Here is a 144,179-nt window from a genome sequence, read left to right as displayed (position 1 = left end):
GGTCTCACAGGGGTTGCGCGGTTCGGCTGACGGGGTCGCCCGGCGAAGCCGGCGACGAAGGGGTCGCCCGGAGAAGCAGGCGACAAACTGGGGACAAGGGAGGCCAGGCCCTTGTCGGGGGCTCTCAGGACTGGAGGGCGCATGGCAGAAGAACTACCGCGGAGACAAGGTAAACACGCAAGTCCAACTTTATTGAGGGGGAGGCAACAGTTTTACAGGGGCTGGGGAAGGCTGATTGGTCAAAGCCACGCCCTGTTCTGATTGGTTGCTGGTGAAAGGTCAGTGGGCAGTACTGGACAGGGGAGGGGTGGTGGTTAGGGATTGGCTGTCGCTGTTGCTGGGGGAAGTGGCAGGGTTTAGGGATTGGCTGTCGCTGTTGCTGGGGGAAGGGGCAGGATTTAGGGATTGGTGGCTGCTGTTGCTGGGGTGGAGGGCAGACTGGAGTTTCCCGCCCACGCCTGGCTGTTGCTGCTGCTGGGGGAGGGGAAAAGGGCAGACTGGAATTTTCCACCCTGCGCCTGCGCAGGGAGAAAGAAGAAGGGTGCCGCCCCACAAGGCATCATGTGGCGCCATCCGGGAGGAGGGGCGGCTGCGGAAGCATGGCTGCCGAGAAGGGGAGACCCGAGGGCACTCTGCGCCCATGCCGAGCTTCCTTCAGGGGTGGCGGTGAGTCCAACCAGCCACCCTATTATGGGGGCAGTGGAATTAGACCTACCGCAGCCGCTCCCCCGCCAGGCCAGCAAACCACACTTCAGCCCGAGGGGTGACTGCAGTGAGATACAGACTCTTTCCTCCTTCAATCAAGTCTTGAGGGTCATCAGTTTTTTAACGTGTGGCAAGTTCAAGGGCCATCCATCCTTCTCTGGTGCTGAAGGACACACACAAGTCCCCCTGCAGCAGAGTGATGTGCATTTCACTACTGTCAAACTGGGTGAGGAGCAAGACAACCCATCAGAACCCCCAGGGTGAGGGGTGAAGGGTGTTCACCGGGCACAGCAACCACCTCTGAAAAGTGGGTGTCTAAAAAACCCCATGTTCAAGGACCATTTCCTGATGCATGGCAGTGCCTTCTTTCTGTTTGGATAAAGAGGGACTCTGTCTGCTTCTCATGCTGAGGTCTCTCTTCACCTCCACTTAGGAACCTGCAGTCTTCATGGTGGACTCTGGAGCCCATCAGCACTACGTGGGGGAAATGTACAATGAACAAGACTTCCCATGTGGGAGGGACAGACCGGGGAAGGCTGATCGCTGGCACATGGGCTGCATGGCCAGAATTGCACACCCTCAGCTCCCTCTGGAGTGAGGAATCCTTAGGCTGCCTCCTCCTGGATCCTGGGTCCTGACCTCCAAAAGTTGACCTGGTTGGGTGGACCCAGGTCAGACATTTGGGGCACTTTCATGGCTCTAGCTGGGCCTCCTTTCATGAGCATCACTGCTCCTGTGAACTGGCATTTGACTGGGGGGTGCAGGGAATATGTGTTCTGGTCTAATGGGTGCAGTTTCTATGCGGTGTTGGAAAATCTGATAGTGGATGACAGTGACAATATTGTGTATGCAAATTAACATCACTGAATTGTATATTTGGAAAAAAAATGGAAAATTTTAGGTTGTATGTATCTTACCACAATGAAATTTTCAAACATAGAACTGTACAACACAAACAGAACCCTAAAGCAAACTATGGACTACAAATAAAAGTATAATTCTAGTAATAGTGTTTGATCAGTTATAACAAAAATACAGCATTAAAGCAAAGAATAATATGAAAAACTGCCTGTGAGAAGGTTATATGGAACTCTGTAATTAAGTGTGATTTTCCCGAAAACCTTAAACTTCTCTAATAAAATATTTTTAAAAATAAAATGTTGTTAAGATACAAAGTAACAAGCAACATTAATTCAACAAGAAATACATACTGTGGGGAAGTGGATGTGGCTCAAGTGATTGGGCTTCTACCCACCATAAGGGAGGGCCTGTGTTCCATCCCTGGGGCCTCCAGGTCAAAGAAAAAAAGCATGCCTGTGTGGCAAGCCAGTGTCCACGTGGTGAGCCAAGTAACCACGTGCTGAGCTGAGTGACCATGTGATGACTCAAGTCCCCAGTCAGCAAGCCAATTCCTATGCAAGGAAGACATGAAGCAAGATGATGACACAACAAAAGAGAGACAAGGCAAGACACAACAAAAACAAGGACGTGAGATCATGCAAGTGACAGGGAACCTCTCTCCACAGCAGAGGTCCTCAGGATGGGAATCCTAGAGGAAAAAAAAAGAGAAGAGAAGACAAAAAGAGAAATAGATACAGAAGATCACACAGCAAAAGGACACATACAGCAAAAACATCAGGGTTGGGGGAGGGGGAAGGAAAATTTTAAAAAAAGAATACTGTGGCCATGCCATTTGCTGCAGATAAATCATTTGACACAATCCAATACCTTTTCATAATGAAATACAAAGAAACAAGGCAGCGAAACGAGGACTACATAACTAGCGTCATTCTCGATGGTGAAAGACTGAGTTTTGCCAATAACATCAAAGCTCAATCCATGCTGCTGCTTTTGCCACTGCTATTCCTCACTGTCCAGGATGTCCTAGCTGGAGCAATTAGGCAAGAAATATGGGGTAAAGGCATTCAAACTAGAAAGGAAGAACAAAACTATCTCTGTTTAGAAAGGACAGGATTTATATATAAAAATTCCTCTAGGAGTCACAAAATACTGTTACAGCATATAATGCCAGAAAGTTGCACAAAAGTCTGTTGTATTTCTATAACATAGAAGCAAACAATCTGAAAAGAAAGTTTTAATGCAATTTCTTTTACAACAGTATCAGAAAGAATAAAATACTTAGGAAGAAATTTAACCAAGGAGGTGCAAGATTTGTTTCCTGAAAACTACAAACCATTGATGAGACACATTCAATGAGGGGGACCTGGGAAGCCATTTTAGGAATTAACATGAATGAAAACTTATGGATGAAGCTTCTGACTCACTACGGACAGAGCAAGAGTTGTTCCATGGCCATCAGATCTTCCCAGGACAGTCCTGCAGAATGAAGCACTTGTCCACATGGGACAGGGCAACCAGGTCTCAAGGCCCACAGGGAGGCCTTCTCCACTGGGTCTGAGGTTCAGTCGGGTCAAAATGATGGCTCAGTTGTCCTAAATGGTATTGTAGGTACAGATGCTGGACATTATATATCCTGCCATAACCCACTGAATGGACCGGGTGAGAGTGTAAACTACAATGTAAACCATTATACATGTGGTGCAGTAGTGCTCCAAACTGTATTCACCAAATGCAATGAGCATGTCACAATGATGAAAGAGGTTGCCGAGGTGGGAGGAGTGGGTTAAGGGAGGATGGGGGTACAGGGGAACATCGTATTTTTTTAACATAACTTTTTTATGATCTAAGTATCTTCAAAAAAACAATTTAAAAATTGATGGGGTCGGGGAGTGGGGAGTGGGGTATATGGGAACCTCTTATGTTTTTTAATGTAATGTTTTGTGTGGTCTCTTAACTTTAGAATAAGATAATTTTTTAAAAATGATCCTCAGGCACCTCTCCTGGCAGCCAGGTTGCAGGAGAGGAACTGCTTGAGCTCACTGTTCAGCTGTGCACATGCGCCCCCTTCAGGCTACCAACAGAATCACAGAAATTAAATTTTTATATTATTCACTGTATACATTTGGAAGAAGGAAATGGAGCTAACTAACCAGTGCCTTGATGAGACTATATGGAGATAACAAGAAGCAAAGTACAAGGTAAGTATACAAAAATCAATTGATTTCTCCTTCCCTGCAGTGAACAATGAAATAAAAAACAAATGAATTTATAGTTGTAAAAACTCATAATAAATTCCTTTGCTCAAACCTAAGAAAATAAGTACGTATTTTTCTCTCATAACTTCTGAAAAACTTGCAAGTAGTAAAAAGTTAAATAAATGGAGAAATATTCCTGTTTCATGGTGGGTAGAGTCAATATTTTTAAGATCTTATAGAAAATCATAGAAAGATATTTTGTATATATTTATGAGCCTTTTCTACTCCTAGAAGAGCATGCAAAATGCTTAAGGACAAAACTGAGCAGCCCATACTACCTGGTTCCAATTCTTATTATAAATCTACAATAATTGATAGAATTTGACTTTGGTACACAGAAAAATGGGGAAAAAATAGAGTTCATATGTAGACCCATTAAAATATGTTCAAGTGAACATAATCCTTTCAAAATATGGAAATGGAACAACTGGGCGGCCATATTGAAAACAAATAAAGACATAAACTTTACAGTTTACACGCAAAGTCACCTAAAATAGTTTATATGTGAATGCCTAAGAAGCAAAATGATAAAAAAAAAAAGTGAGGTTCCAACAGAAGAATGACCTTGTGCTTGCCGAAGAGTTTTTAAATGCAACATCTAAAGAAAGAGTCATGAAAAGAAAAAATGGTAATGGGACTTCATTTAAAAAATTAAAAGTTCTACTATGTAGAAGACACTGTTAACTGAATGAAAGATCTCAATCCTGCACTGGGAGAAAGTTTTGTAGGACACATATATTTTGTACCAAAATATACAAAAGGCTTATAGAGCCCAGTAAAAAGAAAACAAACTGCACAACTAAGAAATTGGAAAGTGAACAGACCCCTCACTAAATTAGGTATACAATTGACAAATAAGCACACATAAAGACATTTATCACTTGTCATTATTAAAAGCAACTTAAAACAACAATGAGAGATACTACCCATCCACTGGAATGGCTAACATCCAAAGAACAGACAATCCAACTGCTAGAAATGATGTGGGACAACAGGAACTCTCATTCCTTGCTGGAGGGAATGCAAATGGTACAGCCACTTTGGAAGACATTTTAGCATGGCTTACTAAGGTAAACATATCTCAGCATGTGACTCATTAATCACACTCCTAGGCATGTACCCAAGTGTGTTTGACAACTAATGTCCACACACAAAAAAATCCAGCACTGACATATTTATAGCAACTTTTAGTTATAATAACCACAAGCTAGGAGAAACCAAGATGTCCTTCACTAGGTGAATGGGTAACCAAACTGTGGTACAACTATGCCAATAGAGTTACTCAGCAGTAAAAAAGAAAAGTGTTATCTTGCCACAGAAAGACATGGATGCATCACAAATTCATACTGTTAAAAGAAAGAGGCTGCTCAGTTAGGGCTACATAATGCATGATAAGGTCAAGTCTGCTTGTTGATGGGGTATGATGTTAAGGACCTCTTTGCACACGACAAAACTATGTGTTCCAAAACCTGTCAAATTAAAAACTTCAGATATGTGTTGAACTGTCATTTTGTCTTCCTTTAAGATATGAATTGCAGTGGGGAAAAGAGATGATATTAAGTAGTTACTCTCGATTACTAATCACAATAGTACATGAATAGATTATTAGTAAATCCACTCTAATCCATACTCTATTCCTCCATCCTGTGGAAATGGTTGTGTCCACTCCACATCTGTAACAAGAGGGGACTTAGATTCCACATGGATGCTGGATGAAATCCTCCCACTTTCAGTTGTAGGCACTCTTGGCTCCATGGTGTGGTGGTTGATCTTCTTCAACTCCATGTTAGCTGAGTGGGGTAAGACCAATAAACCAGTGTAAGAGTTGAAGTCTGTTGAGGCTCAGGGCCTGGCTATTACATGGTCAATCCAAAGATTCAGGCCCCCTGGGTATATATTAAACCCCAGCACCAACTATAGTTCTGGTAAAAGTTACAGGAGAGGCTTGTGAACAAAGATCACATCTGAGTCCAGCTCCATCACACAGAAACACAAACTCCAAAGTAGGGCCAACTGACATGACACTGAATTCCATCTGCCATGACCATAGAACCTGTGGGTCTCTGTAGCCCTCAGAAGAACCAATACCCATGGTTGTATCTACTTTATCTGTCTAGAAAATGTGGCATTGGTGTGGAGAAAGTGGCCATGGTGGCTACTGGTGGTAGGAAATGGGAGGAAGAGATGAGATGTGGGGGCGTTTTTGGGACTTGGAGTTGTTCTGGGTGATGCTGTAGGACAGTTACCAGACGTTGTATGTACTCCCATGGCCCATTGGGTGGAATGTGGTAGAGTGTGGACTATGATGTGGACCATTGGCCGTGAGGTACAGCGGTGCTCTGAGATGTATTCACCAAATGTAATGGATGTCTCATGATGATGGAGGAGATTGTTGTTATGGGGGGAGGAGTGGGGGGAGGGGGTGGGGGTATAAGGGGACCTCATATTTTTTAATGTAATATTAAAAACATAAATAAAGACATAAAAAGTATTTACTCTCAAATCTCAACATCACAAAATGAGTTAGGCACTGGCCCAGCTGCTAGAGAGGTAAATAGACAGTCAAAAAAACAGAAATATTCTTGCCATCTTGTTTCTTACATTATTTCAAGATAAAGAAATACAAAAAACACTGTGGCAACTATTTTGAGTTTCTTCAAGTTTCCAGAGTTAGAACAATTTCAGGACTCTGGCTGGGCCTTTCTTAGTTGAGAAATGTGGGTCCATAGTTCAATATCCTGTACTTTAGTTATAGTACCAGAAGTTATATGAACTTGGTAGGGGTTCTTTTTATTAATGAGCGTCTGTCACCTTGATGGAGCACCATAACTTGCCAAAATGTTTCCATCTTTCCAAATAGGAATGCTGTAGGTTTTAAGCCTTTGCTTCTCTTTCTGTATACACACCACAGGAATGAATACTCTACATTCTGATGCTATGAGATTATTTATTCTATATATTTCAAAAAAGTGATACTACAATACTTGTCCTTTGTGTCTGGTTTATTTCATTCAATAGGATGTCTTCCAAGTTCATCCATATTGTCACAGGTATCATGAATTAATTCCTTTGTACAGCTGAATAATATCCCATTGTGTGTCTATACTGTTATACATCTTATTTATCCATTCATCAATTGAGAGAGACTTGTGTTGCTTCCATCATTTGGCAATTGTGAATAGTGCTGCTATGAACATTGGTGTCCAAATATCTTTTTGAGATTCTGCTTTCAATTCTTTGGGCTATATACCTAGTAGGCCAGTTGCTGAATCATAAGATAATTCTATACTTTGCTTTTGGAGGAGCCATCAATCTGTCATCCATGGTGGCTACACCACTTTGCATTGCTACCAGCAGTGAATGAGGGTTCCTTTTCTTCCACGTCCCTCCAGCACTTGTACTTTCCATGTGGTTTAATAAAATAAGAGGTGGCCAATTCAGCTGTAAGAAGGATGCTCCCTGGAGGCCCTCTTCTGACATCAGGCCCAGGAAGCAAGTGATGAGAGGGCAGGGCCACATGGGAAAGGAGACTCGGTCATCAGTCACCTCAGGAGAGACCCCCATCCAGGAAGATTAGGATTAGAGGGAGACCAATATATCCACAGAAAATCTATGAAATTTTCAGACACTGCCAGTCCCAACAGATTTCTCCCAAGATCCTCTGACTGTCATGCAGGTCAATTTGGTGAGATGCTGCAGAAGCCCATTGCCCCTGCTTGCCTTGAGGAAAGGGGAACCCATGGGGGGGAGGTTTCCTGTGATGTCTGTGCAGGATCCTGCTTCCCAAGGGCAGAAAGAAACAATTAGGAGAATGAGCCCACCAGGTTGTGGGTACAGGAGCCCTCTATTGGCATGACACCCATCATTGTGCCCTGACATGCTCCTATGCAGGGGAGGGGTGAGGTCAGGGCAGCACTTGATCCTCTGGGCTTGCTGCAGGCCCAGGTGGGGCTCAGAGAGGCCAGAGCATAGGTGCTGGTCTCCTTTGCCATGACATAGCCACATCCCTTTCATTAATGCACAGGACAATTAGCACTTTCTATTTATACAAAGAGCAAAGCTAGAGAGCCCTGTTGTATAGAGCCTTGCTGGTCTCCCCCATGACAGCCCAATGATAGTCTTCCCTGCTGACATCAGGACAGCTTCCCTGAAGACCCCAATACAGCCTCCTCTGGCTCTCATTTCAGAGCTAAGCTCCTTAGAAACAGTCCCATGCAGTCTCTCTCCAGACCTATTCATTTCTATTTCAGCCCTCTGTGTTTCTGAACTTGCTGAACTCTATCCAGCCACTCCAGTGGAATAATTCTCCTATGGGTATTCCAATTACATTCAAATTCTCACATGCAAATGCCACTTTCTTTATCATTCTTGAACTTTCCTTCCTCATTTTTTAGCAGTTTTACAGATTTGATTATGTTCTTCCCCTTCGGGCTATCTTGGCTTCACCATATTTCCCTCTTGGGGCTCCCTGCTAATTTTCTTTCATACACCTCAGTGTCCTCTTCCTCTGTTAACTGTTTACATGTTGATGCTCCACAAGGTTCAATCTTCTTCTCACTTTCCTTCTCATTCACCATAGTCTTTTTCAGTGACCACATCCAAACCTATTGTTTCAAGCAGGATGCCAAGGACTCTTAACTTTTCATATCTAGTCCAGATCTCTCTCCGAGTCCCACATGTGAATTTCTCACTTTTCTTTCATAAATGCCTCAAACTAAGGCTGTTATCCAACAGTTCTACACCATTTTCTTTTTCAGTATGAATGTCACCACCTCCTGCCCAATTCTCTAAGCCAGAAACCAGATGATTTCCTTTATATTTCCCATTCTATCATTCTGAAATACAATTAGTCTGAAGATGTGTCAATACTACTTCCTAAATATATCTTCTCAATTCCACACCACCTCCCCATTTCTCACTGTAGACTTATATTATTTCATCACTGATAGCCTGGATTATTGTCACAAGCTTCCAAATATTTTCTCTGCTTCTGGTCCAGCCTCCTTCAAATTTATCTTCTATACTGCAGCTAGGACATATATAAAATTCAAAATATTTCTTATCTAAAACCATTCAATTATTTATATAAGTTGCATAATAAAATTCAAATCCTTCCAGCATTTTAGAACAGAAATCTCCAAACTGACCACAATCCACCTCTATGACTCATCTGTGAACCACCCAAAAGAATTATCTTACACTAAAGGTCAGCATATTCTAAACAGTGTTCCAAGGAACACTTCTTCTAGATATTAATAAAATTCTGGTCTAATAAATTTGTGAACATGGGAAAATGGACTTAAACACAGTGATGGGCAGAGTGTAAACTATAATGTAAACTATAATATACTTTAGTGGCAATGCTCCAAAATGTGTTCATCAATTGTAATAAATATACCACACTATTGGAGGATGTTGTTAATGTGGGAAAATGTGGAAAGGGTTGGGAGTGGGACATATCTATATTTTTTGTAACATTTATGTAGTCTAGTATCTTTTTTTAATTTAAAAGTATATTTTATAAAAATAAACACAGTAATGGGCATTGGGGATATCCAAACAAGGAGCAGAGAAGATAAAGTTTGAGTACTGAACTCCTGTTTTTCACTGAATAGCCACGAATGTCTGAAGGCATTCAATTTCAGAAATATTACTGAAAGCACTTGGGAAAACCTAAAGTTCTGACAATATGCTCTACTCTCCTATTTCTTCACCTCTGCCTGGTGAGCCATCCACTCATTCAGTCATTCATTTGTTCATACACTCCAAAACAATCATTGGAAATCAACTAGTATATGCTTTACATTCAGGGGGAGAACACACTCTTGGTGAGCCAAACTTTGTAAACATATGATTAAAACTGTCAGGATAAGTGCTCTGAATTTTGGATCATCGTGTAAGGACCTGAGTTTGGCATATCAATTGACAGCAAGCTTTCCCCTACTCCTTGACAGGGATATCCTTCAGATAGGTGTCAATTTTTTAAATTTTAGGTATTAAGTTGAATCTTAGGTGTTAAATGAGCATATATTTACAGGTGTCATATCTTTCCCTTAGGTTGATCCTTTTATTGTTATGAAATCTACCTCTCTGTAAAGGTATAGGTAAAGTATATGTCCATGTCATGAAAGTTAAGTTGGTATCAAATGAAATATGATTTTATATATTCAGGATGTTGCATTTTAACCCCATGGAAAACACAGGAAAAGGAAATGACAATATATCCATATAGGAAAAGGAAGGCAATCAATGTGGTACAATTCAAAACACCCAATACATACAATACAATACAATAGTAGGAAAAAAGGGTTGTGTTTAAAATGAATTGTTACCTTAGGACAAACTTTCTGGATAGAATTAAGAAATGCATAATAATAACAATTTGAAAGAGTGGCAGGGTAAACTAGGCTGATGTGACAGAAGTGATCATGAGATTATTCTAGATAGATATTTTTCATTATGTTCATGTACCTAATCAAGAAAACTAATGTATTTTAAATAAAATGCAGATTTCTGGTTCTCCACACTAAATCACAGATAAAAATATCTGGGTATAAGGTAGAGAAAATAGTATTTTAAGTATGTTTCCTACAAGATTTTCATGTACAATAAAGATCAAACCTTTCTATTGAGAGACTATAATGAATTCAATAATTGAAAGGTTTAGAATCCCTGACATAAGTCATATATATTGGCTTCTTCATTTTCCACTGACCACTAAAATATTACATACCTGGACCACAGTTTAACCTCCTGTCACACTGTCTTTATCAAGTGATACTTTATAATTATAGATTTGTTTTTTATTTACCAAGAAAGGGTTCTTATTTGCTAAAAAAAAAAATTATCTTTTTTATTATTGTTCTTTTTTATTCATTGTCTCTAATAACAGTTATAGTGTAAGGGTAAAGCCACATTAGGAAAATAGGAATAGAACTGCATTAGGAAATAGGAATTGTAAGTGCCTTCAGATAAATAAATAATTTAGGGCAGCCTCCAAGGAGAGTGCCAATAATTAACTTAGGGCTGCCCACAAGAAAAGTGCCAATAAAATAACATGGACTGCTCACAAGAAGAGGCTTTTCAAAAAGAAAAAAATAGATACCCTATCTTCAGCTAACTGCAGTGTTCTGCTTCTGTGCCTGCTTGCTTGCTAAAGCCCCCATTCCTAAAGGACTATAAAAACACCTTTTCCCTGAAACTTGGAGCTGTTCTCTCCTCTGCATAGGATGAGGCAGTCACTGCATGGCTAATAAAGCTCTTAATTGAAACTCTATTCAAAGTCTAAGTCTGGTTGATATCACTGGTCTATAACATTTGGAGGCCCCAACGAGATTGATTGACAACATCCCCCACTTCAGTGGGGTTGATCGCCTCAGACTCAGGGGACAGACTGGTGGTCTAGGGGAAGGCCTCATAAAGATGTTCCTCTGCTCCAGATGCCGCCTGGCCCTGGAACTTGTCTCCACCTAAATTCTATCTGGAGAGTGTCAGGAGTTCCTGGGCCCAGGATCAGCAAACTGGATGGCCCTAGGTGAGTCTGTTTTCTGGAAAACCTCTGCAGAGTCTGTGGAATGTGGGGAAATGAATCTGCTGGACACAGCAAATAGATCCCACCCACCAGAGTGAGATGTCACTCTTGACCTTGGTTCAGGTTGTCTGGTTTGTCTTTTCATCTGTCTTAATTATTTGTCTTTTTGTATTTCTGTTCTGTGTAATTTGTGAGAAATTATGAGTCAATTGTAAACTGTATGTTTCTGTTAATGTGTTGTAATTGTTTTGTGTTTGTCTGTTTGTTCAATGTCAGTGTATATTTTGATACCTCTGGATGGTGATATAAATTAATAAATAAAATTTTTTTAAAAAAAAGAGCTCTATTCAAATGGCCAAATATAAAATAAGCAGATATTAATACATAAGTTTGAATGTTAATGGGATTTCTACAATAACAAAAAATTATCAGTCTTAACAAAATTACTGTCTTTTCATTAAAAATTGGTTCTTGCCTAAATTGAAATGAATATTTTTCCTCACAGAACAAAATGAAGGATGTCAAACTTAAATGAATATTTAAAAAGGTTAAAAGTTTGTGGGAATGCTGACTGAAATTTAATGATTATTTCTGGAAGGATGTGTTTTGTCCTAAAATAGGATGGCTGATTTTCATGAACTCTTGGAACTCAGATGCATGTGACAAGTTGTGGAAGGTGTTGTGGTAACTTTAAGTAAGGGAATGTGTTCTGTGAAGGTAAAATTTGTCTTAAATTATAAATAATTATTAAAAAGTTTAATGAAGCATTGTTTAAATTAAGGTATTTAAATGGCTAATTCCAAAAAGTTTTTATTACACAAAACCTGAATTGATAATACTACTAATAAAAGTTATTTTAGAACAAGAAAACTTCTTGGTGGCCAGCCTCCCCTTGCCAACTTCCTTCTAAAAGACTGTTTCTGGTATTACATACCACTAATTATTTAAAGTGAAGAAAAGTTCATTATTTTAACAAGCTTATTTAGTGTTGATGGCAATTATATGTTGTAAAAAGTTTGCCTGGTAACTTAGTATGTGGGATATATGGAATGTGTTTTATTGTTAAGGAAACAGGAGATGATTTTGTCCTAAGATAAAATAATTAATTATTGGAAAGAGTAGAGTGTGGGACAGAATCTGAGTGAATACTGAGAGTGTAGAAAGTTTGTGGAAGGGAAAATCTTATGATTAAAATTGAATAAGATTTGATGGGTCTGTCTATAAAGTTTTAAAAGGTTTAGTATCAAAGAGTGTACTGATGCAAAGTTAAAAATGTTGTTCTTTCTCAAAGTCTCTCAAGTCATTAGTCTCTTTCAGTAAAAGTTTCCTGAATAATCAATATACAAAGAAAGTCTGTTTTATCAAAATAGCTTCTTATGCTTTAACCTCATTTCCTCAGTGTTTAAAGAAGAAAGGGTCTTATCTCTTTTAAGAGAACATAATGTTCTAAAAATCAAATCCTGAAAAGTAGCTTTTTGTTTCAAACTAACTGCAAGAAATTTGTTCCTTTACCTTAAAGGAAAAATTAAAGTAACAGTTAAGTTCATTTGATATAAGTCAAATGAAAGGTGTTTAAAAGTGTTATAAAATTAACAGATTTAAAAAATTAAATATGCAGTTATATATGTGAATAAATATTCTTGGAGCCCAAATTAAACTGAGCAAGATAAAAAGAGTCTTATAAAAGTCTAATTATAGGAACTATTAAAAAAGAGCCTCCTCTCTGCAAAAGTTTTAAGGGCAGGACTAAGTGTGGCATATTGAACTTATGTACCAAGCTTAAGAATTAGAAATCAGTTTGCCCTGTAATTTCCCAGTTTAAACCTTTTAACAGTCATAAAACAAAAGTAATTAATAGTTCTGTTAACAAATTTCAGTAAGTAAATGTTGGAGATTTGGACCCGAAGGGTATCAGGAATGAAAAAAAGAGAAAAAGGGGGAGGAAACAAACAAACAAACAAAAACTAATGAGCTGGGATCAGGGGGTCTGCAAGTAATGACTCCTCAAATAACTTTATTTTGTACATGTGGCATTATATATACTCAAACTATAAAGATAACAAGCAGTGTAACTACACATTAACAAGACTCATAAATTAAAGAACTTATCTCAAAGTATACAAAGATTCAGTATTACTTTCAAACTACAAAGTGTGTTCACTTGTATTTCTCCCCATCCCAGACAGCCCTATCCTGTTAACTTGAAAATCTTAATTGCTGCATTCCTATGTTAAAAGCATAGCCAGGAAAACAGCACGTCTCCCTTTGTGAGACCACCATGCCTCAGTTTCCAACAAGTAAAAAAGTCCATAAAAACTATGGAAAAATCTTTCTGGGATTATAATTAAACAAATTAAGCAATTATATAATGTGTTTTAAAACCTGGTAGTCTGTACGCTTTTGAAAATTATTCATTTTCATAACTTAAACAAAAAAAAGAAGTTTTAGCTTCCTGTAAAGAAAAAGGAACATTCTTTGCCTATACTATAGTGGTTTCAATTTTGTTTAGCTTGGGTATAATCTCCCTCAGTTTATAAAGTGTGCATTAAATAAATTGGCATTGTATGTACAGGGTCTTTTGAGCAATAAAAATTATAAGTTTATGTTGATAAAATTAAGCTAAAGAAGAAAAACTGTAGATGTGCTCTCTTAAATAAATAAGATAAATTTCTTTGGTTAGTAATTGTAATTTAATAAGTTTATTGAAATATAAGGTAACTGATCAGTGTGGTTATGGTCAATTATAAAAAGTTTGTAGAGCATCTTCCAAGCTGAAAATGTTTAAATAATTATAGTTCTAAAAGCCATTGTTAAATAAAAACTTGGATTGATATTGGTTGCAAAGAATAACTTCGTGATAATAAACCTGTCTGAAAGCCACTGCAAGGTGCATATTTAAATAAATAGTAATAAAAAATTATCTGGATCCTATTGAGAATCTTCTGTTTTCATTTTAACAATGAAAAATAGTTTTTTCCCTCTATTACTAAAGTAACATACCTACTATTATCTTCATAGTAAAATTGTATAGGTAAACAGTCATTTGATATATGATGTGTTGCATTAAATTGTTTAAAATATATAAAAATAAGGAATAAATTTTAACATTGTCAAACTCTTTTGTGCATTCAAACCAGGCCTTGAATACATTACAGGTTGCCTCTCCATGTGAGTTATTGGCTAGGCTGGTCACTGACCCCTCAATTAGAAAGATTTGCTATATCAGCCTCTGGTTTTGCTCCTGAAGGCAATGAAAACTATGTTGCAGTTTCAAGCTCCTGCCGCAGCCAATGATGACTTGGTACAGCCAAGTGTACAATGGATATTGCCTCCAGACTGGCACTGTTCCATAGTGCCAGAGAGCACTATGCACCAGGCTGGTAGACTACTGGAAACTCTCTCTAGGATCAACAATGCTGCAACTTGCTCACTGTGTGAAAAACATGCAAAGTGGAGCCATGATACCAGGATACTGTAAGTAAAACTTAAACACAATTGGCATTATGGCCTGCTCTCATGGAGAGATAACTTGTAAAGTATTATGAACCTGAAACTTAAAACTGTTAATTGCAACTCTGAATCCTTATGCATTAAATAATACATTAGTTAATATTAAGTGCTGTACTTTTATCCTGTACTAAATATATGCCTAATAATTATAACATTACCTTTTCTATTTTAGATCAAGTGTCAAAGTATATTAAACATGTTAAATTCCTAGTAAATTCATTTTCTAAACAGTTAATAAACATGTCTATAGAATGGAATAGAGGAGAGTATGGGCCATGATGTGGACCATTGTCTATGAGGTGCAGAGGTGCCCAAAGATGTACTTACCAAATCCAATGGATGTGTCATGATGATGGGAACGAGTGTTGTTGGGGGGGGAGAGGGGGGGTGGGGGGTGGGGTTGAATGGGACCTCACATATATATTTTTAATGTAATATTATTACAAAGTCAATTAAAAAAAAGTCAATAGGAAAAAAAAAATAAATAAAATGAGCAAAGGAAAAAAAAAAAAAAAAAAAGTAGCAGTCTCAACCAGATTCAGTCAACTTACAAATTCTATTGTACTCTACTGTGTAGCAAAAATGAAGTTTGCTTGCTAATAATGAGTCACATATTGAACAAGTCAAAATTACAAGAAATTGTACAATTAAAACCAAAATGTAAAAAACCTTTATTCTCTAGTTCTGATCACTCCCACAGATGAAAACTAAGAAAATTTCCAACTTGGTGTACTAATCCTGAATAAAATCAATTGCCCAAAGGGTGCCAGTTCACCAGGAGCATCTGACAGAGCACATGACTGCCAATCATTAAACAGCTTGAAATGTGTCTTCAAACAAAGCTAAGTATCTATTGCAATTTCTCTGAAAATAAATAACTTAGAAAAAATATATACATACTGTTCCCACCAGTTTTTAAAAAAGGAGTGCCATCTTTATACGCACCTAACTGTCAGAGTTGTGGAACCGAAGGGTAAGGGGAATGAAAGATAAAGAGAGATTGGGATCAGAGGATCTGAGAGCATTGATTTCTCAAGCTCATCAGACAAATTTATTAGTCTCAGGGACCTGCTTATATACCCCAATAGGCCATGAGAAGCAGGAACTATTCTAGATAACTATTACCATTAGACAGGAATTATTCTAGATAACTATTACCATGAGCTCATTTAAAATAATACAGTGGATTAGATAGAAACCAAAGCTCACAATGTTCTATTATGTTATTGAAACTAATATGCTTATGAATCTTGTTGCCCAAGTCGTCCTGTGCTATCAAGTCCTGGTCCCGCCAGGATGTTACATCCATGCTATCAAGTCCTGGTTCCATCAGGATGTTATGTCTCCCTGCACATGCACCTCTAGGGACAGCATGACCCAGTTGCTAAGGAAGTAACTTGCTATTATGAAAACAACATGCCTTTGTTTCCCACATTTCCCCCTTTTTGTTTTAGTCAGGGTGGCTGTGCCTGCCTTAGGTTGCCCTCCTCTCAGAGTCTTACCTGTCATTGACTACCAGCCAAGTGCTCTGACCATGGGGAACTATATTAGATTTTTTGCAAGTACCAAATTATTAGCTTGTCCCATCGCATCAACATGGTGCAGTCTTCAGCATACTTCTCGTCCCAGGCAAGCGACAACAATGAGCAACAAGATTAAGACACAAAGTTCTATTTCTAATGCTGACAAAAAATGTTGAGACTTCCACCAATTTACTGGATTAAACTTATTGAAATGAGAAATCAAATCATTAAAGAATCCTTATCTTCAGCTACATAAATCTGATTATGAGACATTTCTAATATCTTTTTCTGTAATTCTTCTATTTCTAATGACATATTACCTTTATGACCTATCAAATGATTTTTAATCTTTTCCCAATCAAACATAGAATTATTATAAGCAAGTGGAGTAATACAAAAGTTACTTTCATTCCAATCACATTTCAATCCCCTAAGTAGATTTAAGTTATATACTTGATCTCCAAGATGTAAAACTGCTGAGTCTAAATCACTAACTCTACTGTTTAATTCTCCATCAATATATTCTTGACTATGCCATAACTCACTAGCATTCTTATGCCAATCATGCACGTATTGTTGAGTCTACACCATCTCATGCAAGGCCACTGTAGCTGTAGTAGCAGCTGCAATGTCACCAATCAGTCCTAGTATGCCAGCTATTATCAGTCCCACAAATCACTTTGAGTGCTTCAGGATTTCTCAAGCCATATGGAACAGCAGTTGACTCTCAGGTGACGATTGCCAAATTTGGTTCAGTCACACTGGAATCCACACTCCCTGCTGTCTTCAAGCCATTGTAATGAAATCTCCATTCTGTAAAATGTTCTCAGACAAACGAGTATGCAAGGCCCCACATTTATAAAATAGAGCATTCTCGGTTATGGTTAATTTTCCAACCACAAACACATAAGGATCTCTTACACATGATTGAAAATGATGAATTTGATCTAAACACAGATATTGACCATTCTTACTATTATTCCCAATCCATTCTATAGTAGGAGCTATTCCTAGAAAAACTTTCCACAAATTCTTTTGTTTATGTATAGATGTAATGTTACATCATGGAGAAGGGATCCATTTCCCTTTATATTTCCAAACACTATTATTTTAAGTAAAAATTATTTTTTGTCATCCTTTACTATTTAGACCATACCAAGTAAATCTGCCATTATATGAATAGGGACTCCCCATTGGGGCACTTTCCCACACTATTCCATAGGAATCATTAAAAACGACAGATCCTCTTCCCATACGGCACTCTTTCTAATAGTGACCAAGCTTTCCACATTTAAAACAATTTGCTTTCTTTCTTTCCTCCTTTTTCCTACCTTTAAAAGCTGCAGCCAAGACTGCCATCTGGTGGATGGTAGAGCCAATATCCTGACAAGCTTTAATATAATCCTGGATAGAACTTCTTGCTGCTTTTAAGGGTCAAATTGCCTTTTTACATTCACTATTAGCCTGATCAAATGTGAGTGTTAACAAAATTAACTCTCTTGCTTCTGGTATCTCAATTGTTTTCATCAGAATGTCAGTTAATCAGGCTACAAATTCTACATAAGGTTCATTAACTCCCTGTATTATTTTAGCAAAAGACTGCATTGGCTTTCCAGGAGCACAAATCCATTTCCAAGCATCCAAACATGAATTTCACACCTGGCTTATGGCCTCATCAGCATAATGAAGCTGCCATTGAATGCCAGACCATTCACCAATACCTAATAACTGTTCAGCATAAATAAGAACAGGAAGATTTTGCACAGCATTACGGCACGCAATCATATTGGCTTCATCTATCCACCAGGTTTTAAATTGTAAGAATTCAGCTGGATTTAGAACTGTTCTAGATAACCTTTCCCAGTCCCATGGAATAAGGAGGTCAGTTTGAGCCAACCCTTGTATCAAACCAAAAGTATAAGAGCTATTAGTTCCAAATTGTGCACATGCTTGTTTAAGTTCTTTCAAAATTTTAAATGGCAATGGTTCATGATGAGCATATATTCCTCCTTGGGGGTTATTGGCATTGGGGGGAATTTGTTGAATATTTACTGGGAAAGCCAACAATAATTACATTGCCTCAGTATCTCCTTGTCAGGCTCCTTGTAATAAGCAATGCATCATTGGAGTTGTAGGAGCCAGATTAGGCATAAATATGCTTTTAATATATGGTTGGGTGTTAATGGTATCAGTAAATATCCCCAGGGCTACAGGCATAGTAATTCGTGGAGCTATAGTGGCAGCATTACATAAATTAGGATAAATGCTAGCTTTAGAAATATTCAATTTAGACATTTGCTTAGGCAGAAAAGGATTAGTTTCTTTTTCATTGGAAGGGTCATCCTCCTCCTTTTCCTCTATTTCCTCCCTGTCCTCACTCTGATGACCTGTGTCATGAGGCTCCCTGGAAAAGATGGTAATTTCTTCCTCCTCCTCTTCAGACTGCAGCAGATCTAAAGCTGCTGCAATCTGTTGCCCCAGAGTCCATACTGATAACGGTATTGTTTCTCCTTTTTGATATGCTCTATGTAGCACCCTCATTACCTGTTTCCACTGTTAAAGATTTAAAAGATTTTCTCTTGTAGTGGAAACCAATAACAGTGTTTTTGTACTACAGCAAAAAGTTCAAATAAGTCAGCAGTTTATACTGAGACTCTGACAGTATTTAAGAAAGTTTTAGTACCTGTGAATATTCTTCCAGATGTCCTGGTTGATTACCCATACCCTGATGCTAGCAGAAACAAAATTAATTAAAATTCTTACTACTGTATGGTCAGACTCGAGTCACCCTTTTGATAGATGCATCAACCTTTCAGGAAGGTTTTCCATTTCCGCATTCCCGATACTGCTGTGGAAGAATCTCTGCTGCAGTCACTACTTCGGGCCCCATGTTGGGCGCCAGATGTCGGAGTCACAGACCCAAAGGGTATCAGGAATGAAAGATAAAGAGAGATTAGGATCAGGGGATCTGAGAGCATTGATTTCTCAAGCTCATCAGACAAATTTATTAGTCTCAGGGACCTACTTATATACACCAACAGACCATGAGAAGCAGGAACTATTCTAGATAACTATTACCATTAGACAGGAGTTATTCTAGATAACTATTACCATTAGCTCATTTAAAATAATACAGTGGATTAGATAGAAACCAAAGCTCACAATGTTCTATTATGTTATTGAAACTAATATGCTTATGAATCTTGTTGCCCAAGTCGTCCTGTGCTATCAAGTCCTGGTCCCGCCAGGATGTTACATCCATGCTATCAAGTCCTGGTTCCATCAGGATGTTATGTCTCCCTGCACATACACCTCTAGGGACAGCATGACCCAGTTGTTAAGGAAGTAACTTGCTATTATGGAAACAACATGCCTTTGTTTCCCACACCTAACCTTGTCTATCTCTGTAATGCAATGTCCTCTTTTAAAAACGGATATTCCAAAATTTTTATTGTTTTTTTCTTTCAGAGTGAACATCATATTAACCATATGAAAACTCTATCCAACTTCATACAGAATGCCAGATCCATCTTCCTCCAGTTAAAATAAAATAAACATTTTACACCTTGTTAAGCAATGACCACAGCCAATGGACAGCAGGAAGCAGTTACAGAAAAGTGACCATCTCCCTTCAGCACCCCTTTAAGATTAAAGGTGTAAACTCTTTAAGGGTGAAAACAAAATTGATAGATGGATCTGGAACCTGGCTAGAAATCTACATAATTGCTAGTGGCCCCAAGATGACTGCAGGGGGCCCCGCCCCAGGATTCTGCTGTCCAGAATAAAAACTTCTAAACTTCTGCTGATTCCTGTAAACGTCATGCAACTACAAACCAGACAAATTCAGACAAATCCTGGGTGTTAGTTGCCCCTCCTCCAGGAACTTGGTTTGCCTGCATCTCAGGACTAACCCCTTGTATTCTCCACAACTCCAACAACCATTGTGTCCTAATAAATATAATTCCCCAGGTTTATTACTATCCAGGGCTTAAGGGCAGGAAGCTCTTTAACTTATTAAAAATATCAGAACCAGGTCACCAAATATGTAACAGGGCCTCCTTTCTTGTTCCCCTGCTAGTAAGTTTAGGGGTAGCCAGCTCCATCACAATAAGATCAGCAGCCCTAGTGAAAAAGAAACAATAACTTAAACACCCTGTCCTCCTTAGTTACCCAGGACATTAAAAACCTTAAATATCAAATAAGCCATATGGAACAAGCCTTAAACTCCCTCACTGAAATAGTTCTCCAGAATAAGCAAAAATTAGACTCACTGTTCCTCTTGCAGGGAGGCCTATGTGTAACCCTAGGCAAAACTTGCTGTTTTTATACTAACCATTTGGGAGTTATTAAAGAAAGCCTAGCCTTAGTTCGCAGGCAATTAGAAGAGTGTGATAAAGCCTGGGAAATGCCTGCCAACTGGTATCACAGCCTTTTAACTAGTCCCCTTGGCTCACAAACCTCATCACTGCTTTAGCACAACCCCTGTTTATCCTCCTTGTACTGCTTACCTGCGACCCATATATAATCAGTAATTTAAAGAAATTAGTACAAAAAAATTCCAAACTGTTAAACTTATGGTTTTAAATGTCCCCTACCAATTAATACCTACCCATGAAAAAATTCAAAGATTTGAATTATCATAAAGGAAAGGGAGAAATGTAAGGGTAAGGCCACGTTAGGAAAATAGAAATAGAACTGCATTAGGAAATAGGAATTGCAAGTGCCTTCAGATAAATAAATAACTTAGGGTGGCCTCCAAGGAGAGTGCCAATAAATACCATAGGGCAGCCTCCAAGGAGAGTGCCAATAAATACCTTAGGGCAGCCTCCAAGGAGAGTACCAATAATTAACTTAGGGCTGCCCACAAGAAAGTGCCAATAAAATAACATGGATTGCTCACAAGAAGAGGCTTTTCAAAAAGAAAAAAATAGATACCCTATCTTCAGCTAACTGCAGTGTTCTGCTTCTGTGCCTGATTCCTTGCTAAACCCCCCCTTCCTAAAACACTATAAAAACACCTCTTCCCTGAAACTCGGAGCTGTTCTCTCCTCTACATAGGATGAGGCAGTCACCGCATGGCTAATAAAGCTCTCAGTTGGAACTCTATTCAAAGTCTGAGTCTGGTTGATATCACTGGTCTATAACAATATGTTATTTAATTATCCCTGTAAAATCTACCACTTTCAGCATTCTTGCATCAGGAAAACTTTTTCTTCAGAATGGTATGTTCTCTTCTCTGTGAAAAACAAATATGTATTTGCTGTTCAGCTTGAGAAACTATTTAACAAAAATGATAAAAGCAGGGCTGCCCTGATGGAAGGGGATGAGGGTCAGAACTGTGTACTCTCAGTTTCCTCCATGACTCCTGTGTTAATTTCCTATCTGCTCTTTAACAGATTCCATATAAAGGGTTGGCTTACCAACAAGGATTTACAGACTCATGGTTTCAGAGGCTAGAAGGCTTGCTTCCTCCCAGAGTCAGTACTTAGAACTCACCAGCCATGTTGGTGCTCCTTGGCTTTTCTGTCATGTGCTGATGCATATGGCTGTGTCTTCTCCTTTCTCTTTTGGGTTACATTGACTTCCAGCTTTGGTTGCTCCCAGAGCTTACTTTCCACATCCATTTCCTTTGCTTTTAAGGACTTCAGCCACACTGGATTAAGGCCCACATATTCAAAGATCCTATTTACAAAAGTGTTCACACCCACAGACCAAGGATTGGAACCTGAACATACCTTTTGTGGGGGACCTTATACAATCCCCAACATCAATGATACCCTCTAACAACTCACCTTTCCAATGGGACCCAGAAAGCAATAAAAAATTCATTAAGTGAAAAATCATTTTGGAAATCAGTATTTCAAAAGTCCACAATTCTCACTTTGCTCTGAACACTAAGAAATTCAGACAAATTTGATACAATTTGTATTAACAGTCTTTGTGAGAATGTTTACTTTTGCCTTCTTTATGGCTTTAACTTCTTTAGTGCTTTAGTTTCAAGAGAATTTCATAATTATTTCCATAAATATGTATTTGTGCATATACTAAAAGACCATTATGGAAAGATGGGGTAGAAATAGTCTGAATACATATTCATTACTATTATCTTTATTGAAATCTTGTGAACTCAAATGGCTTCCATTACTTTACAATGATTCTTCTGGGAAGATGGCAGACTAGCAAGACAGAGGACTCTCTTCTCTTCCAGAAAAATAGCTAGAGGACAGGCAGAAATGGCCTGGAAAGAAACTTCTAGGGTTCAGGACCCCAGGGGAAGGCTGGACACCACCCAGCAGGGAGAGGGGCAATGGAAAAGAACAATGGAGGCAAAACTGTGAGTACATGCTACAGCTGCCAGTATCCCCACCCACCACATAGACACTTTGAATTCTCAGGCCTCAGGGCCACTGGCTACAAAGGGGGATCACCTCCCAGAAGTGAGGAGAGAGCAACACAGCCTAAGGCTGGCTGCTTTTGACCCACAACTTTTTTCTGCTGTGCCCTTGAGCTCCTGCAGGCTGGGTGGGGCCCTGTTATTGTTTGCCTGGGAGCCAGCAGGGGACTAAAGAGATCCAGGACTAAGGAGATCTGAGCCTCTCAGTCACCCTCTCTATTGACCAGGACTGACTTTTTGAATTAGGAGGCTCTTAGCCTCCAGGCAGGATCCTCTATCACAGTGATCTGGTCTGGTGGACACAAACACACTGACCAGGCTTTGAATTGAGAAGGTTGACAAAGAGTGCCATCTGCTGGTGGACCAAGGAAAATCATATGAGGAACACAAATAAGCAAGAGAGGCATTTTCTGGTCTTTACAGTCTCCCTCCCCAAGGCCCTTGGAAGCAGGTCTGCAACACATTACTCTGCTCAGGGCCCAGATCTGAGCAACTAACAGGGACAATCCTAAAAACCCAGAACAAGTTGAACCAAGAATCAAGGACACCAGTAACACACAGCCTCCTGCCACTAAATCCCTATGAAAGAAAAGTGAGCATCTGAGTAACCTCGCCATCCAAATCAGATGCCTAGACATCAGGAAAAAGTTACAAGTCATTCTGAGAAAAGAGAAGAAATGACCCAAGAAAAGGAATCTAACAAAGTCCCCAGAAGACACACAGGATTTCAGACACCTAACCAAGGAAATGCACACAAATTCCCAAAACCAAAATGATGAATTGAAAGATGATATGGATAAAAAGATAAAAGATATTAAGAAGACACCAAGTGAGCACAAAGAAGAATTTGGAAGCCTGAATAGAAAAGTAACAGAACTCATGGGAATGAAAGACGCAATAGTGGGATAAAAAACAAATTAGAGGGCAGCCATTGTAGCTCATGTGGTTGAGGATCTACTTCCCATGTACAAGGTCCCAGGTTTGATCCCTGGCACCTTCTAAAAGCAACAAATGAAAAAATGAACTCTCACTGTGGAGCAGATGTAGCTCAGTGGTTGGGCATCTGCTTACAATGCACAAGGTCCTGGGTTCAATTGCCAGTACCTCCTAAAGAGGAAACAAACAAAACAACAATAAAACATTAGAGGCATAAAACAGCAAGTTTGAAATGATAGAAGAAACAATAAGTGATGCAGAAGACAGAACAGCAGAAATGGAAGAGAGAAAAGAACAGCAAGAGAAAAGAATGTGAAAAATTGAGCAAGGGCTCAGGGAGTTGAGTAATAACAGAAAACACAACCACGTGCATGTCATGTCAGTTCCAGAAGGGGAAGAGGAGGGAAAAGGGGCAGAAAGAGTATCTGGGGTAATAAGAGCTGAAAATTTCCCAACCCTCATGAAAGTAATGACCTTGCATGTCCAGGAAGCAGAGTGCACCCCAATCAGAATAAATATGAATAGACCTACTCCAATAGGTCTATTAAGATTCATAGTAGGCCTAACAGGACTACTCTGACTGCCAAATGTCAAAGATAAAGAGAAAATTCTGACAGCATCAATGGAGAAGCAAACTATCACATACAATGGATGCCCAGAAAGATTTATTGTGGATTTCTCACCAGAACTTGGAGAAGACAATGGCATGATATAATTAGGATACTAAAAGAGAAAAACTGGCAGCTGAGAAATCGTTATCCGGAAAAATTAGCCTTCAAATATGAAGGTGCATTTAAAACTCAAAGAAAACAGAAATTAAGAGAATTCATAAAAATGATTCCATTTTGTAGGAAAGATTAAAGGAAGCCTTACCATCTGACAGAAATAGACAGGAGACAGAGGTTTGAAAGAGATTGTAGAAGAAAGAATAGCAGAAAGGATAACCAAAAGAGTGAAAATACAGACAGAAATAAGACATGACATATGAAAACCAAAGAATAAAGTAAAAGAAGCAAATAATGCATTTACCATAATATCATTGAAAGTGAATGGATTAAACTCCCCAATCAAAAGATATAGGCTGGGAAGCACACATGGCTCAACTGCTAGTGCATCTGTTTACCACATGGAGGGTCCAAGGTTCAATCCCCAGGGCCTCCTGACCTGTGTGATAAGCTGGCCCACGTGCAGTGTTGCTGCACTCAGGGAGTGCCCTGCCATGCAGGGGCCCCTGCATAGCAGTGCCTCATGTGTAAGGAGTGCACCCCACAAAGAGAGCCACCCCATGTGAAAAAAAAGTGCAGCTCACCCAGGAGTGGCACTGCACACAGAGAGCTGACACAGCAAGATGACACAACAAAAAAAGAGACAGTTTCCCAGTGCTGCCAGATAATGCAAACAGACATAGAAGAACACACAGCAAATGGACACAGAGAGCAGACAATGGAGGGGGAAGGGGATAGAAATAAATAAAATAAATCTTTTAAAAAAAGATACAGGCTGACAGAATGGATGGAAAAACATGAGCCATCCACGTGCTGCCTACAAGAGACTCACCTTAGATCCAGGGATAAAAACTGAAAGTGAAATCTTTGAAAAAGATACTCCATGCTAACAGTAACCAAAAAAGCTCATGTCCTCTACACAAGTAAAAGAAAAAACTTGGAAACTTTGATGAATGACTCTGCAGTTCTTTGGGATTTGAGGGTTCTATGACAATGGAAATGAGGCCACTGCCTCTTGTGGTTTAGAAAAGCCTGAGAGAAGAGAGAGAAGAGGCAGGAGGAGGAGGGGGAGGAGGGGGAGGAGGAACTGGAGGGAGGAGGGGAGAAATGGAACATAAAGAATGGCAGGGAAGGTTCATGTTGTCAGAGAGGAACCTTCAAAGGCACTAATAGAAGAGGGGAAGCTTAAGTGAGCTAGGAGAAAAACCCTCTGACCAGTTTCTGTACTAGAGCAGAAAAGAAAAATGCTTTAATTGGTTCTAGTAATGAAGACTAGCAAGAGACTTGCTCAATTGCAAAATTCCTTTTTCCTCCTAATTCACTTTTTGTAGGAAAAATAAAAGTGCCCACGAGCACCCTGTGCACAGCTGACAAGGCATAGCTCATCAGTTGCTGACACGCTGTCTCTAAGGCAACCACACAGCTAAACAAAATGGCCGCTGACCATGAGGTCAGACAGAATGGCAACCAGGCCCTGTCCAGCTACACCATGTCTTCTTCCTCCTCTCTGAGCCCCTCTCCCTTTGTTTGATCCCCACCAATCAGTCAGTATGGCGTGAAAAAGCTCAGCCTACATGATCAACCTAACCATCCCCCATAGCTTACCCCTCTCCTTGTTTGGAAATATAACCACCCCCACCAATCTAATACCACCTAGCCCCCCTTCCCTATTGCCCTGAACTATAAATTGCTGTTCCTACGTAATAAAGTTAGACTTGGTCCAGAACCCTGTCTCTGGAGTGTGCATAGTCTCTGTATTCGTCCTCACTCCCCCAGGGCTAACTAGTTCAAGCCCGCTGGCCTGGGGGATGCCTCAGTCCGGTGGAAAATGGTAGCAGTGTCAGATTGCGACAATTCTTGAGTATGTCTGTGTTGATAATACTTGCTTAACTTAAAACCCTAGCTTTTAGCCATTTTAGAACTAGAGAAACCTATTCCTTGAACAGGAACCAGTCAGGATTTTTGTGGCTCCTTTGCAATGTAGGCACACCTTCTCCTTTTGGATGGCATGGAACTCTACCATCAGCAGGTGACAACTCAGAACTGTGCAGGTGAGAGAGAGAGTAGAAAGAAAGTGTTCCTTTCAAGCACATTATAATTATAATTATGACAGTTTCTTTTTCCTCCACTTTACATTATCTGTATATTTTTTATTAGGTGAAAGTGACAAAACATAAAATTAACAATTTTAACAGTACATTCTGTGGCATTTAGTACATTCACTACTTTGTGCATCAAATTTATCTAATTTCAGAACATTTTTATCCACTCTGAAGGAAATCTCATAGACCCAAAAGGAGTTACTCCACCTTCCCCACTCCCCTCAACCCCTGCCAACCATTAATCATCTTTCTGTCTCTCTATTTGCATAGTATAGTGGGGGGTGGGGGGTGGGAACCTCATATTTTTTAATGTAACATTTTTTGTGATCAAGGTAGCTTAAAAAAGGGCAATTAAATAAAAAAGTTTTAAAGTTTCCATTTATATGATAGTTTCTTGACAGTACAGGAATAATCTGTTTGGAGTGATTTCACAAGTCCTAAAAGATGAATTATTGATAGTTTGTCCCAAGTATTGCTCTAAAATATTCCAAGTGTTGATTCACTTATAACCATAGCATTTCATAGGTCTTAATTGCCCTTGAAGATTTTCCACTTTAAAAATCCTGTGTATCTTTGGAAACTACAATAATTCTGTCCATTTTAACTATTTTTATCATCTTGGGTCCTAGAATCATGACCTGTTAGTTGAAAAGGAGCCAGTAACCATCTGTTTACAATTAGACTCCCTGCTTCCCCCCCCCCACACCCAACGCACCTCCTACTGCTCTTTATTGCGCTGCACCCTGAGCTTCAGTCTTCTGTGATGCAGAATATTTATCTCACAACAGGGGGGGCTGGCAGCTCTTCCCTGGAGGCATCCCCATTCCTGGCCAGGGGGATCTGCGTGACTGCCAGGCGCTGGCCGGATATCGGGGATGCGGGGACCCTTCTCCCGAGGAGGCAGGTAGGGGCCCCGAAGTCTAGTGGGACGGCAGCGAGCAGGAGCCCCAAATACGCGAGGGTCCACCTCCGGCTGCGGTGGGGGTGGGGCTCCCGGCAAGGGCGGGGCCGGGCGCTCAGCCCCGCTGCTGGCCGCGCAGCCGCTTTCCCCACCGCTCAGCCCCGCCCCTGGCCATTCAGCCCCGCCCCCGAGGCCCCGCCCAGCACGCGGTGCGGCTGCTGCACCTTTCGGACCCTCGGGTATTCGGGTCCAGGTGGGTGACCTAGTGCTTGGGCCGGGCTGAGGCGCCGCGCCGCGCTTCCCGTGTGCGAGGCTCCCGGTGCGCGGGGTCCCCCGTGCGTGGGGAGGGGCGTGTCTGGCCCGTGGGCAGCGAGCGCCGGCCCGGAACATTCAGGCGGAGCGCGCCACCCTTCCTCTGACGCCCGCCTGCGCCAGGCCCTCGCGGCCACCGAGCTCCAGCTCGCTGGACGGTTGTGCGCCGCGCCCCCACCGGTCCTGCCCTCTCTGTGCGGTTTGGGGCCGGTAGGTTCAGGGCTGCCTTCGCGGGGGGGGGGGGGGGGGGGGGGGGGCCCGTGGGCGGCGGGGCCTCGGGGTCTGCTTTAGTCTTTGTCATTTTTCCAGACATGGATAACTTGTTTACCTTGTGAAAGTTAGTTGAATGAAATTACCTCGTTAGAGCTGCAGAGCTATTTCCGGTGACCCACCTTCTCTTATCCAAGCCTCAGTTGATAGGCATTTGTATTTTTTTCCTAGTTTTGGCAGCCATTAGCTTGCTGTGGGAATCGTGGTACAGCAATTTGTCTTCGATAGATGTCTCGGAGTGGAACTAGCAACAATGATGTAAGTTTATATTTTTAAGAAACTGACAAAATGTTTCTCAAAGTGGTAGCACCTTTTGGCATTCTCACTAGAAATGTATGAGGGCTCCAGGTTTTCCACATCTTCTTTAACAGTTGGTATTATCTTTCTTGATTTTAGCCATTTTATTATATCTATATGATAAGTCATAGCAGATTTTAATTTGTACTTCCCTAGTGATGAAAAGAATTGAATGTTTCTTCTCTGGTGAAAGTGTTATTTACATAGTTTCCCATTTTTAAGTGCGGTTTGTCATTTTTTTTAACAAATCATTTTTATCGATACGTATCAACAAACAAAGCATACAGTTCACTGCACAATCAGTGGTATTTGGCAGCATCACATAGTTGTGCATTCATCACCTCCATCATTATTAGGGCATTTTCTTAATTTGAATAATAATAAAAAAAGTAAATCCATCACTTCTCCATCTGTGCTTCCCCTACTGTTCACAGCTCCCCTTTTTGGCTATTCTTGCACAGATACTTTTTTTTTCCCCTCTATAAATTGATTTATATTTACATTTTATATAAATGGAATCATACAATATGTTATACAATATATTTAGTTCATAGCAATCCTGTATTTATTGTATTTGTCCTTTTGTGTCTGGTTTGCTTCACTCAACATAATGTCCTCCAGGTTCATTAATGTTGTCAAATGTTTTAGGACTTCTTTTATTTTTTTTTTAAGATTTATTTTTTATTTATTACTCTCCCCTTCCCCACCCCACTCCCAGTTGTCTGCTCTCTGTGTCCATTTGCTGTGTGTTCTTCTTGTATCCACTGGTACTCTTGTCAGTGACACCCAGAATCTGTGCCTCATTTTGTTGTGTCATCTTGTTCTGTCAGCTCTGTGTGTGTGGCACCACTCCTGGGCAGGCTGCACTTCTTTCACACTGGGCAGCTCTCCATATGGGGTGCACTCCTTGCACGTGGGGCTCCCCTATGCGGGAGACACCCCTGCATGCCACAGCACTCCATGGGAAAATCAGCACTGTGTGTGGGCCAGCTCATCACTCGGATCAGGAGGCCCTCAGTTTGAACCTTGGACCTCCCATGTGGTAGGCAGATGCCCTATCTGTCTGGCCAAATCTGCTTGCCCATTTCTTCTTAAGTACTGCATAATATTCCATTGTGGGAATACACCACTGTTTGTTTATCCATTTGTCAGTTGATGGGCACCTGGGTTCTTTCCAGCTTTTGACATCGTGACTAGCACTGCTATGAACATGGGTATGCAGATGTGTATTTGTATCACTGCTTTCATTTCTGGGTGTAGACCCAATAGTGATAGTGCTGGGTCACTGGCAAATCTATATTCAACTTCTTTTTTTTTTTTTTTTTAAAGATTTATATATTTATTTATTTCTCTCCCCTCGCCCCTGCCCTTCCCCAGTTGTCTGCTCTCTGTATGTATTTACTATACCTTCTTCTTTGTCTGCTTCTGTTGCTGTCAGTGGCATGGGAATCTGTTTCTTTTTGTTGCATCATCTTGTTGTGTCAGCTCTCCATGTGTGCAGCACCATTCTTCGGCAGGCTGCACTTTCTTTTGCACTGGGCAGCTCTTATGGGGTGCACTCCTTGTGCATGGGGCCCCCCTATGCGGGGGACACCCCTGCTTGGCATGGCACTCCTTGTGTGCACCAGCACTGTACATGGGCCAGCTCCACATGGGTCAGAAGAGGCCCAGGGTTTGACCCATGGACCTCCCATGTGGTAGATGGATGCCCTAACCACTGGGCCAAGTCTGCTTCCCTATATTCAACTTCTTTAGAAACTGCCCAACAGTCCTCCACAGTGGCTGTACCATTCTGCATTCCCACCAATTGTGAGTAAAAGTTCCTATCTCTCCACATCCTCTCCAACAGTTGTAGTTCTCTGACTTTTTAATAGTGGCCATTCTGATAGGTGTGAAAAGATATCTCTTAGTTATGATTTGCATTTCCCTAATCATTACTCATATTAAACATTTTTTCATGTGTTTTCTTGCCATTTGTATTTCTTCTTTGGACAAATGTCTATTCATATCTTTTGCCCATTTTTAATTGAGTCTTTTTTTATTTTTGAGTTGTAACATCTCTTTACATATCATGGATATTAATCCCTTATTGGACATGTGATTTCCAAGTATTTCCTTCTGCTAAGGCAGCTGCTTTTTCATCCTTTTGACAAAGTCCTGTGAGGGGTACACATGTTTAATTTTGAGGAGGTTCCATTTATCTATTTTTTCTTTTGTTTCATGTGCTTTGGGTGTAAGGTCCAAGAAACCACCATGTAGCACAAGGTCTTTAAGATGTTTCCCTACATTTTCTTCAAGTCCTTTTCTATCTAGGTCTCTGATCCATTTTGAGTTGATTCTTGTATGAGATGTAAGATAGGGGTTCCATTCTGTTCTTTTGATTATAGATATCCAGGTCTCCCAGCACCATTTATTGAAGGGACTTTTTCCTCAATAACATGGACTTGGTAGGTGTCTGAAAAACTAGTTGACTGTGGAGGTGAGGATTTATTTCTGGACTTTAAATTCTATTATACTGATTGATGAGTCTCTCTTTATGCCAGTGCCATGCTGTTTTGACCACTGTAGCTTTGTAATATGTTTCAAGGTCTGGCAGTGAAATTCTTCCCATGTTGCTCTTCTTTTTTAGAATGCTTTTGGTTACTTGGGTGCATTTTCCCTTCCAAATGAATTTGGTAATTGCCTTTTCTATTTCTGTCAAGTAGGCTGTTGGAATTTTGATTGGTATTACGTTGAGTCTATAAGTCAGTTTAGGTTGGATTGACATCTTCACAATATTTAGTCTTAGAGTACATGAACACAGAGTGTCATTCCATTTGTTTAGGTCATTTTAAATTTCTTTTATCACTGTTTTGTAGTTTTCTGCATCTAGGTCCTGTACTTCTTTGACTAAGTTGATCCCTACCTATTGAGTCTTTTTGTTGCTATTGTAAATGGAATCTTCCCCCTGATTTCTCCTCAGATTGTGCAGTACTACTGTACAAGAACACTGATTTCTCCATGTGGATCTTGTATTCTGTCACTTTGCTGAACTCATTTATTATCTCAAGTAGCTTTGTTGTAGACATTTCAGAATTTTCTAAATATAGGATCATATCATCTGCTGATAGTGCAAGTTTTATGTCCCCTTTTCCTATTTGGATGCCTTTAATTTTTTTTCTTCTCTAATTGCTCTAGCTAGAACTTGTAGTACCATGTTGAATAGCAATGGTGATAGAGGGCATCCTTGTCTTGTTCCTGATCTTAGATGGAAAGCTTTCAACCTTTCTCCACTGAGTACAATGTTGGCTGTGGGTTTTTTATATATGCCTTTTATCATATTGTGGCATTTTCCTTCTATTCATACCTTTTGAAGTGTTTTTTACCAAGAGAGAATGCTGGATTCTGTCAAATGCCTTTTCTGTGTCTATTGTGATCATCATGTGTTTTTTCCCTTCAATTTTCTTTAATGTGGTGTATTTTCTTGATGGTTTTTTTTAATGTTGAGCTAGCCTTGCATACCAGGAACAAATCCCACTTGGTCGTGATGTGTAAGTCTTCCATAATTCTGCTGGAATCAATTTGTCAGTATTTTATTGAGAATTTTTGCATCTCTGTTCATTGAAGAGATTGGTCTGTACTTTTCTTTTTGTGATGTGTCTTTATCTGGCTTTGGTGTTAGGGTGATGTTGGCTTCATGAAAAGAGTGGGATAATTTTCCCTCTTCATCATGTCAGAAAAGTTTAAACAGGATTGTTGTTAATTCTTTTTGAAATGCTTGGTAGAATTCACCTCTGAAGTCATCTGGTCCTGAACTTTTCCTCGTTGGGAGGTGTTTGATGATGGATTCAATCTCTTTAAATGTGGTTGGTTTGTTAATTCTTGTAGTTCTTGTAGTGTCAGTGTAGGTTGGTTGTGCCTTTCTAGGAATTTGCCCATTTCCAGGTTGTCATTGTTAGCATACAGTTTCTCATACTATCATCTTTTGATTCTTTTTATTTTTGTGGAGTCAGTCATTACTTCCCTCCTTTCATTTCTGATTGTATTTATTTGTCTGTTTTTCTCCTTTGTTAATCTTGCTAGCGATTTGTCAATTTTACTGATCTTCTCAAAGGACCAGCTTTTGGTTTTGATTTTATCTATTTTTTGTTGTTCTCAATTTCATTTATTTCTGCTCTAATCTTTTTTATTTCTTTCCTTGTGCTGCTTTGAGGACTGGTTTGCTGTTCTTTTTCCAATTTCTCTAGGTGTTCATTAAGTCTTTGAGTTTAGCTCTTTCTTCTTTTTTAATATAGGTGTTAAGGGCTATAAATTTCCCTCTCAAGACTGGCTTTGCTGTATCCCTTAAGTGTTGGTAATTTGTGTTCTTATTTTCATTTGTCTATACATTTACTGATTTCACTTGCAATTTCTTCTTTGATCTACTGATCATTTAAGAGTGTGTTGTTTAGACTCCACACAGTTGCAAAGTTACCTTTTTCCTGTCTATTCTTGATTTCCAATTTTGATCCATTATGATCTAAGAAGGTGCTTTGTATAATTTCAATCTTTTCATATGTATTGAGACCTGCAGTGTGCCCTACACGTGGTGTATCCTGGTGAATGATCCATGGGCACATGAGAAGAATGTATAATCTGCTGTTTGGATGCAGCATTCTGTGTATCTGTTAGGTCTAACTCATTTATTATTCTTTAAGTTCTCTGTTTCCTTGTTGATCTTCTGTCCAGTTGTTCTGTCTTATAATGTGAGTGGTGTATTAGAGTCTCCAGTGATTATTGTACAGATGCCTGTTTCTCCCTTCAGTTTTGACAGAGTTTGTCTTATGTACTTTGGGACACCCTGGTTAAGTGCATAAATATATCTTCCTGGTGGGTTGTCCTTTTAATTAATATATAATGGCCTTCTCTGACTCATAACTTTTTTCCACTTCAAGTCTGTTTTGTCCAATAATAGTATAGCTGTACCTGCTCTTTTTTGGTTACTATTTGCATGGAGTATCTTTTTCCAACTTTTTACTTATAGCTGGTTTGTATCCGCGAGTTAAAGGTAGGTCTCTTGTAAGCAGTGTATGGATGGGTCATATGTTTATTATCCATCCTGTCAATCTATATCTTTTGTTTGGTGCATTTAATCCATTAACAATCAATAATAGGACTGTAAATGCATTGTTTACTTCCTACATTTTATTCTTTGGTTTTCATGTGTCATGTCATATTTTGGTCTGTCTTTTTTCTCTTGGTTATCCTTTCTGCTCTTCTTTTTTCTCTACTCTCCTCCAGGCCTTTCTCTTCTTTTTCTTTCAGGCTCTATGGCTTCCTTATTATTTCCTGCAATTTGGATTCTTTTTTACCAACTCTCTTAGTTTCTGTTTTTTGATATTTTATACTCACCTTCATATTTGGAGGACAGTTTTGCTGGGTGCAGAATTCTTGACTGGCAGTTTTTCTCTTTCAGTCTCCTAATTGCATCATACCACTGTTTTCTCACCTCCATGGTTTCTGATGAGAAATCCACACTATTACTGGGCATCCTTTGTATGTAATGCTTTGCTTCCCTTACTGCTCTCAGAATTTTCTCTTTATCTTTGACATTTGATATTCTGAATAATATATGTTTTGAGTATGTCTATTTGGATTTATTCCAATTAGGATAAGGTGGGCTTCTTAGACATGCAGGGTCATTCCTTTTGTGAGCATTGAGAAATTTTAACTATTTCCTTAAATTCTCTTTCTAACCCGTTTCCCTTCTCTTCTCCTTCTGGAACTCCCATGACATGTATGTTGTTGTGTTTTCTATTGCCATTCATCTCCCTGAGCTTCTGCTCAATTTTTTTTCCATTTTTTTCCTCCCTCTGTTCTTTTCTCTCTTCAATTTCAGCTGTTCTGTCTTCGGTATCACTTATACTTTCTTCTGTCCTTTCAAGTCTGCCTGAAATTGTTGTAGACCTTTAATGTGTTTTTGATGTCACCTATTGTGTCTTTCATTCCCATGAGCTCTGTTGCTTTTCTCTTCCACATTTGAAATTCTGTTTTTGCTTGCTCAATGTCTTCTTGATGTTATTCATCCCTTTAGCCATATGTCTTTCAAATCATGAATTTAATTTTGGGAATTGGTACACATCTTGTTAATTAGTTCTCTCAAATCCTGCATCTCTTCTGGGACTTTAATATATTCCTTTTCCTGGGCTATGTCTTCCATTTTCTTCTTCTGGCTCATATATTTTTGCTGATTCTAGGCACCTGATTACTATGTAGTTTATTCAGATGCTCAATTTCTTTGTCTTTTGTTGGGATTTAGTGGCAGGAGGCTGTGTGTTACTGTTGCCCTTTGATTCTTGATTCAACCTGGATCATTAGGGTTGTCCCTGTTAGTTGCTCAAATGTGTGCTCTGCACCCAGTAATGGGTTGCAGACCTACTTACTAGGGCCTTGGGAGGAAAGGTATAAAAGTCAGAAAATGCCTCTTTTATTTTTTATTTTCTCATATGTACTACCTAGTACTGCCAGCAGATGGCACTCTTTGACAGTCCTCTCAGTTCAATGCCTGTTTAGAGTGTTTTTGCTGTAACACAACCTGGATCAATCTGAAAGGGTCCTGCCTGGAGCCTAAGAGCCTTGTAATTTGAACTTTCTTATAAAAAAGTCTCTAGCCTTCTCTGGCAGCCCCATCCCATTTTCTGGGTAAGAAATAATTCCACTCCCTTCTGCATCATCAACAATCAGTCCCCGTTCATTGAAGAGATTGAGAGGGTCAGATTTCTTTACTCCCTTGCGGCCTCCTAAGGCAAACAATGGCAAGGCCTCCCTGGCCTGGAAGGGCCCATGGGACACAACAGACCAAATTTGTGGGTCAAAACCTGAGTCAGCCTTAGATCTTGTCCCTCTCTTCCTGTTTCCTGGGAAGGTACATCCTCAACAATCAGTGTCATCTATAAGAGAGGGAGATTGAGAATGTTGGATTTCTCCAGTCCTGTTTAGTGTCCCAAGGTAGACAACAGTGTGACCCCACTCAGCCTGGAAAAGCTGGTGGGACACAGCAGACCAGAACTGTGGGTCAGAAGCCGTCAGCCTTAGGTAGTGCCCCTCTCTATCCCCTTTCCAGGGATGGTAGATCCCTGGATACCCCTTTGTAATCAGCTCAGAGGCCTTTGTGTCATTTTTAAATTTATTTTTAAAAGATCCTTAGATTACATAAAATGTTACATTAAAAAATATGAGAGATTCCCATATGCCCTACTCCCTACACCTCCCACTGTTCCCAACATTATCAACTTCTTGCACTAGTGTCCTCATTCATTACAATTGATGAACAGATTTTGAAGCATTGCAACTAAGCATGGATTATAGCTTACATTGTAGTGTACACTCTCTCGCACTCAATTCTGTAGGTTACGGCAGAATATATAATGGCCTGTGTATAAATCAGGCAAAGGGGTACTGATGTAAAATATCAGAAATTGGTTGTTTTTTAACAAAGGGTATTTATTTGGGGTAGGAGCTTACAGATAGCAGACCATAAAGCATAAGTTACTTCCCTCACCAAAGTCTATTTTCACGTGTTGGAGCAGGATGGCTGCTGACATCTGCAAGGGTTCAGGCTTCCTGTGTTTCTTCCTTCCAGGGTATCGCTTCTTTCTGGGTGCAGGGTTCCTTGCTTCCCAGGGCTTCAGCTTCAGCATCAAACTCCAACATCAGAACTACAACATTAAGAACCCTTAACTCTGTCCTTTGCCTTGCCTTTTATCTGTGTGCCCCTGCTCACCAAAGGGTGGGAACTCAATGCCCTTCTGACACAAGTGTCTAACATAATTACCTAATCAAGTAAACTTATGAATCCAACATAATTTAATATGCCCCCCAAAAAGATCAGTTAAATACATAATCCAATATTTCTTTTTGAAATTCATCCATAATATCAAACTGCTACAGCCTGTATCTGTCATTGCAATGTCATTCAGGTCTATTCCAAGTCCTGAAAATGCCCCCATATTATACCTCTTTTTCCCTCTCCCTGACTTCAGCACCACCAGTGGCCATTGTCTCCACATCAATGTATAGTTTTTCCATTGACAGAACCACAGGAAGTCTATAGTAGAACACCAGTAAGTCCACACTAATCTGTATTTTATTCTCCAATCCTGAGGATTCTGGAATGGTGATGCCTACTTTACCTGAGAGGTGACTTTGATCTCATTTGGCTAATAGATGGGCTTTCTTGCCTGCAGTTGTTGACTTTCTCAGTTCCTTGGTATGGTGGTTGTCCATCCTCACTTCCTTGTTAGTTGTCCTGGGTGAGGCCAATGAACTGGAGAGTAGGTGTTACACCTGCACTGAGACTCAGGGCCCAGCTGACACATGAACCATCCAGAGATTCAAGTCTTTTGGATGTACACCTACCAATTCCAGCATCAAATATAGGTTCAAATAAAAGAGATAGAAGAGGCATGTGTAGAGAAGTCACATTTGAGTCCAATTCTGTTACACTTAGGAGCACAAATTCCAAAGGAGGACCCAGTGGCCAGGCATCAATCTCTGGAGCTATCTGCCCTGAACATATGAGCTGGGTATCTCAGGATCCCTCAGGTTTCCCACTATTTGTGGTAGCATCTGCTTTGGCAGTCTATGACATCCTGCAGAGACATTTTAAGCGTAACTCTCTGATGGCCTCCTGGCTTACTTTGAAGTCTCTTAGCCATATAAACTCATGTATCTTTACCTTCCCCCCCCCCTTTAGTTCAGTGTCCTTTTCTAGTTGCATCATCAGCTGGTGCTTGATAGTAATCCCTCAGTGTCAGGGAGTCTCATTCCTAGGAGTCATGTCCCACACTGGGGGATAAGGTAATGCATTTATATGCTGAGTTTGGCTTAGGGAGAGGCCACATTTGAGTAACATGGAGGCTCTCAGGAAATAACTCTTAGGTATCCTACATCACTAGGCTAAGTTACAAAGTTAAGAGCAAAAAGCACATAAGCATGGTCATCAATCTCAAGGGTATATCAATGGGCCATCCTTTTTCACTAGTCCTTGCTCCTTGGGGGATTATTGCTGTAGCATTAGAGAATGTGGCAGAGCTCCCAAGGATAGGACTTCAATATTCTTTCAGTTATTGTGTGAATCTACCCACTGTGGCAATGCCCCATGAACATTTGAACATATTTATATATCTTGTATATATCTCCAGGTGAACTTCCTCCCATGTATCCCCATCACAGACACCCCACACCAATGGTCCTCCCCTACCATAGTTATAACCCTTTTGTGATCTAAAACTTCTTCAAAAAAAAAATAAATAAAACTTCTTCAAAAATGAAGCCAAGAATATTTTCAAATTTGCTTAATAAGAAAATGAAATAATAATGAAAGGTTTAAACATCAGAAATAAAATACATAATAATTTAAGAAAACTGAAACTAAAATAAGGTTAAAAAGGGGTATTTAAAAAATGAAAAATAGTTTAAAAATTAAGTTTTGCCTTTCATCACTGTAATATATGTTGTCCTATATGTACAGTTACATTTTCTTCCATAACTTCCCCAGTATTTTACCTTTTTCATTTTGTCTTCAAAGATGTTTTAGGTCACAGTAAAGTCACATACAGAATATAGGGAACTCCCATATACCCAACATCCCCCCCTTTTTCCCCTTTCCTTGTTAAGAACCTTTTTTACATGTGGATGGTACATTTGTTTCAACTGATGTACAAATATTAAAACAGCTGCAAACTATGGTCAGTGGTTTCTATTATGGTTTACATTTTAGACCATATACCTTTATGCATTTTTGATGAAATTTAACATGGCCTGTATCCATCATTGCAAGATCATACAGAACACTTCCTTTTCCCCCTAAATACCTACTCTTCCATTGATCCCTTTCCTCCCTCTCCCTCCCCTCAGGACCCACTGTGCCCACAAGGCTTCACTGCTTGAGGGACAAGATTTGTAGTTCTTGCAACAATGCTGATGGCTTGACACAGTAGTCTGTCCTCCCCTATTAGGAACCACCTATACTCTCCAGAGACACCCTCCCCTGTGTTTGAGAACATATCAAGACTCCCCTGTATGGGAGTTTAACTCCTTTCCGCTCATTATGTGGGTCTCCCTCCACTGATCCAACACACTATGACAAAATCATCACTTGCACCTTCTCTAGAAGACTGCCCCAGGTGTGCCCTGTCGCAAATGTACCTCATCCAACACCCTAAACCAGTAGCCCTTCCTTGTCATATTGCCAAAACAATTTTCTCAGCACTGTAGTTTCAACCACATACCCGCCAATCCCCAGCATTCACCTGCTACCTTCCCCAACCCTTACCCCATTTCCATGGACCATCCAACCCATCCTCCCTACCCTAGCTCCCTGTCAAACTTACACCACCCTACCCAATAGTATCCCTACACCCCTGTCATATTCCTTTCCTGCACAACTACTCACACCTTATCATAGATTTCACCCCTGTGGGCATTGGGTCACAATCTTCTTCCTTTCTATTTCCTGTAAACCTATCTTCCAGACTCTAGCTCCCTGAGTTGGCTCACTTAACTTAATTCTTATCAAAGAGATCATGTAATATTGGTCCTTCAATGCCTGGCTTGCTTCATTCAACATAAGGCTCTTCAGATTCATTCGTGCTATCCCATGTGTTGTACTGTATTCCTTCTTACAGTTGAATAATATTCCATTGTATGTATAGACTACATTTTGATTATCCATTCATCTCTTAATGGGCATTTGGGTTGATTCCTGTTTTGGCAATAGTGAATAATGCTGCTATGAACATTGTTGTGCATAATCAGTTCTTGTCTTAAGCAGTGGAATTGATGGGTCTTATGACAGAACTACAGTTAGTTTTTGAAGAAATCCCAAACTGTCATCCACAATGGCTGGGCCATTCTACATTTCCACCAGCAGTAGGTGAGGGTGTCCATTACTCTGCATCCTCTCCAACACCTTAGTCCTCTGATTTCTCTAATGTCCACCAATCTGATGGAAATAAGATGATATCTAGTTGTAGTTTTGATTTGCATTTCCCTAATAGCTAGTGATGTTGAGCATCTTTTCATATGCTTTTTAGCCTTTTGTATTGCTTCTTTGGAGAAGTCTCTGTTCAAATCACTTGTCCATTTTTTAAATGGGTTGTTTGCCTTTTTATTTTTGAGATATAGAATTTCTTTACATATGCTGGATATTAGGCTCCTATTAGACATTTGATTACCAAATACTTTCTACCATTTTTGAAGCTGTCTTTTAACTTTCATCACAAACTCCTTTCTGGTGCAAATGGTTTTAATTTTGAGGGGGTCCCATTTATCTATTGTTTTCTTTTGCTTCTCATGCTTTGGGTTTGAAGTTCATGAAGACATTTCTTATTACAAGGTCTTATAGAAGCTTCTCTACTTACCTTCCAAGGTCTTTATGGTCTTGGCTCTTATAATTAGATCTTTGATCCATCTTTATTTAGTTTTTGTATAAGGTATGAGATGGATATTCTTTTGGATATTCATATCCAGTGTCCAAGCACCATTTGAAGAGGCCATTCTCTCCCAGTTGAGTGGGCTTGGTGGCTTTGCTGAGGATCAAATGACTGTGTATGCCATAATCTATATCAGAACTCTCAGTTCAGTTCCATTAGTTATTAAGTCTGTTCTTGTGCCAGTACCATGCACTTTTGACCACTGTAGCTTTGTAGTATGCTTTAAAGTCAGGTAGTGTGATTCCTCCAATTTCATTTTACTTTGTCAATATGTCTTTGAATATTCAGAGACTCTTGCCCTTCTAAATAAATTTCATAGTAAGTCTTTCCAATTCATTAAAAAATGCTGTGTTTATTTTTATTGGGATTGCATTAAATCTGTAGATTAGATTGGGTAGGACAGACATCTCAATGATATTTACTCTTCTTATCCATGAGCAGGGAATATTCTTCCATTTATTTAAGTCTTCTTTGATTTTCTTTAATAGTTCTTCTAGTTGTCTGCATATAAGTCATTTACTTCTTTAGTTAAATTATTCCTAGATATTTGATTTTTTTTTAGTTTCTATTGTAAATGGTATTTTTTTCTTGATTTCCTCATCAGATTGCTCATTATTGGTGTAGAGGAATGCTACTTATTTTTTTGCATTGTTCTTATAATCTTTGACTTTACTGAACTCATTTATAAGTTCTAGAAGCTTTGTTTCTGAGGGCTTTCTATGTATAGGATCATGTCATCTGTACATAGTGAAACTTTTACTTCTTCCTTTCCAATTTTGATGCCTTTTAAATCTTTTTCTGGCCTCAGTGCTCATGCAAGTACTTGTAACACACTGTTAAATAAGAGCAGTGACAGTGGACATCCTTCTCTTGTATCCAAGCTTAGACGGAAACCTTTTAGGAGTTCACAATTGTCTATGATTTAGCTGTGGGTTTTTCATAAATACCTTATATTACGTTGAGGAAGTTTCCTTCTATTCCTATCTTTTGGAGTGTCTTAATCAGGAAAGGGTGTGTTTTGTCAAATGCTTTTCCTGCATCTGTAGAGATGATCATGTGTTTTTTTTTCCTTTGATCTCTTTATGTGGTATATTTTATTGATTGATTTTCTTATGTTTAATGCTCCTCGCATCCCCAGGATGAAACCCATTTAGTCATGGTGTGTAATTTGCTTGATGTGTTGTTCAATATGATTAGCAAGTATTTTGTTGAGGATTTCAGCATCTGGTTCATTAGAGATTGGTCTGTAATTTTCCTTTCTTGTAGCATCTTTGGGTTTGGTATTAAGGTAATGTTGGCATCCTAGACTGATAGGCAATGTTCCTTCTACTTCTATTTTTTGGAAGAGTTTAAGCAGGATTGGTGTTAGTTCTTTCTGGAATGTTTGGTAGAATTCACATGTGAAACTGTCTGCTCCTGGGCTCTTAGTTGGGAGGTTTTTGATGACTGATTCTATCTCTTTACCTGTGATTGGTCTATTGAGTACATTTTTCTTCTTTCACCAGTGTAGGCTACTTGTGTGTTTCTAGGAATTTGCCCATTTCCTCTAAATTATTCTTTTTGGCGTATAGTTTTTCAAGGTATCCTCTTATGATAAACTTTATTTCTGTGGGGTCAGTGGTGATTTCCCTTTCCTCATTTCTTATTTTATGTATTCATATCTTCCTTTTTTTTCTTTGTTAGTGTAGCTAAGGGTTTGTCAATTTTATTTCTCTCTAAGAACCAGCTTTTGGTTTTATTTTTTTAGTCCTTTCTAATTTTCAATGTCATTTAGTTCTGCACTAATCTTCGTTATTTCCTCCATTGTACTTCCTTTGGGGTTAGCTTGTTGTTCTTTTTCTAGTTCCTCCAGTTGTGCAGTAGGCCTTTGATTTTAGCACTTTTTTCTTTTTAGTATCAGCATTTATGGCTGTTAATTTTCCTCTCAGTACAGCTTTGCTGCATCCCATAGGTTATGCTATGTTGTGTTATTTTTTCATTCATTTCAAGGTAGTTACTGATTTCTTTGCAAATTTGTCTTTGACCCACTGGTTGTCTAAGAGTATGTTGTTTAACTTCTATGTCTTTGTGCCTAATCTGCTTCTCTGTCCCTTGCTGATTTCCAGCTTCAGTCCTTTGTGGTCAGATAAGTTACTTTGTGTAATTTCAATCTTTTTTAATTCATTGAGAGCTGTTCTGTGGCCTAGCATATGGTCTATCCTGTAGAATGATCCATGTGCTCTCAGAAAAATTGTATATTGCACAGTATTTGAGTGTAATGTTATGTGTATGTCAATTAGGTCCAGATCCTCTAATGTATTATTTAGGATCTTTGCTTCTTTATTGATTCTCATTGAGATATTCTGCCTAATGGTGATAATGGTGTATTAAAGTTCTCCAGAGTAATTAAAGAGGCATGTATATCCTCACTTAGTTATTTCCCTTGTTTGTCTCATGTATTTTGAGATTCCCTGGTTCAGTGCATAAATATTTATGATTGTTCTTTCTTCTTGATAGATTTCCCCATTTTTAAAAATATATAGTGTCATCTTTTTTGTCTCTTACAATAGTTTTGCATTTAAAGTGTATTTTGTGTGGTTTTAGTAAAGCTACTCTCACCCTCTTCTGATTATTGTTTGCATGTAAAATTGTTTTCCATCCATTCACTTTCTGTCTCCTTGCATCCCTAGGTCCTTGATGAGTTTCTTGTAGGCAGCGTATGGATGGTTCATATTTCCTTATCCATTCTGCCAATCTGTGTGTCTTGACTGAAGAGTTTAAGCCTTTAACATTCAATGTTATTACTGTCAGGGAATTACTTATATTAGCCATATTTTTTTAGACTCTTATATGCCATATGTTGTTTTTATTTCTCTTATCTTTTTATTCTTACACTCTCCTCCACCTCTCTCCTTTTTTCCCTTTCATTCTAAAGAACTCCTTTTAGTATTTCTTTTTTTTTTAATATTTATTTTTTATTTTCTTTCTCTCCCCTTTCCCCCCACCCCCCCCCCCCATTGTCTGCTCTCTGTGTCCATTTGCTGCCTCTTCTTTGTCCGCTTCTGTTGTTGTCAGCAGCACGGCAATGTGTGTTTCTTTTCATTGCATCATCTTGTTGTGTCAGCTCTCTGTGTGTGTGGAACCATTCCTGGGCAGGCTGCACTTTCTTTCACACTGGGTGGCTCTCCTTACGGGTGCACTCCTTGTACCTGGGGCTCCCCTACACGAGGGGCACCCCTGTGTGACATGGCACTCCTTGTGTGCATCAGCACTGCACATGAGCCAGCTCCACACAGGTCAAGGAGGCCCAGGGTTTGAACCATGGACCTCCCATGTGGTAGACAGATGCCCTAACCACTGGGGCAAGTCCGCTTCCTTCAATTTAGTATTTCTCGAATGGCAGGTTTCTTATTGACAAATGCTGTTAATTTCTCATTATCTGTTAATATATTGAAGTCTCCTTCATTTTTTGAATGCCAGATTTGCTGGATAAAGAATTTTTGGCAGGAAGTTTTTTCTTTTAGCACCTTAACTCTGTCATACCACTCCACTGCCTTCTTGCCTTTATGGTTTCAGATGGGAAATCAGCACTTAATCTTTTTGAGCTTCCCTTGTATGTGATGGATCTCTTTTCTCTTGCTACTTTCCGTATTCTCTCTTTGTCATGAGCATTGGACAATTTGAGAAGTATATGTCTTGGGTAGAGCTGTTGGGATTTATACTTTTTGGGTTGTGCTGTACTTCCTGGACATGTACATCCCTCTCCCTCAGTAGGGTTGGGAAGTTTTCTGCCATTATTTCCTCCAGCATTCCTTCTGTCCCCTTTTCCTTCTCTTTTCCCTCTGGGATGCCTACAGTGCATATGTTTCTGCAATTCAAATCCTTAAGTCCTGCTGGATTTTTTCTGTCTTTTCATCCTTCTGTTTTGCTATCTGATTTCAGATGTACTGCCTTCCTCATCATTGATTCTTTCCTCTGACTGTTCACATCTGCTGTTTTGTGCTTTCAGTGTATTTTTTATTTCCTGCATTGTGCCATTAATCACCATCATATCCATTATCTTTTATGTATGTATGTTTTCAATTTCTTCAGTATGTTCTCCCCGTGTCTTTTTTTTAAGATTTATTTTTTATTTATTTTTCTCCCCTTCCTCCCCTCCCCTAGTTGTCTCCTCTCTGTGTCCATTTGCTGTGTGTTCTTCTGTGTCCGCTTATATTCTTGTCAGTGGCACCAGCAATCTGTGTCTTTTTGTTGCATCATCTTGCTGCATCACCTCTCCGTGTGTGCGGCACCACCCTGGGCATGCTGCACTTTTTTGTGCTGGGCAACTCTCCTTACAGGGTGCATTCTTTGTGCATGGGGCTCCCCTACACAGGGGACACCCCTGTGTGGCATGGCACTCATTACACACATCAGCACTGCACATGGGCCAACTGATCCCATGGGTCAGGAGGTCCTGGGTTTGAAATTTGGACCTCCCATGTGGTAGGCATATGCTGTATCTTTTGAGCCAAATCAACTTCCCCCTGTTTCTTTTTAATATCCTTGGTCTCTTTCTTCACTTCATTAAGTTGACTCATGATATTTGGACATCTTTGATTAGTTCCATGTTCTGTATTTCCTCCTTTTTTCAATTTGTTCATTAGACTGGGCCATGTCTTCCTGTTCCTTAGTATGGGTCATAATTTTTTGTTGGTGTCTAGGTATCTGTTTATCTTGATGGGTTTATTCAGTTGGTTAGCTTCTCTTTCTGCTCTAGTGTTTTATTTTGTTATTGTTTTTGCATGTTGTAAGTTTTCACTTTGACACTTCATTCCTCTTATTGTATTTCCTTGTCTGTGTTGTCTTGGAAAAAATATGACCAGAGGAAAGGAAAGAGATAAGAAGAGGAAAAGAATAGTAATAGCAGTAATAATAAGAGGTAGAATAGGGGTCATACAAGACCTAGGAAAATAAATATTCTACATGAGTAAAAATTCTTAAAAAGGACAGTGGAATAAGTTTTAAAAAGTGGAATCAAAAAAATGAAATGAGTAAAAATAGAAAAATAATGAATTAAAAGCCTGGAATGATGAGTAGAGAGGTGAAAAGAAAAGCAAAATGTAAAAAAAAATAAGGAAAGAAAACAAAAAAACAGAGTGTGAAAAATAAAAATTTTTTAAAAATTGAAGACCATGCAAAATAGGCAAGGTGCATGAAAAAAAAAACAAAACAGAAAACAGAAGATAGATAAAGGAAGGAAAAAGAAATTATGTAGGTAGAAAAAAATCAGTAAAAGTATAAAATTGGGGGAACAAAGAGAGGGGAAACACCACAAAAGAAACAAAACAGCAGCAGCAACAACAACAAAAAAAAACTGAAGAAAGACAGCCTTCTCTTTAGGCCCCTAAGGCTGCTGTTGTTTATCATTCACCCCGCAGCCTACCTTCTGCAGGCAGGTGATGTTCCCAGTTTTAGTGATTAAAATTTAAAAAGTTAAAATAAAGAAGGGGGACTTCTTTAAAGCAAAGAAATAACAAGTCCAAGAGCACTTAAATCAAAAAGAGTGCCAGTACATTCCTTGTCATAAACTACAAGCTGATGCCTGATAACCAGTTGGGTCACACCTTTGACCAGGGGCCTCATACATGCAAGGCAGGACTCCCTCCACTGAGCTAAATTGTCTCCTTAGGTTAATGAGAGAGCTAGGTGCCACCTTCCCCCAGGTGTTTGTAGACTTCTGTACCTGCTAGAGTCCTGCTGATGAGGCAGTTGTGCCCAGCCCCTCTCTAGTCTAATAGCTTTATCCTCTCAAGAGGGCATCTGAGTGTGACAGCTTGCCTGAGGGGATCCCGCCTACCTCTCCCAGGCTGGACTGGGTCTCTTCCAAGATTCAAAGGGGCCTGAGCTGGCCAAACTCACCACAAAGAAACCACTGTGCAGCATCTGCCAGACCCCTCTTCCTCCCAGGGAACACCCCTTCCCAGTCCCTTGGCAGCAACAAGCCAGGGGTCATGTGGCTACTTGCTGGGATTGTGGGGTATATGTGGGATTTCCAGCCACAGGTGCGAGCAACTCCTGGTTTTCTTCTTTATCTTTCCAGTGCCTTCCAGATGACTCAGAGCACCTTCCTGTTTTATAAATATCCAGAGCCCATCCTTTAGATAGGTACCTGCCTTCTGGGTGTTTTGTGTTTTTTTTGTTTTTTGTTTTTGTAGGCATGTCAGTCTCTACCTACCTTCTTCATCCCTTTTCCTAGCAGACCTCAAGGTTGTTTTTTTGGGGGAAGTGGGCTTGGCCCAATGAATAGGGCAACCACCTACCACATGGGAGGTCCATTGTTCAAACCCCAGGCCTCCTTGCCCCATGTGGATCTGGACCATGCACAGTGCTGATGTGCACAGGAATACTGTGCCATGCAGGGGTGTTCCCTTAGTAGGGGAGCCCCATGTAGAGGGAGTGCACCCCATAAGGAGAGCCGCCCAGCACAAAAGAAAGTGCAGCCTGCCCAAGAATGGTGCTGCACACATGGAGAGCTGATGCAACAAGATGATGCAATAAAAAAGAAACAGATTCCTGGTGCCACTGATAAGGATAGAAGAGGTCACAGAAGAACACACAGAGAGCAGACAAATGGGGGGAGGGGAAGGAAGAGAAATAAAAAAGTATCTTAAAAAAAAAGTTGTTTTTTGATGTTTGGTCCTCTGGAATATCATCCCAGTTATCTCTATTCCCCTGGGGAAAAAATGCTAGACCCATAGAAAAGGAAAGAGATAATAATAATAATAATGCAAAAAAGGTAAAGAGGAACTGCATAAGAGCTAGGAAACTAAGGAATATAAGTAAAAAACCATAAATATGAAGGAATAAGAATAAAAAAGAGTTGGAATACAAAAAATTAAACAAGAATGAAAATAGAAAAAAAATAGGATGAATTAAAATGCCAAGCACATCAGAAGTAGAAGGAGAGAAAAAGGAAAGAGAGAAAAAGAAAAAATGAAGACCAAACAAAAACTGGTAGAATGAAAGAAAAGCAACAGAACTCAGAAGGCAGAAAAACAAAAGGAAGAGAAATAAAATAGGTTGAAAAATAAGTTTAAAAAAAGGAGCAAAGAAAGGGAAAAGAACAAAGAAAACAAAAGAGTAACAAAGAAGCCACCCTGGAAGAACAGCCTTCCCTCTTAGGCCCCCAGAGACCTCATAGGCTGCTGGTGCTCATCAGTCTCCTACAACCTGCCTTCCACAGGTGATGCATCCAGTTTTACCATGTAAAATAAAGGAAAAAGAAAAAAAATCCAAGAAACCATTAAAAAAAAAAAAAAAGAATCTCAGCCTTATGTCCCTATCATGAAGGGTTCGCTGTGTGCCTACTCTCTCTGGATCCCTTCACTCAGGAGGTACCAGGGCTCCAACCAGGCACCTACAGGCAAGGCAGGGGCTTCCCTCTTGTGCTGCAGCAGCTCTATGAGCTAAACAGGCTTTTGGAAGCTTGTCTGGCTCTTCCTGGCCCTGTTTCCCTTAAGAGTTGGACTTTCTAACAGCTCTCAGGGGCTGGGCTAGTTGGGTGCCTGTCCCTGCCCCTCCTTGATCAAGTTCCTCTCTCCCAGGGTGGCTGGGTGCGACAGCCTGCCTGAGCAGATTCCCCCTCCACTCTCCCTAAGGCCACCCAGTGCTGGCTGGTGTCCTCCCTGAGATTCAAAGGGGGCTGAGGTTTCCAAACCCACAGAAGGGAAACCACTCCCCACCCTGCACTAGACCTACTTCTTCCCAGGGAATGCTCCCTCCCCCTCAGCTGGCCTTTGAGGGCCAGTGGGTTCATGGAGGCTATTTGCCTTGAGGGTGGGGCTTGCCCACCACCTTTTCCAACCATAGGGGTGAGCACCTCCCTGTTTTCCCTTGAGCTCTTTATCTCTGTCCAGCTCCCTCCTGAAAGATGCCTGCTGCCTCCTGCTCCTTGGATTCACAAAACAGCTCATTCAAGTTAGTTCCCCTGCCCACTCTCTGCCATTTTTTTTTCAAAAGAAATGAGCAGTACCCACTTCCATTGACACCATTTTCCAGATTAGTGCATCTACAAATTTTTAATCTGCTCAATGAGTGAAAGGAAAACATGAGAGTGATGTCTCCTCAGGTAGAGAATATCAATAAAGGGCTAGAGAGTATAAATTTAGTGGAAATAGAAATTCTGGAGTTGAAAAGTAGAATGATATGAGAACTTCTCTAGAGGTGGTCAACAGGGGTTTCCCTGACTAAAGATCTAAACAACTCCCTCAGCAGCCTGGAGTGTGCAACTTCCTATTTCAGTCCTTCCTCTCCCAGATCATGTGCACTCCAGAAGATGCAGCAGTGAGACCTAGTTTTCTTATTAATTTTACTGGTCACTAGTGATGTTGAATGAATTTTCATACCCTTGCTCATGCTTAATTCACTGCAGATCCTGTGATTTAGGGTATAAGGAGGAGGGGACTTGGTCAATTATTATGTTTTCAGAGACCTCTACTTCCTTCTGAGAACAAAAAACTGCACCCAGCCTGAATGAAAATTGAGAAACAGCTCTGTACTCAGAGATATTCCACATCCTGGCCTCTGAGTCCCCATGAGATTTACAGGAAAATATTGTCCTCCATTAACAGGGAGAATTATGACTCAAATTTCTGCAAACCTCAATATCCCTCAGAGAACCTCACATATTTCTACCAAAGTCAACCAGATCTCAATGAAAGCCCTCATGTTATATAAATTAGTCTATCCCAGTCTCACAAGAAAGAAAGGTGATTGTTTTCTCTATTAAAGACACTTATTGAAGCCATTTAAATTGGAGAATCGATTTTTCCATTTCTGTAAACAAAAATGGCTGCTGGAATTTTTATAACTATTATATTGAATCTGTAGTTCCCTGTGAGTAGCATTGATATTAGAACAATAAATACAGTCTTATCATTGAACAATGGATGTCTTGCCATATGTTTAGATGATCTTTAGTTTCATTCAGTTATGTTTGCTAGTGTTCATGTGTTTTATTCTTTCATTAAATTCATTTTAGCTATTTTATTTGTTAGCTAATTGAATGGACTTTTTTTTGCTGTGCTGTATAAATGAAACTGACTTTTGTGCATTTATAACCTACTATGCAAGTTTGCTTAATGCCTTGATTGTTGCATTAGTATTGTGCCTTCTTTGGAATTATGTATTTAAAGAAGTATGTCATCTATAGGGATAGCTTTCCTTCTTCCATTCCAATATGGATGACTTTATTTCTTTTTCTTACCCAATTGCTCTGGCTAGAACTTCTAGTACAATGTTGAAAATCAGTGATGAAAGTAAGTTAACTCATCTTGTTCATGAACTGTTGGGAAAGATTTTCAGTATTTCACTATTGAGTGTAATGTTAGCCATGGATTTTTAAAATGCAGCTGTGAACAGAGTAGAATGACTTCCACAAATGACCATCCACGTAGTGAGCAGCAGAAAGTCCCCAGATTATAGGCATCCTGTGAGTGCATTTCTGAAATCCTGGAATGTGAGTTAGTTATAGGATACCTACATTTTTGTGGTTTTGAAGAACTTAATTCTCACTAATGTCCATATGTTTAAGGTTTAATAATAAGATCATGATAGACTATGCCTGAAATATTTTGATGTGTTCTTAAATTTTAAAAATTCAATAAACCCTGTTAAATGAATTTTTCTTTCTACAGGTTATTTATAAAATAGTATTTTAATTGGAGTAAGAACAAGTATTAGCCAGAATCCTTGAGGACCATGTGTGTGTCTGATGATAGGTATCAAGCCATATGGTGGTAATATTGTAGTTCAGATATAAATGATGCTGAACCTATTTGATTATGAATCTAAAGCAATAAAAAAATTTCAAAATTTGCTGAATATGAACCATGATTGCTAACACCAAATATGTATAAAAATAGATTGATTTAAAACTACAGAGAAAATAACTGTAGTCATAAAGTATAAGAAACTAAAATCTAATGATTGTAGGGTTACAATACATTAAATATACAAAAACAAGATAATTCAGAAATGAAATATACTATAACTTATTGAAATAACATACATATTGCTTTTGGGTATATTTAGACTTTTATAGATCATTGATTTTGGAAATCTATAGACATACAGAGAATGCCTAAATTTTGGCAACATGGTAATATTTCTCAAGAGAAGAGTACATGTAAAAGGAAAATTCAATTGTCAGATGGCAAAAGAAAATAGACAACAAAAGGTGTGGTAGAGGTAATGAACTGAGTGAAGATCCTTTTTGAAGAGTGGTGGAAGTATGGAATCTGAAAATATCAGGAAGAAAGATTCCATACTTTAAAATATTTCATAAAACATGTAGAAAGAGAAACAGAGCTGTATTGTTAGCTATTTTCAGTCTCACTTCTGTCTATAAAGTTTTTTGAATTATATGAAAACCAAGAGAAAAAACATTGTTATTTTCAAGTATCAAAGTAATATAGGGAGAAAAGGAGTAAGTGCAGAGTAATCCACAACAAATGAATGAAAACTCTTTGTCATGATCTATAATGTACTGAAATATACTTTCTGAAAAGTAGATAACAGGCATTAAGAAAATGAAATAATACATGATAAGATATCATAAGTTAAAAAAACTCAAATAGTGAATGAGAAGAAATAAGAAAAATTGAAATACAGCTCAAAATTGAAGTATAATCTCTAAGAAATAGGGCGACAAGATAACGCTTAAGTAGGAAGAAAAAGTGAATAGCTGAAAGGGCTGAAAAATTAAATGGAGAATGTTAAAGATTAAATAAAAACAGTCAAAAGTTGAGGAATGGTTCAGATGATCTACTAACTGAACCCTGGGTGCCTGAAGCAGGAAGTGGGCAGTGCCATCCCCAGTCTGGAGGCCACTGATGAGCCCTGAGTTCTGGGTGTGGCCTGCACTTGGGCAGTGCTGGAAGCTGCCCCAGCCCTCCCTCCCATGATGCTCAGCTCCAGGCTGCAGGCCTTGGCAGATGGTATCCAGGCTCCTTCAGCCTGGCCTTTGGTGATGGCTGTGGCTCCTCAGGTGCTATGTTGTCTTGAGCTCTGTACCCTGGGGCATTTGTGGGAGGTGTTACTCCTGTGCACTGGGGAGGGTACAGACCTGTGCTGAGTCTCATCCTTTAATACTGGACCTCCTGCTGCTGGAGCGGGAGGTGGTTCATTCATCTGGGTGGACTTGGGGGACTCCAGATCACTGATTTGTCAATTAAAGAAAGTCCATGAACTGGGTTTCCACAGAGCTGTTAAACAGATGGATAAGCTCCAGGATGACTGTGTGCTCCCCCTTGTTTAGGGCAGTCCTGGTTTATGTCCTTTGTCCTGCCTTTTCATGTCACCACCTCTCACTAAGAGTATCTTGATAAGACTTTATGTTACATGGTCAGGCTAGCAGGTCTATTTTGGGCATATCTTTAAGAAAGGTTGACTTAACAACTGAATAACTTAAGTTAAAAAAAACTTGGAAAACATAGGGTGTACAATGAGGCACAGACATATATACTTGTGTCTGGATGGCTTATCCAGCAAGGAGGTGTGTGAAATTGGTAAGTGGGTGTCTGGGTGGTGGTAGAACTGAGGGAACAGGGGCTGGATGAGAGGGAGGCTTACCTTTCATTGTGTAGCTTTTCAACATTTGATTTTTATTAAAATGAGTGTTTTTCCTACAAAATACACAATAATAAGATTCTGGGAAAGGACCATTATAGACATTTGTCCTGTTATGTGAATTTTCCTTCTAGGAGACCTCTAGTCAGCTGGACAATCCCAGGCAATGGGACAAAATTTGGTTTTTATGTTCATGAGAAATATTGGTATGTGGTTTCCATTCTTTTAATATCTTTTTCTGGTTTTGTCATTGAGGTAATGTTGGCCTCAATAAGTGAGTTAGGAAGTGTTCCCTCTGCATTGTTTCTGAAACAGATTGTGGGGATTTGGTTTCATTTTTCCTTAAATGTTTGGTAGAATTTGCTATTGAACTATCCGAACCAGGTCCTTTGTTTTTTGGAATGTTATTAATGATTCAAATTTTTAATGGCTTTAGGGCTATTCTGATGATCTATTCTTGTGTGAGTTTTGATAATTTGCTTCTTTCAAGAACTTTTGAGTCATTACAACTAAGTTATCAAATTATTGGACATAAGGATGTTCATAGTCTTGTTTGATTATCCTTTTAATGACTGGGGAAGCAGTAGTGATGACCCCTCTTCCGTTCCTGGTATTGGTAATTTTTATCTTCTCTATTTTATGTTTGGTTAGCCTAGCTAGAGATTTACCAGTTAGATCAGATATTTTCAAACAACAAACTAAGGCTTTAGTTTGAGCATATATCTTCATTTATATGTCATTAATTATGCAGGAGTGCACTTGCTGGGCTGTATGATAAGTTTTTGTTTAGTTTTATAAGAAACTGCTAACTAGATTTCAGAGTGACTGTACCATTTTACATTCCCTTATGCAATGTATGAGAGATTCAGTTTTTCTGCATTCTCACCAGCATTTGGTATTGTCACCTTATGTTTTAGTTGTTTTAATAGTGTGTAGTTACATATCATAATGGTGTAGTTTGCATTTCCCTAATGGCTCATTATATCCAGCATCTCTTCCTGTACTTATTTCCCATCCATTCATCTACTACAGTAAAATGTTTGCTCATATATAGTGCCCATTTTCTAATACGATTGTTTTTTTTTAATTTTTTAATTTCCCTTCCCCCCTTGCAGCTTGCTTGCTGTGCCTATTCTCTGCACACTCTTCTGTGTTTTTTCTTTTTTACCTGTCTCCCTCCTTTGTTGCGTCACCTGGCTGAGTTGGCTCTCTGCAGTGCCTGTGGGCTGGTTGGTGATCTGCAGCCTGTGGGTGAGCCTGCCTTCACAAGGAGGCCCTGGGATGTGAACCCAGGGCCTTCCATATGGTAGACAGGAGCCCAAGTGATTGAGCCACAGCTGCTTCCCAGGATTGTTTTTCATGGTTGAATTTTGAGAATTTTAGAAATGCTTTTAATTTATTCTAGTTATCTGTGTGTTTTTTTTATGGTACTTTTTTTTGGTATTAGACCCAGGGTTTGAACCCAGGACCTCATTAGTGGGAAGCCAGTGCTCTACCACCAAGCCACATGGGCTCCCCTGAAATTTTTTTGTTTGCTTGTTTTTCATTTTTGTTTATTTTAGCAAGTACTTGGATCTGAACCCAGAACTTCTTGTGGGAAGCAGGCACTCAACTGCTTGAGACACATCCACTCCCAATATTGTAGATAGCTGTTCCAGATATCAGTTTCAGATAGTCTAGGTATGTGTTCTTTCTTTTTCATAGTTAAGTTTGCAAATATTATTCCTTGTCTGTAGTTTGCCTTTATAGTTTCTTTTTTTCAGATCTGTAGTTTTAAAATTTGGTCAAGAGCCATGTATCATTTTAATTTTTTATGGATCTCATTCAATGCATTCTCTCTTTGGAATCTGTTTCCATGTTTTCAAATATCAACTAGTTTTGCTGATACCCCAGTCTTTCTTTTGGCTAACATCACAACTCCATTGATACTTCTGCTTCAATGTCACAATTTTAAAAAAACACATTTTGTTTTCATTATTTTTAAAGGAGCTTTAGTTGCCATAGATGTTCTGTCAAAAATATAGGGGGTTCCCATATACCCTACTCCCTCCCCCTAACACACTTTTCCCCAAGAACATTATCCTTCATTAGGGTGGTCCATTTGTTTCATGGGATGAACACATATTGAAGCATTGCTGTTAAGCCTGGTCTATAGTTTGCATTGTTTCACACTTTGCACAGCACAATTTTTATAAGTTTTGAGAAAATGTATAATGACATGTATCTGTTATTGCAGTATCATGCAAAATTATTCCGTTGTTTCAAAAACGCCACATGTAATGCCTATTCTTCTCTCTCCCTCCCCTCAGAACCTCTTGTGTCCACTGTCTTTATATCAGTGTTACATGTTCTTCCATTATTAGAATAATAGTCTACTTAATCCATAGTTGCATTCCTCCTGTTTGTTCATTCCTCTATCTTTTGGAGTTGGGATTATGTCACTTTCTTACCCCACAGCAATACAGCAACAGTTACTTCAAATATGTAGAACTCAACGACCTGGTTTCCCTAACTGCTGCTGCTCTGTCTAATCTACCATATCACTTGCCTGGACTGCTGTGATAGTTTCCTAACTGGTCTGCCTTTTGGCCTACTTGCCACTGTGGTCCATTCTTACCTAGCAGCCAGATTGATCCTGTTAAAACCTAAGGGAAGTCTTGGCCCTTGTTTTTCTTTACTGAAACCCCATGCCTTCCCAGCTTACAGTAAAATGCAAGGGTATTATACTGGACTACAAGAACCTCCACAATGTGTGCCCTAAGTTTTAAAAGCAGTTTTATTGAGATATAGTTACATACCATATAATCTATCCTAAGTCTACTTTAGTATAATTACGGATTTGTGCATTCCTCACCACAATCAAGTTTAGGACATTTTCATCACTCCTAGAAGGAAAGCCCTATACACCTTAGAAGGCACCTCTCAATCCCTCTGTCATTCCCCAGCCCTGCATAACCACTATAAATTTCATCTCTATAAATTTATCTTTCCATTTTATATTAATAAAATAATAGAATATGTGGTAATTTGCATCTAGTTTCTTTCACTTAGCATAATGCTTTCTTAAATTACTACAATTTTTTTAAATGAGGGAAGTTGTATATTTACAGAAAATTCATGTAAAAAATACAGTGTTCCCATGTATCCCTTTATTGTTGACTCTTTGCATTAGTGTGTCAGCTTTGTGAGGCTTGATGAAAGAATATAAGATATTACTAACAACTATAATCCTTAGTTTACATTAGGTGTATTTTTTCCATCTACCTTCCTATTATTAACAATGTGTAATAGTGTCATCCATTTGTTATAATTCATGAAAGAGCAATCTCATATTTGTTAACTTCAGTCCATCATCCACAACAGGTTCACTTAGTTAAACAATCCCATCTTTAGGCTTCTAGCTTTCCTTCTAGTAATGTACATGACCTTAAACAAATTCTCTCAACCACGTTCACAAATATATAATTCACAGTAAGGTCCTGCCATCACCACTATCCATTCCCAAATATTTACAATCAACCTAAATAGAGATTTTGCACAATTTAATATCGGCTTTCCATTCTCTAACCCATTGCATCCCTTGGTAACTTATATTCTAGATTCTAAATCTGTGAGTTTGGTTCTTTTCTGTAGTTCATATCAGTGAGATCACACAATATTTGTCCTTTTGTGTCTGACTTATTTTACTGAATGTAATGTCCTGATAGTTCATCCATGTTGATGCATGCATCAGGACTTCATTCTTTCTTAGAGCTGAATCATATTCCATCATATGTATTTACCACATTTTGTTCATTGTGCTCTGAACATTGACATACAAATACCTTTCTGAATCCTTGCTTTCAATTCTTTTGGATATATATGCAGAAGTGGGATTGCCAGTTCATTTGGTAATTTTAGTTTAACTTTTTGAGTTACTGCCAAGCTGTTTCCACAGCCAACGCACTATTTTATATTCCTACCAACAGTGTACAGGTTTCCTATTAATGTGCATCCTTACCAGCACTTGCTATTTTAAAAATAATAGCCTTTTGAATGGGTGTGAAGGATAGCTCATCATGTTGTAGAAATGTCTATTTAAATACTTTGCACACTTTTAATGTTTTTTTTTTTTTGTCATGCCTAACTCCCTTGGAGGTAATTGCATGATCAAGCTCTGTCTTCTTTCTCCACTTGTCACTGGCTATTTCCTTAATGTGTAAATAGACCCTTGCCACTTGGCTGCTTCCTCCTTCTCTTTTGATCCCCAGCTCCAGTCTTGTCTTCTCTGACTTAGGTAACCTTTTTTCTTTTGAGGTACCAGGACTAGGCATTGAACCTGGAATCTTGTATGTGGGAAGCTGGCACTGATCCATTAAGTCACATAGGCTCCCTTGAGTTGGTTTATTCATTTGTTTGCTTGTTTGTTTTTAGGAGGCACCAGGAACCAAACCTGGGACATCCTATGTGGGCAGCAGGTTGAGCTTCATGTACTCACAGCATCTTTCTTACCTGCTCTGTTATCCTACCACTGACCCCTCTTCTTCAAGTTGTATTTGCTGATTCTTTATCTCTTGCTCACTGGATTGTAAATCACTCCCATAAGGTTTACTTTCATCTCTCCCTGCCCTGTGCCTAGCACAGGGTCACCTAAACAGTCACCACACACTCACTTTATTTAATAGAGTGTAAAGAGGGGAGACAGTGGCTCTTTCCACCATCTCTATGATGACTCTTGTGGCTGGGGAGGTGGTTTCAGACCATCATATTTGCAGCCCTTGGATGTAGTTGAGGCTCACCATGGGCTTTGAGGGCAGCCCAGCTTGGATGGAATTGTGACTCTTGTGAAGTCATTTCCACAGTGGTTTACCTTAAATCAGACTTCCCTGTACTTACATCCTGACATGTACTTGGTGGGTCACTTCAGGAAAAGTACTTTGAGATCTTTGTACCTATTCCTCATCTGTAAAATGGTGATTTAAAAAACACCTAATTTTTAGACTTTGTTTTATAATTGAAATCTAATTTTAGATTGCCTGACTCCCCAGATAGTCTCCTTCCAATCCTGTTCCCTAGAAAGGAGAGTGATGGACTCAGTGGGTCCCATGCTTTTAAAAATTTTTTTTAAAATTTATTAAAGTATACCACTCATACATAATCATACATAAACATTAAGTGTATAATAATAGTTGTGAATTTACAAAACAAATATATATATATAACATCATACAGGACTCTCATACCTCACACTATCACCAATATCTTGAATTGTTAAACATTTTTAACTAATGATTAAAGAGCATTGTCACAATATTACCACTAACCAAAGTATTTTCCCCCAACCCACCCTATTATTATCTTTATATCATTTATATATGATCATTCAGAAATAATAAGTATGGTAAAAATTGTGAAGTTAGAAAGCAAACACGTAACATCATTCAGGGGTCCCATACATCAACCCTTCACCAGCACCTTGCATTTTTGTGAGATGTTTCTTACAAATTATGAAAGATTGTTGTCAAAATCTTATTGTCCTTATCTTACACTTGGTGTATTTTTCTCCCAACCTACCCTATTACTATTTTTAAAGTATATTTTTATGGCAGAAATTGTAAACTTATAAAATAATCATGCACATGTACAGAACTCCCAAACAACACCCCTCTATCTGAACATTTGTTATAGACAAGATAATACCATCTGATTGTTACTATGACCATAGTGTACATTTGGCACACATTTTCCATACTGCCCCATTATCAACACAGTACATCTTTGGCATAGATGCAACAATATTATATTATTACTGCTAACCAGAGTCCATAGGTCACTCCAGTTGTATTTTTCCCATGCTTCTCCACATTCCCACCACCTTACAGTAGTGATGGTCATTTGCTTTAGCTAACAAAGGACACTCTTGCCTCTGTACCATCAAACACAATTCTCATCTACTTCTTGGTTTACCATACTATTCAGTTCCTAGATTATTCTTTAGCATTCTGTCAATTGGTATTTCATATCTAGACTACCGTTTTCAGCCACATCCCCATTTATGAACTAGCTTTTACTCACTATGTGTTACCATCTGCTCTATACACTTCCACGCTTTCACAGCAAATCTAATTAAAACTTTTATGTACATTAACCATCAGTAGTCCATCTCATTCCTCCTCTTATTTCCTTTAAGAATCCACCATGTACCACCAAGTCTTGAAGATACTTTCCTACGATTTCTTCTAGAAGTTTTATGGTTCTTGCTTTTATTTTTAGGTTTTTGGTCCATTTTGAGTTAATTTTGGGATAAGGTGTGAGATAGGGGTCCTCTTTCCTTCTTTTGGCTATGGATATCAAGTTCTTTCAGCACCATTTGTTGAATGGACTATTCTGCCTGAGCTGTGTGGGATTGACAGGCTAGTCAAAAATGGCTTGACCACACATGTGAGGGTCTGCTTCTGAACCATCAAATTGATTCCATTGGTCTGTGTGTCTATCTTTATGGCAATACCATGCTTTTTTTAAACCACTATAGCTAGGAAATATGATTTAAAGTCTGGAGGTGAGAGTTCACTTTTCCTTTTTAAGATGTTTCTGGCTATTCAGGATCCCTTACCCTTCCAAATAAATTTGATAATTGTGTTTTCAATTAAAAAATAATTCTGGTGGAATTTTCATCAGGCTTGCATTGAATCTGTATATCAATTTGAGTAGAATTGATATCTTAATGATATTTACTCTTCCAATGCATAAGCATGGAATATTCTTCCAGTTATTTAGAACTTTTATAATTTTTTTTTTTAACATTGAGCTGCAGTTTTATGAATACAAGTGCCTTACATCATTGGTTAAGTTTTTTCTTGACTTTTTTAGTTTTATCTGCCATATTTTATTTTCACCATTCTTTTCCTCTTTTAATTACTTTTATTGATATAATCTTCATTTCTAGACTCTCTTCCAGGCCTCTCTCTCCTGTCTTTTCTTATCAGGGTTTTGCATAACCTTTAGTATGTCTTGAAAATCTTGTCTCTTGGTTAGAAATTCTCTCAGTTACTGTTTATCTGTGAATATTCTAATCTCACCCTCAGTTTTGAAAGACAGTCTTGCTGGATATAAGATCCTTGGCTGGAAGTTTATCTCTTGTATCTTAAATATATCAGGCCACTGTTTTATTGCCTCCCTGGTTTCTGAAGAGAAACCAGCACTTAATCTTATTGGGTATCCCTTATGTCATGCTTTGCTTTTCTCTTGTTGGTCTCAGAATTCTCTTTGTCTTTGGCATCAGTATTCTGGTTAGTATGTGTCTCAGAGTTGGTTGATTTGGATTTTTTTTGGATGGGAGTACATTGTGCTTCTTGGACATAGATATCTATGTCCTTCAATAAGGTTGGGAAATTTTCTACCATTATTTCTTCAAATATTCCTTCTGCCCCTTTTCCCTTCTCTTCTTCTCTGGGTCACCCATGACATGTATGTTTGTACATCTTTTGCTGTCACTTAGTTCCCTGATTCCTTGTTCAATTTTTTCCATTCCTCACTTGTTCTTTTGTGTGTTCACTTTCAGAGGCCATTTCTTTCAGCTTACCAATCCTTTCTGCTGCCTCCTCAAATCTGCTTTATATGATTTCAATGTTTTTAAATTTCATTTATTGCACCTTTCATTCTGAGAATATCTGCTAATTTGCTATGTATGCTTTCAAATTCTTTGTCCTCCTCCAATGTCTTCTTATTATCCTTAATCTCTTTAGCCATCTCATTGAATTTATTAAGGAGATTTGTTTGAACTTCTATGATTAGTTGTTTCAAGTCCTTTCTGCTATTTGGAACATTATCTTGTTCCTTTAACTGGGCTATATCTTCCTGTTCCTTGGTGTGGATTATCATTTTTTGTTGTTGTCTTGGCATCTGGAGTAGCAGAGTATTTATTCTGGGTGTAGTTTTTCTACTTAGTTTATGGCTTTCTGCCCTTTCTCCTTTGCTGGTTGTGCAATAGGAACCAAGGATGTCATTGGTGCTCTAAGCTGTGGAGGTTTAAGCTGCCCTTATTACTCAGGGACCTATGAAGCTTCTCTCAACTTTCTCCTTTGCCAGGGGTAAGGACAGAATCACAGCTGTGTGGAATAATTCAAGTCATGCAGGCCTAGACTGTAGCTGCCCAGAGACACTGATGAAGCTTCATGCCCCTTTCACCCCTGCCTGGGCAGGGATGGAGCTGCAGGAGTGGGCAGCAATCTATGCATTGCAGGTCTAAGATGACCACAGTTGTCCTGGTACACTTCCAATTATCCAGTCCATGTTAGTTAAAGGTTCCTGCAGTTACCTGGATAGGCTGGTGCAGGGCCCACCAGGTTCCTTCCTGCAGAGGTGGGGCCTAAGCCTAGGATAGGACTGCAGGCTGATCTGGGTGCAAGAAACTGGTCCCTATGTTCACCACAATTTTCTGTCAACCTGGCTTCCCCTCATGCTGGGGGTGGAGTTAAAATGGTGGCCACCAGCCTCTTTCCAACTTGGACAGGCTGCCCAGAGAGACTGATGAAGCTTCATGCCCCTTTCACCCCTGCCTGGGGCAGGGATGGAGCTGCGGGTGTGGGCAGCAATCTATGCATTGCAGGTCCAAGATGACCACAGTTGTCCTGGTAGACTTTCGATAATTCAGTCCATGTCAACTAAAGGTTCCTGCAGTTACCTGTATAGGCTGGTGTAGGGCCCACCAGATTCCTCCGTGCCAAAGGTGGGGCTGAAACCTAGGATAGGAATGCAGACTGATCTGTGTGAAAGAAACTGGTCCCTATGTTCACCATGATTTTCGGTCAGCCTGGCTTCCCCTCATGCTGGGGGCAGAGTTAAAATGGTGGCCACCAGCCTCTTTCTGACTTGGACAGGTTCATCCTTTAGCTCTTTTAGGGTTAGACTCTAGCAAGCTGAATTTACTAATCAGTAGCTGAAATCAGTGGCCAACTCTCTTCCTCCCCTGTTTTTGGGAAAATGGAGCTTCCATTTCTAGCCACAGGATAGCTCTTGGGGCAGCTTGTGCTGCCATAGTAGGATATTCACTGGCATCTCAACTTGGCTGGTAATTTCCCAAAGAGGATAATGCAGGTCCCCCAGCTTCCTCCCTGCTGGAGGTGAGGCTGGGCCCTATGCTAGAGCTGCAATCTGATCTGTATGGAAAGGTGCTGGTCCCTACCAGCACTGGGATTTTTATTCTGTCCTGCTTCCCCTTGTGCCTGACATGGAGTTAAGATGGTGGCTCCCAGCCTCTTTCTGACTTGGTCAGGTTCAAACTTTAGCTGTTCCTAGGATTATATAGTGTAGCCCTCTCAATTTACATCAGTAGCTGAAGTTGGTGCCCAACTACCTTTTCCTTCCCCATTTTTGGGAAGTGGAGCTTCCTATTCCAGCTGCAGAATAGCTCCCAAGGTGGCTTGTGCCTCCATTGGAGGATGGGCACCAGCCTCCAGGGCATGGGGTGCTCTGCTTCTGAATCTTCTCTGCAGATGGGCAGTCTCCTTCCTTCCATTCTTTCAAGGATGTTACAAGATGCTCTTCTGGCTTCCTGGAGCAACCAAACAGGTGCTTTAGATAGCACCATGTGATTACTAACTGCCCTGTAGCAGGAGGTGACTCTAGGAGCTCCTTATTCTGCCACCATCTTGTTAGTTGTCCTTGAATTTTGGATATTTTATATATAGGTCTAAAGTTTGCTTTTACATTTTGTTGTTGTTTATGTTCCTTTGTTGAGAACTATCTTTTCTTTCATTCCAAGAGGATTTACCTTTCTCATTGAGCAGAGACTACTTTGGTGCATAATTCCATCTCTGGTTCATTTGGGACTGTATTGGCTGATTGTTTTTTCCCCTGGAGAACAGATGAGATTTTTCTAGTTCTTTTTATGTTATGTTGTATAATTTGGGATAATATCTTGGTTGTGCTTATTATATAGTTAGAGACTTCTGAAAGATTGTTTTGGCTAGTTGGTGCCTTGCTATTACATATGAATTTGAGGATCACCTTTTTCCATTCCTAAAAAAAGGTTGCAGAGATTTTGGTAGGTATTGCATTTATTTTTTCTCTCTTTTTTTTTTTGGTCTTTTTAAAAAAAATTTTTGTTACATTCAAAAAATATGAATTCCCCATATACCCCCCCATCGCCCTCACCCCACTTCTCCCCCCATAACAACAACTTCCTCCATCATCATGAGACATTCATTGCATTTAGTGAATACATCCCTGAGCACCGCTGCACCTCATGGTCAATGGTGCACACCGTAGCCCACACTCTCCCACAGTCCACCCAATGGGCCATGGGAGGACATACAATTGCTGGTAACTGTCCCTGCAGCACCACCCAGGACAACTCCAAGTCCCAAAAACACCCCCACATCTCATCTCTTCCTCCCACTCCCTACCCCCAGCAGCCACCATGGCCACTTTCTCCACACCAGTGCCACATTTTCTTCTATTACTAATCACAATAGTTCATTAATAGAATATCAGTAAGTGCACTCTAATCCATACTCTATTCCTCCATCCTGTGGACCTTGGAATGGTTGTGTCCACTCCACATCTATATCAAGAGGGGGCTTAGATTCCACATGGATGCTGGATGCAATTCTCCTGCTTTCCGTTGTAGGCACTCTTGACTCCCTGGTGTGGTGGTTGGCCTTCTTCACTTAATATTAGCTGAGTGAGTTAAGTCCACTAAACCAGACTGTAGGAGTTGCAAGTCTGTTGAGGCTCAGGGCCTGGCTATCACATGGTCAGCCCAGAGATTCAGGTCCCCTGGGTATACATTAAACCCCAGAACCAACTACAGTTCTGGTAAAAGTAACAGGAGAGGCTTGTGGACAAAGATCAGATCTGAGTCCAGCTCCATCACACAGAAACACAAACTCCAAAGTAGGGCCAACTGACATGGCACTGAACTCCATCTGCCATGACCATAGAACCTGTTGGTCCCTGTAGCCCTCAGAAGAACCAATACCTGGGGTTGTATCTACGTTATCTGTCTCTGGGACTCTGATGAGGTGTGCATAAGGGCAACCCCTCTTATAACCTCCCAGCTCTTTTTGGAGACTCATAGCCATATAAACTCATTTGTCCTTTCCATTTCCCCCTTTTTTTCAAGGTCAAAAAGCATTTTTATCTCCTGGCATTATATGTAGACTGAGATATTCTGCTGGTCCGAGTTGGCCCTTTTATTCAAGGTCATTTTCTAGTTACATCATTGGCTGGTACTTAGTAGTAATCCCTCAGTGCCAGGAAGGCTCATCCCCAGGAGTCATGTCCCACATTGGGGGGAAGGCAACACATTTACACGTTGAGTTTGGCTTTGAGACTGGCCACATTTGAGCAACACAGAAGTTCTCAGGAGGTAACTCTTAGGCACCCTGCGGCTCTAGGCCTTGTTCTTATTTCAGTTGCACAGGCTCACAAGCATAGTCATTGGTATCAAGGGCAAGTCATTGGTATTATTGGACCTTCCTTCTTTTTTGGTCTTTGCCATTGCACTTGGGGGATTGTTGCTGTTCCTTTAGGGACTGTGATAGAGCTCCCTGGCTAGGAACTCAGCACTCTCTCAGTTATTGTTTTTAATTGTAACCACTATGAAAATATCCAAACATTTTTGTGTACCCTGGATATATGCCCTGGAGAACTCCCTGTCAACCATGTGTTCCCTGTCAAAAACATCCCATACCAGTATTCAAAGGAGGAGTTTTTAACAGAAAAAAGTTCATCAGGTCAGAGTGGGGGGAGGAAGCTAGGGGCTCTGAGGAGCAAGAGAAGGTAAGGGTGGGTGCAGAGCACACACAGGAAGTGTCCACAGGACATGGGGCCCGGAGAGGTTGATGGGGACAGAGATGAAGGGAGTGCAGGCCACAGGGTCCTGCTGGTCCCACAAATGGTTGCTCTTATCAAGAGCTTGTGATTCGGGGCCCACCCTCTCCCTCTCATGTCCCATCATCCTGCCCTCCCAGGGCAGTGCCCAGCAGTGGGGCCTTTGGCTCAACATTAGGGAGACCCTGCTCCTGGGGGACCTGGTCCTGCTGGCACCTGATGTGACCACAGGATGTGGTGTCCACTGTGGTTTGGGAGATGGGGCCAGGTCCCCAGCAGAGCCCCTTGGCACTCTCAGCCCTAGTGCCATCTCCTCTGTCTCTCCTGCCTCCTGCCATGACCCCCAGCCCTGGGACCTTTGGTTATCTCCTCTCCATTTCCTACACCATCAACAACAAACTGTCACCCGGAATGTGCAAGACCCTCCAGAGCCTTTCAAACTACAAATGGGAAAGTAAAATAAGGAGGTCATGCTGCTTAGGAACACTGGGAGCAATTTATCTGGTGTAAAGAAAATGCCAGATAGAGGCTTCGGGGGTTCAGAGTGATCACAGGGAAGAGAAGACTCTTGAGCTTAGTTCCCAGTTCTGGTTCAAATATAGGAGAATATATTGTATCTATTCCTTCTAAGAGAAAGGCAAGCACATAGCCATGAACCCACAACTGATAGGTGAGGTGTGAGGTGAGCAGCAGGTGGGAGATGTCCACAGTTCTGCAGACTAAGGAAGCAAGTGGAAGGGCCATGGCCAATGGGCATCTGAGCTAGATCTTCAGGACAGGGCAGGGAACAGGGTGGGGCAAGAGTGGGGTAACTGGCTTTTGTGGTTTGGAGATACATTCACCAGAAAAGCATGTTCTTAAACCTAATCCATCATGTGGGTCTACTGACAAGGTTACACCAGCTGAGGCCTGGCCCAACTAAAGCAGGATGGGTCTCAATCCTGTTACTGAGGTCTTACAGGGAAGATCACATAGAAAGAGAAAGCCAGAAGGAGAAGCCAAAGGTGAAAGTCAACAGAACCTGGAATAATAGAAAGAAGTCTGCAGAGGCCACCATGTGCACTGGGATAGGACAGAAGATTTAGGACCAAGGGTCCCTGGCTGCCAGCTCCAGGGTGCTTCAGTTTCTGGGAGAAAGCATCACTCTCATGACACTCTTGATTTTGATATTCTCCTTGAAAAAACTATGAGTAAATAAATTCCCGCTGTTCAAGCCAATCCACTGTTTGGCAGCCAGGAAACAGCCATTGTCCAAGGGTCCTGATTTATCCAAGTGCTTGGGCAGTCAGCAGGAACCCCTGGGCAGGGAATTATACAAACCTGGCAAAAATAATATTGGTAGAACAAGAAAGCTAGTGGTTTACCAGTGAAATCCCTCCTCACATTTGCTGGTCCCTGGCAGGTGGTAACAGGTGAGGCCAGATGACCCTGGAGGGGGAAGTAGAGAGGCAGGAGCTCTTTCCTTTCATTTTAGTTCTTTCTACACTGCTTTACTCTTTAGCAATATGCATATTTTCTGTCCAAAATAAACTAAAATTTATTGGTAATAACTGTGGGAAGAGTGTCTGTTTCAGTGGCACAGGTTCTGGGTCTAATCAGATGACAATGGGGGAAAGTAAACATCCTGGTCCTTCCATCCTTCTGCCTCCCCTCCCCCCCCAACAAAGAGGTGAGGGGTCATGGCATCTGGTACAGAACTAATCATCTTGTCGAGAGGAGACCCACCTGTAGGGCTGGGATTGTCCAAGGCAATGATGGGTGGAGCTGCTTTGACATCCAGATGGATCCAGATGGGGCATCATGCATTTTAGCTCCTGAGTGGGGACCAGCTGCCCACTTTCATGGATGACACCAGGACATAAGCCATGATCCTGATGTGACCAGTGTGGGTCCACCAGGTTGCTGCCAGATGCCAGTGGGCAGAGGCCAGGCCAGGCCAGGTGGGGGTCCAGGAGGCAGCTTGGAGGCCAGAACCTTCCACCAACATTTTGGTGCCCTCAGGAGACTTGCAGGACAAGCAAACATCACCCCTCAGTGGGCAGAGGCTCCTGCAGACAGGGGCCTGGGAAGGGACTCCAGTGACCTTGGGAATCTGGGTTCCCATCTGGGCTCAGCCCTGACCACCTGTGGGACCCACACAGGAGTCACACTGGGCTCCCCTGTCCTCCTGCATATGTGAGATGAGATGGCTAGAGGCTGGGCCTGAGGGGCTGGCCCCAGGGACACCTAATTGCAACTCATTAGCAGTTGTGTTTACAGTGGCTGCAATGGAGCATGGGTACAAGACTGAAAACTGAAAAGGCTGAGCAAGGGCCTCAGAGTGGAGCGTGGCTTCCCACATTAAATAATGGTGCATTAATGGAACACCAGGCAGCAGTAACTAGTAATTTACAAATTAATATTCATCATACTTTCAGTGTCTCTCGGGCTGGGCTCTGAGCCTTTGGTTAACCCCAGATAATCTCTGCAGCAACTCAACATGAAAGTCCTATCACTAGCCCCATTTCACAGATGGGAAAACTGAGGTACAGAGAGGTCAGGAGACCCTGCCCAGGGTCACACAGCAAGGTGGCACCAGGCCTGGAAGTGAACCAGCTGGGAGCCATGAGAGATTTGATGTCAGATCATTTAAAGGACAAGGAGGGACAGATGCAGTCAGGGTCAAGGGCAGGCCAGGATGGGCCTTGGCCCTGACTTGGGCCCCAGCCCTGCCCCAGCCAGCCACATGGGTACCAGCAGTGTCCTTACAGGGGCTGTGAACTCTTGAGAGGAGAGCAGAGGGGCAGGGGCAGTGCTTGGAACAGCACCTGGGGCAGAGGAGGGACTCAGAAGAGGTTGGTTTAAGCAACCCAATGACATTTGAAAACTCAAACTAATACAAAGAGATGAAGGTGACAGCAGCACATTATACTTCTAAGTCTGCCTCTCCTGCTGCTAGAAGGAAGCTGCCCCCACCTGTGGCTATGGGGGCTCCTTCCATCCCGGGTCGACTGTCTCTGCTCTCAGCCTCCAAGGTCCACCCTGAGAGCAGAGCTGGGACTAAACTGCTGATTGGTCATATTAGCCATGGAGATGACAGGACCTGGGCTCCAGTGGCTTTGAAAGGTTCTCATCTCCAAGAAATTCCAGGACCAGGGCCAGTGGTTCCTACAGTCCTTGAGTGGCCTCTGGGAACCACAGGGGGTCAGTTCCTTGACTTCCTGCTGAAAGCAGGGCAGAGTCAGAAGGAGAGGAGACTAGAAGCTCTACGGCCCTGCCTCTTTCCCCTGGCAGAGTTAGGTCTTCTGAGCAGGGAAGAGCAGCCACTGGTTGGAAGAGGGCATTGAAACTGCTTCAATCCACTGTCCTTTACTTCTCAGTCTCTCTTCAGTCTTAACCAACAACCAGAATTATGAATCCTGGACACCCTGAAAGTAGGACACATGGTTCACCAGTTCCCTCCCTCTGACCACATGATGGCCCTTTCTCCACCTGACTCCCAGCCCTGGCCGCACATTAACCTCTAAACACAGAGTGGCTGCCACAGCCCCACCTGGCCAATTCTTGGCCACATAGGAGCCTCAAAGCCCAATCTTTTGCCAGCCTCAGCTGCATCATTCTCTTTCCCTGATAACAAACTGACCCCACAACACTTGAGGGTGAGCTCTAGCCACCAGGAGAAGCTCTGAACCTGCAAATGGTGCACTGCTCCTGCCTAACCAGAAGGACACAGATGAATGTGAAGCTTGCTGGAGGCCAGCAGCTACCCCAAACCATGAGGAGCCTGGGCTCTCACACCACTCACTTGACAGCACAGGCCTGTCCCCAAACTGGGCATGAGCTTGGGTGCTGCCTGATGGCCCTGGCAGGCCTTGCATGGAACTCAGGAGGAGAGACCTTTAGCACCCCTGGAAGCTGGCACAACAGTTGTAGATGTCCAGCTGCCCAGCTCATCTCCAATGCCATGTGCTCCTGCCCAGGACAACAAGTTGCCCAGTCAGTCCAAGTCCACCCTCATCTCTCCAAGGGCAGTCATGGATTATTCTGTGGTTAAGGTTTCAAATTTTGCTCATGACAGAGGCAGAGTAGTGCCAAGTTGCTCAAGCAAGTATATCAAACACTCAGTTAAGTACAAAAAAAGTGCTTCAGAGTAAGAACTAGATCATACAAAGCTCAGGATGTACTGAAAATTGCCAAAGAAAAGGCACAAAAGAAACCAGTTGAGACCTGACTCTTCCAGTGCATCAGTTGTAGCATTGATTTGAAATCAACCCATGCAGACTCTAGTTCTTCTGAAAGCTTTGATTTTCCTCCAGGAAGTATGCATGCACCTTCTGCCTCCTCTTCAAAGGGAGAGAAAAAGCTGAGGAATTCCTTGATAATGAAAGCCTGTTCCAAAAACATCTCTGAATCCTTCACACCAGATGGCAGGATCATATGTGTAGGGAACACTGTTTGCATCCAGATTTACAGCTTCCATTGGCCATTGTTCATATCATAACTGTGGGACAGAAATTTATAATGGCCTTTTAATCCAAAAGGAGACCCATATTTCATGGTTTGAGTCTCCAACATCTTTCCTTGCTCTCTTGCAACCCTCCCCCTTTATAGAAAACTTCCAGTAAGAGAAAGGGCCTGTGTCACAAGCCTGTCAGAAAGGCAGCTAAGACTGCCAAGCGGCCAATCCCTGAAATGTGGGCTCTGTTGGTGCAGTTTGAAATATGAACATGGACAATAAGGTAGGCAAGAAAAATTGGAAAGCACCACAGATTTTCTAATCTAGTTAGCAATGACTCCTACAAATTGCCTGTTCAAATTGTAGAGAGAAATTGTACTGAATTGGCTGGTTTGTTTGTTTGTATGTTTTGGTTGGGCTTGGTTTTTTACTTCCATATAACCATTTTTTGACTGAGTAACTTATTGAACAAGCAATGAAATTTTGTCTTAAGGAAGTGAAAGTTAGTAGTATTCTTCAGTTGTGATGTAAAAAAAACCCCAAGGCATAGGAACCATAGCCTCAATTGAAAGTGAATTTTTGCACTTAAAAAAAAATTTTTTTTTCTTTATTTTCTTTGAAATGTTACATTAAAAAAAATGAGGTCCCCATATACCCCCCACCCCACCCAACCGACCCCTCCCATATCAACAAACTCATTGTGGCACATCCACTGCACTCGGCAAATACATTCTAGAGAACCGCTGCAGCACATGGACAGTGGCCCACATTGTAGTCCACACTCTTCCCCAGTCCACCCATTGGGCCACTACAGGGCACACAATGTCCAGCATCCATCCCTGCAGCAGTACCTAGGACAACTCCAAATCCTGAAAATGCCCCCACACCATATCTCTTCTTCCTTCTCCCGACCATCAGCGGCCACCGTGGCCACCCTCTCCACATCATTACTACAGTTTCTTCCCTTACTAATCACAATGATTCCCCAGCAGAACACCAGTAAGTTCACTCTAATCCATACTCTATTCCTCTGTCTTGTGGACCTGGGATGGCTATGTCCAGTCCCCTCTACCTCAAGAGGGGGTTTAGATTCCACATGGATGATGGATGCAATTCTCCTGCTTGCAGCTGTAGGCACTCTTGGCTCCCTGGTGTGGTGGTTGACCCTCTTCACCTCCCTGTCAGCTGGCCAGGGTAAGTCCAAGAAACCAGAGGGTAGGAGCTGCAAGTCTCTGAGGCCCAGGGCCTGGCCATCACATGGACAGTTCAGAGTTCCAGGTCTTCTGAATATGCACCAACCCAAATGCCAAACACAGGTCCAGTAAAACTATCAGAAGAAGCACGTGTAGAAAGGTTGTATCTGAGTCCAACTCCATCACACTCAGAAACACAATCTCCAAAGTCAGGCCAACTGACATGGCCCTGAACTCCAGAGCCATCTGCCTTGACCATAGAACTGTAAGTTGCTGCAGCCCTCTGGAGAACCAGCACCTGGGTTTCCATCTACCTTGGCTGTCTCTGGTACCCTGCTGAGGCATGCATAAGCATCACGCCCTGATAACCTCCCGGCTCTTTTTTGGAGACTCTTAGCCATATAAACGCACTTGTCCTTTCCATTCCTCCCTTTTTTATCCAAAGTCAAAAAGCAGTTTATAACACCTGATATTACATGTAGGCTGAGATATTCTGCCAGTCTGAGTTGACCTCTTTGTTCAAGATCTTTTACTAGTTACATCATCAGCTGGTGCTTGGTAGTAATCCCTCAGTGCCAGGGAGCCTCATCCCTGAGAGTCATATCCCATGCTGGGGGGAAAGCAGTGCATCTACATGCTGAGTTTGGCTTAGAGACTGGCCACATCTGAGCAACATGGAGGCTCTCAGGAGGTAACTCTTAGGCACCCCACAGCTATAGTCCTAGTTCATATTTCAGGCAAACAAGCTCATAATCAGAGCCATCAGTATCAAGGGCTCATTGTTGAACCTTCCATCTTTTTGGTCTTTGCCACTCCACTTGGGGGATTGTTGTTGTTCCACTGGGGAGTGTGGCAGAGCTCCCCTGGTCAGGAATTCAGCACTCTCTCATCTGTTGTTTCTAACTGAAACCACTATGAAAATATCCAAACCTTTCTATGTACCCTGTATACATGCCCTGGAGAACTCCCTCCCACCTGTGTGCAGCCCATCCAATGACACCCCACACAAGTGCTCCTCTCCCACCATAGTTGAACCTCTCTGTAGTCCAAAACTTCTTCAAAAAGGAAGCCCAATATATTGCCAGGCTCCATTAATAAGAAAATGGAATATAGTGATGGGTTTAAAGATTGGATATAGAATATATAGAAATTTAGAAAAATTAAATAAAGGAAAAATAAATTGGGGCATCAAAAAATGAAAAAATGAAAATGGTTTGTTTTTGACATTTTGCCTTTCATCACTGCTACAGGTGTTGCCTTGTATGTACAGTGGCAAGGCAATTTCTTCCTCAGTATCTGCCTCCTTTCTTTTTTTCCCCTGATTATTGAGTTTCTCTTGACATAAGATTTAGGTCACAGTAATTCACATATACAATATATGGTACTCCCACATATGCAACATCGAACCCTTTGTCCCTTCCTCAACAGTGATCTTTTTACATGTTCATATTATATTTGCTGCAGCTAATGTACAGATATTGAAATGAGAGCTTTCAAACATGGTTCCATTTGGGTTTACATCATGGTTTATATTTTAGACTATACAATTTTCTAAATTTTTAGTTATCTTATGTTTTACATTATGTTTTACATTTTAGCCTATAGACTTTTATACATTTTTGGTGTAATTTAACATGACCTATATCCATCATGGCATGATCTTGTGGAACACTTCCATTGCCCCACAGTTACCCTGATTCCATGTATTCAACACCTCTTTCTACCTCCTCTCAGGGCCCACCAAGACAATCAATCTTCATTACTTGAGGGACTATATTCAGAGATACTTGCAAAAATGTTGAGGGCTTGATATCCTTGACTGCCCTAACCTTTCAGGAGCCACCAATTCTCTCAAGAGATACAATTCCCTCTGTTTGAGAACATCAGTCCTCCCCAGGATGTGGGTATACCTTCACTCTCATTGTATGGGTCTCCACCCAATAATATAATCCACTGTGACAAAATGAGCACTCACACACTCCCCAGAAGCTTGCCCTGTGTCAGATGCTCCCTGCCCTTAAGCATCTGAAACAGGCAACCTTCCATGTTACATTCTCTAAAGACTTTTCTCTGCACTACAATTTCAACCACATATCTGACAATCTCCCATGATCAAATGTTCCGCTCACCCTCTGCTCAATTTCTTGGGCAATCTGACCCATCCTCTCATCCGTAGTGCCCCGAAAGCCCAGACAGCACCACCGTAAGTTATCCCTATGGCCCCATTTTATCCCTTCCCTGTACAAATACTTACCTCCAGCTTATCATAGATTTCACCCAAGTAGCTGTCAGCACAAAACCTTTCTCTACCCTCCAACTACTTTAAAGTTTATCATCCAGTCTCTAGTTCTCTGAGACAGCTTGGTTTACTTATTTCATATCAGAGAGGTCATGTAGTATTTGTCCTTCAATGCCTGGGTTGCTTCACTCAACATAAGGTTCTCAATATTCATCCATGTTATCACATGTGTTTGTACTCTATTCTTATAGCTGAGTAGTATTCCATTGTATGTATATACCACATTTTATTTATCCATTCATCTGTTGATGGGCATTTGGGTTGATTCCAACTTTTGGCAATAGTGAACAATGCTGCTGTGAACATTGATGTGCATATATCGGTTTGTGTCCTTGTTTTCAGATCTTCTGGGTATATACCCAGCAGTGGAATTTCTGGGTCATATGGCAAATCCATAGCTAGTTTTTTGAGAAACCACCAAACTGTCCTCCAGAATGGCTGGATCCTTCTGCATTCCCATCAGCAGTGGATGAGTGTTCCCATTCTTCCATATTCTCTCCAACAATTGTAGTCTTTAGATTTTTTGATAGCTGTCAGTCATATGGGAGTAAGGTAGTATCTCGTTGTTTTGATTTGCATTTCCCTAATAGCTAGGGATTTTGAGATTTTTTCATGTGTTTTTTAGCTATTTGTATATCATCTTTGGAAAAGTGTCTGTTCAAATCTTTTTCCCATTTTTAAAATGGGCTGTTTGTCTTTTTATTTTCAAGATAGAGGAGTTCTTTATATATGCATGATATAAGTCTCCTATCAGATATATGGTTACCAAATATTTTCTCCCATTGTCTAGGCTCTCTTTTCACTTTCCTGAAAAACTCCTTTGAAATGCAGAAGGCTTTAATTTTTAGGAAGTCCCATTTATCTATTTGTTCTTTTGCTGCTCATGTTTTTGGTGTGAAGTTCATAAAGCCCTTTCCTATTACAAGGTCCTGTAGCTGCTTTCCAATTGCAGGGGCTTTTTTTTTCTTTAAAGATTTACTTATTTGTTTCTCTCACCTTACCCCCCACCCCGGTTGTCTGTTTTCTGTGTCTATTTGCTGTGTCTTCTTTGTCCGCATCTCTTGTTGTCAGCGGCACCGGGAATCTGTGTTTCCTTTTGTTGCATCATCTTGTTGTGTCAGTTCTCCGTGTAGGCGGCACCATTCCTGGGCAGACTGCACTTTCTTTTGCGCTGGGCAGCTCTCCTTACAGGGCACCCTCCATGTGCATGGGGCTCCTCTACATGGGGACACCCCTGCGTGGCACGGCACTCCTTGTGCACATCAGCACTGTGCACGGGCCAGCTCCACACAGGTCAAGGAGGCCCAGGTTTGAATTGCAGACCTCCCATGTGGTAGATGGATGCCCTAACCACTGGGCCAAGTCCACTGCCTGCAGAGATTTTTAATAGCCAGTTTGTACATAGTATTTTTTTTGTATGTGTACACATACATACTCACAGGTAACATAAATATATGTAATAGAAAATATAGCTTGTCACTAAGACAAGTTGCAGACTTGGAATTGCAGATGAGCTGAAAGAATAGTACAGATATTTAATTAGTTTTTGTTTTGCTTTTTAATTAATGATCATTTAACCTTTCTATGCACACAATAGCATCAGAGTTTGATGCATGGGGTCAGACAAACTGAGATGCTCATTATTCAATGGCAGACTGTGGAAATAGCCTAGTATTTGGGATTAACACTGTTAAGGCTGGATACAGGTTTAAATGATCACTTCCTGTCTTCCAATGTGGATTTAACAAAAAGTCTCAAGCTTCTTGTTTGGAAAATTAATTAGGTTTGTTTTTTGATATATAAATAGCTGATTGCTAAATTAGGTCAGATTTTTCCTGTTTGCCAAATTTGGTCAGATTTCTACTGATTTGCTGCTCTAAATTCTTAGTACATGTCCTAGTAAATTACACTTTGTGAATTGTCTTATGTGTAGTTGTTGCATTTTGGAAATACCTAATTTGTAATATTTTTAAAAATATTTCCACATAAGGTATCTGTTTGCAGGTCAGAAAATGAAAAAATGTAATTGTGCAATGCTCTGAAAGGTGTAAGAACAAAAATAGTGAAATAAAGTTGACTAAATCTAACCAAAAAACTCTAAATGCTTACATTTAAACTTGGCATGAAGCTGTAAATGCTTATATTAAAAATGAGGAAAGATTTTTATATTAGAGACCTAACCTCAAACCTGGAAGAATTAGAGAAAAAGAAGATCAAGCTAAACCCAAAGCAAGTAAATAACAAGGTTTAGAGCAGAGGTTAATGAAATAGAATATAATAAAACAATAGAATCAGTGAAACTAAAACTTGGGTCTTTGAAAATGTCAATAAAACAGGCATACCTTTCTTTCAGCTTCTGACTACTCCATCTGTGGCTGTTCTCTCTGCTGGGCATTGATTTAACTTCTGGAGTCTTTTCCCTGTCTCTGCAGTTTTTTTCTCCATCAGTGTCTTTTTATTCTTCCATATATAAAGGACTCCAGTAGGAGGATTAAGACACACCCTGAGTCACACAATCTAATCAAAGGCCCTTAATGGAGTAATTTAATCAAAAGATCCCACCAACAATTGATTTCCACACAGGGAATTAATTAGCTCTAAGGACATGATTTTCGAGGGTCTAAAAATTCTCAGACTACCATGCCCCATAGTCCAACTATTAGATATAAATCCAAAAGAATGGAATTGCACAATGATATTCATAGCAGCATTATGCAAAATTGCAAAAAAAGTTGGAAGTAACCCAAGTGTCCATCAACTGGTGGATGGAAAAAATTATGGTATATTCATACAATGGAATATTATTCAGTCATAAAAAGAAATGCATATTTGATATATGCATTGTGAATATTTGAAGCTGTATATACCTCAGAAAAAGAAGCTCTTAAAAGCAATCCATTCCTATGGATACATACCCACAGTAAGTAGGGCCTTTTGATGAGGTTCATTCAGTTACGGTGTGACCCATCTCAATCAGGGTGGTACTTACTCCTATTTCTGCAGTCCTTTCTAAATAGAACACATTATGGAGAGAAAAAAGCCATGGTAGGAAGAAGCTGGGGTCATGAAACCTAGAAGAAAAAAAAGAGACCAGGAGAGGCCACCATATGCCTTGTCATGGGCAGAGGAGCCAAGAATCACTGTAGTAGTCTTAAAGAAGAAATCATAGCCTTGATGGATTACATGAGTTGAAATCATAGCCTTGATGGAATACATGAGTTAATGGATTACATGTATATATAGTACCATAGCACTGTAACCATGAACAGATAAATTCCCATTGTTTAAGCCAAACCCATTTCATGATATTTGCTCTAAGCAATCTAGGAAAATAAAACAGATTTTTGTACCAGGAGAGTGGAGTGCTGCTATTGGAAAAATGTGGAAATGGCATTGGAAATGAGTAATGGTTAGAGGCTCATACAACTGTGCAGCACTTGCTAGAAAAAGTTTAAAGATTACTTTCTAGTGTCTGTTCCTAGAAATATGGACACTAAATATACTTCCATTGAGGCCTTAGATGGAAATTTGAAAATGTTATTAGAAACTGGAGTTAAAGTGATCCTTGTTCAAAATGGCAAAGAACTTGGCAAAATTAAGTTCTGATGTTAGTGGAAGGCAGAACTTGAAAATAATGAGCTGGGATATTTAGCTGAAGAGTTTTCCAAGGTAACTATAGAAAGGGCAATTTGCCCTTCATTGCAGCTTATAATAAAATATAAGAGGAAAGGGAAAAGCTGATAACTGAATTCCTGAGCATAAAGAAACCAGAAATTGATGGCTTGGACAATTCTGGGCTTCCATAAAGCAAGTCCCTAGAGAACAGTGTCCATGTGAGGGTTTAACTGAACATGAATCCAATTAGACAGGCATTCCAGGGCAAGTCAGGACTTGCAGTGTAGTTACTCAAGTTGCAAGATCTGTATAAGTGGAACCACTGCCAGCCTGGATTAAAAGGGAGACATTGAAGACTAAAATCACTTCAAGGGCAGAAGCATGGAAGCTGAGTTCTGGACCAAACACAATTCACGCCAAGAGCATGGACACCTCATGTGTGCAGAAAATGTGCATCTGCCATAGCATTGGAGAGGGCAGGCCTTCCAGCCCATTGTTCAGGAAAATGCTACTTCCCCAGTGTTCTAGGAAGTTGGAACCTATGTCCCAAGATTTCTGACAGCCTAGATGTCATCTCAATGGTGGAGAGGGTGGTGCCTTCACCACCAGTATTTGGGGAGAGCATTTTCACAGAACACACACTTGGAAGGGTTGGGCTCCACTTCTTCAGGCCCATAGACCAAGACATCTTTCCATAGAGGACTCTCAGAGTATGCCCTTCAGGGTTTCATAATTGCTTGGAAACTCTAATCCCTATTTTCATTCCAACTTCTCCCTGTGGGAATGGGAATGTTTATCCTATGCCTGTCTCTCAATTGTATATTGGAAGCAGATAACTTTTTAATTAGGATTCCCAGGTCAACTGAAGGAGGGGAACTGTGCCACAGGACAGACCACACCCATAAACAATTTTAATGAGACTTTGTAATAAGCATTGTTTCTGAAATGATTTAAAGTCTTTGGGATATTGGGATGGAATACACATATTTTGCATATGGGGAGAACATGTCTTTAGCAGATCCAGAGGATGGACTGTGGTGCTGCAATGCTGTATGTGTCCCTGAAAATCACATTCTTAAATCTAATTCACTCCTGTGGGTGTGAGCCCACTCTAAGTAGGGATTTTTGTTATGGTTACTTCATTTAGGGTGTCACCAACATCAATCAGGATGGGTATTAATAAACAGAATGAATACAGAGAGAGAGAGAGAGAGAAAGCCATGGAAGCAAAAAGCTGAAATCAACAAAAAATTGGAAGAGAAGAGAGAGACCAGCAGATGCCACCATGTGCCATGTGGTAGAGGAGTCAATGATTGCCAGAAGCTGCTCTTCAGGAAGAAAGCATCACCTTGATGATGCCTTCATTCAGACATTTTTCTGAACTCTAACCTTGAATGAATAAGTTCTCATTGTTTAAGTGAACTTGTTTCATGGTATTTGTTTTGTGCAATCTAGGGAACTAAAACATGAGACAGTGGGTGAAGTTTGAAGACATGTTAAATGAAATAAACCAGACAGAAAAGGACAAATGTATGATTTCATGGATATGAAACTAGAATAAGGCTGTGCTGGGGAGTTCCTAAGCCCTGAGTAGGTTGTTTCGGGGGCTTGCAGTGCAGGAGGTGTCTGGAAGTCGATTTGGTGAGACAGTGATGGAGGAGATTCTTGCGAGAGGTGGAATTTGGGTTTCTGACTCAGAGGTCAGAGGTTCTGGGTGGAGCCTCACCCCCTAGGGCTGGCAGCTGGGCCATGGTGATCCCTGGGATCTTTGTTGTGTGGGGTGTTCCCAAATGCTGAGTGGGCTGTTTCAGGGACTTGCAGGGCAGGAAGTGTCTGGATGTCGATTTGGTGAGACAGTGACAGAAGAGATTCTTGCAAGAGGTGGAACTTTCCATTTCTGACATGGAGGTCAGAAGTTCTAGGTGGAACCCATCCCCCTAGGGCTGATGGCCCATCCACGGTGGTCCCTGAAATCTTTGTAGTGCAGCAGTGCTCCCAGCAGGCTGTTTCAGGGGCTTGCAGGGCAGGAGGTGTCTGGATGCTGATTTAGTGAGACAGTGACCAAAAAGATTCTTGTGAGAGGTGGAATTTTGCAGGTGGGATCCCTCCCCCTAGGGCTGGCACCCAGTTGTGGGGATCCCTGAAGGCTGTGTTCTGCAGTGCTCCCAGGCCCCCTGTTAACCAGATGTGTGGTTCCCAGGTCTGTGTCCCCTAAACCCTGGTGGCCCACACTCCAGAGACTCACACACCTTGAGTGTGCAGTGTCACAGACTTCCCATCCCTGAATCCACTGCACCCTGAGGTCCATCTGAGGTCCTTGATTACACTAGCCCTTGGCGTTTGTGTTTTGTTTTTGTTTTTGTTTTTTGTCTTGGTTGCTAATATTGCATTATCTCCTAGTCTTTTCTCCCATTTTCTCCCCCAAGGTCCTTTTTCATTTATTTAGTTTTTTTTTCCTTTTCTTTTTCTTGCTTGTTCCCCCCCCCTCTTTTCTTTGACCATCCCCTTTTTCTCCTCTTTTCTTTTCTCCTTAGTTTCTATTCTTTATATAATAGGTGCTGCAGGGGGCACTTCACACTTGCTGTGTTTCCTCATCCTCCATTTCCTCTTTTCTGTATGAATTGATTATGGCCACCTACACTATCCCCTTTCCCCCCATCTTGCTATCATCCATCATCTACTGTTTCTCTTACATTCCACCTCCCTTTCTTTGGCCTCCAAATTGTCTGACATTTAATTTCTAATACCTTTGTTCTGTTTTCTGTCTTTTATCCACTCTTGGTATTATTGTCTTTCTTTTCTCTTTCCCTCTCTCATAAAAAACTGGCTTTTTAATTCATACTATATTTCTCCCCATATTCAGTTGACTGTCTCATTATAGGTACTCCACTTACTGCTATAAATCTACACAACTTACATGAGTCTAATACCCATTCTCCCAGATCTCACATTGTTCCTCTGTTAACATTTATTACCAATACTACTTTACACATTTTCTTTTCTTACTCATTTTGCTTTCCCTGGCCCTAATATTTTCCTTCAAAGTGAACTTAGCAAGAAACAAGAAAATAGAGTAAGGAGAAAAAAGTGACAAAGAGAAGACATAACATTTATGCATGACAGCAACTAATTAATCCCCAAGACTAGACAAAGAAACTAAGGAACTGATTAAACCCATCAAGATAAAATGATGACCAGACAGCAACAAGAAACTACAAACCAAACAAATAATCAGGAAAACATGGCTGAATCTAATGAACAAACTAAAAACCAGGAAGGGGAGCAGAACATCGGACAAGTAATTAAAGATCTCAAAACATATATCACAGACAAATTTGATGAAGTAAAGGAAGAGGTTAACAATATGAAGAAAACACTTGGAGAAGAAATTGCAGGACATATGCAAAAAGATAACAGATATGATGGTGATGAAGACCACAGTTCAAGAAATCAAAAATACACTCTCAGCAAATACCAGCAGATTAGAAGAGGCAGAGGAGAGAATTAGCAAAGTGGAGGACAGTACATCTGAAATCAAACAGATAGTAGAACTGATTGATAAAAAAGACCGAAAAACTCCAGCTGGGACTTAGGGACGTGAATGACAGTGCAAATCACACAAACATACATATGCTAGGCATTCCAGAAGGAGAAGAGAAGGGAAAAGGGACAGAAGGGATTTTGGAGGAAATAATGGCTGAAAACATCCCAAATCTACTGAGAGAGATGAATGTACATGTCCAGGAAGCACAATGCACCCCAAACAGCATAAATCCCAACAGGCCCACCCCAAGACATATACTTGTCAAATTTTCCAATGCTCAAGAAAAGAGAAAATTCTAAAAGCAACAAGAGAAAAGAAAACCATCACATACAAAGGAGGCTCCATAATATTAAGTGCTGATTTCTCATCTGAAACCATGGAGGCAAGAAGGCAGTGATATGATATAGTCAAGGTAGTAAAAGAAAAAAATTTCCAACAAGGAATACTCTACCAGCTAAACTAGCATTCAAAAATGATGGAGAGTTCAAAATATTCACAGAAAAACAGAAATTGAAAGAATATGCCAATAAGAACCCAGCCCTTCAAGAAATAATTGAGTGTTCTGCAGAAACAAAGAAAAAAAAGGAGATGCAGACTTGGAGGAGAGTGAAAGAGCAACAAAATAGACAAAAAGAGAAGGAAACAAACAAAATATGACAAACACAAGTCCAAACAAAATATGGCTAACATAAATAATTCCTTGAAAGTAATAACACTGAATGTCAATGGATTAAACTCACCTGTCAAAAGATTCAGAGTGGGAGATTGGATAAGGAAATATGACTTATCTATATGCTGTCTACAAGAAACTCATCTTAGACCCAGGGATTCAAGGAGGTTGAAAGTGAATGGCTGGAAAACAATCTTACAAGCAAACAACAACCAAAAAAAGGCAGGAGTACCTATATTAATATCAGACAAAATAGACTTTAAATGCAAAACAATTGTGAGACACAAAGAAAGTTACTACATATTAGTGTAAGGGACAATGTTTCAAGAAGAACAAACAATCATAAATATTTATGCTCCTAACAAAGGTGCCTCCAAATATGTGAGTCAAACACTGGAAAACCTAAGTGAAAGAATAGGTGCATCTACAATTATATTGGGAGACTTTAATATGCCACTGTCAACTTTGGACAGAACACGTCAAGAGAATCAATAAAGAAACAAAAACTTTAAACAATATATTAGAGTAACTGGATTTAATAGACATATACAGATTATTACACCTGAATACAGCAGGATATACATTTTTCTCAAGTGCACATGGATCATTCTCCAAGATAGACCATATGCTAGGCCATAAAGAAAGGGTCAATGATTTCAGAAAGATCGAAATCATACAAAATAGTATCTCTGACCACAGTGGAGTGAAGCTGGAAATCTGCAAGGGCCAGAGGTGCACATTTCACACCAAGATATCGAAATTAAACAGTATACTCTTAGAAAAACAGTGGGTCAAAGAGGAAATTTCAAAAGAAATTAATAACTACCTTGAAACTAATGAAAATGATAACACAACATACCAAAACTCATGGCATGCAGCAAAAGCAGTACTGAGAGGGAAATTTATAGCCATAAATTCATACATCAAAAAGAAGAAAGAGAAAAAATTGAAGAACTAAATGCACATTTGGAGGAATTAGTAAAAACACAACAAAGTAACCCCACAGGAAGAAGAAAGAAAGAAAGAACAAAGATCAGAGCAGAACTAAATGAAATAGAAAATAAGAAAGCACTGGAAAAGAGGGACAAAACCAAGAGCTGGTTCTTTGAGAAGGTAAATAAAATTGACAAACCCTTAGCGAGACTAACAAAGAAAAAAAGAGAGAAGATGCAAATACACAAAATAAGAAATGAGAAAGGAGATATCACCACTGACCCCACAGAAATAAAGACTATCATAAGAGGATACTTTGAAAAACTATATTCCAACAAAAAAGATAATTCAGAGGGAATGGGCAAATTCCTACAAACACATAAGCAGCCTATATTGATGAAAGAAGAAACTGACAATCTCAACAAACCAATCACAGGTAAAGAGATAGAATCAGTCATTAAAAACCTCCCAACTAAGAAGAGCCCAGGGCCAGACGGCTTCACAGATGAATTCTACAAAACATTCCAGAAAGAACTAACACTAAATCTGCTGAAACTCTTCCAAAAAATCAAAACAGCAGGAACATTACCTAACTCATTCTATGATGCCAACATTACCCTAGGACCAAAGCCAAACAAAGACACCACAAGAAAGGAAAATTACAGACCAATTTCTCTAATGAACCTAGACAGAAAAATCCTCAACAAAATACTTGCTAACCGTATTCAACAACACATTAAGTGAATTATACAGCATGACCAAGTGGGATTCATTCCAGGTATGCAAGGATGGTTCAACAGAAGAAAATCAATCAATGTAGTACACCATATAAACAGATTGAAGGAAAAGAAACACATGATTATATCTATAGATGCAGAAAAAGCATTTGACAAAGTACAGCACCCTTTCTTTAGAAAAACACTGCAAAAGATCAGAATACAAGGAAATTTTGTGAACATGATAAAGAGTATGTATAAGAAACCCACAGCCACAACATCATTTACAATGGTGAAATCCTAAAATCCTTGCCTCTAAGATCAGGAACAAGAAAAGGATGCCCACTATCACCTCTTCTATTTAACATTGTCTTAAAAGTACTTGCTTGAGCACTGAGGCAAGAACCAGATATAAAAGCCATTCAGATTGGAAAGGAAGAAGTCAAAATTTCATTATTTGCAGAAGACATGATCCTATACATAGAAAACCCTGAGAGGTCTACAACAAACTTTTTAGAACTCATAAATGAGTTTCGTGAAGTCACAGGTTATGAGATCAATGTGCAAAAATCAGTAGCATTTCTGTACATCAATAATGAGCAAGCTCAGGGAGAAATCAAGAAACAAATACCATTCACAATAGTAAATAAAAAAATCAAATACCTAGGAATAAATTTAACTAAAGATGTAAAAAACTTATACACAAAGAACTACACAACACTGCTCAAGGAAATCAAAGAAGACCCCAACTAGCCAAAGAAATACTGAAAAAGAAAACCGAAATTGGAGGAAGCACACTACCTGACTTCAAAACATACTACAAAGCAACATTAGTGAAAACAGCATGGTATTGGCACAAGGAGAGACACACAGACCAATGGAACTGAATTGAGAGTTCTGATACCGATCCTCATATATATAGTCATATAATATTCGATAAAGCCACCAAACCCTCTCAACTGGGAGAGAATGGCCTCTTCAACAAATGGTGCCTGGAGAACGGGATATCCATATGTAAAAGAATGAAAGAGGATTACCATCTCACACCTTATACAAAAATCAACTCAAGATGGATCAAAGACCTAAATTTAAGTGCCAAGACCATAAAGACCTTGGAAAGCAGTGTAGGGAAGCATATACAAGACCTTGTAATAAGAAGTGGCTTCATGACCTTCACACCAAAAGCATGAGAAGCAAAAGAACAGATAGGTAAATGGGACTTCCTCAAAATTAAAACCTTCTGCACCTCGAGGGATTTTGTCAAGAAAGTGAAAAGAGAACCTACACAATGGGAGAAAATATTTGGTAACCATATATTGGATAGGAGACTTATAACCTGCATATATAAAGAACTCCTAGATCTTGAAAATAAAAAGATAAACAACCCATTTTAAAAAATGGGAAAAACATTTAAACAGACACTTCTCCAAAGAAAAACAAATGGCTAAAAAGCACATGAAAAAATGTTCCAAATCTCTAGCTATCAGGGCAATGCAAATCAAAACTACAATGAGATACCATCTTACTCCCATAAGATTGGCAGCTATGAAAAAAACAGAAGACTACAAATGCTGGAGAGGATGTAGAGGAATGGGAACACTCATCCACTGCTGGTGGGAATGCAGAAGGATCCAGCCATTCTGGAGGACAGTTTGGTGATTTCCCAAAAAAGTAGCCATAGATTTGCCATATGACCCAGCAGTTCCACTGCTGGGTATATACCCAGGAGAATTGAAAACAAGTACACAAACTGATATATGCACACCAATGATCATAGCAGCATTGTTTACTATTGCCAAAAGTTGGAATCAACCCAAATGCCATCAACAGATGAACAGATAAATATAATGTGGTATATACATACAATGGAATACTACTCAGCTTTAAGAACAAATACACCAGAAACACACGTGATAACATGGATGAATCTTGATATCCTTATGTGAGTGAAGCAACCCAGGCACTGAAGGACAAATACTACGTGACCTCAATGATATGAAATAAATAAACCAAGCTGCCTCAGAGAGCTAGATGTGGGGAAAAAAGGCATGCTGTTTCCATAGTAGCAAGTTTCTTTCTGACCACTGTCATGCTGTCCCTAGAGATATACATGCAGGTGGCTAATCTCTCAGGGAAACATAACATTCCAGCAGGACCTGGACTTCATAGTATGAGTTACCTGGGCAACAAGATTTATGAGTATATTTGTTTTAATAACATAATAGAACATCTTGAGCTTTAGTTACTATCTTATTCACTGTGCACCGTGCTTTCAAGAGTGAGGTAATGGGAATAGTTAGCTAGAATAGTTGCTGCTTCTCATGACTGCTTGGGGTATATAAAGAAGCCCCTGATATTAATAAACGTGTCTGATGAGCTTGAGGCTTCAATGCTCTCAGATCCCCTGATCCCAGTCTCTTTTTCTTTCATTCCTGATACCCTTCGGGTCCATGGCTCTGACACTAGAGACTGGATGATAGGCTTACAGGAAATTGGGGGGTAGAGGAAGGATGTAAGCTGGCACCTACATGGGTGAAATTTATGATAAGCTGGAGGTAAGTATTTGTACAAGGAAGGGCTAAAATGGGGGCATAGGGTTACCTTTGGCTGGGGCTTTGCGGGCTTGAGGGGGCTAGTGATGGGAGGATGGGTAATATTGCCCAAGAAATTGGGGGGAAGGTGGGGCAACATATGAACATAGGAGATTGTCAAGGGTTTGGTTGAGAGTGTAATGCTGAGAAAACTTTTTCAAAAATATAATGAGGAAGGTTACCTGCTTAAGATGCTTGAAGGGGATAATCTGATGCAGGACAGGCTCCTAGAGAATATGTGAATGCTCATTTTGCCAAAGTGGGTTATATCATTGGATAGAGACCCATATAATGAGAGTGAAGTTATACCCACATCATGGGGAGGACTGGTGCCCTCAAATAGAGGGAATTGTATATCTCAAGAGTGCTCCCAGTGCATTAGGGCAGTTGAGCATGTCAAGCCCTCAACACTGTTGCAAGTATCTCTGAGCATGGCCTTTCAAGCAATGAAGATTGACTGTCACAGTGGGCTCTAAGGGGAGGGGGAAAGAGGTATTGAATAGATGGAACCAATGTAACTGTGTGGGCAAAAGAAGTGTTCCACAAGAGTACACAAGGATGGATATTAGTCATGTAAAATTACGCCAAAAATATATAGGGGCTGATAGGCTAAATGGTAAATCATAATGTAAAACATAAGAAAATTAAAAATTTAGAAAATTGTATAGTCAAAAATATACCACAATGTAAACACAAATGTTACCTTGTTTGAAAGCTATTGTCTCAATATCTGTACATCAGTTTCAATAAATATAGGATGAATATATAAAAAGATTATTGCTGTGGAAGGGAAAAGGGTTTATGTTGGATATGTGGGAGTACTGTATATTGTATATATGAATTACTGTGATCTAAAACTCTTGTGAAGATAAGCTTAATAATTAGAAAAAGTAAAGAGAAAGATAGGATGTAGACACTGAGGAAAATACGTAAGTAGTTGCCTTGCCAATTTGCATACAGGGCAACACTTACTGCAGTGATGGAAGGCAAATTATCAAAAACAAAGCTTTTGCATTTTTTAATTTTTTGATACCCCAATTTATTTTTACCTTAATTTTTCTAAATTAATATGTATTCTATATCTAACCTTTAAACTCATCACTATATTTCATTTTACAATTAATGGACCTGGCAATATGTTGGCCTTCACTTTTCAGGAAGTTTTGGGTCACAGAGAGGTTCAACAATGGCAGGGGAGGAATACTGGTGTGGGATGTTTTTGATAGTGAACACATGGTTGGCAGGGAGTTCTCCAGGGCATATATCCAGGGTACATAAAAATGCTTGGATATTTTCATAGTGGATACAGTTGAAAATGACAACTGAGGGAGTGCTCAGTTCCTAGCCAGGGGAGCTCCCTCATAGTTCCTAATGGAACAGCAACAATCCCCCAAGTGCAACAGCAAAGATCAAAAAAGAAGGAAGGTCCAACAATGAGCCCTTGATACTAATGGCTATGCTTGTGAGCCTGTGCACCTGAAATAAGAACAAGGCCTAGAGCTGCAGGGTGCCTAAGAGTAACCTCCTGAGAGCCTCCATGTTGCTCAAATGTGGCCAGTCTCAAAGCCAAACTCAGCATGTAAATGTGTTGCCTTCCCCCCAGCATGGGACTTGACTTCCAGGGATGAGCCTCCCTGGAGCTGAGGGATTACTACCAAGTACCAGCTGATGGTGTAATTAGAAAATGACCCTGAATAAAAGGGTCAATTTGGACCAGCAGAATATCTCAGTCTACGTATAATACTAGGAGTTAAAAATGCTTTTTGACATGAATGAAGGGGGAAATGGAATGGGCAAATGAGTTTATATGGCTATGAGTCTCTAAAAAGAGCAAGGAGGTTATCAGAGGGGTTGCCCTTATGCACACCTCAGCAGAGTCCCAGAGACAGATAAAGTAGATACAACCCCAGGTATTGGTTCCTTTGAGGGCTACAGAGACCCACAGGTTCTATGGTCATGGCAGATGGGGTTTAGTGCCATGTCATTTGGCTCTACTTTGGAGTTTGTGTTTCTGTGTGATGGAGCTGGACTGAGATGTGATCTTTGTCCACAAGCCTCTCCTGTTACTTTTACCAGAACTGTAGTTGGTGCTGGGGTTTAATATATACCCAGGGGACCTGAATCTCTGGACTGACCATGTGATAGTCAGGCCCTGAGCCTCAACAGACTTGCAACTCCTACACTCTGGTTTATTGGACTTGCCCCACTCAGCTAACATGGAATTGAAGAAGGTCAACCACCACACCATGGAGCCAAGAGTGCCTACAGCTGAAAGCAGGAGGATTGCATCCAGCATCCATGTGGAATCTCAGCCCCCTCTTGATATAGATGTGGAGTGGACACAATCATTCCAAGGTCCACAGGATGGAGGAATAGAGTATGAATTAGAGTGGACTTACTGATAATGTATTCATGAACTATTGTGATTAGTAATCAAAGCAAATGTGGCATTGGTGTGAAGAAATTGCCCCTTGTGGCTGCGGGGGTATGGAATGGGAGGAAGAGATGAGATGTGGAGGTGTTTTTGGGTCTTGCAGTTGTCCTGGGTGATGCTGCAGGGACAGTTAACAGACATTGTATGTCCTCCCATGGCCCACTGGGTGGAACATGGGAGAATGTGGACTATGATGTGGACCATTGACCATGAGGTGCAGCGGTGCTCTGATATGTATTCACCAAATGCAATGAATGTCTCATGATGGTGGAGGAGATTGTTATGGGGGAGGAGTGGGGTGAGGGGGTTGGGGGTATATGGGGACCTCATATTTTTTAATGTAATATTAAAAAAATAAATAAAGATGAAAAAAGAAACTAGAATAACCAAACTTACAGAGTCAGAATCTAGAATGTAGGATACCAGAGGATGAGGTGTGGAGAGGGAATGGGAAATTATGGCTCAAAATGTACATGGCTCTTATTTGGAAATGATATAACTGTTTTGGTGGTGGATGGCAGTGATGGTGGCACAACATTGTGAAAGTAATTAAGAGCCCTGAAATAGCCATCTGAATGTGGTTAGAAGAAATGTAAAGTTCTATATATGATAAAAAAATAAATCTTTTACAAAACTCCAGGGAACTGCACTACATAAAGAACAAACCTGACCTTAAACCATAGTACAATTATAAAAATGTGCTCTCATCAATTGTAATATATTTTCCACACCAATGCTAGGTGCTAATATTTGGATGGTATATGGGAATCTTGTATATCATGTGTGATTGCTCTGTAAACCCACAACTTCTCTCAGAAAGAAAAAAAATGGTATTGACATCTGATAAAAGAAAAATTTGTAATGAAAACATTAATTTATTTTAAAAGTAGCCCCAGTAGGATGATCATGTCTTTTTTATATAATTTTTTAATTAAATTGTCTATTTTTTTAAAGATACATAAATCACAGAAAATGTTACTTTAAAAAATGTAAGTGCTTCCCATAACCCCCCCACACACACATTCCTCCCACACCAACAAGCTCTTCCATTATCGTGGCACATTCATTGAATTTGGTGAATACTTTTTGGAGCATTGCTGTGCCACATGAATAGTGGTTTACATTGTAGTTTATACTCTCCCACAGTACCTTCAGTGGGTTATGGCCCACGGGTTCCTGGCTTCCTCTTTCAAGATAGTCCCTCTCCCACTTCCTGCCTTGGCCCCTGTCTCCAAAATGTTTGCAGACTCAAGCTGGAACCACCTTGCATGCTCTTCTCTGTCTTCCTCCCTTGATGATGTCATGGGGTCCAGAACAGGTCACTGCACCCACTTGTAAATAAGCCAGCCTAAGGGACAATGGGGCAGGGGGGTGGGGGAGGGGCGGTAAGGGGGTGGGGGACATCTTTTTCCTGCATCCCATGGCACGAGCAGCCCCATGAAGCTTTTGTGTAGGTCTTTTATGTGGTGCAGTAAACTCACTAGGGCCCAAACAGACTTCCAGGACTGAGGGATTCTGAAGTTCTGCAGATAAAAGGCAAAACACCATAGTGATGCTTTGTAGCATGATTTGCAGGCTTCAGAGACTATCTTTCAGCTTTCTTCAAAGCAAGAGTTCTTTACAAATATATGTGCACTTTTTCTCCTACCAGGGAGAAGTCCAAGGAGTTTTCACCCTCTCTTTGGACCTCAATGTTGTGTTCCACCAACACTGTGCACCCCCAGAGCTACTCCTCACTGCAGATGAGCAGAGGACTGCCACCACATAAATACAGGGATGGGCAGATGCAGCCTCATGGCCTCAAGGACAAGCTTCAAGCAATGCTCTGAATTGCTGGACTACTGAGATTAAGCATGTTTAGGGGGCCCAAGGGTGTTACATAAACTCAAACGTGTTATGGAGAAGAGAGGAAAAATAAAGTGGGGGGGGGCACATGATTTGTCTCTGTAGCCTTGTATGTGTGAGAGAGAAACAGTGACAGAAGTGAGTGTAATGGATGGAGTCACAGGTCACAGATTCCCTTCAGCACAGTATGCTGGCCACTGCCCTGGCTTTGGAAGGCACCACACATCAAGGGGTAGATGGGTTACATGACAAGGACACAGGAGTCTAAGAGGTGGGTCTAGGGCTGTTTTCTCCATGATCTTTTCAATTTTTCTGTGTTTGAAATTTTCCATAATGAAATGATGGGGGAATACCTGTGTGTGGAAAACAGATGGGTAGTAAAAACAGTGTATGTGAACGTGAGCAGCTGAATTTTAAGGCATGGGGTGTGACCAGGTGCCCCACAGAGGGACAAATGAGAAGGGCCCCAGGTGGAACCCCAGGCAGGGTGATGGTTAGGGTAGGAGAAGCAGATGACAGGAGAGACCTGGGGAGAGGAGAGCAGACAGTTACCTCAGGCCTAAGGTCCCACGGGAGACCCAGGTCTAGGTGCTCCCTCTGAAGTCATCTCTTGGCCAGTCTGAGGCTACAGTTCTTGAACAAGATTCCCTTCAGGCACCGGGGCCTGGGTGTAGCTTCTCCAGCAACAGATCTGAATTCTTCTGTGCGGCGGCTTGCTCGGTCGGTAGAGGTGGGGTCTGGCTGCGGACGAGGGGTCGGTCCAGCTCTGGACGAGGGGTCGGTCCCGCTTGGGACGAGGGGTCGGTCCCACCTGGGACGAGGGGTCGGTCCGGCAGCAGACGAGGGATCGGTCTCACAAGGGGTTGCGCGGTTCGGCTGACGGGGTCGCCCGGCGAAGCCGGCGACGAAGGGGTCGCCCGGAGAAGCAGGCGACGAAGGGGTCGCCCGGAGAAGCAGGCGACGAACTGGGGACAAGGGAGGCCAGACCCTTGTCGGGGGCTCTCAGGACTGGAGGGCGCACGGCAGAAGAACTACCGTGGAGACAAGGTAAACACGCAAGTCCACTTTACTGAGGGAGAGGCAACAGTTTTATAGGGGCTGGGGAAGGCTGATTGGTCGAAGCCACGCCCTGTTCTGATTGGTTGCCGGCGAAAGGTCAGTGGGCGGTACTGGACGGGGGAGGGGTGGTGGTTAGGGATTGGCTGTCGCTGTTGCTGGGGGAAGGGGCAGGGTTTAGGGATTGGTGGCTGCTGTTGCTGGGGTGGAGGGCAGACTGGATTTTTCCGCCCACGCCTGGCTGTTGCTGCTGTCGGGGGAGGGGAAAAGGGCGGGCTGGATTTTTCCACCCACACCTGGCTGTTGCTGCTGTCGGGGGAGGGGAAAAGGGCGGGCTGGATTTTTCCGCCCACACCTGGCTGTTGCTGCTGTCGGGGGAGGGGAAAAGGGCGGGCTGGATTTTTCCGCCCACACCTGGCTGTTGTTGCTGTCGGGGGAGGGGAAAAGGGCAGACTGGAATTTTCTGCCCTGCGCCTGCGCAGGGAGAAGGAAGAAGAAGGGTGCCGCCCCACAAGGCATCCGGTGGCGCCATCTGGGAGGAGGGGCGGCCGTGGAAGCATGGCTGCCGAGAAGGGGAGACCCGAGGGCACTCTGCGCCCATGCCGAGCTTCCTTCAGGGGTGGCGGTGAGTCCGACCAGCCACCCTATTATGGGGGCAGCGGAATTAGGCCTACCGCGGCCGCTCCCCTGCCAGGCCAGCAAACCACACTTCAGCCCGAGGGGTGACCGCATTTCCCCCTTCTTTTCAAATAAGGGCCAGGATGGCAGCAGCAACAAGTAGCCGAGGCCCAAGAGGCAGTAAGCAATGAGGGAAGCGGGGCTGAAGAGGGAGGTGAGTATGACGGGGATACAAATGTACAATTTGGGGGGCAGTATCTTGCCATTGCAAGCAAGGGTGGCCAATGTCCAATTCTTGTTGATCTCGGTGGCTATAAGGTCCATCTGCTTGTTAAAAGTCCAGGATGACAGCGCGTTACAGGTAGTTGATCTCTTCTTGGCGGCGAAGAGCGGTACAGGCAGACTGTGTGATGGTCTGGAGGATCGCAGCGGTGAGGACAAGTTGCGTCAGGGCACCAGCGACGGTGGTGGCGGCAGCATCGGGAGTGGTGGAGACGTAGGCGAGGACAATAAGAAGGCCAAAGTCTTCACGGGCGCGAGAGAGGCCGATGTTAATGGGGCGGGCCGACATGGGGCGGCCCAATCTGCAACGCAATAGGGGTTCAAGCGAAAAAAGGAGGGGGGCGGGGGACGAGAAAGGACGCTTTGGATGGCTGAGAAGAGGAGTGAGGTCGAGACAGGAGGAAGCTCCGCAGAAGTATGGGGAGGCAAGAGCAGAAGTGTTATTGGATGCTAGAAAGCAGGCCGCGGACCGGGGAAAGCAGGTTGCGGGCCGTTTCGCGGGGCTGGAGCTGCTTGAGAGCGATGGCGGCATGGGGGGCCGTGGTTACAATCTTCTGGGGTGGTAGTGGCTAGACAGATGGCGGAAAATATTATCAAGAAAGCAAAGGTTATGAGGAAGAAATAGAGTATTAAAGGCTGTGGGGGAAGTGAGAAGATCATTTAGAGGATAGGTTTGAGAATGGTATGTTTAAGACAGAAGCTTTGTGGTTTGTAGGAGACTGCTTTATAAACGAAGGAGAATGAGGGCAGTAAATATAGTAACGATAGATAGGAAGATGACAGTGAGGAGGAGTCTTTGTTTAAGGTTCCAATCGTCCGGCGCAACAGTGGCTAGGCCGATAGCGAGGGGTGTTGCTAAATAGACAATGGCTGCAAAGACAAAACCATTTTTTGTTTCCTTAAGAATAACTTTTCTTTAAATACTTAGTAGCATGCAATATTAGAAACCGTTTCCTAAAAGCAAGTTGGCAGGGGAGCTTGGTTGCTGTTAATCTTTCCTGTTATAAAATTACCTTTTATTATTATTATCATCAATTTAGTTTTATATATATATATTTAAGAATGACCTTTTGGAATTAGCCATTTAATACCTTAATGTAAACTATTGAAGATAAATTTTATCCTTACAGAACACATTCCCTTACGTAAAGTTATCACAATACCTTTTACACTTGCCGCATGCAAATTAAATTTCAAGAGTTTATGAAAAATTAGCCATCTTACTTTAGGACAAAATACGTCTTTTTGCAAAACTTATTACATTTCCATTAGCATTTTTACAAACTTTTAACCTTTTTAATATTCATATAAGTTTTACATTCTTTATATTATCCTGTGAAGAAAAATAAGTTATTCATTTTAATCTAGGCAAGAACAACTTTTTATGAAGACGTACAGTTAATTTTGTTAATTAAGACTTACAATTTTTTTAAATTGTAGATATCTTATTAACATTTAAACTTATGTATTAATATAATAAACTTAAGTATTAATATAAGCGCTTATTTAATTTTTGGCCATTTGAATAGAGCTCTTTTAAAGATTTCTAGTAATTTATATTTACCATCCGGAGGTATCACAATATACGTTGACATTGAACGAACAGACAGACAAACACAGAACAATTACAACACATTAACAGAAATATATAATTTATTTACAGTTGACTCATAATTCTTACTTTCTTGGTATAGCTGCTTTTAAATCCTTGTTTATATAGCATATTATAGATTATACCCTTTAAGATTTCTTCTGGACTTCATGTTGCCTGTAATAAGCCAGGAGGGAATCTTTTACCTTCCTGCTCCACAGCAAAAGTGACCCTATCTATAAGGCGAGTATAGGTGTCCGGGTCCCAAAGCTGACACGTGGTAAGCCACGGATTAAAGGGGAGAAGAAGGTCCCGATATACTTGAAGCTGTTTGAAAGAGATCTTACACCGGTGAGTGTCTAGGAGACCGGTGAGGGCCCGAACTTGTGGGGCTTGCTTAGCAGATAGGATGTTACCCATTGCTAATGGCCTTTTGGAGCCGATAAGAAAAGGGGCCCTTACCTTGAGAGCGCGGTGATGGGAGCCAAGGTGCGCGGTGAGACGAGGGGTCGGAGCCGGTGGGGCTCCGACGGTGGTCGCGGGCCAAGAGAAGGCCCCGACGAGGGGAGGGCGGGACGACGAGCAGTGGAGCAAGGCAAAGGGGAGCAAGCGCAGAGGGGAGGAGGCAGAGGTGAAGGCAGGGGTGGAGGTGCTCAGGCACGTGCTCCTGAGAGTTTTATTGGCGCCTCTTAATCATAGCGGGTCGGTATAAGCCCCCGACATGGAAGGAGAAAGCCATCCAGCGATTCTCCCAGACCGCCGTGGATCATATGAGGTAGCCAAGGCTCAGGTAGCAGCAATGTTGCATGAGAGAAGTCCCACGGTGAGAAGAGAGGAGGGGGGTTGCCAGGTTATGGAGTGAGGCTGTGGTGGAGTTGCCTTGCCCCACGTTGTGCTGTGGTGGGGTTGCTTTGCCCCACGTTGGGCGCCAACTGCGGCGGCTTGCTCGGTCGGTAGAGGTGGGGTCTGGCTGCGGACGAGGGGTCGGTCCAGCTCTGGACGAGGGGTCGGTCCCGCTTGGGACGAGGGGTCGGTCCCACCTGGGACGAGGGGTCGGTCCGGCAGCAGACGAGGGATCGGTCTCACAAGGGGTTGCGCGGTTCGGCTGACGGGGTCGCCCGGCGAAGCCGGCGACGAAGGGGTCGCCCGGAGAAGCAGGTGACGAAGGGGTCGCCCGGAGAAGCAGGCGACGAACTGGGGACAAGGGAGGCCAGACCCTTGTCGGGGGCTCTCAGGACTGGAGGGCGCACGGCAGAAGAACTACCGCGGAGACAAGGTAAACACGCAAGTCCACTTTACTGAGGGAGAGGCAACAGTTTTATAGGGGCTGGGGAAGGCTGATTGGTCGAAGCCACGCCCTGTTCTGATTGGTTGCCGGCGAAAGGTCAGTGGGCGGTACTGGACGGGGGAGGGGTGGTGGTTAGGGATTGGCTGTCGCTGTTGCTGGGGGAAGGGGCAGGGTTTAGGGATTGGTGGCTGCTGTTGCTGGGGTGGAGGGCAGACTGGATTTTTCCACCCACGCCTGGCTGTTGCTGCTGTCGGGGGAGGGGAAAAGGGTGGGCTGGATTTTTCCACCCACACCTGGCTGTTGCTGCTGTCGGGGGAGGGGAAAAGGGCGGGCTGGATTTTTCCGCCCACACCTGGCTGTTGTTGCTGTCAGGGGAGGGGAAAAGGGCAGACTGGAATTTTCTGCCCTGCGCCTGCGCAGGGAGAAGGAAGAAGAAGGGTGCCGCCCCACAAGGCATCCGGTGGCGCCATCTGGGAGGAGGGGCGGCCGTGGAAGCATGGCTGCCGAGAAGGGGAGACCCGAGGGCACTCTGCGCCCATGCCGAGCTTCCTTCAGGGGTGGCGGTGAGTCCGACCAGCCACCCTATTATGGGGGCAGCGGAATTAGGCCTACCGCGGCCGCTCCCCTGCCAGGCCAGCAAACCACACTTCAGCCCGAGGGGTGACCGCACTTCTGAATCATGAAATCATGTATCTCTTTATTGTGGACTTCTTTTAATTTCCCTTAATAAAGTATTACATTTTTTTACCTTCAGTCTTGCACTCCTTTGGTTAGCTTGATCTGTTTGTGTCATTAGGATACAGAAAAACTAATTTTCTATATTATTCTTTCATTCAACTACCTTGTATTCTCATACTTTTCCTGTAGATTTTTTCATGGTTCTATGTAAATTGACAAATAATATACAAACAATTTTATTTATTCCTTTCTAAATCTTATGCCCTTAAATTCTTTTTCTAATCTTTTTTGCTCTACCAAAAGGACTGCCAGTATAATGTTGACTAGAAGTGTTAGTGAATATTCTATTCTCATCCTTGTCCCTGGTTTTAAAGAGAATATGTTCAAAGTTTTAGGAAGATGTTTCCATAGGTATGGCTTTTGGGAAGAATGTGGCCATCGGCCAGTGTTCTGACAGCACTGATCCTGTGCTCTGGGATTGCAGTATTTGGCCATGACCATGATGCTTCAAGTGTGTAGCCTCCTCCCCAGTGTTTGGGGAGAGCATGGGAAAGGGTGGGGCTGCTGCTCCATTAGGCCCAGAGGCCAAACATCATTCCATAGAAGACCCTCAGACCTCAACATCTGATGAAGGAGTCCCTGCTGTGTCTCAGAATTGTTTGGGACCCATGAACCCTGTGTTTTCCTTCCAGTTTCTCCCTGTGGGAATAGGAATGTATATCCTATGCTTGTCCTTCCATTGTGTACTGGAAGCAGATAACTTGTTCTCAGTTTTACAGGTCCACAGAGAATTATGCCCCAGGACAGAACACACCTATAACTGATTTTTTTAAACAAGGCAATTTTATGGATCCATATTAATAAAGCAACAATTCATCCAGTGTACAATCAATGGTATTTGGTATAATCACAGGTGTGCATTCATCACCTCAATCATCATTAGAACATTTTCATTCTTTTGATAATGATAATAAACAAAAGACAAACTAACAAATTCTTCACCCCTTTATCTCTCTATGCTTCCCCAGTTGTGTACATAGCTGCTATTTCTGGCTATTCTTGCACAATTAATTATTTATTAAGCAGCTATAACCAATTATGATGAGACTTTGTACTTAATGCTGACACTGAAATGACTTAAGGCTTTGGGGATATTTTCATGGAATGTGAGGTGGTGGTCTGCAGTAGGATGCATGAAATCAGTATTGGGGAGAAACTGCAGCTACCAATAATGAGAGGATTCGAGAGAGGATCATGCAAAGCTTGGCTGCAGAGTGTGGAGACAAGATCACAGGAGGAGAAGAGTAAAGAATTGAGAGGACAATGTATTGGCCAGTTGAGATATGAGGAGTATTGGAGAGAGTAACAGAGTGTCAGTACTGGAAACTCAGAAATGAGGGGGGAAGCAGATTTAGCTCAACTGATTGAACCCTGGGTTCAAACCCAGGGCTTCCTGACCTGTGTGATGAGCTGGCCCATGTGCAGTGCTGATGCATGCAAAGAGTGTTGTGCCAAGCAGGGTTGTCCCCCATATAGGGGAGCTCCATGCACAAAGAGTGTGCCCCTCGAGGAGAGCTGCCCCATGCAAAAAAGGTGCAGCCTGCCCAGGAGTGGTGCCACACACACCAAGGGCTGATGCAGCAAGATGATGCAATAAAAAGCAACATAGATTCCCAGTGCCACTGACAAGAATGTAAGCAGACAAAGAAGAACACACAGCAAATTGACACAGAGAGAGACAATGGGGGAGGGCAGGGGGAAAAGGGGAAAGAAAAAATGAGGGGCCCACAGTCAACAGCAAGTAAGGGCAGTGGGTGATATCATCTGGTGACATGAGATTCAAACATTGGTCTGTGCCTCTGTTTAGGAAATAGGAAAGAATAATTATCTGGAAAGAGCAAGGTGGATAAGCCCCCACTCTAGGCCAGAGGTAAGGGGTGTATGCAGAAACAGCAGCCAGCCTTGTGGTGAATGCTTGGACCATAGGGAGAGTTGGGTTTCCCATATAGCAGGCTTTTTCACTCTCAGAATTGTTGGCACCCTGGACTAGAAAATTCCTGGTTGTGGGGCATGTGCAGAGTGCTTTAGAGTGTTTACTGGCATCCCTGACCTCTGTCTACCCACTAGATGCCAGTAGTTTCTCCTCCCACCAACCCAGCATTATGTCAACTAAAAGTGCCTCCACAAATGGCCAAATGGCCCCTGGCGGGGGGGAGGCGCAAAAATTGTTGAGAACCACTACCTTAGAACACTATGGTGATGGAACTTTCAAAGGAGCAGTTGAAGATAGAGTATATTTTGCTGTTGATGCACCACAAATCCAGAGGACTCCAATCTGTGCCATGATATGAACAGTTTTGGGAAACACTGGATTAAGACTGCAGCCACTGGGAGAATGAGAAAGACAGAGCAAAACCCAGGAAGCAAGGAACAAAGGAATTGAGAATAAAGGAATATCAGGATACTAAGCTCATGTGGTTCTGACCTGCAGATTGCTACCACTCCTTCATTATCAAAAAGTCTGGGCCAAGAGCCTGGCAGAGGTCAGACTACAGTTATAGGCCAAGTACAAGCAGGTTTCCAAATAAAGAAAAGAACTGGTCAGAACATTACATCAAGAGAAACATATGTCATTGCAAGCAGAATGAGTTAACTCTGACCTGAAAATGTTTGTTTTTATTTACAGCATTTGAAAGCAGACAATTCAGTCAATATTCTCTGATTTCAAAGAACTGCCTATACAATTCCTGTTAATGAGATATTGACTAAGTGAGACAAACTTAATGTAATCAGGGAAAGTGCACTGAAAGGTCATTTGCACCAAACAGAGAAGTGAGAAAGAGCACAATTTGAAATAGAGGTCGATGAAAAATATAGCAGTTTTAGAGTGAAAGCTGATAGTAATAATAAAATATATATGTGTTATGAACTCTTGAGTGACCAAAATAATGGAGAAAGAACCACAGATTACCCAATTTAATCATAACAGATTAATGCAATATATACTTAAATTCTGCACAAAATTTAACTCAAAGGATCATTGAGCTAAACATGAAACAAACATAAAATGCAAGAAAATATATGAAATAACTAGATGAAATATGATTGGAAATACACATTTTTTGGCTTTTTGTTAATTTAAAATTTTAATTAGATAAGTAGGTTGTCAGAAAAATCATGTAACAAATACAGTCTTCCCTTATACCCCCTCTTGTATTAGCATATTGCATTAGAGTGGTACTTTGTTACAATTGATAAAAGAGTATTATAATTGTAGTATTAACAATAGTCCATATTTTATATTAGGGTGTATTTCTTTCCAGTATATCACCCTCTTATTAACACCTTGCATTTGGGTGTATATGTATATGCCACATTTTGTTTATCCATACATTGGTTGATGGACAGTTGGTTGATAGCATCTTCTGGCAACTGTGAACACACTAGTGTGAAGATATCGGTTTGAGTCCCTGCTTTCAATACTGTTGCATATATGCCTATTGGAGGGATTGCTGGGTCATATTGTAATTCTATACTTTAAAACTGATAAGGACCGGACACTAAGAGATTCATTTGTTTTTCCCCTCCGACACCCTCCACTAGGCTTGGTGAAAGTGGTTGTTTTTTGTGAGCAATCTCAGTAAGTATTCTATTGGTTGGTGAACTCTGTTTTAAAGGATATAAATTGTAGGTTATTTGTAAATGGCATGTCTAGGTAACAGTTACAGCATCCATTTATCCACTATAATCTTAGGTAGTATAGCAGTTTGATATTGTTTATGAATTCCAAAAATAGATATTGGATTATGTTTGTGAACTGGTCTGTTTCTCTGGGCATATTAGATTGGATTGGATTCAGAGGTTTTACTGTTATTTGATTAAGTAATAATTAAGGCTTTGATTGGGCCATGTCAGTATGACATTGAGTCCCACCTTCTTGGTGGGTAGGGACTCACAGAGAAAATGACATGGCAGAAGAGAAAGTTGGAGTTTTGACCTGGAGCCTGGGAAGTAAGCACACAGAGGAGTAGAGCAGCTGAGCCCAGAGAGAAATGAGCCCCAGGAAGAGAGGAACCCAGGAAGCCTGAACCCTGGCAGATGTCGGCAGCCTTCTTGCTCCAACACATGGGAATAGACTTTGTTGATGGAAGTAACTTATGCTGACAATTCCTAAAATGTTCAGTCAGTACCAGCTATATTCTCCCATTGAGGAAGCTGACACAACAGGATGAAGAGGTTTCAAAATCAGTGGAACTAACATCTGAATCCTAAAATTATCTCCTATTACTTGGTTTAATGTTGTAAAAATTCCCAAACAAATGCAATGTCAGAAGGTCCAGGAAGGCATGCAAGGATGGGATCTTTAGCACCAGGGCTCCCTGAAAGGCCCTTTCCAATCTGAAATGCTGATTCTTCTCCCGGCATTTATTTTTAGGCCAGTAAAAAGAATTTATTGGGAAATTGGGGGAAAGAACAGAACTTGCTGAGAAATGGGAGAGAAGGATGGAAACACATCAAGCTTTGGTGTGGGCTCCTCTAGGAAGAGAGCCTCCTGGACTTTTGAGGAAGCCTGCCCTCTCCTCCATGGGGCTAAGTAGCTGCACACTGAGGAGCACCATTTCCATGAAGAAATGGAAGCCCTTGTAATCCTGTCACTTCACATGTGAAAACTCACCCATATGTGCACCTGGCTGCCTGCCCAGAGAGCACAGAAACATCCTTGGGCTCAGGGTCTCCTGTACCACTATGAGGAGCAACTCAAAATGATGCATTCAGGAGGCACTGAGGAGCAAACTGAAACCTGACTGCCTGGATTCAAGTCCCAGCTCCTACACCCACTAGTCATGTGACCTTGAATGGCTTACAACTCATATGCCTCAATTTCCTCAACCACAAAGTGACAAGAGTAGAGTAAGCACACACTAAATGATGGCTACTATTGTTGTTGTTGCTGTTGTTCAGAAAGTTTTGTCCAATCCAGGACACTTCTCCTTCTCACAGTGTCCTTACATCACAGTGTATATGAGAGTATTCTCCTCCTTCACTCCAGTTATAAAACTATGCTTTCAACCAAGCTCATAAAAATAAAAATAAGAAACTAGACTTCTCAAACCAAAGGACTTACATTAACTATTTCCTAACATGATGATAGGAGCAAAAAACCAATAAGCTCTCACAGAATTCACTCATGAATAGGAGGAAGCTAATTTAAATAAGTTTAAATGAACTCATTTCCACAAAAAAAATGTATTCTTATTGTTTAACATAAGCATGATAAACATTCTCCCAACTATGAGATAGGCATGGGTTTCACTTTTTAAAGATATAATTTATGAAATTCCACTGATTAGTTTCCTAATATTTCAGATTAGTTTTACTGTCAAAAAACATCCCATTTAAAATATCAATTCCACTTTTAAATCATTAGGGAGCAAAGTATTGATTTAAATATACATTCATGATTTGGGGATGACATTTTCACCAAATTTCTTTAGAGACAGAGAATATTAATTAGCAGTAGGGATAGCTAATATTTATTACACACCAATTAAGTATTTAAGAAGCTAGATGCTATTTTTATATACTAGCTCATCCTTTTAATCCTTTGATGGAGGTTGTTAGAGAAAAAATGGTGCTCACTGAGATGTGGAGACTGGCAAGATTGCAGGCAGGAAGTTGGGGATCTCTCCCAGTGGAGGGGACTAGAGAGAGACTTCAGTCCACATTTGGCAGAGGGGGTCATGAATCTATACAGTACATCTATAGGCAGAAACATGCTTAGCCAATGGGAGGGGTGGGGCTTGGGTAAGACCAAGGGCCAATAGGGATGGCCAGGGGGGTGGTCTGCTAGTGGTAGTGAATTCTAGGAGTGTGGGAGGGGTTGGTAGTGTCACGTGTCTCCTTTGTCTATTCTGGTGGGTAAATGAACTGTATCTGAACACATAGGCTCTGGATGGGGGCTGTTCTAGGTCACAGGAATTCAAGTCACTGTTAACCATTGTAAACAGTGTGATCAGTTCATTATTAAACACCTTGTAAGGGAGAAACCTCTAACAGGTTCAGGCCCCTTTTATACAAAAATCTCAGCTTTGAGGTGGATTATTAAATGCTTCTGAGGGCTGATGGATAGCACCCATGTGAGATTTTTAGCACAAAAACATAAAGGACTGTACTTCTCAAACTTTAATATGCATCTGAATCATGTAGGGGTCCCTGAAGTAATGTGCAGGGTCAAACCACATTGTGAGGGAGGATCAATGTGTGCAGAGAGATGGGGGTGTGGTCAAACATGTATGTACCTGCAAGTAAGCAGAAAGGAACTGATGTTCTGATAAGAAGGAACTCTAAGAACACCCTCCTCAAAGAACTTCATGCCTGATAGCCCCTGCTCTGAGAACAATGATCTAGTTAACTGCTTTATTATTTTTTTAAAGATTTATTTTATTTTATTTCTCTCCCCTTCCTCCCCCACCCCAGTTGTCTGTTCTCTGTGTCTATTTGCTGCCTGTTCTTCTTTGTCCGCTTCTGTTGTTGTCAGCAGCATGGGAATCTTTGTTTCTTTTTGTTGCGCCATCTTGTTGTGTCAGCTCTCCCTGTGTGCAACGCAATTCCTGGGCAGGCTGAACTTTCTTTTCCACTAGGCAGCTCTCCTTACAGGGTGCACTCCTTGCGTGTGGGGCTCCCCCACATGGGGACACCCCTGCATGGCACAGCACTCCTTGTGCACATCACCACTGCATGTGGGCCAGCTCCACACGGGTCAAGGAGGCCCAGGGTTTGAACCACAGACCTCCCATGTGGTAGATGGATGCCCTAACCACTGGGCCAAGTCTGCTTCCCTTAACTGCTTTAAATAAAGCTTGTGGTGCCAGCTTGGGACCTTGGCTTTGCCATCAGCTAGCCCTGGTGCACCTGGTCCCTCTAATCTTGTCTTTGTCTTTATGTATCTTTCTTCAGCTCCTGTCACCTCCCCTCAGGTTCTCAGTTCACCCGCACAGGTTGCAGCAAATCACCTGGGGAACCTTCCTATTATGATTCAAAGGTCTGGGGTGAGGTGTTTCTACAATCTCAGAACTTGGTGAGGCTTCTGGTCTATGGAACACATTTTGAACAATGATCAACTGGTTGTAATAAGCCACAAGTCATATGTGCAAAAAATCTTTATAAAAATTCAAATTTTAAAATATGAAAGTTTTCTCAAAAAATCACAGGATTAGAATTAGAAATACTCATATTTCTTGTTGGTATTCTGAAATATATAACACCATAGAACTATTTTATAGCAACTTCTCGTTTTCTTTTCCAGTTTAAATTTAGGGTCCAATTTCTCGCTCTTTTCCTGGGAGCGGGGGTGGGAGTAGGGTGTCCCCTAAAGCCCCTGATTTTTATCAAGGCTAAAAGGCCAAGTGCATGGAAAACTGTTGCATGCTGCCATACCCTTCATACAGGTCCCTTCTCTTCTCTCATTCATGCATAACAGCTCACTTTTAAAGTTCTAGAGATTAGAAAACTGGCAAAGTCAGGCTGTATCTAAGGAGCTGGGCCTAGAAATTCTCCCAGATGAAAGGCAAGTTCTACAACAAAACAGTACCTTACCAAAAGGCAAGAATAAAACCACTGGCTTCCATCCCTGATCATAGGTGACACACTCCCAGCAATAAGATGATAACATTTGTTTGTACAATATTTTGCATGATAGTTTGGTTCAACTTTGCCAGTGTCAGGTGCAATTTACTTTTAAAAGGCCACTGGCTAAACAAAGCAAGTTTACTGAAGGACCTGTGGTCCCTCGCCCCCATTCTTTTTGCTAACAGCAACACCTAACTACCAAACCAATACATAGTTGAGAGCATTCCAGCTTGTTGTAAAGGGTCTGTTTAAATTTTTACACCTGCCCTTTTGTCTTTCCTCAGAGTCCTCCAAAACTACTCTCCAGTCACCAGCAGAACAAGCTTTTCACCCATAAAAGAGATAAAACAGTCTATGATTCTGCAAGCTACAAATCTGAGACCTTTATTTAAAAGGTGTTGGCACATTACATTGTTCCCAAGGATTGTTCATTTGTGCACTCACATAAGATGTTGATGGTCTACCTGTGAGGTGGAACATTGGGGCGCTTTTTTTTTTTTAAAGGTTAAAGTAGGTATTCATCACAATTCATTTGAAGATTCCTCTTTAGATGTGGCAAAATGGAATCAGGGTGGCCCTTAATCCACAAGACTGGAGTCCTTACAAGCAAAGGAAACTCAGACACAGAAAATCAGTAGACGCCCCAATCAGGGAAGCCAGAAGTCACAAAAGAGAAAAAGTGGAACCATGTGATAGAGGCAGAGATTCCAGATAAGGAACACCTATTTATATATCCTGGAGATTAAACCCTTATCAGACATATGATTTCCAAATATTTTCTCCCATTAAGTCGGCTGCCTTTTCACCCTTTTGACCAAGTTTTTTGAGGTGCAAAAGTGTTTATTATAAATGTTGAGGAGGTCCTATTTATCTATGATTTCTTTTGTTGTGTGTGCTTTGGATGTAAGGTCCAGGAAACTACCACTGATCACTAGGTCTTGAAAATGTTTCCTTACATTTTCTTCTAGTAGCTTTATTGTCCTGTCTTTTATATTTAGGTCTTTAATCCATTTTGAGTTGATTCTCATATAGGGAGTGAGATAGGGGTTCTCTTTCATTCTTTTGGTTATAGATTTCCAGTTCTCCCAGCACCATTTGTTGCTGAGACTCTTTTGTTTCATTAACATGGATTTGGTAGGTTTGTCAAAAACCATTTGGCCATAGAGATGATGGTTTATTTCTGGACTTTAATTCTATTCCACTGATTGATGTGCCTACCTTTATGCCAGTATCATGCTGTTTGACAACTGTAGCTTTGTAATGTTTCAAGGTCAGGCAGAGTAATTCCTCCTTGTCTCTCTTCTATTTTAGAATGCTTTTGGTTTCTCATGTATACTTTCCCTTCCAATTGAATTAGATAATTGCCTTTTCTAGTTCTGTAAAGTAAGCTGTTGGAATTTTGATTGGTATTGAATGAATAATGGACTAAAATAGACTCATTATTATTCTACTAAGACTTATTGTTCTAGCAATTGAAGAGCTCTTTTCATTGTTATGAAGACAGCGGCCACCAACGGTTCTGAAGAGGGGAGAGGGAAGAATAGGTGGAATTTGGGGGCATTTTTGGGACATTGGTATTGTCCTACATGGCACTGCAGTGATGAATACAGGCCATTGTATATTTTGTCATAACCTACAAAATTATGCAGGATAAAGTGTAATCTATATTGTAAACTTTAGTGCATGGTTAGCAGCAATTCTTCAGTATGGGTTCATCAACTTTAACAAACGTACACACTAGTGAAAGATGCTGTTAATGTGGGAGAATATGGGAGGTGAACAGAGTGGGGCATATTGGAATTCCTTATATTTTTATGTAACATTTATGTAATCTAAAGCTTCTTTAAAAATTAAAAAAATTATAAAAAATAATCCCTGTGCATAAAAATTGTTTCAGATTTCTGTGGAATTAGGGAAATCTCACTAACATAGAATAGTTGAATAATGTTGAAGATGACCTGAACTGAGTCTGAAACACTGCTACGATACACTGAACACGGCTGTGTTCTGTCATGTGACAATGAATATGGGGAAGTAGGTCAAAACTTTTTCTCCTTTCTTCTCTGTTCATGTAGCCATTTTACCATGTAACACTCTTTATCCAAAATCTATGCTAACCAGCACTGCTTCTGAAACACAGTTGGTTCCATCTGAGTTAGGGCTTCAGTATGGCTTATGGCTCCTTGGCTTTAAGGCTGCACATGTGGCAATCTGAGGCAGTCTAGTGAAACAGGGAATTGATAGCAGATCTGGAACCTGGCAGAAAGCCGCCACCATTAAACACATGCCCTTCGGTGCCCCCAAAATGGCTGCTGGAAGACCCTTGCTAGAAACTCCCATTCAGAATGAGATTTCCTCTGGAAGCCAGGCAAAGCCACAGATATTCACCTCTTTGGCTGACTAATACAGCGGGTATGTGCATGCTTAAAGAAAGTACCAAGAAGGACTGTGAGCAGTGATGTGAACAGACATCTGCACACCTATATTCACAGAGGCATTATCCAAACTTGCCAAAAGTTGGAAACAAACCCAATATCTATCTACCTATGAATGGATAAAGAAACTGTGGTATATACACACAATGGAATATTATGCAGCTGCAAGGAGAAATGAAGTTATAAAATATTTGACAAAATGGAGGAAACTGAAGGACATGTTGAGTGTAGCATGCCAGACACAAAAGGACAAATACTGTATGACTGCATTACTATGAACCAAATATATTGTGTGACATATGATTAAAAAAAATTTATATGTATTCAGTACATTTGAGAAATGTATGCTTTTATTCAACTGTGTTTTCTTTTAATTAACTATTGTTTATATTTTCAATTATTAAATGTACAAAATAAAGTTAAAAAGATATTTTATGATTCCATTGATATAAAATGTAAATATAAATCAATTTATAAAGATGACCTTTGATTAGTCATGATGGACGACTAGAGAAGGCATGCTAAGGGGTGTGGAGTCATGAAATAATTCTAAAAGTTTTTGTGATGATGAATGCACAACATTGGGATTATACTAAAAGTCACTGACTATACACTTAAGATAGATGTTATGGTATGTGAATATGTCTGAGTAAAACGACTAAATAAATAAATAATTGTGCTAGAATGGCCAGAAATAGCAGCTCTGTAAGGCAGGGTAACAGAGAGAGTGAGGGATGAAGAAGTCTGTTTTTTGCTTATTCTTATTATTGAAATAATGATAAGGCACTCCTAATGATGAAGTGATGCCAGCGCAACTCCGATATACCAAATACCGTTGCTTTGTATTCTTTGGATGTATTGTATGATTTATTAACATATACGAATAAAATTAATTTGGGGAATAAATTCTCCCCAGAACGCAGGCCAGGGGCCAGCACTCCTCAGGCTCCTCAGAGGAGCCAGCCCCCAGCTCCGGGAGAAAGGAGCAGGCAGGGACGACAGCCTCGCTTGGGGCCAGGCTCGGCTGCGCCGGGCCAGAGGCCCCTCACGCCGCGTTTCCAGCAGCTCCAAGCAGCCGGCCTCGGTGACCCACGCCCGGGCCCAGGCCGCCTCTGGTGCGCTGTGGGTGGGGACACCCCCACTTGCGGGGAACCCCTGCCCACCAGTCAGGAGCCGCCCTCACGGCGTAGGGCGAGATCGCCCTCCTCAGCGCCAGCCGGACCGCGCGTCGATTGGCTGCTGGCGCTGTCCATCAGAGAAAGGGCCACGCCCCTTCGGGGGCGGAGTCGGGGAACCGGTCCAGACCTGATTGGCCCTTCGGCTCTCAGGCCCTCAAGTCCTGACCGGCCCCCGTGCGGCGGCCTCTTTAACAGCTGGCGGCGGTTGGGAGCGCGTCTCGCGGACCTGCTGCTCGCTCCCGCGGCACCCCTGCGACCTCGACGGTAGGAGGGATGCGGTGTCGGGGCGCACGGGGGGCTGCAGGGAGCGCTCGGCCGTCCTCGGGACCCCCGTGTCCCGCCCGCGCAGAGGTAACTCTGGGCCCCACGTGGCGTCGGGTGGGCGCAGGCGGGGCCCGTAGGCGCAGACGAGAGCGAGCGAGCCCCCCTTGCCGCGTGAGGGGCGCCCGTCCAGCCTGGGGCCCAGGCAGGGCGGGCCGTGGTGGTGGGGGGGGGGGCTGCTTCCGCGGGCGGCGCGGGGCGGACGGGGGCCTTTTGGGGGTCCAGGCCCAGCGCGGCGGGACTGGTGGGGGGGTGCCGAGTCAGAATAAGAGTCCCGCGGCCCACACTCCCCCCACGGTGCCTTCCCCCACGGTCCCTCCTCCCCCACTTTCCCTACCCCCATGGTCCCTCCCTTCCCCACGGTCCCTCCCCTCCCCACGGTCCCTCCCCCCACTGTTCCTCTCCCCAGGGGCCCTCTGCCCTCCATAGTCCCTTTCTTTCACGGTCCCTCCTCCTCCGCATGGCCCTCCTCCCCATGGCCCTCCTCCCCCAGTACCCCTACCCCCACGTTCCCTCCTCCCCCCAAACGGACCTGTCTCCAGTCTTGGTCCCACTCCACCCCCCACCTATCCCCCCAACACGTTTCCTCTTCCCCTTAACAATTTACCCCTCCCACTGTCCCTCCTCCCCCATCCTTCGCCCCAGGGTCCCTCCCCCCACAGTCCCTCCTCCCCTGAGGATCCCTCCACCCAGGGTCCTTCCCTTCTTCCCTCCATGGTCCCTCCCCCGTGGCCCCTCCTCAGTCCTTCCTCCTCCTCCTGGCCCTTCCTTCCCCACACTATCCCTTTCCTCCCCATCCCTCTTCCCCCCATGGCCCCTCGTCTGCCCACAGCCCCCCTCCCTCCCCACCTGCCCTCTGTTTCTCCAGGGCCCAACCTGCAGCCCTGCCCCCTGCCCTCCCTGCCTATCCTCCCAGGTTCCTGGGGGCCTCCTCTTTCAGCACTCCCTTCCCAGGCCCTCCACTTCACATTTGCCTCCAGGCCCAGGCTGCTTCTCTTTCTTCTCCTCCCCTGGATAGGGCCAGCTGGTGCCTGCCCACAGCGTGACTTTTACAGGGGAACTGATCTACTCCCTGGGGGAGGGGCCCTGGGAAGGCTGGGGGGGGGGGGGGAGCAGGGCTGACACACGGTGTGTGCCCTCAGGGAGCACAAGGAATGGGGCCCTCTCCTGGGAGGGGGCCTGGGGGCAGGTTTCTGCCCAGCCCGGGAGTTTTGCAGGAACCTCAACAGTTTACAACTAAAAGTGTGTATCCAACCCAGAGGTCTGCGGGTGGCGCTCTTCCTCATCGTGGGCTTTTGCATTCTTTGGATCCAAGCCCTGGTGAGCCACTTGAGACTTTCATTTTCTCTCTTCCTCCCGTTTTACTTCTTTCTGCTTTCCGGGAGTACACGCGGCAGGCGAGGTCTGTGTTCCGGGAGCCCACTCCCACCGCACCCCTCCTGGCTGCGCTGCACTGGACGCCCTGGGACAGCCTGAGCCAGGGCCTTCCTCAGAGCTCCCCATGGCCCCAGGGAAGCTTTTCCTTTTGGTAGTGGTTAAAGCTTTTCTTAAAACTTTCATTTGTTGTTTAATGCTGGGTGGAAATGGTGTGTGTGTCTTGCTAAGATGCTAGCTTGTGAGGGCCGGAGGAGGTTGGCTAGGCCAACAGGGGCTACTGGATTGGGTGCCTGCTAGGGCGCACTGCACAGACTGGGAAAGGGCACCTACTAGGGGCTGCTGAGGGAGCCCAGGGCTGTGCTGAGCATTTCAGGAGCTCCAGGGCACCTCTGCTTGGCAGAGGGGGTGACCCAAGTGCCTTGGGGACACATTCTAGCCCTGCTGTGTCTGCCAAGAGCCGTCACCCAGCTGACCTTAATTAAAGGAGTCTGCTGCTGAGGAAGCCTCTGCGCTTACTGTTCTCAGCCTCTTAGAAGAGTTGGTCCCATTCCAGGGAAGCAGTTCAGAGCTGTGAAGCAGCTGCTCTAGTTAAGACAGATGTGCGGGACCTCCTCACCCCCACCTCCTTCTTTTGACCCCTGCGCTTCCCTCTGAGTTTCTAAAGGTGGTTTTCACATGATTTCCACCCTGGAAGGGGGAAAGCCAGGCAGAGCTGCTGGGGACCCTGTCACTTCCACACAGATGACTGTGCCATTCTCCTAACGCACTGTCACTCAGCAGATCCTAAGTGTGACGAGGAGGAATACAATGTTGCTCAGTGGAAAAATCTGGGGAGGATTTATACCAAAACCTTAACAATGAAATCTTTGGATGAGGATTAGAAGTGTTTTTAATTTTATCAAAACAAATTAATTTTATTGATACATGCTTACATGTTTTTAACAAATCAGCTTTATTGGCATACATTAATAAAACAATTCATTTAAAGTGTACAACCAAAAAAGTGCACAACCAGTGGTGTTTGGTATAATCACATAGTTGTGTATTCATTACCTCAACCGTCATTAGAACATTTTCATTATTTGAATAATAATAAATAAAAATAAATTAATAAGGAAATTCCTCACCCCTTGATCTCTTTGTTTCCCTGCTGAACCACTGCTATTTTTTTTGCTGTTCTTGCACAATTATTTACTTATTGTTTTACTGAGATGTAATCATATACCATACAATCTAACTGAAGTGTATAATCAGTGGCTTTTAGTATTATCACAATATTATGCATTCCTCACGATCAAAAATTTTAGAACATTTTCAGTACTCTAGAAAAAATGCACACCCCTTAGCAGTCCTCCCCAGCCTTACATAACTACTAATTGAACTTCAACTTTATAAATTGATTTACATTTACCTTTTATATAAATGGGATCACACAATATGTAGTACTTTGTGTCAGGCTTCTTCACTTAGCATAAGTGATATTATGTTACCATCTTTTGTTAACATACATTTGTTCAATTCCAAAGAAAACAGGCATATATGCAACTTTATCCATATTCATATATTTCATACATGGTTTTATTATGCTAAAAAGCTTGGTTTCTATCTCTTTTTTTTGGTATTTATTTTTCTTGAGTAAAGGATCACACTTTAAAGTCTCTGATTTTCAACTCTTCAGTATAAACTCACTTTTTTTAAACTTTATTTTGTACATTTAATAATTGAATATGTAAACAGTAATTTAAAAAGAAAAAGAAAACACTGTTGGATAAAGATACCATTTGTCAAATAAATGTACTGAATACATATAAATTTTTTTTTAATCAAACAATATATTACACAATATATTGGTTCATAGTCACACAATCATACAGTATTTGTCCTTTTGTGTCTGGTTTGCTTCACTCAACATAATGTCCTCTAGATTCATGCTTGTCATATGCTTTATAACTTCACTTCTTACAGCTATGTAATATTCCATTATGTGAATACACCACAATTTATTTACCCATTCATCAGTTGATGGACACTTGGGTTTTTTCCAACTTTTGGAATCATGAATACTGCTGTAGTGAACTTTAGTGTGCAGATGTCTGTTGGTGTTAGTGGTCTTAGTTTTTCTGGATATATACCTAGTAGTGATATTGCAGGGTCATGTAGCAAGTTTATATTCAACTTCTTTAGGAACTGCCAAATGGTCCTCCATAAGGGCTGTACCATTCTGCATTCCCACCAACAGTGAATAACTAACTGTTCATGTCTCTCTGCATGCTGTCTAGCAATTGTGGTTTTCTGTCTGTGGCAGGGGATGATCATTTGTATGGGGTGTCAGTGATGGGGAATAAATAGGAGGAAGCTCACCTAAGCATACATAAAAGGCATACAAATGTGTTCAGATGTTCATGGGGCATTGCCATGGTGGGTGGAGACTCATATAATAATTGAAGGAATATCCAATTCCTGTCCTGGGGAGCACTGCCACATTCTCTAATAGGTCAGCAAGAATCTTCCAAATACAGGGGCAGTGACTAGTGAAAGAGGATGGTCTACTTATGGGTCTTTGATATTGATGACTATAAGAACCTTTACTCTTGAAATTGAAACCTAGCCTAGTATTATAAGGTGCTAAGAGTTGCCTTCTGGGAGCTTCCTTTTTGCTCAAATGTGACCTCTCTCTAAGCCAAACTCAGCGTATAATCTATTTTCCCCCAGTGCAGGACATGAATCCTGGGGATAAGCCTGTCTGGCACCAAGGGATTATTACCAAGCACCAACTAGCAATGCAACTGGAAAAAGCCCTTGACCAAAAGGGGGGGAATGGTAAAGACAAATGAGTTTATAAAGTTAAGAAACTTCAAAGTGAGTTTCTGCACATCTCAGAAGGATCTTATTGACTGCCAAAGTAGGTACTATCCCAAATTTCAGGGCTCCTGAGGGTTCTGGAGATATCCAGACACTATAGTCATCATTAGAGCATTTTCATTATCTCAGTGATAATAATAAAAAACAAACAAATAAAATCCACCACCCCTCAATCTTTCTGTGCTTTCTTTGTTGTCCACAGCTCCCCTTTCTGGCTTATTTTGCACAAATACTTTTTTCTTTCATCTATAAATTGATTTCTGTTTATATTTTATATAAATGGAATCATACACTATATTACACAATACATTTAGTTCATTGTAATGCAATTTTCCTGTATTTGTCCTTTTCTGTCTGGCTTGTTTCACTCAACATACTGTCCTCCAGGTTCATCAATGTTGTCAATGTTATGACTTCATTTCTTCTTACAGATGCATACTGTTCCATTGTGTGAATATACCACAGTTCTGTTATCCATTTATCAGTTGATGGACACCTTGGTTGTTTCCATCTTCTGGCAATTGTGAATAATGCCACTATGAACATAAATGTGCAGATGTCTCTTCATGCCACTGCTCTCATAGCTCTCAGTTCTTCTGGATATATATCCCATAGTGGTATTGCAAGGTCATGTGGGAAATCTATATTCAACTTCTTTAGGAACTGCTGAACTCCACAGTGGCTCTACGTTCTGCATTACCAACAGCAGTGAATAAGTGTTCCTATCCACATTCTTTCCAACATTTAGTTCTCTGACATTGAATACTTTTTCATATGTTTTTTGCCACTTGTATTTCTTCTTTGGGCAAATGTCTATTCATGTCTTTGGCCCATTTTTAATTGGGTCATTTGTCTTTATATTGTTGAGTTGTAACATCTCTATATATCATGGATATTAAACCCTTGTCGAATATGTGATTTCTGATTATTTTCTCCCATTGAGTTGGCTACCTTTTCACCCTTTTGACAAAGTCTTGTGAGAAGCAGAAGTATTTAACTTTGAGCAGTTCTGAATTATCTGTTATTTTCTTTTGTTGTGTGTACTTTGGGTGTAAGGTCCAAGAAATCACTATGTACAATGAAGTCTTTAAGATATTTCCCTACATTTCCTTCTAGTAGTTTTATGGTCCTGCCTTTTATATTTAGGTCTTTGATCCATTTTGAGTTGATTCTTGTACAGGGAATGAGATAGGGGTCCCCTTTCATTCTTTTGGTTATAGTTATGCAGCTCTCCCTGTACAATTTGTTGAAGAAACAGTTTTTTCCTGTTAACATGGACTTAGTAGATATGTCAAAAACTAGTTGCCCATAGAGGTAAGGGTTTATTTCTAGACTTTCAATTCTATTCCACTATTCAATGTATCTCTCTTTATGCCAATATCATGTTATTTTGACCACTGTAGCTTTGTAATATGTTTGAAGATCAGAGAGTGAAATTCCTCCTATATTATGCTATAGTATAGTATACTATACTTTTTTAGAATACTTTTGGCTATTCAGGGGTACTTTCCCTTCCAAGTGAATTTGGTAATTGCCTTTTCTATTAATGTAAAGTAAGCTGTTGGAATTTTGATTGTTATTGTGTTGGATCTTTAAATCAGTTGGGTTAGGATTGACATCTTCACAATAGTCTTCCAATCCATGAACATGGAATATTTTTCCATTTGTTTAAGTTTTTCTAACATTTCTTTGTGTTATTTTGTAGTTTTCTGCTTATAGGTCCTGTACTTCTTTGGTTAAATTGATTCCTAGTTTGTTTTAGTCATTTTGTTGCTATTGTTAGTGGAATTTTCCCCAATTTCCTCTTCAGATTATGCAGTACTAATGTACAAAAACATTACGGATTTCTGCATATTAATCTTGTATCCTGCCACTTTGCTGAACTCATTTATTAGCTCAAGTAGCTTTGTTTTGTAGACATATCTGAATTTTCTAAAAATAGGATCATGTCATCTACAAATAGAGTTTTCCTCCCTCATTTTCCTATTTGGATGCCTTTACTGTTTTCTTTTTCTTGCTCTAGCTAGAGCTAGTACAATGTTAAATACCAAGGTTGCTAGTGGGTGTCTTGTCTTGTTCCTGATCTTAGAGGGAAAGCTTTCAATCTTTCCCCACTGACTAAGATGTTGTTTGTGTGGTTTTCATATATACTTTTTATCATATTGAGGAATTTTCCTCCTGTTCATTTCTTTTTATCAAGAAAGGATGCTGGATTTTGTCAGATGCTTTTTCTGATTTTTTCTGATTTTTTTTGATTGAGATGATCATGTGTTTTGTTTTGTTTTGTTTTCTTTCAGTTTGGTAATGTGGTTGCTTTTCTTATGTTGAATGAGCCTAGCCTACCAGGAATGAATCCCACTTGGTCATAATGTACAAGTCTATTGAGATGCTCCTGCATTCGATTTACAAATACTTTGTTGAGAATTCTTGCATCTACGTTTAATAGAGAAATTGGCCTATAATTTTCATTTCCTTGTGGTGTCTTTATTTGGCTTTGATTTTACAGTGATGTTGGTTTCATAAAAACTGTTGGGTAATTTTCCCTCTTCAGTTTTTTGAAAGAATTTGAACAGGATTGGTGTTAATTCTTTTTGAAATGTTTGGTAGAATTAACCTGTAAAGCCATCCGATCCTGGACTTTTTTTGGATGGGAAGTTTTTGATGATGGATTCAGTGTCTTTAAGTGCGAGTGGTTTGTTAAGTTCTTGCATTTCTTATAGTGTCAGTGTAAGTTGTTCATGCATTTCTAGGAATTTGCCCATTTCATCTAGGTTGTCTAGTTTGTTGACTTACAATTTCTCATAATATCCTCTTAGGATCCTTTTTATTTCTGTGGGGTCAGTCATAGTTCTTCCTTTTTTTTCAGATTGTATTTATTTGCCTCTTTTTTTTCTCTGTTAATCTCAGTAGGGGTTTGTAAATTTTACCTATCTTCTCAAAGAACCAGCTTTTGATTTTGATTTTCTTGAAAGTTATTTTTTCTTTTCAATTTCATTTATTTCTACTTCAATCTTTATTTCTTCTGCTTGCATTGAGGATTGGTTTGTTGTTCTTTTTCTAGTTTCTCTTGTTGCTCAGTTAAATCTTTGCATTTAGCTATTTTTTCTCTTTTAATATAGGTGTTTAGGGTTATAAATTTCCCTCTCAAGACTGCCTTTGCTGTATCTCATAAGTTTTTGTGTGTGTTTGTGAATCACAACGTTTATTGCAGACTTATTGGCAGTGATCAGAAACAGAAACAAGGCAAATGTCCATCAACAGAAGACTTGATAGACAAAGTGTGCTATAATTGTACAGCAGAATGTATGAAAGCAAAATAAACAAAATACAGCTCTGGCAACAACTCAGATTTAAAGTTCTAAAATAGGCAGAACTACATTACATAGTGCTGTGTATTTAAATTATTTTAAGTCAACCTAGTGATTACTGATATGGGGAGAGGGATTATTAGACACAAGAGTCATTGGATGTGGGGGTACTCTTTGGAAAATCGCTATTTTCTTTTTTTTTTTTGTGAAGCATATGGTTGACTTTATTTTTTTATATTTACTTAATTTTTTGTCTTTTTTTAATGTTACATTCAAGAAATATGAGGCCCCCATATACCCCCATCCCCCTCACCCCACTCCTCGCCCCATAACAATAACCTCCTCCATCATCATGAGACATTCATTGCACTTGGTGAATACATCTCTGAGCACCGCTGCACCTCATGGTCAGTTGTCCACACCATAGTCTACACTCTCCCACAGTCCACCTAGTGGGCCATGGGAGGACATACAGTGTCTGGTAACTGTCCCCGCAGCACCACCCAGGACAACTCCAAGTCCCAAAAATGTCCCACATCACTTCTCTTCCTCCTACTCCCTACCCCCAACAGCCACCATGGCCACTTTCTCCACACCAGTGCCACATTTTCTTCAATTACTAATCACAATACTTGATGAATAGAATATCAGTAAGTCCACTCTAATCCATACTCTATTCCTCCATCCTGCGGACCCTGGAATGGTTATGTCCTGTCTCCCTCTATATTGAGAAGGGGCTGAAATTCCACATGGATGATGGGTGCAATTCTCCTGCATGTAGTTGTAGGCACTCTTGGCTCCCTGGTGTGGTGGTTGACCTTCTTAACCTCCATGTTAGCTGAGTGGGGTAAGTCCAATAAACCAGAGTGTAGGAGTTGCAAGTCTGTTGAGGCTCAGGGCCTGGCTATCACATGGTCAGTCCAGAGATTCCAGTCCCCTGGGTATATACTAAACCCAAGCACCAACTACAGATCTGGTAAAAGTAACAGGAGAGGCTTGTAGACAAAGATCAGATCTGAGTCCAGCTCCTTCACACAGAAACACAAACTCCAAAGTAGGACCAACTGACATGGCACTGAACTCCATCTGCCATGACCATAGAACCTGTTGGTCCGTGTAGCCCTCAGAAGAACCAATACCTGGGGTTGTATCTACTTTATCTGTCTCTGCGACTCTGCTGGGGTGTGCATAAGTGTGACCCCTCTGATAACCTCCCAGCTCTTCTTTGGAGACTCATAGCTATATAAACTCATTTGTCCTTTCCATTTCCCCTTTTATTTGAGGTCAAAAAGCATTTTTAACTCCTGATATATGTAGACTGAGATATTTTGCTGGTCTGAGTTGACCCTTTTATTCAAGGTCATTTTCTAGTTACATCATCAGCTGGTTCTTGGTCGTAATCCCTCAGCACCAGAGAGGCTCATCCCTGGGAGTCATGTCCCATGCCAGGGGGAAGGCAATGCATTTACATGCTGAGTTTGGCTTCGAGACTGGCCACATTTAAGCAACACAGAGGCTCTCAGGAGGTATCTCTTAGGCATCCTGCAGCTCTAGGTCTAGTTCTTATTACAGGTGCACAGGCTCACAAGCATAGTCATTAGTATCAAGGGCTCATTGTTGGACCGACCTTCTTTTTTGGTCTTTGCCGTTGCACTTGGGAGATTGTTGCTGTTCCATTGGGGAATGTGATAGAGCTCCCCTGGCTAGGAACTCAGCACTCCCTCAGTTGTCATTTTTAACTGTAACCACTATGAAAATATCCAAACATTTTTATGTACCCTGGATATATGCCCTGTAGAACTCTCTGCCAACCATGTGTCCCCTGTTGATAACATCCACACCAGTATTCCACCCCTGCCATTGTTGAACCGCTTTGTAATCCAAAACTTCATTGAAAATGAAGCCTAATATATTGCCACATTCCATTAATAGTAAAATGGAATATAGTGATGAGTTTAAAGGTTAGATATAGAATACATATTAATTTAGAAAAATTAAGGTAAAAATAAGTTGGAGTATCAAAAAATTAAAAAATGCAAAAGCTTTGTTTTTGATATTTTGCCTTCCATCACTGCAGTAAGTGTTGCCCTGTATGCAAATTGGCAAGGCAACTTCTTCTATCTTTCCTCAGTGTCTATGTCCTTTCTTTTTCTTTTTTCCTCCTAATTATTAAGCTTATCTTCACAAAAGTTTTAGGTCACAGTAGTTCGTATATACAATGTACAGTACTCCAACATATCCAACTTAAAACCCTTTTCCCTTCCACAGCAATAATCTTTTTACATATTCATCCTATATTAGCTGAAACTGATATACAGATACTGAGATAATAGCTTTCAAACAAGGTAACATTTGGGTTTACATTGTGGTTTATATTTTAGACTATACAGTTTTCTAAATTTTTAGTTTCTTATGTTTTACATTATGAATTACATTTTAGCCTATCAGCCCCTATACTTTTTTGGTGCAGTTTAACATGTCTTATATCCATCCTTCCATAATCTTGTGGAACACTTCTGTTGCCCACACAGTTACATTGATTCCCTCTATTCAATACCTCTTTCCCCCTCCCATCAAGGTGCACAGTTACGGTCAGTCTTCATTGCTGCCACCATTCCTCTCGAGAGAGACAATTCCCTCTATTTGAGAACCAGGATGTGGGTATAACTTCACTCTCATTATATGGGTCTCTATCCAATGACATAACTCACTATGGCAAAATGAGCACTCACACGCTCCCTAGGCCGGCCTGTCCTGTATCAGATTCTCCTTTAAGTGTCTTAAACAGGTAAACTTCCTTATTATATTTTTGAAAGAATTTTCTCAGCATTGTACTCTCAATGAAATATCTGACAATCTCCTATGTTCATATGTTCCCCCAGGCTCCCCCTAATTTCTTGGGCAGTATTACCCATACTCCCATACCTAGTCCCCCTCTAGCCCACAAACCCCACCCAAAGGTGACCCTATGCCCCCATTTTATCCCTTCCTTGTACAAATATTTACCTCCAGCTTATCATAGATTTCACCCATGTAGGTGTCAGCTTACATCCTTCCTCTACCCCCAATATCCTTTAAGCCTATCATCCAGTCTCTAGCTCTCTGAGGCAGCTTGGTTTACTTATTTCATGTCATTGAAGTCATGTAGTATTTGTCCTTCAATGACTGGGTTTTTCACTAAACATAAGGTTTTCTAGATTCATCCATGTTATCACATGTGTTTGTAGTGTATTCATTCTTAAAGCTGAATAGTATTCCATTGTATGTATATGCCATATTTTATTTATCCATTCATCTGTTGATGGCCATTTGGCTTTTGGCAGTAGTGAACAATGCTGCTATGATCATTGGTGCACATATATTGCTTTGTGTCCTTGTTTTCAGTTCTTCTGGGTATATACTCAGCTGTGGAATTGCTTGGTTGTATGGCAAATCTATAGCTATTTTTTGAGAAACTGCCAAGTTGTCCTCCAGAATGGCTGGATCCTTCTGTGTTCCCACCAGCAGTGGATGAGTGTTCCCATTCCTCCACATCCTCTCCAGCATTTGTAGTCTTCTGTTTTTTTCATAGCACCAATCTTATGGGAGTATGATGTTATCTCATTGCAGTTTTGATTTGCATTTCCCTAATAGAGATTTGGAGCATTTTTTCATGTGCTTTTTAGCCATTTGTATGTCTTCTTTGGAGAAGTGTCTGTTTAAATCTTTTCCTGCTTTTTTAAATGGGCTGTTTGTCTTTTTATTTTCAAGATACATGAGTTCTTTATATATGCAAGATATAAGTCTCCTATCAGATATGTGGTTACCAAATATTTTCTCCCATTATGTAGGCTCTCTTTTCACTTTCCCGACAAAGCCCTTTGAGGTACAGAAGGCTTTAATTTTGAGGAAGTCCTATTTATCTATTTGTTCTTTTGCTGCTTGTGCTTTTGGTGTGAAGCCATGAAGCTGTTTCCTATTACAAGGTCCTGTAGATGCTTCCCTACACTGCTTTCCAAAGTCTTTATGGTCTTGGCTCTTATATTTAGGTCTTTGATCCATCTTGAGTTGATCTTTGTATAAGGTGTGAGTTGGTAATCCTCTTTCATTCTTTTACACATGGATATCCAGTTCTCCAGGCACCATTTGTTGAATAGGCCATTCTCTCCCAGTTGAGAGAGTTTGGTGGCTTTATCGAATATTATATGACTATATATGTGAGGATCTATATCAGAACTCTCAATTCGGTCCCATTGGTCTGTGTATCTCTCCTTGTGCCTGTGCCGTGCTGTTTTCACTACTGTACCTTTGTAGTATGCTTTTAAGTCAGGTAGTGTGAATCTTCTAATTTCATTTTTCTTTTTCAGTATGTCTTTGGCTATTTGAGGCCTCTAACCTTTACAAATAAATTTCATAGCTAGTTTTTCTAGTTCATTAAAGAAAGCTGTGTTGATTTTTATTGGGATTGCATTGAATGTTTATATCAGTTTTGGTAGGATGGACATCTTAATTATATTTAGTATTCCTATCCATGAACAGGGAATATTCTTCCATTTATTTTGGTCTTCTTTTATTTTCTTGAACAGTGTTGTGTAGTTCTCTGTGTATAAATTTTATCAGTCTTTTTTGACTGAGAAAAAAATTTTCTTTTTTATGCCCTTGAAGCAAAAACCTGGGAAAATTATTCATAATTGGAAGATCTGTTAACATTTTACTGGCAAAGGTAGGAACGTTATTCATAATTTATTTGCAGTTCAAACATTTGATCCCCTGATTCATAAGTTGCCTAGTGGACCCATGTACATCAAAGTAGGGTTTCAAGAAAATCTTATTTTGTGTTTCCTTGAAACACCCAACAGACAGATATGAAGGCATGTGAAAGTTACAGTAGGTGATGTGACTACTTAGCTTAACTTATAATGTTGGGCAGTATTTGGAAACTCTGTAGGCTTGGGAAATTTCAGCAATATGCACAGATGCTAGACCTCCTTTTAAAGTATCTATTTCTACTTCACAGTTCTAAGTGTAGGTTCAATGTATCAATATTGATGTTAATGGTAGGGTATGTATTAGGTTTTTCTGCATGAGATTGGGAACCTTTGTCTCTATGCCTGGCATTCTCCATCTGAGTTTGTGTATAGTAAAGAAAGTCACTACATATGGCTTTGATGAGGACTAATGATTTCCCATGTGTAAACTTTGCAGTGGTACGATGAGAGTATTTTCTTGACATAATTGACAGTGGCAATTGTCTTGTGCAAAGAAGACCTATGCCCAGGATAAATACACAGAAGTACACGCACACACCAAGCATGCACAATCACACTACATAGTTATCCATTAACAAACCACAACTCCGTTTTATGGTAAGCAAGACCACCCAAAGGGACCACAGCTGACTCTAGGATCTGTAGAAACATGATCAAGGGTCTTTTCCTGGAAGTCACTTTCTCACCACACCCTCAGTCCTCATTCCCACATGGGATATGGAATCACTGCATTCTCCACTCTAAATCAAGGAAGCCCCATCATCGTCATCTAGATTTCCTCCCTGAGCCAGAGGGACACCAGAACATGCACCTTTTCCTCTTGTACTTGAGGCCACCTGCAATGAAGGAAAAGAAACACAGGTTATATGAACCTGTGTGTTGTTTGCATTTTTTCCTTCTTGGTGTCTCTAGAAAATGGGATGGGAAACCATGATCATATCAAGATCACAAAAGCAAGATTAGAAGACACCTGCAGAAAAGGCCTTGAGGAGTTTTCTTTCAAGTCCCTTTTGGTTGACAGTTAAAAAAATTCTTAATCCAAAGAGGAAAAAGTGCCACTATTGATAAGGCCTGTTAGTATACAATTTCCAATGTGATGCTATTGACATTGAATGCCCTTGGATCCAGGTATCAGCTAGTAAGGGATTGTACTCACACACACATACTACACACACACAATAGGATGGTACCTAGCTTCTATGATCTGCATGATGTTTTTAAATCTGAACTTGACAGAAAAGACAAAAACCAAGAAAGCAATGTAACTATGTCAAACAAAGATAGGTGACCTTACCTTGGCATTAGATGGGTTCTCCTCTTCTGCCTTGGCATTTAGGAAGCTCCTCTAGTGGGTCCCCTGGGGGACCTGGGCTGAGAAAGAGTAACTGTGAGTATATAGGTGGTTCTGCCCATGAATTGCTCAGGGAACTTTTCATGTAGGACCAACAGTAAACTTTATGCATGTTGTTTTACAAGTATGAACTGAGCTGCTGCTGGGCCATCCACTTCATCCTTTTTATTATTTTTACTTTTTATTTGTTATCTTGCCTGTGTACATTACTTATTTTTCTGCATGAGTAACTATTTGCTTATCTAGCAGTCTCTTAGTTCATTGGGCTGTTCTTCTGTCTACTGCTGTGTAGGAAAGAGCCTTCTCTTTGATTACTTGAGAAAAAACTTCCTCTATTTTCCCCTTGGTTACTTTTAGGGAGCCAAGTGGGTTCAGTGAAAGTAGAAATAGTTATCTCCTTAAAATGGGAATTTTGGATAATTACCAAGAATGTAAAGGAATTTGTGTTTTGGGCCATAAACTTATGCTTAGGAAAGAAAAGTCTTAACATGTGCTTTGGGAATTGCTTATATGCATCAAATCAACAGGTACACAATTATACTGAGCTAATCATGCTTCAGGATAAATTAAAGTGGAATGGCATGCTAAAAACAAGTCCAGTATCTTTCATTGTGTGGAATGCCTCCTTTCCTGTCTCCACTGTTCAGATTCACTCTAAATTTCTGAAACAAATAATTTAATACATGCTTAATGTGTAAAGAACAGCATCAAAATAGACATCATAATATGTTCCCCCAGTGAATACCTAGAATGAACAGAAGCGAGGGCTGAAGGAATAATAAAAAATATTCAATTTTTCTAAATAGAAGTTCATTTTAAGTCAACCAGCTTGATAGAATAATCAAAAATATAAATTAAGGAATAACAAAAATATAAAACTCATCTAAAGCTCATCATTATCAAATGAAAAGGAGAAAGTGTAAAGAGATGAAAATTTGTGAACAGTTAACCAGCTCCTTTGGAGGAGTGAGTTAATTAGCAGGTCCATATGAGCATTCCAGCATTCCTCTGGAGCAGCAATTGATATTTCCCATCTCTATGAACTGTAGTAATGAAGCTGAGAGTTTTTCAAAGTTTCCAACTTTGCATCTCTCTGAGCAGAGTGTCAGAACCATGAGCTACACATGCTTTGTGAGATAACCACAGTGAGGGGCCATCCCAGAATGTTCAGAGTGCATGTGTTCTCCACTTTGCAAGGTCCAGCTGCTACTGTATAGACTCATGTGTTTTCACATGGACATGTGTCATTTTAGAGTAAATGTTTTGTTTTAAAAACTGAATCCTAGACCCATACATTATCTTCTTTGAAAATAAATTACATGAGGGATACTGATCTTTTCCCCCGCATTGTTATCAATAGTGAGATTTCAAAGTGAGGAAGAACATAGCTGAAATCCTAGGTTATTACATAATGATTGAAAACACTATTAGTTTGCCCATGTGTCATGGATTAGGGGTTCAGCAGGGAGCAGTGGGTTTGTCTGTTCTGCTTTATGATGTCTTGGGCCTAAGCAGTAAGAGCTCCCTGTCTGGGGTTGTTTCTACAGCCAGGAGTTTGACTCATCTGACTTGACTTCACTCACATGCTGTGGTTGAAGCTGGCTTTGCCTTGATGACCTGTGTCACCAGGACTTCTAGGCAGCAGGGAAGTCTCAGAACAGGTTGGTCAAAGAACTTGTAATCATATTTTCAAACCACAACACACCCGGACTAGCTTAAGAAATACTCAGTCACCAGATGCCACTCCAAAATATAGGATGCAGGAGATTTTGGCCATGGGATACGATCATGGGTTAGGTACACAGGGTTGACACCTGCCTCCTTCACCATGAGCTGTGCAGCAGGTAAACACAGGCATCTCAGGTTCCTCAGGTGACAGACAATATTGGCCATTTTAAAAGTAAAGTCTTCCATATATGATTTTCTATGAGGAAAACATTCACTCCCCATGCAGATCATCAGGTCCAGATAACAGTGGGTACATGCCCTCAGAGCTTCCTGAACTTATCTTTCTAAGGAGTGCACAGACTTGTAAATCCTAATAGATTTGTATAGTTTGCAGAGTGGTCACTTTCACTGGAGGCATGAAGCCCTGTGAGGCCAAAGATTGACTCTTTTTTTCCTCACCAGCTTTTCACTCAGTGATGAGCACAGAGAGGGAGCCCTGCAGATCATATCTCCTTCTTTCAGTTCACACTTTTAACAATTTCCTGGTCCACACTGGAGAAAAGGCCTTTCTGCAGCCTTCCACATCTATTCCATGCTTTTGTTGTCACTGGAAGATATTCACCTACAGTCTCCACTATATCTGGGTGACAGCAATGTTTTCTAGAAAATTCCAGAACTTCGAGCATTGGCCGTATGAAATGCATGTAGTTATGGTACATACTTAGTGAACAGATCAATGAACATTCCCAAAACATTGTCATCCATAAGAATTTGAAGCATTATAAAAAATAGATTTAGAAAATTACCAATATTTAATAAATGTCATTTTTTAGAAAATGACAGGAATATGAAAACATATTTTCTCCCTTGGCAGCATATACCAAAATATCTAGGTCACTTTAAAAATAACAGTAAAATATACATAAATAATATTACTTCCATAAAATTTTCCACAGAAAAACTATGAATGAAATTATGTGTAACAAACCCAAGAATTAGATTAATGCAGATGTAAACATTTCTTTTGCCTCTTTGTCATTGAACAGGAAATATAAAAACTAATGCTAAAAACTTTATGTAAATTGTATACTAATAATCCTTTATAAAAATGATATGGCATTATAATATGGCTTTTAATAAGGAGGGCAGATAGAGAAATGCAATCTTTTTTCTTAAAGATTTATTTCTTTATTTATTTCCCCTTCCTCCCCCACCCCGGTTGTCTGTTCTCTGTGTCTATTTGCTGCATCTTCTTTGTCTGCTTCTGTTGTTGTCAACAGCATAGGAATCTGTGTTTCTTTTGGTTGCTTATCTTGCTGTGTCAGCTCTCTGTGTGGGTGGTGCCATTCCTGGGCAGGCTGCACTTTCTTTTGCACTGGGTGGCTCTCCTTATGGGGCACGCTCCTTGGGTGGCAGGGCACTCCTTGCGTGCATCAGCACTGCACATGGGCCAAGGAGGCTCAGGGTTTAAACTGCGGACTTCCCATGTGGTAGATGGACACCCTAACCACTGGGCCAAGTCTGCCACCAAGAAATGCAGTCTTAACATGGAATCTCCTTCACATATTTTAAGTATTTCCCCAATAGAAATTTCAAAATGAATAAAGAAATAGGGAAAATACTTGGGTGATTTATCTAGTACATAAATTTTATCTTAGTAAAGCTCTTGAAACTGGGTTAGAAATTGGTATATGAATACAGTGGAACAAAACTTAACGAGTGATACGTTGAAAACAAATATTTGATATGGTAAGATCCAAATGAAAGAAAAAGCTGGAATACTTTTTGGTAAAACAATATATGTTGTGTCATGATGTTCTTAAATGATCAGTTTACATATAAATATGTGCTATGAAATGTTAGAGAAAGAATGGTTTCTAGTATTAGAAGTGATTTCCCTTGAATGGTGAGATTATTTGTGATGTTCATTTCCTTTGCTTTCTCTTCTGTATCACAAATTTTTGGATTAGTGTATATAAATTGCAATAAGATATATTTTGAGTGCTAATGACATCTATGCAAGGGAAAAAAACTTGAATGGCCTTGTGAAGATTTGTCTTGAAATGATTTTCCAATACTTTATCCATGATATTTTGACAGCATCTATGATGTTCAAAGTCAGAAGATTAGTGTGACTAGGATCCTGACCCTTGGAGCCACAGGGCCAGGGCTAAACCCAGACTCTGCCCTTACCAGTTGGGCAACTTAGTTAGATAGTCTGGGTCTCATTTCCTAATGTGAAATACAGAGATAATACCTCATAGACTGCCTTAGGAAAGAAATTATGGTCCTGCCTAAAATCCAGTCTCAATCTGTATTATTCTATTGTTATCCTTAGGTTTTTATTGTTATAATTATTTGTCTGATGACTCAGTTACATTTCTGCATATAGCATTAACAGACAATGATCACATAATTAGAATCCCACTGAGATAAGTGGACCAGTCTCAAATGATGTGACTGATTGAGCCCTACTTCTCCTAAAGGCAGTTTTGGCCAATCAGGTGGCTAGTACTTCATAGGAAGTGTTTGTCTTTTCAGAGCCTGTCTTTGTCTCCCTTGAGAAGTTTCCAGTGACTTAGAATGAAGCCAGCACTTCAAGGTCTTCTTATATGTCTGAATTGTCATTCTATTATAAATCTGTTAGCACAGAAGCTGCCTCCCTGAGGCATTGGGGGTCTAGAAATGGACTCTCCTTTCCTTAGCTGACACACTCAGATGCATCAGATTTTCTCAAATGCTTTGTCTCAGTATTCATTTTACAGTTTTCAAAAATATTGTGAATAACAGAAAAATACAAAAATAAAAATAAAATTTCTTTTTTAAAAGGATTTATTTTTTATCTATCTCCCCTTCCCCCCCCCCCCAGTTGTCTGTTCTCTGTATCCATTTGCTGCATCTTCTTTGTCCCCTTCTGTTGTTGTGAGCGGCTCGGGAATCTGCATTTCTTTTTGTTGCATCATCTTGTTGTGTCAGTTCTCCGCGTGTGTGGCACCATTCCTGGGCAGGCTGCACTTTCTTTCATGCTGGGTAGCTCTCCTTATGGGGTGCACTCCTTGTGTGTGGGCTCCCCTATGCAGGGGACACCCCTGCATGGCAGGGCACTCCTTGCGAATATCAGCACTGCACATGGGCCAGCTCTACACGGGTCAAGGAGGCCTGGGGTTTAAACCACAGACCTCCCATGTAGTAGACAGATGCCTTAACCATTGGGCCAAGTCCGCTGCCATAAAAATTCCTTTCATAGCTTGAAAAAAAATATTATGGATCCCAAAGTGCTTTCCTTTGTATGGATTGTATCTATGAATATTTATCTTTGTATAAACTGAAACATTTAGGGTTACGTAAAGACAATGGTATCTGTGTAGGTTATTTTCTCCCAATATTCTTTCTAAAAATGATAGTACACCCTGAAAACAAAATAAGAAATTCATGAAACAGCCACACTCTCAGCATGCACTTTAGAGAGAGAACGTTGAAGTGTCAAAAATAAACTTGAGGACAAATAAGAATAACAATGAACTATAGAGGAGCTCTCACCCTTCCTCCTATCCCCACACCAGTTGAAAAATATCCAACAAACAAAGGCAGCTTGAGAGGAACTGTTGGGAAAAAAGATGAGGGAAGAGGTAAACCATTTTTATGATGTTCTAAAACTTCACATAAAGAGTAACACCCAAAAGAGTAAACTGGTAAAATATAAGTCTGGAAATTCAGAGCATGGAATATAGGGAAAGTCCTTCACAATATTTATAAATTTAAAGAGCTGGTAATGTTAAAGGAGCAAAAATAGTCCATTGGAGGAGGCAGATGTAGCTCAAGTGGTTGAGCACTTGCTTCCCATGTACCACATCCTGGGTTTGACCCCAGTACCTCCTGAAAACAAATAAATGAAAAAAGCACTTCTTATTGGGAGCAGATGTAGCTCAGTTGTTGAGTGCCTGCTTCCCATGTATGAGGTCCTGGGGACATTCCAAGATACCTCCTAAAACAACAGTAACAAACAGTGCATTAGGAAGTCCTGGAATCATTCCATCCAAAAAAAGCATCAAGTTTTTGAGAAAACTAGCAAAATAAAATTTTTCACAAAACCATGCTAAACAAAAGAATACAACAAGGGGAACTTTGAATCATGATTTTAAAAGAATAAATGAAAATGTATAAGAGAGGTTTGAGTTGTTTTTGTTTACTTTGGTCCAATCCTTCTCATCAGCTTGGTAATGGCTTTGAAGATGACAGCTTGCATTTCTGTTATAATCTATACCATAAGGAGCAGGAAGGACCTTATTCTCAATGGTTTGTAGTTGATAGTTTTACTTGGATGGTAACTCTTTGTAGGTCCATCTCCAGGGACCTGCATTTATTTCACCTAACTCAGAACCTCTCCAGTGCTCAGGCTGCTCAGGCTATTTACCATAATATTTAAGTAAATAAACTAGTTGCTACCTGGCTGACAGGATTGTAGCTGGGGCTGCAAAAGACTAAGCCAAATGCTTTGGAGGAATGAGGTGTTTTGTCTAATAAGGTCTTTGGAAGGCTGCAATATATTCTTGCATATCTAGAATCAATGTGCATGCAAGGGCTAGGTGCATGAATAGAAAAGACCTTAAAAATGTCCTAATCTCTCAGCTCTGATTGACCCTTAAGATTTGTACAAACAGGATGTGTAGGGTTATGGAGTCATAAACTGGCTGTTAAACCTATGTTCCATTATACAGATAAAACATATCTGCAAGGACTTTGAAATTTTTTGTTGATCTTAGGCCTGTGTGGAAGTTTCTGCCCATTCACTTTGTGACCACTAAGCTCTTGGAACAGAGATTTCAGTGACCATACCTGGAAAATTTTACCGACTTCACAAAATTAGTGCCAAAAACTGTCTAAACAAACAACTACAGCAAGCAGTCACAACAAACCATGGATTCAGGAAAATCTGATTTCAGACCGGCCACCTTAAAATATTCAAAGGATCCAGTTTTCAGAGCATGCAATGGAAGAAGGAAGAATGTCCCACATACAAGGGAAAAAGTGATATAAATGAAACTTTAGGAAATGCATATTTTGAACTTACTAGGTGTGATGGTTAGGCTATTGTGTCAACATGGCCAGGTGATTATGCCCAGTTCTTTGGTCAAGCAAGCACTTTATGAACTTTAGTCACCATTGACTTTACTGTAGTGGTAAATCATAGATAGCTGGTTATAATTACATCAGTCAGGGAAATTGCCATCAGCAATGAGTGACACTTAACCCAATCAGTTGAATCCCTTAAAAGGGGAAGTGATTCCAGCATTGAGAGAATTTCCCAGCTCATCTTTGGACAGCCAACATCTCCCAGATCTCATCAAGAATCTTCACTGGACTTTTACCAGAGCGCCTGGTTGCAGCCTGCCTGCAGAATGTGGACTTGTGTATCCCCGTGGCTTCATGAGAAACTCTGATAAATCTCTTACTATTGACAGATATCTCTTGTTGATTCTGTTTCCCTAGAAAACCCTGATTAATACACTAGGCAAAGATTACAAATTACCAAATTTTATATACTTTTCCATTTTTTTAAAAGAAGGTATTTAGATTATATAATTGATATATAAGAAATATAGGGGATTCCCATATGCCCTGTTCCTCATTCCTCCCACATTTTCCCACGTTAACAGCCTCCTTCATACATGTGGTACATTTGTGAAAATTGATGAACACATTTTGGAGCCTTGCCTATAATGCTATATAGGCATTATATATGGATTACAGTTTCCATTGTAGTTTACACCATGCCCTGCACAATTTTGTAAGTTTTGACAGGATATATGATGGCCTGTGTCTGTCATTGCCATTAAATTCAGGACAATTCCCAAGTCTGGTAAATACCCCCATATTACACCTATTTTTTCCTCTCCCTCCCCTCAGGACCTCCAGTGGCCACTGCCTTCTCATGAAGGGTAAAAGTTCTTCCATTGCCAGAATCACATTGTCTATAGTAGAATACCAGTAAGTCTACTCTAGTCCATCATTCATTCCCCAATCCTGAGGATTCTCGGTTGGTGAATCCACTCCATCCTTTAATTGGGAGGGGTCTTAGATACCATGGGGCAGATGGATGGGACTATCTTGGTTGCAGTTGCATACCCTCTGTGTAGCTTGGGATGGTCCTTGTCCATCATCATCTCCTTTTTAGTTCTCCTGGATGAGTCCAATGAACAGGAGAGTAGGTGTTGCAACTCTGTTGAGATTCAGGCCTCAAATGGCATATGGATAGCCCAAAGATTTACATACCCTTATCAACTCTAGTACTTAGGTTCAGGTAGAAGGAGCAGAAAAGCCATGTGTAGGGAAACCACAACTGAGTCCACCTCTGTCACACTGGGGAGTATAAGTTCAAAAATACTGCCCTCTGGCATGATGCCAGACCTGAGCTGTCTGTCCTGCCTATAGTGTCTGGATGTCTCCAGAGCCCTCAGGAGCCCTGCTGTTTGAGGCAGTGTTTACTTTGGCAGTCAATGAGATCCTGCTGAAGCATAACCTCTGGAATGACCTCCTGACTCACTTTGAAGTCTCTTACATTATAAACTCATTTGTCTTTACCCTTTTCCCCATTTGGTCAAGGTCTTTCTCCTCCTAGCATTGATAGTTGGTGCTTGGTAGTAATCTGTCAGTGCCAGGGAGGCTCATCCTTATGAGTCAAATCCCATGCATTTATACATTGAGTTTGACTTAAGAGAGGCCATATTGGAGCAACAAGGAGTCTTTCAGGGGTAACTCTTAGGCACCCTATAATACTATGCTAAGTTTCAATTTTGGAAGTAAAGTTTCATGAATACAGTCATCACTTTCAAGGGCTTGCCATCAGTCTGTCCTTCTTCACTAGTCACTGTCTCTGTACTTGGGGGATTCTTGCTGCCCCATTCAAGAATGTGGCAGGCTCCCCAGAATGGGAATTTGATATTCTTTCAGTTATGTGTAAATCTCTGCCCATTGTGACAATGCCCCATGAATACTTACATACATTTATATACCTTATAGGTTTGCCCCAGGTCACCCTTCTCCCATGCATCCCCCATTACTGACACCCCACAGCAATCATCCTCTCCTGCCACAGTTGAAACCCTTCTGTGATCCAGAACTTCTTCAGACATGAAACCAACACAATAACCAAATACAATGAATAGGGAAATGAAATAATGATAGTTTAAAAATTATCAAATAAAATACAAAAATAATTAAAGGTAAATTTGAAATGAGGAAAAATAAAATAAATTTTAAAAATTTAATGTCTTTCATCACTGTAAGATGTGTTGTATTATATGTTAAGTGACATTTTCTTCTGTTATTCCCTGAGGGTGTTATTTATTTTTGTTTTGTCTTCAAAGAAGCTTTTATTACAGTAAATTCACATACGGTGTATAGGAGATTCCCATATACCCAACATCTTCCCCTTTTTCCTCTACTGAAGACATTTATTTGTGGATGGTACATTTGTTATAATTGATGACAGATATTGAAACTTTGCTTCTAACCACAGTCAATGATTTACATTATGGTTTACATTTGAAACCATACACCTTTATAAATCTTGATGAAATTTAACATGGTCTTCCATCACCCCAAAAATGCCCCAAATTCCATCTATTTTATTCCTCCCTTTCCCTCCCTTGAAGAACAAGATTCATAGTTACTTACAACAACATTGTGGGCTTTACATACCATACCATCCTCCCCTATGAGGCACCACCCTAGCTCTCAAGAGACTCCCTCCTTTGTCTTTGATAAGCACAACAGGACTCCCCAGGATGGGAGTCCAACACCTTCCCACTCATTATATGGCTCTGCACCCACTGATACACTATTGACAAGATGAACTCTCACTCCCTAGATGCCTACCCCAGGTGCACCCTGTCCTGCATACTCCCTACATCCAACTCTGTAAACTGGTAATCCCCTCTTGCCATACTTGCCAAAATAACATTCCCAACACTGTAGTTTCAACCACATACCTGCAAATCCCCAATGTTCACTTGCTCCCTCCCCCATCTTTCCTCCCATTTCCATTGACAGTCCAACCAACCCTCCCCTCCCTAACACTTCACAAACCAGCACCTACCTAATAGCATCACTGCCCACCCAGCACTGTCATGCCCATCCACTGCACAACTACTCCTGTACACCTTACCATAGGTTTCTCTCATATGGGCCTTGGCTCACAACCTTCTGCTCCCTTTCTGTCTCCTGTAAACCTATCTTCCAGACTCTAGCTCTGTGAGTTTTCTTAATTTGCTTAATTCATATCAGTAAGGTCATGTAATATTTGTCCTTCAGTGCCTGGCTTGCTTCACTCAACATAAGGTCTTCAAGATTCATCCATGTTATGCCATGTGTTAACACTGCATTTTTTCTTACAGCTGAGTAATATTCCATTGTATATATATAGCACAATTTGTGTATCCATTCCTCTGTTGATGGACATTTAGGTTCTTCCCATCTTTTGGCAATAGTGAATAATGCCGCCGTGGACATTACTGTGCTCTATCTGTTCTTGTGCTTGTTTGTGCATTTCTTGTAATCATTCACATCCCTAGTTCCTCCTGAAATTTTTTGGGTCTTTTTATTTATCTGTCCTGATTTCAGCTGTCCTGTCTTCTCCTTTGCTGATTCTTTCCTCTGCCTGTTCAGATGTACTGTTTGTACTTCTAGGGTATTTTTTATTTCTTGCATTATGCCATTCATCACCATCAGGTCTGTTATCTTTTTATGTATATTTACAATTTCTTCAGTATGTTCCCCCAGTGACTTCTTAATATCCTTTATCTCTTCCTTCACTTCATTAATTTCACTCATGATATTTGTTTGGACACCCTTGATTAGTTCCCCATTTTTTATCTCCTCCTGTTTTTCAGTTTGTTTATTGGAGTGAGCCATGTCTTCCTGTTTCTTAGCATGGCTTGTAATTTTTTGTTGTTTCTAGGCATCTGTTTATCTTGATGAGCTTATTTGGTTAGCCTCTCTTTCTACTCTAGGATTTTATTTTGTTTCTTTGCATTCAGCAAGGGTATTTTTTTGCTTGGTTCCTCTCATTCTATATCCTTGCAGTTGTCTCTGTTTCCTTGTAAAAAAAAAAAAAGGCTTAGAGGAAAGGAAAGAGATAAGGAGAGGAGAATAGTATTAATCATAAAACATACAAGAGGAACTGCACAAAAGTTTGGAAACTAAGACATATGAGTAAAATTCATAAAAAAATACAAAGGAATAAGAATAAAGAGTTGGTATTGAAAAAACTAGAAAAAATATAATGAATTTAAAGACTAGGCAGATGAGGAGAAAAAATAAAACAAGAAACAAAATAGAAAAAAATAGAATGAATTGAAAGACTAAGCAGATGAGAAGAGAATAGAAAGGGGGAAAAAAGAAGACAAAGAAAAAGAAACAGGAAGACCAAAGAAGAAGTGGTGGAATGAAATAAAATCAACAGAAGTTGGAAGACAGAAAAATGAAGGAAAGAAGAGAAAGTAGGTTGAAAAACTAGGTAAAAGAATAAAGGAAACAAAAGGTAAAAGAACAAACAAGAAACAAAAGAGTAACACCAACCCAGGGAGAGCAGCCTTCCCTCTTAGGCCCCTAGGGACCTCCCGAGGCTGCTGGTACTCATCAGTCACTTACCCTGCAGCCTGCCCTCTGTAGGTGATGTACCCAGTTTTAGTGAATAAAATGAAAAAGAAAAAAAGATCCCAAACAACTATAAAATAAAATAATAGAAACTCAGTCTATGAGTTCCTATCATGAGGTACTAGCTGGGTGCCTTACTCTCTCTAGATCCCTTCTCTTAGGAGATACCAAGGTTTGAAGCAGGTACCTATGTGCAAGGCAGGCATTTCCCTCTTTTTCTACAGCAGCTCTATAAGCTACATAGGCAACAACCACCTCAATCTTCATATTAAGGTGGTGGTAAAAATAAAGTGATCTTGATTCCATTGGGAATCTTAGGTTTTCACAAAACAATAGAAAAAGTAATTTTTCCTGTATTATTAAAATAAACTACCTGTTAATGTAAGCAAGGTAATTATATATTGTAAGAGATTTGCTCTGAGATAGTTTCCAAAATCACTTTGGTAACTTATGCATGTAAATAGAATGTTTTATTATTATGGAAAAAGAAAGTAGTTATGCCCTAAAATAAAATAACTGGTTATTAAGAAAAAGTAAAGTGTGGGACAAATCAGAAAGTGCAAAAAGTTCATGGAAAAATTTTTGTGGTTAAAGTTGAGTAAGATTTGATGGGTCTATTTATAAAAATTTGAAAGCTTTAATATCAAATCTAATGATGTAAAGCTAAAATTTTTTTCTTTCTCTATTAATATGACAAAGTTTCTTAAGCTGTTAGTCTGTTTTAGTAGAAGTTGATAGAGTTTTTCTCCTGAATAATGCAAAGAAACAAAAACAACAAAAAAGAAAGTTTATCTGGCTCTTCCTGCCCCCATTTCCCTTAGGCAGGTGGACTTTTAACAGTTTTCAGTGGCTGGACTAGTTAGATGCCTGTCTCTGCCCCCTCTTTGACAAAGTTCCTCTCCCAAGGTGGCTGGGTCTGACAGCTTGCCTGAGCAGATTCCCCCTTTCCTCTCCCCAGGGACAACTCAATGCTGGCTGGTGTCCTCCCTGAGATTCAAAGGTGGCTCAGGTTCCCAAATGACAGAAAGGAAACCACTCTCCACCCTTCACCAGGCCCCCCTTCCTCCAGGGAATGCTTCCTCCCACTCAGCTGGCCTTTGAGAGCAGGGGGTCCACAGAGGCTATTTGCCTTGAGGATGGGACTTTACTTACCCACCAACTTTTCCAGCCACAGGGCTGAGCACCTCATGGTTTTCCCTTGGAATCTTTGTCTCTTTGTCCAGCTGCCTCCTTAATGATGCCTGCATGCCTGCATGCCTGCAGCCTCCTGCTCTGTGGATTCCCCAAACAGCTCACTCAGGTTAGGCCCCTGCCCTTTCTCTACCATTTTTGTGGAAGAGCTGAGCAGTGCCCACCTCCATTGATACCATTTTCCCAGACTTGTCTCTTAATTACCAATTTTTAATCTGCTCAGTGAGTAAAAGGAAAATGTGAGAAGGATGTCTCACCAAATAGAGAATATCAATAAAAAGCAAGGAAGTATAAAATCAACTGAAATAGAAATTCTGGAAGTGAAAAGTATAATCTGTGATAATGAGAACTTCTCTAGAGGTGGTCGACAACGGTAGTTCCCCTGACTAAAGACCTGAACCACTCTCTGAGCAGCCTGGAGTGTGCACTTTCCTATTTCACTCCTTCCTCACCCAGATCATGTTCATTCCATAAGATGTATCAGTGAGACTTTCTAGTTTTCTTATGAACTTTACTGGTCACTAGTGATGTTGAATGAATGTTCATACCCTTGCTCATGCTTAACTCACTGCAGATCCTATGACTTAGGGTCTACAGGGGAGGGAGGTGGTCAATTATTTGTTTTTTTTAGAGACCTCTACTTCCTTCTAAGAACCCAAGCTTGACTGCACCCAGTGTGAATGAAAGTCTTCCAAAGGAGAGATACAGCTCTGTACTCAGAGATACTCCACATTCTTGCCTGTGAGTCCCCATTAAACTTACAGGAAAATAGTGGCCCTCCATTAACAAGGAGAATTATAACCCAAATTTCTGTGAACCCCAGTGTCCTTGAGGATCCCACAAATTCTTAAGTCAACCAGATCTCAAGGAAAGACCTCCTGATGTTATATAAATTAACCTATCCCAATATTACAAGGGAGAAAGATGATTGTTTTGACTCTTCAAGACAGTAATTGATGCCATTTAAAATTGACAATCAGTTTTTCCAGTTCTGCAAAAAGAAAAGTGGCTGCTGGGGCTTTTAAAACTATTATATTGATCTGTAGTTTCCTGTTGGTAGTATTGATATTAGAACATTACTGAGTCTTACTGTCCTTGAACAAATGATGTCTTACCATATGTCTAGGACTTCAGTTTAATGCAGGTATGTTTGCTAGTGTTCAAGTGTTTCACCCTTCCATTAAATTCATTAGGTATTCAATTTGTTAGTGGATAATTAAATGGACTTCTAAAAATATCCCTTTTTTTTGCTGTATTATAAAACACTTTTTTGTGTATATCTTATACATGACAAGTTTGCTTTATTGTAAAATTATTGTAAAATTAGTATTGTGGATTCTTTGGAATTTGTTTTTATTAGATTATGTCATCCGTATGTAAAGATAGCTTTCCTTCTTCCATTCCAATCTGAATGACTTTATTTCTTTTTCTTACCCAACTGCTCTGGCTAGACTTCATGGGCAAGATTTTCAGGATTTCACTATTGAGTATTATGTTAGCAGTGGGTTTTGTAGATGCAGGTGTATGAACAGAGTAGAATGACTTCCACAAATGTCCTTCTGCTTAGTAAGCAGTAGAAAGTTCCCAGGTGATAGCATCCTGTGAGTACATTTATGAAATCCTGGAATGTGAGTTAATTGTAGGATACCTACAATTTTATGGTTTTGAAGAACTGAATTCTTTCTAATATCCACATGTTCAAGTTTTAATAATCCGCTCATGATAAAATATGCTTGAAACATTTTGATGTGTTCTTAAATTTTAAAATTGAGTAAAGCATATCAAATGAATTTATTCTTTCTAGAGGTTATTAAGAAAACAGTACTATTAATGGGGCAAGGACAAGTATTAAAGATAATGCTTGGGGGCCATGGGAAATACCAAGATTCCTTCAGGGATTTGGTGTATGTGCCTGATGATAGGTTTAAAGTCATATGGTGGTGATATTGTAGTCCATATAAGTGATGCTAAACCCATGTGATTGTGAATCAAAATAATAGAAATTTTAAAAAATTTGCTGATATGAACTGCCATTGCTAACACCAAATATGTATGAAAATAGATTGATTTAAAATGAAATAAAAAGGAAGTTAACTCTGAAGTCAATTAACTCAGATATAAAGTGTAAAAACAAAGAAATTTACATATACAATAAATGTAAGAAACTAAAACCTAATGAGTATAGTAATAATATGTATATAAATATTCAAAAATAAGTTAATTCAGTAATGAAATACAATGTAAGTCATATACTTGAAAATAACAGATAATTGCTTTTAAAAATACATAACCATTTATGGAGAATGACATGATTTTGGCAAAGTGGTAATTCATGTTTCACTTGCTAAAAGGAATATTCAGTAGTCACATGGAGAAAAAAAATACACAATGATGGGTACAATAGAGGTAATGAGAGTGACGATGCATTTTTAGGAGTGCTAAAAGTGTGGAATCCAGAAATATCAGGAAGAAAGCTCCATGCTTTTAAAAAAAATTTCATAATACATCTAGGCACAGAAACAGTTCTGTATTGTTGGAAAAGGTATTTTGAATCTCACTTCAGTCTATAATTTTTTAAGATCATATGAATATCAACAGAAAAAATTCATGTTATTTTCAAATAATACAGTGAGAACAGGAGTAAGTCCAGAATAACCCCAAATGAATGAAAGCTCTTTATCATGATTTATATTATGTACTGAAATATACTTTCTCAAAAGAAGATACAAGGCATTAAGAAAATGAAACAATATATGAGAAGACATTATAAATTTTTTATAAAACAAAAAATGATTGGGGAGAAATTAGGCAATAAGAAAACTGGAAAAATATCAGTTCAATTTTGAAATGTAATATATATGAAATAGCGTGACAATGCTTAAGTAGAAAGAGAAGGTAATAAGTGGATAGTGCTGAAATGATATTAAGTGTAGAATGGTAAAGATTTGAAAGAAAAGTCAACAGGTGAGTGTGATGGTTATGTTAATATGTCAACTTGGCCAGAAGGTGTGCCCACTTTTTTGGTAAAGCAAGCACTGGGCTAATTGTAATATAAGGGCATTTATGGACTTAAGTCATCAGTGAGTTTACTGCATAGATGATTATATCTACAGTCAACCAGGGAGATTGCCTTCAGCGATGTGTGATGCTTTATGCAATCAACTGAATGCCTTAAAAAGGGGAAGTGATTCAGCACTGAGAGAAAATTTCCCAGCTCCTCTTTGGACAGCCAGCATCTCCTGGGAACTTTGTGGGACTTTCATCAGAGACCCTGGCTTTGCAGCCTGCCTACAGAATCTGGATTTGTGCATCCCCACTATACATGAGAGAATTTTATAAAATCTCATACTCTTTATAGATATCTCCTGTTGATTCTGTTTCCATAGAGAACCCTGAGTTAATACAATGAGGAATGGCATAGAGTGCCTGAACCAGAAAACCAGCTGAAAGACTTGAAAGAAATACTAAAAATTACAATTCCTTTGTTTGATATGAAATTCTTTGAAGTTGCATATCAAAAGTGCACACTGAGCACCGACTAAGAAAGGCTAAATGCAAGGCATATTTTAGGAAAATTACCCAGGTTAAAGAAAATATAAAAATCCTTATACATGCATTATGCAAAGTAATTAGTATTTCATCAACATTTTTGAGAATAGTATTTTGTGCCAGATGCAAATGGGGCAATATATTTGTGGAAAGAAATGTGATTTGTGGTTTTATACCCAGTAACACAGAAATGTAATAAAAAAAGACATTGACCATTGGGTGGACTGGGGGAGCGTGTAAACTGCAATTTAAACCATTATCATGTGGTGCAGCAGTGCTCCAAAATGTATTCATCAAGTACAGTGAATATCCCATGATGATGAAAGAAGTTGTTGATGTGGGAGGAGTGGGGTGAGGGGAGTGGGGGGTATATGGGGACCTCTTATTTTTTTTAATGTAACATTAAAAAATAGAGAAAAAAGGCATTGAAACTCAATTATCCTACTAGACAAAGATTAATATTTTGGGCAAGACCCCTTCCATGTGAGTGAACAGAGTTCAGTAAATGAAATTACTGAAACTCATTGACAGGAGGATGGATAATACACACTCACCATTATTCAACTAACAATGAGAATTCTAGGAGTGAGAGTATGACCTTGGGGGCCATTATGGAGACCAAATATAATTCATATAGTGCTAACTTTGTTTAGGGTGCTTATCTATATATGTGTTTATTTGATAAATACACATATTAAAGATAAAAATATTGTTTAATAAGTAAAATTAAATATAATGCCTCTTTCTAAAACAACCTAATCTTTTTAAGTAAAACTAAACTGTCATTAAATTGGCTCATTATGAATGGAGTAGAAGAGTGAGTACTGAGGCATCTCCAAACACTGTAAGATCTCCAGCTCCTCTTAGTCTCAAACTGAAGCCTCTAGTCAAGGTCTCTGCCACTGTCAATTGTAGGATCTGCAACACAAATACAGAATCTGGAATACCTGAGGTGGGTTGCAAGACCCAGAAGACACCTCAGACCCTGGAGAAGTGACCGTAGGTCCCTGATACCCCTGGGAGCCAGATCCAGGAGGCATTGAATTCCTATTGCTGCTCTTTGCAGAGGGTGCTGTGACAAAGACTCTAGAAATTTCCAACAGAGTTCAGTCATGAAAGTCACATTAAAAAAGACCTTTTCCTAATCAACAGTTTCATTCTTAAACACGAAACTTACCTGTCATTTTCCATTTTAAAAAAGTTATACTGTGATACCAAAAACAAATTTTCTTACATTAATATATTCCAAAATGTAGATATTATAAAACTCCTCAATATAGTATGATAGAGTTATTTTAATAATTACAATCTTACAAAATAATAAGGGGAAATGAATAATGTTTTCTCATCCCAAGTTAGCTCTTTAGGGAAATTTCCTTCAGGTTTTGTTTCTTTGACTTCTGCATACATAGAGAAATTCTGAAGATCTGCATCTGGAGAAAAGGTGCATGAGCTAATCTGGTATCTGGGTAGGGAACTGCAGAGTCTGAGAACCCCATGTCTTGGGCAACTGAGAGTCAGGTCCCAGTGAGAACAAATGGCCACAGTATCTACCCTTCTTGCTTAAGAGGGACCCCAGAGCATCACGCTTTTTGTTGGATCAAGTCAGGTCCAGCCATAAAGTCATGGTTTCACCTTCACCTCCACTCCGAGGGAAGTGAACTCGTTTATGAATAGGACTGTCAGATCTTATTGGTGTAGGTGATGCCAACCTGCTACAGGGTGGCTTTCATCCTTTATGCATGGAGTCCTAAAGAGAGCAAGTCTAGAGAAATTCATGAGCAGGAGCAGAGGTGACAAATATAAAGGATGATAGGTGATGGAGGGAGAGGTAGAGTTATGGATTGCTGGCAAACTGCCACCAGCTTGAGGGAAATCATAGCCATGCTCACACCTAGAGTTTACTTCTAACCTCTGAAACTTTTAGGCAGTCAATTCCTGTGTATACACCAAGTAGCCAGTGGTATTGAGTAGAGCAGCCCTGGCAAACTAACAATCTAACTCAACCTTTTCCCTTGAGACCTGACTAGGTGGCACTCAGTGATACTCCACATTATCCACCACACATAATAATAGAGAGGGGAAGAGCTGGTAGACTTTAAGGGGATTGGGAGAGCAAACTCTGTTCTTAAACTGGGCTAGAGCTCTCTCCTCTTAACTAAGGAGCCATAACTGAGCAAATTAGGGCTTTTGTGGAATAGGTTTCTAGTCCCTGGGGTGAGGGTCTCAGGGCATCCTTCACCTGCCTGCACTTATTTTCACCATCCAATTCTCATCACTATCTCCATGCTCCCACACTTGCAGTTTCTTCAGTAAGCTCCTCAAGAAGGCTGGATTTTCTGAAGTGTCAAGAGAAAGTAAAGAATCAATGGAGTGTTAGTTGACCTGTTTCCCTTCTCCTCCTCATCCTACCCACACCACACTCAACATTTCCTCTTCTTGTTCTTCTCTTTCTACATCTTGGATGTCATCTGTGCTTTCCAGGAACAGACAATCGACATAAAGAGACTCCTTCTCTCCTCAAAGAGTGTAGACAGCTGCAGGGAGGAGAACATACTTGCATTTCCAGAGCTGCATGTGCAGCATCACCACCGTGAGGGGATAGCCCAGCCCAGAACCAACTTCACAGAGTCCCCTTCCCCATGATGGAGATCCAGGCTTCTGATCCCAGCACAGCTACTTCTCTGGCCCTTCTGGGTTCCATGAGTTGATTCATGGTGCAGAGTAGGTTGGGAAATCAGTGTAATGTTGAAATATAGTAGGTAGGAAGTTGGAGACATGTTTTAAAAACATTGTCATTGATATGAACTCATCTTCCTGGAAGAGACCAGGTCCTTCAAGATAATTATATAAAGAATGGATAAAGGAAGAGCTACAAAGAAATGCTTACAGATAAGAAACATTTAAAAAAATAGGGAGAAAGGAAATAAATTACATGCAAGTTGCCATTCTCTATGTCTGAATCTTCTTCAGCTGTGAAAAATGCTTCTGAATGCACCAATGCTGTAACGGTGATGGGGTGGCCTTGCAAAAGGAAAGGAGAAAGTTCAGGTTGAAAGGAGAGCTCAAGCCCCTATTGTTGATGTCATAACATGACCTGCACCTAGGATACAATTCTGTCCTCATCTCACCCTGATGTTGAGCTTTGATTTCTTCTCTTCTGCCTTGTGGGGTTTGCCTAAGATATAGGGCCTGTGTTCTAGACCTCACATGCTCTAATTTTAGGGAGAAATGCTTATATCTTCCTTGAGCACTAAGAAAGCAGTCAATGTCTCCTTGTCTTCTAAACATGCTGTTGCTTTCCTTCCCATTTTGCTGGCTCAGAACCTCCCTGCCTCTCTTCTCTATGCTAATTAGTGCTTATTTGCTTTCTTATTTCCATTCGTGTTGTTGTTCCATAGGAGAACATAGAGGAATGATCAAGTGTATATTGTTGTTCTCTCCAGTCAATAGATTGATCACTTACCAATTCACCTATCTCCAGGAGCAACTCTCTGCAACCCCGAGTTGAATCAGGTCCTGGGAAAGAGAGCTACCACACACCTTACAAACCAAGTGACTGTCAAGTGCCTTGGATGACCTTAGGAATTGGGCAGACCTTTGTCCTCTCAATGCCCCCATAGGTTTCCTAACCCTTTAGGGTGGATGAAAACAAGATTAGAAGTAACTTGCCCACATTCCCTTGTCCTGCAATTGACATAATAGGGTTTATGCAGGATGCATGACCAATTAAAGAAGTGACTTCATCAAGCCTCTCTAGGACTGGGTACCTTGGGTGCTTTGACAAGCCTGAGGAAAGGTATAGGGAAGGACATGTGTGTTGTGTGAAGGACATAGCAGAGATGCCTGGCAGCAGCACTGGTTTAGGGAGCAGCAGGGAAGATGTGGCCCTGCTGCCCAGAGGTTCTCTCTTGGGCCTGCTCAATTCCAGGACCCCAACTGAGTAGGACTTGGAGAGCCAGTGTGTGAAGTCATCCAGCAGCCCATTCACACAAGTCCTACAAAAACCTGCTAGGGTTTTTTTTAGCACTGAAGGAGCAGCTGGAATCAAGCCTTTCTCAAATGTGATTAAATGTAGGTTTAATTCCTAATCTAGCATTTTGGATTTGGCACCAGGTAAAACTACTGATGTGGAATCCTCTCCATTAGATCCTTCCTTGAGAATTGTTACCTACCTGGATTGTCGTCATCTTTGCTTCTGGTGGAGATGTACCTCTGATCCACAAGTCAATCTTTTAGGAACACAAGCATCCATAGGAACATTATTAAAATAAGGCCTCCACCTTCTATTCTCCACCTGAGGCCATGCTGGCTACCATAGGAAACCAGCTCCCTAAGCTGGGTGCTGAGACCTTCCCTGTACTCTCTGGAGTCCCAGGCCTCCAACAACATGTTGCAGGCAGTTTGCAAATGTGGAAGAAGAGGTGAAAGAATCAGCCCTCAACTTCTCACTGCCTCATTTAGCTCAAAAGTTACAGCATTCTCCTCAAATCATTATCACCCTGAAATGTTGACTGAGCACACATACTAAGGTGAGTACAAAGAATGGACCTAGTGCTAGACTCTGGGTAGCTGCCCTGGAGATCATTTTACAAGGGTGAATATGTTCTCTCTATTGTACATATCATAACTACTAGCACAAATGGATACTGGGCTTTTGAAGATTTGCAAAAATTGCAATCTGCTATACATGCACTGACCCTGTGGGGCTCAGGACCAGGAATTAAAATAGGAAATATTGACAAATTCATACTAGAACTTTAGAGACCCTGCCAAGCAGAAGAGGCATGAAGAAAGTGTGTGGCTTAGGAATCTAAGCCTCTAATATCTCCAGTGCCTTGGTCTGTTTTCACTAGATGTGCAACTCTGAATACTTTGTACACCTTCTCAAGTCTTCCCTGTCTCATATGTTAATGAATGTCCACATATGTCTGCTTTTATTTCATCATGTGCCACTCTGGTGCACACAGACTAATGCCAAAGAAAGAGAACACAGCTTCTCAGGAAACATGATTGTTGTCTTACCTGGAATAGCCGCAGCTTTTGCCACACCACCCCAATTCTCCTTCCTACCAGGAGGCTGTAATCAGGGACTTCTTGAGACCAAACTAGCATGGAACACACTTTTTTTTTTTTTAAACTATGTGGATTTTTCCTCAGCTAGTGAGATTTCAGAATACTTACCATTGTTGCTTTCTTTATGGGCTGGCTGCAATTACAAAGAAAATATTGCAGGGACAGATGCTGGACATTATATATCCTGGCATAACCCACTGAATGTATTGGGGGAGAGTGTAAACTACAATGTGAACTATAATCCATGTGGTGCAGCAGTGTTGTTCCAAGATGTATTCACCAAATGCAATGGATGTGCTGCAATGATGAAGGACGTTGTTGACATTGAAGGAGGGTGTGTGTGGGGGGGTATGTGGGAACCTCATATTTTTTAATGTAACATTTTTTTGTGATCTGTGTCTACAAAAAAATACAATAAAAATAAATGCTCATTAAAAAAAGAAAAAAGAAAGCACTGTAAGAATTAGCATTCACTGTATAGTGCTATCAGAGGCTTATGTCCACTTGTTGACTTTAGAATACAGGATGGGAAAGAACTCCAGGAAAGGAGACACATCAGGAAAAGACAGAGCTTGTCCTGGATGATGTAGCTCTCAAGTCCATTTTGATTACTAAGTCCAAAATTTTTAACCCAAGTAGAATATATTTTTCTACCATATAGTTAATAACTTGATGCTGCCTTTTGTGATTTTACCCTTGACATAGTGATTAGCTAAGAGATGCCCACTGACCACTGGCTCACCAGACATTTGTACTTCCCACCTCTGGTGCAGAGGGTCAAATTTTCATGTCTGAATTAGATGGGAAAAGGAAGAAATGAAGAATGCCTCAGTTCTACCTCAGATGAAGAAAGTTGACCTCACCTTGGAGTAAATGGTGCATGCTCTCTGCCCTGGCACTTAGAAACTCCTCCAGCTGGCCTTCAGGAGGATCTTAGAGGACACGGAGTCATAGTCAGTACCTTGGGCATGTTCCTCCTGGACTGGTCATGAGGCCTTACTTGATTTGGAGCAGGGATTAGGGTCTATGAGGGTAATCAGCAAGCACAAGTGAGCTGCTGAGGAGAGGAAGGACCGTGCCATGGAGGGGCAGCAATAGCAAGGGAAGCTGTCACTGGTGTTTAGCTAAGGACATCCCAGAGCAGCAGGAAATAACCCTACAAAGGGACTAAAATGCAACAGTTTGTTCAATGAGAGATTCTTACCACACCTCCTTCCCCTTTTGAAGCCCAGTGTTATAGTTTGACCATTGACTGTGCAAATATATGTAAAGTGTGCAACTGTGGTGGAGTACGAACAAAATCCAAACCACCTAATGGGAACACAGCTGCTTCCAAGTACTGTAGTACATGGCCATTTGTCTTCACCTTAAACAGAAGCACATCCCTATTTCTTATGTCCCCATGGAAGTTGAAAGCAGGCTTCTCTCCACAGTAAAGTAAGCATGAAAATCCTTGTGGTTAATTATCTAGATTTTTTTCTTAATGTGTAACCAATACCAAAATCCATACCGTTTTCACTTATTCCTGAAGCCACCTACAATTAAAGAAATGAAAACACTGAGGATTGGACCATGCTGTGTATGTTTGTACAAATATTTTACTCTGTTGCTCCCTTTAGAAAAGCTGATGGTAAAAAGTGGTCCAGTAAAATGCCCCTAAAGTAACTGTAACAGACATGTGGAAATGCACAGGATTTTCCTGTTTGATCCATCTCTCCTGTCTATTTAGGTTGGAAATAAAATCTTAATCCTACAAGGAAAAACTAGTCCTGTACCATACAGGTGATTCCTTGTGGTTCCTCTTGTGTCAGGGCTAAGTTAGTAACAGGCTCCAAATGAACACTCCCCATGACCAAGGAAATTGTATACATCATGAACAATTACTTGGTCTGATTTTCATATCTTAATCAAATCTAAAATTAGGAAGTTTATTTCAGTAAAAGAAAGGGTGACCTTATCTTTGAGTTAGATGTAACATCTTTGTCTGCCCTATCTCTAAGGGGCTCCCCTAAGAGACCCTTGGGGGTTGCTGGGAGGACACAGAGTAAGTACCTTTACATGGGGTGTTGTTCATGAATTATTCAGGCAGCTGCCATGACTTTGCAATGGGCAAGAAAATATGGAGCTGAGGGTAATAAGCCTGGAATGATGTGTGGAAGGAGGATGGTAATGGAGAAGAGGAACAGGAAACAAATGAGAAACAAGAATGTTTGGCTATGTAGCTTAAGGTATCCAAGAGCAACATGATACATCCAACCCACAAATAGTATTAAATAGATGCTTTTCCCTCAGAATCCTATCACTCTTCCTTCCTCTTTTGAATCAAAGCTAATTGTCAGTGTCCTTTTGTACTTCACAAGATCATTTCAATCTCCACTACTACAAAATGCTGCTACTAAAATACTCATTTGTTGTGTAGTATTTTTCTTTGTGTGCATTGGTGGACTGGATATAATCTAGGTAAATTATTCTTTGTATTGAGTCACTGACATGTGTCATAAGGATTGTCTTTATAGAGCTTGTCATTATACTGAAGCATTACCATTTAAAAGTAACAAATGTTCAACTTACATTTTTCCTTCTTTCTTTTCATTACTGTATTTTTGTATTCACTGAGTGATGTGACTCTCCATGCTTACATGAACCAGCCCACTGTGGGACAGTTAATTTGGATTAACTGTATTGAGAGGTTGAGCATTGATTCTTTATCCCACCTATGCAGGAATGTGCCAATGAGAGTGATGAACATGAAGCTTATGACTAAGATGGAGTTTGCTTACTTCCTGGTTACTGTTCCTCCAATGTGTACTCACAGAATGATCATTTGTATGGCTGTGGCAATAAAGTCATCAAATCTCCCCAATACCTGTCTACTTGGGCCATGCACTGAGCTGTGACCCAGCACTGGCAGAGATTGGCAACTTGTTCTACCGATGCCTCACAAGTCTCGGAATTTAGCAGGAACATTTTGGGCTTTCTCTTTTCAAACTAATAACTGAAAGATCTGGTAAAATGCATGTAATGCAACCCTGGGTTATATGACCCCTGAGGATATCAAATATATAAGTGAAGAACTGTCTAGGGCACATGCATATATACAGATGATGGAAACTCCTTCATTGTCACTAATAACCCATGCCTGTGATATAAGTGATAGTAGTTCACAATATTGGTATATACTATCACAATATTAGTATATATTGTGATAGGTAGCACTATCACAGATATTAGTGGTAGAATATTTGACTCTACCACTTAGGAATGTGAGGTCTTGGGTCATTAATCAATGCCCCTCAATCTTCATGTAAGGGATGGGGAGAGTGTACATCATTGCAAGAATGATTCTGGTGAGGATTTTACAAGCTAATATATGCAAAATGTGCAGTGGTGATGGGATGGTTTTTTAGAAAGTTTTCAATGACGATTGTCCTTTGTATGTTGGGCTTCTCTTAGGGAAACACACATTAATGCCCCCACACACCTCCACAATCCCTCCACATAGGGTCAGTCAGTCATACACATGCCCTAACCACAGTACATACAAATCCATGCCACCTAAAGGGAATGCATCTGCTTACTGGACAATAGAGAATGGCCATAGTCCTTATCATGAGAAATTCATGTCTAACCATACCACAGTCTTCACTCCCACCAGTACCTGGAGCCACCATGGCTCTACAGGCAAACAGTATCAATGCCCTGCTTATCTTACCCATATATTTCTTTAATCAGTATTATAGATACCTACCAATCTGACTTGTTCCTGGGGCCATCTGCAATTAGAGAAAAGCCTATGATGATCATATCATGTTTTGCCTGTTTGCAAAAGACTTTGGCTTGTTTGGCATCATTAGTAAATCAGATGTGAAATAGTGGTCAAGCAAAACCTGATAAGCAATTATAGCAGACACTTCAGGAGAGGCATGAGTTTTTTCTGAGACATGCATCTGTTAAATTCAGTTTTGATTGTGATTGCAAATTCTCAATCTAAGGTGAAAAAAATTGTAGCTCAGTAAAAGACTACTTTGTAAACTGCTGCCTCCCTTTGTGGATGATCTCTTAAAAGTTGGATCGGTTAATAGAGGTTCTCACTTGATGCTTCCTACCCTAAGAAAATTGTGTTATGTCATGTAATATGTACATGATGAAGCATCCTCATCTGAAAGTGACTGAAAAGGAACATTGTCATTTTAGATAAAGAATAGTAACCTCATCCTGGCTGTAGATGGGACCTCTTTATCGCCTTGGTCCCTTGGAAGTGCCACCATCAATTGTTCCTGGGGTGCTATGAGGACACAGAATAATGCCTCGTGTTGGTGGGTTACTTATGAATTGCTTAAGAAATTAATGGCCTTAGACAAGATTCTAAATTTTGTAGAGATGGTTGTTTAACAAGCATGATGTGACCTGCTGTGGGGCCTTCCATCATGAAAGAAAGATGGCAGGGAGAGTAGGAGGAAAGAAACAAAACTCAGTGTCCCCAGCTTTGTAGCTAATGGAAGCCTGAAGCAATTTGCCATACTCAATGTATGTACAAATGGTACAAAATACATGCTGTGACCCAGTGGCTGAGTACTATCACACCCCCTCTCTATAGTGTATCTCACCTAAATTGCCAGTATCCTCTTGACAAATCCAAACAAATTCAGCTCCATGGATACACATGTACTGATGCTACATTTACCATTTGTTCCACAGGAATTTCCACTTGATTAAAAGCAACTTTTTTTGGTGGTCTAGATTCCAGTCTACATTGTACATTCCATTGCATTTATTTAGTATCATATTGTAATAAAGATAATCAATTGTAGAAGATTGATTATCTAAAATATTACCATTTAAATGTCACTGCTTATTAATCAT

At 40.7% G+C, this 144,179-nt stretch overlaps 1 long non-coding RNA gene across 1 annotated transcript; it reads left to right on the top strand.

Moving 5' to 3' along the window:
* The first annotated feature begins 27,894 nt into the window (after positions 1-27,894).
* Positions 27,895-87,545, top strand: LOC131274729 (uncharacterized). Its single transcript, XR_009182003.1, has 3 exons — positions 27,895-27,965; positions 28,197-28,283; positions 87,260-87,545. It is a non-coding gene; the product is annotated as an uncharacterized lncRNA (long non-coding RNA).
* The last annotated feature ends 56,634 nt before the right edge of the window (positions 87,546-144,179 follow it).

This window comes from Dasypus novemcinctus, chromosome 20 (genome assembly GCF_030445035.2).
Source record: "Dasypus novemcinctus isolate mDasNov1 chromosome 20, mDasNov1.1.hap2, whole genome shotgun sequence".
Lineage (NCBI taxonomy): Eukaryota > Metazoa > Chordata > Mammalia > Cingulata > Dasypodidae > Dasypus > Dasypus novemcinctus.
This window is presented reverse-complemented; position numbering and strand designations above follow the sequence as displayed.